The sequence below is a fragment of the Cottoperca gobio genome, chromosome 10 (assembly GCF_900634415.1).
Source record: "Cottoperca gobio chromosome 10, fCotGob3.1, whole genome shotgun sequence".
Classification (NCBI taxonomy): domain Eukaryota; kingdom Metazoa; phylum Chordata; class Actinopteri; order Perciformes; family Bovichtidae; genus Cottoperca; species Cottoperca gobio.
In genome coordinates this window covers 17,930,058-18,051,953 of record NC_041364.1, presented here as the reverse complement: position 1 = coordinate 18,051,953, position 121,896 = coordinate 17,930,058, and the positions used below count along the sequence as shown (strand labels likewise).

The window sequence follows — 121,896 nt, the reverse complement described above, 5'->3', positions numbered from 1 at the left end:
AATGAAAATTGTGCTTATAAATAAAATGTAATGACTGACTTGACCAATCGAGAACAGTCTTTGGCCGGTGGTGAAAGAAACAATATCAATAACATACTTTTGAATGTGCTATATGTATGTTTGTATGTGTGTGTGATGCATGCGCATATACCAGTATGTTTGTAAATCAAACAAGCATTAAGACTGCCCTGGAGCGATTCCTGTGTATTGCCGTTAAGCCGTTGATATTCTTCAAATCTCATCCTGCTGTGAGTGCAATGCTGTCAGACTGAGAGACAAGGCCTGAGGGCTGGATGGATGAGAGACAAGAGGTGCTGCGAGCCATTGGACTCCTTCTTGCAGCATCTCCGTGGGCGGAGAGTGTGTGCTTGGGCTTATGTGTACCAATGTCCATGTCTGTGTCTATGTCTTTGCTCATGTATATGCTCAAGAAAAAACTCCCACACAGATACTGTATGTGTGCAGCCACTGCTTGTAGCTGCTTGTGGGCGTATGCAGCACACATGGAGGGAACATGGGGCAGGGACAAGAGAGGACAGAAAGAGAGACAGTTGGATTACAAGTGACTTCCAAGATAAAAGTAATGAAGAAGAGTCAACATCCATGAGGCTATGTGTGACTCTGCCCTTTTGCTACAGACTGAGGCCGTTTACTTAAGCTGTTCCGAAGACGAGCAAGCATTTGCTCCCTGATGGCTGCGAGACTTTACTCTGTCTCCCCAACACCAGCAGGCAGCAGCATCTTCACCACTATTGATTTCCTTTCCTCCTCTATTTGGAAAAACATGGCTCACATGCCAGGAGGAGGAACTGCAACAAAGTTAGACCTCCTCTCTTCATAACAGCATTATTGAAATGCAAAGGAAGAGACCTCATTTATAAAACAAATCGCCCACTACAAAAATTAATAGTAAGAATCGCCATGACACACTCAAACAATATTTTCAACTGAAGTAAAACCAACCAAAATCAAGACTTAATGAAAATATTCTTACAAGCACTGGCCCCTTTTAACACGCTCACAACCATGTTCAGGACAACAGGTAGCATCTATTAAGAGTCAAAGGGTCATGGTACACCAACAATGGTGACTGTGATGACATGTTGATGCCTTCACACACATTGAAGTCGACTGGGCCAAAACAGTAGCATACATGTGCAGCTTAATCACAGTCCCAGCTATCGACTTGTATCTTCACTACATCCTAACTGTATAAATAAACTGAAATAAATAGTTTATAGACTGCTAAAAAAATTAATATATAAAACAAATATATATATATATATATATTTATATTTATCATAAACAAGTACCACCTTTGCCAACCCCTTTTGCAAAAAATAAATAAAATGCAAGGCTACTGCTGTAATTGACTGTTCACTGCAGCAGCAATGGTCCAATCATAGCATAGCGAGTGTAACTAGGCACAGCAGACCTGTCCAGCTCTAGATTTCTCCATGTGCTAAAGTGTGTGTCAGTTCTGTAGTAAGAGCAAAAGTCCATGAAGAAGAATGTCGGTGGGTGGTGTCTCTTGAACCAAAAAATAAAGAGCAAAAGCAAGAAATTGATTAAACTGTGTGTTTTTGTGCTGTAATGTAAGCTTTAAACGTTAGCATGTCCATCTCACTAAGCTAACCCAGTGTCACCTCCATTTTATGTGGTTACAGGTTATGTAAACAAAAACAAAAAAGTCCCATTCATGATAACACATCCACTATGAAGGTTATTTGACTTTACATACCAGTAACGGCAGCCTAACCTTTTTTTATCTGAGACAGTATAACGTTAGTCCTCACCAAAGCCTTTTCTTTTGTAATGTTGAAAGTGAAAAATACTGTTAGAAAATACGAACAATAAAGTGTTAACCTCTGGCTTGCTTGTATGTAAGCAAAGCAGCCAAAGAGTTATGATAGAATGACAAACATGTTCCATATCATCAGCAGGCGATTTGTTAATTGTTAACAGGGGGTACCAAACGGACAGAAGAGCAGGACTCATAGAAAAACACACAGCACAGTTAAGCTACTGATACTTCAGAGCCGTGGTCGGGGGCCCAGATTCTTACCTGCACAAATCTGAGTAAGAAAAAGAATCAATGAGTCAGGCCGTCTCCAAAATTCAACTGAACAACCCTTCCCCCTGCACACGCTCTGCCACTGGAGATACATTTTGGTAATTTGCCCACAATGGGGATGGTCTCCCCCCTCAAATCACCTACTACACTGTATCATACTAACTAGCTCTACACTGCAATACAATTCCTTTATTTCCAAGTCAACATCAACTGGTGTGGGTGTTGACTTTTTGTTGCATGGTTTCATGTAAGTATGTAGCCACAAAGTTCATATTCAAGACTTTATTAAAGACTACTTGACGGACCACGACTCAGACGGAAGTATTACCAACTCACTTCAATTCACTGACATTAGCTTAACTAGCTAGCTACAGCTGATGCAATCTGCTAGTGACAACTGACATTTCACCCAGCAAAATTGACGGTTTGAAATGAGAAGTCTGCTTTTGTCTACATCTGTCCATAATCAAGAACCCATTGTTTGGAAAATGACTAAGAACTTCAAGAGGAAAATCTTCCACCTTTATTATTGTAAATGGCATATGTTCCTTTTGAGGTGTAGCAACAGCAACAGCAACTAAATAACAGAAACACTTTAGGTAAATGAACTGTCTATTGCAGATCCATCCACAAGGCTATCACAGGCGTGAGTCCACACCTGTGTTTGTCTAGGTGTTTTGGAGAATGTCCCAGTTGCTAATCAACTGTCGCCATTAGAGAATCTGCTTATTAGTGTGAGTATGTGTCCACCTGTGTTGGTATGATGCTGCTCCTCATCAAAGGTCCTCCAATGAGAGACAAAAAGTGTGTGACTCATCTGCACCTGGACACAATTACCAGCATTCATGTCCACTGACTCTCCGTGCTGGCCCTGTACTTCACGCCTCTCTGTTTGTGTGCATGCTCTCTGTCTTGTTCCTTCCTACATAATATATCTACTGCCTTCACCATCATCAGTACAGCTGCAGGTGTTTCTGTTTCTTCATTACATCAGCTTTGTTTTTTAATGCACTCCTGAAGGCTTTACAGTTTGAAAGGATATTGTAATTTTATGAAATGAATTACTGGTCTTCAACTGATTCAGGGCAGGTGACACATCCAGATTAAATTTTAGATAAGGACTGATTGCTTAAAATCCTGGGGACATGATTTCATTCTCCCAAGATAAATGTAATCTGAGGTGCTAGCTATGTGTCCTGACTCCTGAAGTGGGCTGTCCCTGGACATTTACAATCACATACTAGACCTATAGCGATAAGTCATAAACTTCAGATCTGGTTGAGAGAACAACAATGCAAAACTCCTGTTGAAACACCTACATAGCTTTGGAAAGAGGAAGAGAGATCTTAATTATACAGCACGCCTTCGGATGTCAGAGTGAGAGAGAGCGGAGCCTCTCCGGTGGTTGATGTCACTAATCATGGGGTGTGTCACAGCATGACACCCTGCTATCTCTATAACACACGCACACACACACACACACACACACACACACACACACACACACACACACACACACACACACACACACAATGGCACATTCTATATTTAAATCGTCATAATAATAATAATAATTCCTTCTTCCAGACTGAACAATAATATAAGAAACGACTGTTGCATCAAATGTTTTCTTCAAGTAATGAATGTTTTTTTTTCACCCTTTATGCACACAGATGCAACTTCTAAAGCTGAATGTTTATGTAAACATATTAATTATTCATCAAGCAGGGTCTACAGATCTTTCTACCAACAGCAGAGCTTCATTGACATGTTAAGAATTGAGAATTAATAGAAAAAAGGTCATTCTACAGATGTTTCATAACAAATAGGTTTGGATTGGATCAATTTTGCAGAGGTGCGGTTTTGTCGAAACTCAAGATGTCCGTCGATATACTCAGATGGACAAGGTTATATTCTTGACTTGTAGTTATTGTAGTTATCTATGTCCTAAATGTGCACAAAGGCTGAGTTAGAAGTACACATTTTGAAAAATTACTGACCAAAAAAAATACAAAAAAGCCCCGAATCCATCCCGGCATCCACCTGTAGGCTCTGAGATGATCATCACTCCCCACTCCCTGCTGTGTCGTGACGAGGACAGTGTCTGGATGCCAAACATTAATGCAGTAAATGTTCTACATAATAATCTATCCCAAATGAGTGACTGAATTAAATAAATCCATGCGCATATTGTGTTGAACCAAAGAAACATTAAAACAGAATATTTTGTTGGGGTCTCTCATAGTGACCAATTTAGAATGATCACCTCGAGTTCCTCCCAGCCGTACGGAGCAGTTTTAGTGTCTTTCAGCTCATTGATTTGGTTTCCCAACTGCAACTTTATCGTTTTAGTTCACTCTCACTGCTTTCATTGTTCCCAGACGCTGTAGGCAGACAAAGTTAGCGGGGAGCATTTAGCAGTTAAAGGGCCATATATTCTCCACAGGAGTTGGGAATATTGTACTTAAATTCATCCGGTGTTTAGAGAAGAAACCACTAAATGAATGCTAATGTTACTCCATGTCTTGGCAACTGGTTTGCCAAATCAACTTCACTAGGAGTATCACCTAATGTCCGTTCATACATTAAAAAACATAACTGTGGTGGCTTCTCTGTACCACAAACAGCAATGCCCCCTTTGAACCCGGACAAGGATCTTTGCTGCATGTCATAACCCCCCCACCTCTCTCCCCATATTTCTTATCTCCATCTCAATATGCCATCACATAAAGGAAAAATGGCAAAATCATAATCTGAAATATCATACTGAATACTGTATTCTTCTTGTCATATTTGATACTTTACAAATAATGTATACATGCAGATGTTTGGTTTTAGTTGGATTGGGATGCATGTGAAGGTGCTCCTTAAATAAATGTTGTCTGTACTCCATAATCTGTATTAGGATCATTAAGAAGATAAAATGGTTATTTTCAATTGTCTTGCAGCTCATGCAACAGAAGCCTTTTCTATTTTGCTCATACATAATTCTTTGTGGATCACTGCACTCCTCTCTGACACGGGCAGCGCTTTCTTCTTCTCCGCTCGTAATATCTAAAGTCATTTGCCCGAGGCACAGAGTCATAGGAAAAATAAATAAAACTGAACAAATATACATAGTTTATTCCTTTATTCAGTTACAAAAGCATGATGACTTCCTTCCAGGACACTTTGGTTAGAAAAAAAAGTTTATTTCTCAAAAGATTCCTAATAGTTGTATTATTTGACTTTTTTTTTTTTTTAAACTGTGAACCCATTTATTGAGCGACGTTTCCATTTTAAAACATTACCACCCTTTCCATAGTTTAAAAAACAACAATAATGTTTCTGGTAAACAAACTCCAGTGATTAGATTCCAGTTGTAAAATACTGTGAAAAAGGAAAACGACAAAGAATATTCAAATGGTGTTAAATTTCAAGCACTTAAAAAACACCGACAGGAAATCCTTTTTGAAATTGCAACAAAATAAAATGGAATGAACTCAAAACTGGCTTAAAACAACATTAGCGTCTACAGATTATTCAACATCAGTGTGTTTCATTTTTTACACCCTTCAAAGTGTATAACACTTTCCCGGCACCCCGACTCTCCTTTATGATACAAACATTAAGTGTCTTCTTTTTCTTCTTTTTCTTTTTTTTTTTACAAATCTGTTATGGCATATAAAACATCTGTCTGAAGGTAAAGCCTCCACTGGAGAGAGCTGTGCCGTGTTCTAATTAATACAACATCAGCAAAAGAAGACTCAAATATAAGGGGAGAAAGGAAAAGTACTCACGCGGTAGGTAACTAATTCAGGTACACTGAGGCATGATTGGGAGCAGAACAAACATTTTCACTGGGGGGAAGAGAAAAGCCTTTTATATACATAATAGGTGGAGATATGTATGATTTCAGTAAACTCTGACTGCCCATTTTTCTTGCTTGTATGACAATTTAGAGAAAGAGAGGTCATACATTAGATTTGGTACCATATTATTTTTTTTTGAAGCAGAGACTCGACCAGCAGTGGAAGCAGGTGGGGAGGGGGGGGGGGAAGTGCTGCCTTTGTACAGGCGCTTGGCCTCTGCTGTGAAACCAGAGGTCAGTTAAAGTGTGGTACATAATCTCAAACTGACCTCTGGCAAAATCACCTTAAAGTAAAGTCAAACCTTCGGACACTGTTGGACTCATAGATATCGACCATGTGTGGTGGTGTTGATGATGTTCAGTGCATTGCAGGACTTATGTTGTGATGAATTACTGCAGTTTCATTATTTCCTATATTCTACATTATTCCTCATCAACCGTGAAGCTGAAATGAGCTCTGCAGTGGAATATTTGTGTCGGTGGAAAGTAATTGGTCAGAGGAAAAAGATGCTTGTGTTGGAAGAAGGTACAGAACGTACCCTTTACAGAGCCTCAAGCTGTGATGCTTTGTAATCAACTGTTATTAGTTTCCTTTCAGTTTGGACAGTTTTCACCTGTAAGATTGTTGGGTTTAAAGGATAAGGCTGGCAACATTCAATATTTTTCCCATGGAAAGACTGAAACCATCAATGAATTGATCTTACAAACTGTCTGTGTAGTTAATCCTTTGCTATCAATGATTATTCAACACATATCATTGAGCCACATGGCTGCACTGACATTTTCCTTCATAACCTTATGAAAATGGGCACTATAGTTAATTTTGAGTAAATCCCACACCCCAGGCTGCTACGTATATACATATACAGTATATAGTCACTAGCGCACCAAATGTGTATTAATCCGCTGCTGAAAATAGTCCCTAACAAATGCTCTATTTACTCCTGTTTGACTAACATTTGCGAAAAACTACAGTGCCCAGTCAATTTATAAAAATAATGAGCATATTTCGAGATTTATGTGCTGTTTTTAGTATGTACGCCTTCTGTAGGAATCAATGGACTTAGAGTGTTACAGACAGGGTAGGCAGATAAGAAAGTATTAAATCCCCTCAAAACATTGCATATTCATTAAGAAATGCAGTCACTGTTGAAGTCCAGAAAATGTTCGTTAAGAATTTAACACTCAAAAAACTAATCAGCTTATCAGGATTGCGTGGGTGCGGTTTGATCCGCTTTGATTGACGGCAAACAACCCAACAACTGTCATCGCATTTTGTGTCAAATAATGCTAAATCCTCCTTGCTTGACAGAAATAGATGACATCCAACGTATTGTTGTCGTGTCCTTTCAAGGGATTTGTTGCCAATAAGAAAAATATATAATCATGCCAGCCTCATTCTTTTTCTGTCCTTTTGAATTGTCCGCACAACATGATCTAAAGTCTGTTTTCTGCCACTGATGGGAATATAAAATACAGCACTAACTGACAAAACGGGCCAAGGAATGCAAAGTACATCACCAATAGTAATGTTGTGTTTTCAGGTGGAACTTTTGTTTAAGGCCTACATGCTGAACCCAGGCAGTCTGCCCTTTGTCATCTCTGCCCTCGGCTGTTTGGAGCCTGCCACTCTGATTTCTGTTAACTTGACACGATCTGAAAAGGGAGAACTCTACAGCCGAGCAGCGCGGGGACCACCGCAACCTTGACTTCCAACAAACACGAATAAAGGTGACTGTGAACCTGTCAGTCACACCACATGTTTCAAACCTGCCTCCTTCCTGAATTAGCTAGAGGAGGCCAACTTTCCTTTTATAGGCCACGCATGATCTGCAGGGGATAAATTGAGAGCGAAAAGCTGCGCTGCCCATATCATTATAACTGAATATAGCTGAAAATACATCACAGGAGTGGAGTGAAATGTGCAGCTGCAACAATAGTTTGCAACAACAGATATCTGAATCTGCCAATCTTTGTTCTTCAACGTGTGCTGCAAATAGACTCCCCAGTATATCAATGGATATGCTATGAATGTCACAACAGTAGAATACAGTGTAAGGTCACTCAGTACTGTACATAGCCACAGCGTAATGTGTCAGTGTGTTTTCTCTATTTTATAACCTTTATCAGGTCATAGTGAGCATTTCTGAATCTGCCCTCTGAACGTTATTGTCGTCTTTAAATAGTTAAACTCTACCTATCTGTCAGTCAAACAAATGACCCGGCAGCAACAAGTGTTTAGTGTATATGTGTGCATTTGTGAGGATGGTCATATGGCACAAAGACAAGGCATGATGTGTTAAATGAGGTGTAGCAGCAATGCATGTTTGTCGTATCCTGGTCAAACGCTGATTTAAACAGCGCTAATCTTCAGTCGAGGAGAAGTCAAACTTGTGACAAAGCTCTTTGTGCTATTACAACAGTGTAAACCCTGTACTATATCATAAAAACTGGCTATGCTACACAAAGCACTTTGTTCTTCCAAAATGGCGTGTAAATGTGGGAGGGAAAGAGAGCGGCGGGAATGTCCCAAAAACAATATCAAATCATCGCGGCAGTCACAAGAGTTTGTCCTCCTCTGCCACGTCTGTGCAAAGACACGTTCCATCAGCCATCAGAAAGCATCTAGGTAGCACAAGGTCAGCAGTGGAGATGAAGATATTGCACACGCAGACTAACGTCAACATCTCCATTGAAATGGCACAGCGCAGGCGTCACACTAAAGAATAAAGTTCTTTTTTCCTCACACAAATGAACACTGTAAAAAATTCAAAAAACACGCCCCGTTGACGACTTCTTTATTGCAGCACATTTCCCTTATTTTTTTCTCCTTATCTCTTTTTCAAACATCCACTTATTAAAAAAAATGTGGCGAGTCTCTGATCGTAGTTTGTAATGAGCGGTTCGAGAGTGCATTTTGGCAGTAGGTTAAGTCGGGCGCGGCAACAGCCAGGAGGATAGATGGGTCAAACCAGACGGCCATGATTTTTGAGCTCATTTAGAGTCTTGTGTTCTTCTTCTGCCCCACCCTGCCTATTCCTCGCCGCCAGCACAGTCATGTGAGGATCACATGCCGGAGGCACCCAGTCCCATGCTGGCGGTGTGGCTCATACAGGGCAGCGTCTGAACGGTCTTGGGGAAATCGTGGGTGAGAATTCGTCCGTTCTCGCCGCCACTCCCGTTGCCACTCATCCTGGTCAGGGTGGAGCAGCGCATGGCGTCGTTGATGGATTGCTGTCAGAAACAAACAAAGGGATTACAGTTAGTCTACATGCCAGATTTCACTCTTACACACATGCATTATATCCTCATCAGAAGAGAGAAAGCTAACGCAACAGTTAGAGCTAGCAGCGCACAGACTTAAAAGGTCTTTCAGCTACAGGAAAATCAAGATAAGTTATGAAATGTCTCTCGTAATAACATGAATGTAAGCAGCTGTTAGCTGTTACAGGAGCAGAACAAGCTCTTTGTAGTTTTTACCCTCTTTATCTGGGCCTGAGATATTCGCGGGTGATAATCGATGTCTACAATGCAACAGGAGGAGCAGAGTGAGATGTGGGCAGTAAGAAGGACGCTGAGGCTTCACTCATTGGTTTAATAGCCCCATTCTCCAGTCTAGCGCCATAAAAGCCATTAAACTCAAAAGTGATACACGTGAGTGTGTGCGCGCATGTGGTGTCTGCCTGCACCCCCTATTCTATAGCTCAGGGGTCGGGAACCTTTTTGGCTGGGAGAGCCATAAAAGCCAAATATTTTTTTTATGTATTTCCTTGAGAGCCATATAAATTTGAATGCAACTTTACGTGTGCATTTTTTAAGAATAACACGTCTCCGAGTACTAATAGCGGTATCAATGTTGCATTGAACAGGAGCTCTTTTATTAAATAAACTAAACGCTTACGTTATTTATCACATTTATGTGCACGTTTCAGTGTTTACTGCACGGGGGTCAAACTCAAGGCAATTATATCCAGCCCGCGAGAAAATGTCATATGTCTGTCATAACTGGCCCGCCAGTTTTGGTAATTAAATCAATGCATGGCACAACTACGGGAAAATACATTTGAGGAATAATCTAAATATGTGAATGAAATGAACGTTTTTGGACAGCAAAGGGAAACACACCACAGATATCTGGGACGATGTGAGCTGGACTGTTTGTGCGACATAACGAAGCATCTCACTGTTAAACCTGCAGCTTCAGGGCCGTGTGATCACGGACATGTGTGATGCCGAGCTGCCTGTGGGAGACTCGGATGCAGAAGGAAACTTTGGTCACTACGTGTTTCCAAACACTGACAAACATCTCCACCGCTGTGTTCCCGACAGCATTCTGCTGATCAACTGAGACCATTTGCCGACTTTGCATGCTCAGATATTTTAATTGAACTGCTCAGCAATCCTGTCTGCAGTTGACTTAAATATGTTCCATATCTTTTTTCACTTTATGTGTACCCTGTTCAATAAATGTGGACCTGTGTTTGGCCCTCGACGTAGTCCCAGTTTTTAATGTTGGCCCTCTGTGAATGAGTTTGACCCCCCCCCCCCCCCCGGTCTACTGCTTGTTTTGCGCCGTCTCGCGACGGGCGGGGCTCCGCCCCCTACACACACACACACACACGCACACACACACACACACACACACAGCGGAGGAAAGGAGAGGGGAGAACTAAAAACAAATCTGCTGCTAAATGTTTTACTTTAAAATGACACAGTATAATTGTTTATTACTTGTTAAGTTAAAAAATGTCAGCTCAAAATTGTCTGCGAGCCATATCGCGTTATCGAAAGAGCCATATATGGCTCGCGAGCCATAGGTTCCCGACCCCTGCTATAGCTGATTAAATTGGGCAAAGCGAGATCTGGAGCAACTAGTGAGTACTACGGATTGGAAAACCGGGGATTAGAGAATCACACCGGCCTCTAATTGGATCGGCGATGTTGTTTCTTTCAAGGCAAACAGCATAAAGACACTGCTGCACTAATAGGCTGCTCCCCAATCTCATCAGCATACTGATCAGGTGCCTCTTCGTGGGCTGATTAAAACGTAAGAGATTCATGTAGAAGATCAGTCTTTGTCTTGGCTCTGCCTTGTCTTTTTCGCTGTTTACACGGAGAGTATATCGAGGGCCTTTGATGTCGGAAGAATGAATCAAAGGTTGTTTGTTGCAAATTGATCCACAAAGCGGATAGCTAAGATATCGCTGCTGTTGGAGAAGAAACCTCACATCTTCAAGTATTACAAGCAACAAGTCCTTACTTTCAGATTTTTGGACATACAACAACAGTTAGACTGTTCGAGGTTAAAGCAGTGATGAAACATGTACCAGGCCTGCCTTATGGTATACATATAAAAGATGTTCACCACAATGGGCCCTGCGATTGCGAGACAGCAAAAAGAGAAGAAGGAGCAATGGAGAGATTTTCTCAGAGCGACAGAAGAAGATAGATGTACCACTGTAATTCAAATTGCCTTTAAACCTGTCTTGCAAAGAGAAATTTCTTCATTTGCGAATGTGTGCTACGCGATTATTGTAATGTGTGTGGTAGTAGGATTTAACTGGAAAGATTTTTTTTAAGCAGAAATAAAAAAATGTAATGTATATTGAACTACTGAGTATCTTATTATCCACTGTTAAAAGTAACTGATATAAATGACACATTTATATCAATATATAAACAATATGATACAGTGTAAAGTCTTGAGAGCCAAAGGAACATTTAAAGACAAACTATGCTAAAGATGCTAACAACCCTTCGATACTAACAGGAAACAATACTGTTTGCATTGTTACCATATAATACCAAAGCCCTGAGAGGCAAGTGAGGAAAAAAACATTTTCTAAGTCTGATCAGAATGGTTTTCTATACTGTGTGTATGACTTAAGAAAAAAAGTTTGGCCAGGTAAGTGTTTGTTGTTGTAATACTCATTGTGACCATAAGAGGCTGAAGTGCACCACCACCCCATGTTCTTAATAGGAGAACAATCATTCATGTTTTCCCTAATGGCAGACTAGTGCTTATTATAATACATTCAAAAGAAAAACATGACAGAAATGTAGAAAACATGAAGGCTTTTAGTCCTATGTAGAACATGGGGTAGTGATGCAGTTTAGCCTCTCAACAACAAAAACAAAAAAATAAATAATTTGGCAAATCTTTTTTCCCAACCTGTTTCAGATGAAATAAATTGATTATGGAATTTGGAAAGATTATCCTAGCTAAAGCTTTTTTTTTTTATTGATCATTTTTCTCACTTGCCTCGCAGCACTTCCGATATATATTAGCTACAGTGCTAAAAATGTCAACTTTAGATTATGAAGAAACAGGCATAATGGCAATTTTAAAATTAAGTGATTCAACAACATTGCAGGAGATCAGTGACGTAAAGACTGAGCGAGGTAGCGGCAGAGGTAGAGAGAGGTACAGGACAACGTTTGCACTGCGGTGGAAGCCATGAGAGGCCCTACTGTGATCACGATTAGATGGGCGGGAGGGTGAGGAGGCGGATGTCATCATCATCATCATCATCATGGTTTGAATCACAGCGTTTCCTACCCCATGGCTGTGCTCTGCCCTTATATCTTAACAGTGTTGTTGGCGTACAGGCCGTAGCTCTGCAGCTCTGTGTAGGGGGCGCTAGCACCACTGTCTAAGGCTGAGCAGTGAAACGCCTGAGCGGCTGAGGCGGCAGCGGCTCGCGCGGTGGACACCTTCATTCGGCGCGACTCGGTCCTGGACTTGTAGCAGAACTCCACCAACGCCACCAGCATGGCCAGGCCCAGGCCGCCGATCAGGATGTAGAAGACTCCTGCCACATTGCTGAGGCTTAGAGCGCTCGTCTTGTCCTGAAGGGAGGGAGGGGAGGAAGGGGGCAGAGCCAAGTGTTGAGCGATAGTGGCAACGAAACTCTACAGCTTTAAACACATAAACAAATAGACCTTGAGACAGACACACTGATTCTTACACATGTATTTATAGTCTAACAAACAGGAATCACAAGTGCAAGGACTCAAATTCATTTCAGTGACACAAAAATATACACACACTCAAACCCATACACACTTAAGAGTACACACACACACATTCATGCACGCACGAACAAACGACCAATAAAACCATATTTTGGAGGCGTGTCTCACAAAGTAGGATAACTGTTGATCCAACTCAGACTTTTTTGTTTCACAAAAATAGCTAGTCAAAGCTTTACGTCCTCCTTTATTCAAGTCTTTTTTTAATCAAATAATACTCCTGCAGTGCTCCTCTACACTTCAACACAAGCTATATTAACGAAACACTTTAATGTTTTGTTTTTTTCTTGTATTTATTCATCCTGTCATTTTTGTTCTTCAAATGAGAAAGAAAAAATAACCCTGTTCCAGGCTACTTAGCATATTCAAATGTCAGCCATATTATTGAAGAATATTTAAAATCGCTTTGTGAGACAGACCCCAAATAATGACAATACATACTGATCTAGAATTTGTATTACTTATTTATACAATACTAAACATTACTTATACACGTCTATTTTCTCAGAATAACATTTTGTAGGGGAAGTGGTACAGGTAAAGTGCGTAAACACCCCACTTCACATGCATTCATGCAGCAACAGCACAAACAAGTCTTTAGTTTGACAGTGCTCCATTTTATAGCTCATTATTGTCTATCGCAGTGGCACTAACGTACATTTATGCCTATTTATAGTCTGTTATGAAATGTAATCATTAAGACTTAAATCAGTCAACCTAAAGGGCTCTTGTGGAACAATGAGGTCTAATGAGGATGTTATTTTATGTAAATTGGAGATGTTCACAAAGCTTCCTAGAGTTGTTTCCGAGAGGCCAAATCCTTAAAAATGTTTTAGAATAAATAGGTGCGTGTCTAAACTTAAAAAATAGAATAAAATCACCCAAAGAAAAAAGTGTCTTAGCCCCTCACACAGCTAATAGCCTAACTGTTTGGAGTAGTGAGTTGGAGTTGTTTCAGAGAGCTTGAGAGTTTTTTAAGCAGATAATAAAATTGCTGAAAAAAATAAGTATCACATATTCATGTTGTGACTGCTGCCCAAATATAAAAAGAAGAGAGTTAAAGATCAAGAACTGTTATCCGTGTATGGTAAATTAGCTGAGGTTAGCATGAAGCACGGAAAAGGGTAAACAGCTAACAGTTGCACTATGACTTTGTTTAATATATGTATATAAAAAAACACTTTTTCTTTTACACTTAGGTATTTGTATTAAATACATTAGATGATGTATGTGCTAATTAGTTATCTTAAGAGGTACTGGTAGCCAGAATGTGTTCCCTTGGGACAGAGCCATGCTAGCAGTCTCCCCATTTTTAGCATTTTGCTAAGCTAACTGTAGCTGCTGGCACTAGCTACATAGTTAGCAGTAGAGAGAAGTATCAATCTTCTCATCTAACTCTCTGCACAGAAGCAAATAACCACATTTCCTGAACTGTCAAATTATTATTTTAGAGTCAAGTTATGTTCCCAAACACATACATATTTACTATAGAGGGATTTTAAATTTCACGCTGAACCACATTTAAATATAGATGGGACTGTACTGCAAATATGTTCTTGATATATTATATTAAATGTATCTTTAAATGAAACTCCTAGATATGAGTATTTATCTAAGTTAGGAGCACTCAGAAAATATTCTCAGTTTATTTTAATGTGCTCCCTGAACACTCAGCCCGTCATGGCACACGGTTTGACACTCCTGCGCTAAAGTATCCAAATATAAGCAAGGGAAAGGAAGAAAATAAATTCTTGTCACTTGTACTGTGGTGACAGGATCAGAAGGCCAGCTGACAAACACATACAGAGGTACCTGAGCTAAAGAGTAAAAGCCTTTCTGTCAGGGAAGACTACTTCTCGAAACAGAAGACATCCTACACTGCAAATATTATGAAAGCACGGTGGCAGACTTGGTGTGACTCGGGGTCAATCTGGCATATTGACAGGCCTTGCATCCACACATGGACACAGCACAGCACTTAGGGGCAGGATTATTTTTATGACCAGAACGCAAAGGTTACGGCGCAACATGTTCGAAAGGTTAAGCAAAGTTGAATGGCCTAATGTCGTCATCTTTCTCCCTCACGTCCTTCTGTGGTTCTTATTTTTTCTCCTTGGGAAGAAAGTTGCTTTCAGACTGATTCATATTCAATCTCCAGTACAAACTCAAGGTTATCGTCACACTTGATCTGGGTGTCTGTGTATTTTTGACCGGTTGGAAATCTATTTTAAGAGGATTGGAAGTGGAATACACTTAGCTGTAACTTTAAAAGTGGTTATATGTATATATATATATATATATATATATATATATATATATATATATAACACACCATTGTAATAATCCTAACAAATCCGCCACGCAATATTTATTTACACTCTGGTAATGAACATTAAGTCTCTGACAACACAAACTCAGTGGGAAAGAAATAAACACAAGAGTACCATCAGAGTACTGGCCCGGATATAAGACAAGAATTTTAGCTTTTGATGGCTAATGATAGAAAATAGATGAGATAGAGATATTGCTGTGTAATTAATATTACTGAGTCAGTTTGCTGACTGTATGGCCCTGCTCTATCTACCTCTGTTACACCGTGCTATAGCAAGTACTGTGACTGCTGTTCAGAAGAAGTTATTTTTCTGCTGCCTCAAGTTAATGTTACAGCAGAAAGACAGTAAATATGTAAACCCTAATTCAACAATTTATTTATAAATACATTTATAAATGAATTTATAAATTATTAATAAAAATCAATTATTATCATTATGTATATTTTAAATAAAGCTGAAGCCAAACGTAAATCATTACATAATTTGCTTTAGTAGATCGATGCATTGATTCTTTATCATTTTCAATGAATTAATACATTCATTCCAGACTGTATTTTAATGTATCTTCCATAAATAACTTGGGTGATATTGACTGCATCTTCATTCAAATGTGATGCATGTATATACACACAGTGTATCTGCCATAATTTTTCCATTGAGTGTTTCTCCTCTTTATAAGTCTTCATCCTAAAACGTGTTGAACAATGTGAGTTTGTCTTATGTTCGGGCCAGCACAGCAGTACCGCTAGAAGCACATGGGGAGTATTGCTCAGTGTAATAGAGGCTGAGGGCTGGACTTAGGAGCTGGTCTAGGATCAGGGCAGGGTAGTGCTGGAGGTGCTGTGAGGTGACAGGTTTGGGTTGGAGACTAACCTTTCTTCCGGAGTCCTTGCTGCCACACTCCCCTTTATCGTACCACCATTTGTTTTTCAGTTTGTCTAAGACGGCTTGCTCACTGAGTTTCAACACCGCTAGGTTTACTGGGATTCTTCCAACCATAAGGAAATAACATAAATAACATATTATACCATGTTATTTTATGTTATTAAGACACAGAGCAGCAAATACATACACACGTTAATGCTTGAGCTCGCTTAAAGGTAATACAACAAAACAGCTTTTCACACACACCACACACGCACACATTCAGTATATATACACAGTATATAGCATTAACATCATTATAAACATCAGAGTCAAAGTGATATGCATTAATACTCCATCTATCTTGGTTGGCTTGCTCCCCATGGCAGTAGATGTGTATTACTATATCACTTTGGGTAACCGGCACACTGCTTACCCTCACTTATTCAACACGATGTCTCAATTTTATCTTTTGTCAGCAGTAAAAAGTCTAATTGGCCAAAGTTAACAACTAAATAGATGAAAGAGCTCTTAAAAGATGATTGAGCACCAGGGATGCAGCTGGTTTAATTACTACACACTGATCAATTTTAAATCACCAATGTTAATTTAGCAGGGGAGATGGTAGAAAGTTTCCACCTCTGTGGTTTTCCAAATGTAGCCACCCCGGGTTAAATAATCAACCCCCCTATGGCACATTTCCTTTGCTCTTCGCCACACCACAGAGGGATTAAGTGTTGCTAGAGTGGCAGTGCAGCATGGGCCTGCCGGTTACCCCCCTCCCCACAACCCCCCACTCCCAGTGGAGGTGGGTTACCCGTAGGGTTTATCAAACTGGCTCTGACCTTGGAGTCCCCGCCCCCGCTGCCGCACTCTCCCTTGTCGTACCACCACTTGTTTTTCAATTTGTCCAAGAGGCCCTGCTCGTTCAGTTTTAACACTGCCAGGTTTACTGGGTTTCTTGAAAATAATATAAAACGATAACCATTAGGAGACACTCTATGGGACAGCTGTAAAGAGATTGGTCGCATGGTGGTGGTGATTATGACAACATTGAATTAATATTAGAAACTCCTGCATGTAACTACTGATATGAAACAGGAGTGCTGGCTTTAGATGCACATGTTAGTTGTGTATCTGTAATGGTCTGGAAAAATACTGAGTGCCCATACAGTAATAGAGTCAGGTTTTACCAAGCAGGGGCCTCAGAAGGAGTCAGAGCACACACTATAAATGAAGATGCCTTGGATGCGGAAGTCAGTCTACAGATGGTAATTTCCTTTCAGTGGCACCTGCATACAGATGGCTATGGTACCTAAAATATCAATATTCAATTTATAACGGCATCGCAGTGAATAGAAGCCTGTCTTGATTAACTTTGAACTATAAGCGGAGACAAATGCAGACAGAGGTTTTCAATGTTTTAACTGTCAGGTTCAGTTCCACCATATGTTTATTTTTAAATAGGCTGAAAGGATAGACCTGACCATGAATCTATATGAACCAGCTAATCCAAAGCATCTGCTCTCTCTCTCTCTCCGGTGTGTGTGTTTCCTATAGCTGATTGACTGGCAGGTGGACAAAGACTCTCTCTATCCACAAATCACAGAAAGGCACAATCTGCAATCAGAATTTGCATAAAAGAAGTGAAGATTATAGCCTTTGCCAGATTGTCTTTTCTCTCGAATCAGTGTCAATTCTTCTGTTCAGGGACAATTTTAGTTTTGTGATATTCTGCCTTTTTTTTTTTTCCAGTAGGCGCAGAAGAGTTTTTATCCGCAACCCTGAGTGCACAACAAAGCTGTAGGGAACACAGGTATCCTCAGATCTGGTAAAACCTCTGAATTCTTTCTCAGCCAATTGGAAGCAGGCAGGAGGAAAGAAGTCAAAGTGTGTGGACATGGAGACCTGCAGGTCATTGGTTAGTTCGAGGTGAGCAGATGTCAGCGAGGCTACTGTACTATATGTCAAGTGGGATGGGGTTAACAGTCAGGCAGGCATGGGGGTGGCTGTAAATCATACATGTAAGAAATGAAGCAGGGGGAATAAATGCAGAACATTTCACGGACTGATCACAGCGTGTAGTTTGAAGACAGGCAGTCAGTACATCCTGTAAAATGAAGAGTTATGTATTTTTATTATCTTTGTTTTCAAAAGGCTACTTTCAATTAGACCTGCACTGCAATACTAATATTAGAATGTGTATGTGTTTTCATATATCTAGCAGCTCAGATCTGTCAGATTGGTATCAGCCCTGATACTGACCTTAATAAGCAGATCGAGCATCACATTAAATATTTTTATTTTCTGCTCTGTTTATTTGCTGCAGTGAGATTATTTTTGAAGTGTCATGGTGCTGCTGTTGCTCTCCACTTGTACAGACAGCGGCAAGCTTTTACCGTGTCGACGGTGTTGTGCTGTTTGTGAGGTCTGTATGTGTACACATCAGCAGTAATCTCACAGTAAGAACTGTGCATGTCACATGTGTTAGAAAACTTGATGGCGTGTCTGTCCTCTGTTCAGAACATGGCAAGAAGACTCAGAGCTTTCTGTTATCAGCAGAGTTAAGGCATCACATTTGGCATTAACAATGCATTGCAGGTATGATTGAACCCAACTCTTTGAATTCAGTGGAGATTCACTGATGTCTGATCCCAGGTGAGCAGCACAAAAAGTCATTTTCTCCTTCAACCATAACAATATTTGAATTATTTCATTTTTTTAATACAACACTTATGTAGTAATTAATGTTTGTTATCTGTTGACAAAACTCAGTATCAGACATCTGTGAATAGCCAGAGAATAACATAAATCACTTTGCTAATAATTTACAGAGAGAGAGAGAGATAATGTGGCGATTCTCAGCAGTTCAACACTGTATTGCTACATTGTAGGTTTGGACCAATCTCACTTTATGATTTGGGAGCATATTACTTTCAACCATTTCATTAAAATTAATAAGGGCTATTAGAGATAGATTAAAAGCTTCAGATTCCACTAGCTCCTGCGCTCTCTCTGTAGTAGCAAGATAAATATGAATGGGAAGTGTTAATGTATTATGAAAAGACAGCTGCTGCTCTTGGACATCGACTGCAGAAAAGTACATTCGGTATGAAATATTGTTCATTACATTAATTATCACATTGAATGTGGCAAATATACATTCAACTCTGCTGACTTCACATTCAAGGTGTGAGCATTGGCGTAAGTGGAAAAGTAGCCTTATGGAATGCGGCCCTTTAAGCTGTAATCCTGCTTTCAAGGGCCGTGTTGTTTTGTGAGAGGGACGTTTACATTTTGTACGAGCGTTTTTCTGTGTTTGAGAGGATGCTTAAGTTTCAAAGCAGACGTGAAACTAGCAACTACAACTGCTCATGAACGTGAACGTAATTAGAAGGCAGCAGGAAAACAAGTGTTGCTTAAAGAGGATGTTAATCTCATAGTCCTACTTTACACTTCTGCTAGTGCTCACAAGTCAGCTATGTATAGGCGAGCTGCATAAATATATATATGCAGGAACAATCAAAGATGGCTGTCAGGGGTAAAAATAGCCATGATGAAGTTGTAAATGTCTGTGACATTGTGCAAAAGAATGAAAAAGTTTAATGATTAAAATAAATGTCATGCGTTTTATTTTTATTTAAGTAAGTATAACAGGATTCTAATTATGATGTTGTGTTAAGGGCTTACCTGAGAGGGGAGCCCTTGGGTGTGGCGATGCCATAACCTTTAGAGTCAAGGTTTCCTCCCACCTTCATAGTATCGCACGGTTTCCTCTGCTCTATGTACTCGTTCATTGTGGACTCCAACAGGTAGGCATACTTGCCCTTAGACTTCCTGACTCTCATCACGCCCTCATCTGTCGTCTTGACAAACACGGACGGGTCGGCCGCCTTCATGTACGACCACATCTTCTCAAACACGGCAATCTTCGACCTCTGATAGCCAGAATAGTTAACGAGAGCGATTGGAAGACAGAAGAAGAAATAATGTCAGTGTGAATCCTTCATTCATCTATCTTAATGCAGTAGGATGCTGTGTCAAAGTCATACATAATTTGAGATAGTATTTATGGTTGGCATTTTGGATGAAATGTAAGCGTTTTATTCAAGAAAGAAAAGTTTGAAAAATATTTGTGAATGCTGTCAATTATAGTTCTTAGGAAGAAAGAAAATTGGGATCAGCAAAAATCGGGATCGGCAAGTCAGATCGGAAGTTGTAAGAAGAAAAAGAACAAGAAAATTGCAATCTGTGTATCTCAGGTCCTAATGTTACAATTCTTGAAATGTTCATTAAATGACTATTTATTTTTTCATTTTTGATTTAATGTATTTACATTCTGTTAGCGCTCTATATAATAGTTTTTATTTTTAGTGGCGGAGTCCGCCATTCCCACGCTGGATTCAACAGAAAATTATGCATGCATGTAATCCACCGTTACTGTTTGTAAATGTATCTCATTGATGTAAACCTTACAGTTTGCTGTAACTCCTGACAATGTAGCTGAGCTGTATTAGATTACAGATAAGGTAATCCCAACATTTACTGATTTTATTGTAAAGCAATTGCAGACAAGAACATATATCTGTCACAGAGATTAGCACTGATCGATCGTCTGCGTTATTGTTTGAATCTTGGTTTCTCACCCTGAAGAATTCTTTGGTGGAGCCGGCATCCAGTGTTCCATAGGCGATCTCCGTCTGCTTGGCCAAGTCCTCAGCACTCTCAATAGGAGACACCATCCTCTCCACTGTCAGGAAGGCAGCCAAGTTGGCAGTATATGATGAGATGATGATGAGGGTGAAGAACCACCAGACGCCCCCAACAATGCGGCCAGACAGAGAGCTAAAAAAAAGGACAGGATCTTTGGTTGGTCACAAATAGACGGTATACAGAAGACAATCAGGAATCAATTACATGTTAATGTAGTGACTTGGAAAATAAAGAGCAACACTGTCTTTCTTCCTGGCCAATTTTGCACGCAATCAAGAAAAGCAATCTAAATACCTTGTGATGTAGACACCATCCAAATGACCTACATTGCATCACACTACCCCTGCACTCACACACTCTTCGTTCCACCAGGCTTGGAGAGCTTAGACCAATGTGCTAAGGAAAGATAACCAGATCCACAAAGGCCCACTCAGCTTCCTGCCTGCCAAATTAATCTCATTTTAAGAAAGTTGCCAATATGTTTCGTGGAACCACGCACATTTATTGTTGGGGATTAATAGGCAGAGGAGAACACTTAGCTACTGCTCTAATTGCACTTAAAAACAAACAACGAAAAAACAACAACTGGATGAGTTATGAGCAAGAACTGAGTCTTTCCCATCTCTCTCTCTCTCTCTCTCTCTCTCTCTCCCTCTCTCTGTGCGTGTCTCTTCACCTCAAGAGAAGCCAGCTCGAACAGCAACAGCAGAAATCATGTTGCGTTACATATCGGGTCCCCGACAAGAGCCGAGGCACAGAGCGGCAGAGCTTACGCAATGAAAATGACACAAATCTGAAACAAAAAAGGCTTTCATGATTCACCTTTGTGCCGTCAAGCCAAATGGAGAGTGAACATGAAGGCGAGATTAAGTATGAAAAAAAAAAAAGGAAGGGAAAGCTAAAACATAATCATTTAAGATGCTTTTCAGATGACGGCTGGATGATGAAAGAGCAGTCAGGGAGAGAGCGGAGAGCAAACACAGAATGGATGCCGAGCCTTTGAAAATCAGTTGGGAGAACGCAGTGCTGTCTGCAGGGTGTGTGTGTGTGTGTGTGTGTGTGTGTGTGTGTGTGTATGTGTATGTGTGTGTTTTGACTTCACTGTTCAAAACGGTGTGGGGAAGGTTAAGCTGTTCAGTGAGAAAAGCAACATGGTTTTTCTAGGTACCTTAGTGCATATTGAGTAATGCATTAAATTATTTATCAATTTCCTGCGTCAAAACTCTACAATTCAGCTCTGTGCAGTTATAGAAGAAAAACAATTCCTCACACTGTTGACCATACACAAGGCTTTACAACATCTCAGCCTCCAGACCTTTTTCAGATTAAATTCATAAATAGTATATATTTATGATAACATAGCCCAAGGAAAGCCCACAAATCACAAGGTGCAAGCGGCATGTCCCAGCATCCAGACAAATTAAGGTCAATGACCTCTATTAATTGTAAACAAAACCCCATACTGAGCCTTTGACTCCTCATTTATATTTGAACCTTTGCCTAATTTGCACTACAACTGCTGCACAACAATTTCCCTCGGGATAAATAAAGTTCTATGTTAATTAATCTTATCTTTTAAATTGCACATCTAGAATATCAAAAGAAAAATTAAACATACACACATCATCCAATAGACTAATTCTATATACAAGGAGTAATCAAAAAGATACTAATACTATAGAAAACACTAAATGTTAAACCAAATAGGTACACATCCTCCAATTGGGAATTAAAATGTCAAAGTGTATCAATATCATAAAAGTTCAAGAACAATTTATTATGATAATTAAAAAGATCAAAGCTGGATAAGTATAATAACATTATGGAAATAGTTAGTCTTAGCATAGGTTAAATACACGACAATATTGTCTAACAATTGCATTGTGAAAACAAGAATATAATGATCACAATTTGAACTGCAACCAACAATTATTTTTATTATGGATAAATCTCAATTAATTAGTTTATAAAATATTAGAAATAGATGAAAATGGTAGATTAGAAATTCAAGGTGATATCTGACCCACAGTCAGTTTACTATCATACGTGACAAAGAATAGCAGCAAATCCTCACATTTGAGCCACTATAAATATTGAATTTCTTCTTAGGAAATAAAAAAAATTAAATTGTTAAGTGATTTTCAAATCAGTGGACTTTACATAAGAAAAGTATTATTCATCTCGCCTGCCACTGAGAGGAGAGCTAATGATACTTTTGGGCTCAAGTGTAATTCATCTCGAAGATCACATATACGTTTTATCTGAAGAAGGTATAAGGACAGAAGCTTTAACAAACACAGATCTATCCTAACATTGGAGGGAAAGAAAGACAGTGTGTTAGGTTGAAACAGCTAGACAAGAGAGAGGAGAGAGGGAGAGCGAGAGGGAGGGGGAAATGGCAGAGATGAAAAGTAAACTGGATAGTACCACCAGAGGCTTACAAACTCCTTAGCTTTGACTGCTGCTGGCCTCCAGAGATGGCAGTAAACAGCTGTCTAATCCTTCTCCTTCAATCGTTCTTTTTTTTCTTTCCCTCGCTCTCTCTTCTCTTCTCTTCCTCTCCTTTCTTTTTCCTTTCCCCTCCATCCACCCTGCGTCTCTGCTGTGCTCCCTGCCTGTCTCTTCATGTGCTGGGGGGCTGACAGGCGCTTGTTTTGGGCCAAGACAACAATGGCCTACACCTTGGCACTGACACTGACGCATTCAACTATGCATACATACACACACACACACACACACACACACACACACACACACACACACACACACACACACACACACACACGCACACACACACACACACACACACACACACACACACACACATACATACACACACACACACACACACACACTCTCTTTCTTCCTGAAGACAATGTGTGAGTTTGTCTGTGCAAGAGAATAACCAGGTCACCATTTACTGACTGAGAAAAAGAGAAATGTTTGTGTGTGTGTGTGTGTGTGCTCCTGCAGCAGTTCTCCCTAGTCGAGCAGAGCGACACACAGACCTGTTTGTCTCTGTTTGTCTCCTTTTGAACTCTCGCTTCCTTCTTAGCCTCCTTTCCGCTCCTCATACATTATTGCACAGCCGGCAACCTTGGTGCTTCGGTAAAAAATTAAATAAGCTGTCTTATTACAGTACGGGAAATCTTCCCAAGTAGCACTGTAATTTCATAGTCTTGTTAAGGCAATGATTAATCAATTATTCACTCTGCCCCTTTTATCGCAATACAAAGAAAAGGAATAGTAATGGGAACAGCAAAAACACTCGCTCCACAGCAGTGATGTATGCAGGAATGCAATGCAACAGAGTATGCATCTCAATGGAACTGAAATACATTTTGATACTTGATTGTTTGTATTTAACAAGTAATTATACCAGCTAATGTTTCCAAAAAAACAAGAATCATCCTGTATTTCACTTCTCCTGTCAGAATAAGATTTTAAAACATCACTATAGGCTCTGGGAACATGTAATAGGACATTTTATAGAATACATTGTAGAGGGATTGATCACCTTTTAATTATCAACAATACGTTTGCCTAAATCCAAATGTAGGTGTTGCTGTTAACAGTCTTAATACAAGTTAACTGCATAATTAAGATATGGAGTGAAAATGTATAACATATTATGAACATTGATCTTTGTTCATAGAAAACAAAAGTCTGAGATCAAGACCTGAACATGGATTAGCACATTTTTTTTGCCATTTGGGGGCAGCGCAACTAGCAACCCTGACATATCACATCGTCATTAACTGTTAGCAAACAGCTGCTTATATACACATCCAGCAAATACGAAGCAATGGAACATCATGGAAGTTTCACTTCTCTTCTGGATCTGTTTTTAGTCTCCAACTCCCACAGGAAACATCTGACTCTTTAGCTTCTAAATGCTCCACTATGTTCACCAGCTATATGCTAACTTTTCTCCTTTTGCAGGATAGCATGTGCGAGGTGTCTCACTATAATGTGTGCGTGTCCAATAGTGAGACATCGAAATGAGTGATATGATAGAAAACTGCTGCGTCTGGAAACAGTGTTGGTGAGAGCTGTGAGATTCTTTGCCAAAAAAAAACCCAAAACAATGAGCTGAAAGAAGCAAAAGCCCTGCAGAGCTGAGGGGAAATTGCCGACTCAGGTGATTATTATCAGTGGGTTTGTCACAAAGTGTGAGCGCTTTAACTTACAGTCATTTTATCCACTGTTAATATCATAATATTTATTATAGCAGCTTTAATGAATCCATGTATTTTTCCATTGTGTAATGCAAATCCGATCCGCGCAAAGAGTGTGTGAGCATGATAGCATGATGTATATGTACAGCATTATAACCAGTGTAAGTAGAGCATGCTCATGAGCTCACACATAACCAACAATCCTTCCTGTGTGTGTCTGGTGTGATGGACAGCAAAACAAATTGGACCATCTCTTTACAGTATGTCAGATCCAGATCTTCATCCATCGCTTCATGATCTCCACCCACAGCTCCCTGAGAATCTGCTGTAGCACTAAACTCTCATTAGAATTCCCCCGGCTGGCCTCCTCTATTCGATATGGTAATTAGCAATGACTAATGACTTTAGCAAGTGTAAAAAATGAGGCAGTAATGGCCACATTACAATGGATTAGGAATTACAGAGGTTTAAATGAGAAAGAAAATGGTCTCTAATTATGGTGTGATTCTAAGACAAATCAGGGATGGAAAAGGAGTTTTTTTTACTACACTGCTTTTTTTGCTTCTTAAAACATTAGCGAGACAGCTGTAAGTTCTTAAAGACTTGGCACAGCCACTCCCGATATCGTTTCTGGATGGACAAGACTTGTTTTGTGCAAGTTGATTAAAAAAAAGACAGAATAAGATAAGGCTTGTAGGTGGAGACTACAAGACAAAAGCATGCAGCAGAAAAACCTACAGATGCAGCAGACAGAGACGTAATCTTACACATATAGACTATAGACTAATTTAGTGTTAGGAAGGACATTTCCTTGGCTTCAACACTAGATGTGAAAAAGATGACAAAGACACGAAAAAATGAAAAAAACATACCAACACCAGAGCATTATCAAGATGACATTAGAGTGCATCCACTGATTAACACAACAAGATCACAGCAGAGAGAGTGAACAGGAGGTTCAGCCAAATAAATACAAGTCTAAGGAAATATATTAATTCTATTACGGGGCACATCAGTTAATTTGCTAAGTTATAATGACAACTAAAGGGCGACTCCATTAGTTACAATGAAAAAAACAGATGCCTTCTTGTAAATACTCGGGTGTAATGATAGACCACATTGAATCTGTCGACTAAAGGACAAAAAAAAGAAATCATTAATTTTTGTTGCCGCCTTAGGTCTTTTGGGGCGAGTAGACAAACTCTTCTTTTGTGATTATGAGAGCTGTATTACATGGTACATGTGTCTGTCCACCACTTTAAAGTCAAAACTGCTCCACTTTTTCCACTGAAAATCTGCTGTAAAATCTATGAATCACAACATAATGACATATTAAAGCAGGCCGACAGCATTGTCTCTGACCCCTTCCTGAACAGAGAGTACAAACCATCAAATCGGAGGGTTAGGGTTCCACGATTTAATAAGGTTAGACTGAAGCACTCTTTTGTGCACCAGTCAATCCTAAAAGGAAATATGGAGTTTAAGCTCTATATTGTCTACAGTGATTGTAATGTTTTATTAAACATATGAATAATAATAATAATAATAATAATACATTGTACTTGTATAGCGCTTTTCTAGAAACTCAAAGACGATTCTACCGTCCTAAAATGTTTTGTCTCTGTTGATGTTGCAAATAGAGCTGCTGAGATACAAGAACAATTTCAGACTTGATCTTAAAGTGTCGTATGATCATAGTCATGTCTGGAAGCATATATCATACACAGCCCTATAAGTACATGTCTCTCTAAGTACACAATGTCTGCATTCTATCTAATATCTAAAGGATGTGATCATTTAAGGCGAACAATAAAAAGCTGATTTGATGTTTTTGGGGCACAATGAAGGCAGAGCCTGTTGGGCTGCAACTTCATTAGGTTTGGATGAAATATGTTTCATCATTTATTCTGCACTCTGAACATGATTTAGGGGCTAATGTGTATCAACAAAACATTAATTGTTGTACTCGCCTATACATCTCAGCTGCATTCTACTGATTTAACAACCCTTTCAATTTGCTGACTTATATCACAGGGCTTTTGTTAATTAGCTTTTCCTTAAGCATGCCTTAGCTGCTTGTAAATGTTATGAGTTGATAAAAGTTTTAGTAAGCTCTTGATTCCCCATAGCCTTCTCAGTGAAAAACAGCCTGGTAAAAACATACATAATAATGTGGGCATGTCTGGATAATTAAACGGAATAAAGTATTTATAAACGTGATTACATTTTTATGTAACTTTGTTGCCATATAGGTCACTGTGGTTCCTGAAACCACACGTAAAAGGCCAATTTTGGTCCTCCGCTGTGGCTACAAAATTGGACTAAGCTCCGAGCAGACACGCCAAATTGCTTTGATGTGCAACACACGATGCTTTTAGTGCACACAGAAGACAACAGTGACTTTTTGAAAATGCACTTATCTGAATCTTACAGTGTCTTCATTCTGTCTTTCTCTGTTTCGATATTATTAAATGAGGCTCTGGGGGATGAGAATGTGCTGTGGCCAATATTGTTGCAAAGTGGTGGGTTTATGTCTTATTTTTGTTTGCTTGGTTGCTTTTGTTTTGATAGCTGCACAGAGCGCTTTCAACTTCGAGGCCGAACTAACATGTAAGCTTTAAGCAGGGGGCAAACAAGTAATGATTTATTAAAACGTCTCTTTCCCGCTCGCTCTCTCTCTCTCTCTCTCTCTCTCTCTCTCTCTCTCTCTCTCTCTCTCTCTCTCTCTCTCCCGCTAAAGGTCAGTATTACCATGCCATTGAGTTGAAAACAGAATATTATCATAATGTCGTTACCAGCCTGCAGCAACTTCACAAAAGCTAGTAATTACACTCCTTCAAGTATGCAATGGAACATTTGACAGAAATCATTATGATTCAAAAAGCTATGTAACTGTTTAATGCATGTTTGTTTCATTAGGAAGCTTTAGTTAAATGCCACTTTGCAACATACAGTACGGCTCGTTTGAGTGGTGGTGCATGAAAACACAACAATTCAGCTCCCAGTTGTTTTCCAGGCGATGGTGCGGAGGGATCGATGTGGTTAAGATATGGCTGTAATCATTGTATCCCTGGCTGCGCACTGGGTGATATCATGGATGCTGTCTTGACCTCGTGTAACCTGAGATAAGTCAATGCTGGCGAGCTGTGAGAGCGCTCGCTACGCGCCCACACACATACGCACAGCCTCTTAGTCACTCCAGCCAGAAAAACAGGAATCCAAACCCGGAGACATCACAGCTGAAAATCAATGTCATCAACAAACTGACTTATAGTGCATTTAACTCGGATGCATAAAGATCGCACATCGATGACATGCGTGTGCATTCGACTGCAGTTCCCCGGACCAGAGACACTTGATGTGAAGCTGCATCGCTCAGACACACAAATCTGTGTCTCTTTACGGTTGCCATGGCAGCACACTGCACTACAAACAGTACAGCTGAGCTGAGAGAGACTTTAGTCATCTCCCTGCTCATACCCTCCCTCTCCCTGGGTTTCTCTCTATAAGGGCTACCACGCATATAGTAGTATAGACTTGCCATTACAGATTGAAAGCTCTCATTAGGGGACCTTGCTATTTACAGGGTGGCAAACACAGCGCGGACTGATAAGCCTCTAGACATCACAGCGCACATCTTTCCTGTCAAACTATTGGCAATGTTTACTTTGGTCCAGGTAGATTTCCCATGTGGCCCTGGGCCTTGTGTATAATTCATGGTTGCAGGAAAGACATTCATAGGACTCACACAACTTGATTACAGCAAACCCCCTCTCTGCTGCAGGAAACATATGTGTGTGACTGTGTTTTAAAATGCAGATTTGATGGAGCGTACGCCTCGGAGGGGATGGTGTCTTTGTCAGTGTACAAAGCGTGATACCCCAGTGAGATTCTCTGGGGGTGTACGCGTGTGAGTCTCCCTAGTTTCTGCTGGAGAGTGTGGATGCATGTATGATCAAAAGACCTTCATGTAATCTCCAGTTAAATAAAACATAAGTGATGCCGTGAACTAAACTGAACCGTCTCTTTATGAATAAATCATTACCTCCTACCAAGTCTTCCCCAACTGCTTTGACAGCAACTCACTAACACCACAATCATGTAACTCGGTGGCTTGCAACATGATCTAGTTTCTTGTTGTTAACAATAATATTTACAACAATAATGCAAAGTGATACATAATACGATAAGATCAATAATTCCTTTGATCACAAACAAAAAAAACACTTGGCTCTTCCCTGAGGACTTGATTATCAACCGACCAGCCTCTTACATTAGATCAGACATCATACTAGACAAAACTACATTTATGATTTTATCAATGGCTGCATTATATACAGTATGTATGGATTGGGGCATTTTGTATGTAAAGTACAACGTGTAGAATGTGGGTAAAAGGAAGAGAAACATCTGCTCTGCAACAAGGTGAGCATCTTGAAATAAACACAAACACACAGCATCAGGATAAATATGCAAACATTAAATATATTAAAATAGTACCAGCAATGGCAGTGCCAAGTTATGAGACAACATGCATTAACATCATGTATGCTCGACTTGTCAAATTGTTTTTATATTCGACACTATTTAGACAGCCAGTGGTTTCCACACACTGAGTGCACGGGGAATATCAAGTTGAAGAGAACTGAAAACTAGTTTGAGATGGATTCTGGCCCAAAGTGAACGTTTTGACGTCTTTCTTTATTTGCAGTTGCAAACAGGGACCCTTTTGAAAGATGTTCAAGGACATTTTTATATATAACAGCTTGTGAAACAGCATCTGGTCAGAAGAGAATTACAACAAGCCAATATTGACAAAACAATAAGCAACAAGCGTCGCTGACAAAAAAATCAGTTTGGGAAATACTGACCCTCCCCCGGGTTACCATAATACACCACATAGTCGATGCACTATTGAATGATTCTGTCTGCCCGGCTGAGAAATTGCTGTTGTGGCAGCCAGGGTGTGAGTGACAGAGCTGATTTATTTTAGTCTACAATCCTGTAACAAAAGCTACACAGGCGCTGAGGAGAGGAGACAACTCCACAGGGCCATCAGCCACACACAGATACACACGTAGACACACACAGATACACACCTAGCCACACACAGATACACACCTGGGCACACACAGATACACACGTAGACACACACAGATACACACCTAGCCACACACAGATACACACCTGGGCACACAGACATCAGACACAGACATAAACATCTCAAAACACATTCACTGGAGGAACATCATGAACCCACGCCCTTTTGCTCAAGTTCTCCTCCTGCCAATAGCTCCCACCCGGCAAGCTTCACACGGAAATAGAAAAACAAAGTTTAAATCCACGAGGTCAAGTACGATACACGTCCTGCTGAATGTATAAGCTGTTGCTTTTCAAATACTTTTTTACTGTCTCACCTTGAGCTAACAGACAGGAGCCTATTTTCTGATTTGCTCCCGTTTGTCATGACTTGTTGACGCCATATGGATGTAAATGCCTCACTTGCCATGTTTATTACACCTGGATTACACCACCCTCTGATGCTCTCGTGCAACAAAATTGTTCTGTCGATAAGGTTTTTGAATATAACTTGCGGAGACGTGGCGTTGGGTTGGATGGGTGCTTCAAACAAACACAGGACTTTGACCCAGGAAGCCGCTGTTCATGTCCCATGTGAAGCCAAAAGTCATCAATTTTAATTTGCGTCCGTAATTTAAATGACATTACAAACGTACTTATTTTAAGCCAAACCAGGTTGTTTTACTAAACCAAACTGCGACTGTGATCTGGACATTTGAACATGCCTTAAAAGAGCATTTCTGATTCTGATCCCAGAAATTTTATAAAACGACTACAGCTTACCAAAGCCAAACAAAAGCACATACTGTTATTACTGTGAAGAAAGATAAAATCACACTGGGGGATGTGCCGGGTGAAACAGGAAGCAGCCACACAATGATGAATATTTAACCAAACCAATCACTGGAAGGAAGACTGAAAAGGGGCGATAGGAGAGGAAGTAAATGGATGGAGTGCTGTGGCGGGGGGATCACTCTCAGAGTCCACCTGTCTGCAGAGATAAACACAGGGAGGGCCCAACAGCACTGACTGGGGTTTATGGGAGGGCCTGACTGACAGTGCTGACATTTAGAAAGAGCCCGGTAAACAAGGTCTCACACTGAATTAATAGCAGGGGGAGTAGTGGGGCTAATACACACACACTTAAGCACTGTACACATTAATGCATCACATCAATGTATGCAACGTGCCAGAAGCATGTATACACACACTAAAGGAGCACATGCACGCACTCACACAGAGCTGCCAGTAAACCTTGAGATACCTTCAGACCAGTCCAATCAGATACTATTAGGCAGCAGACAAAGAAGACGGCAATAAGTGCTTTTAATAGAACAAGCCTACACACACACACACACACACACACACACACACACACACGCACACACACACACACACACACACACACACACACACACACACACAGGCAGACAGGGAAATTAAACACGCCTACTGATTAATCCAGGACAGAGTGGATCGTCAGCGTTGTTCTTTGGCCTTTTTGTCTCTGATTAAATGGAGATGCATAAAGAGTGAGGTGCTTTGAGCTGCCTACCTCAGAGCTGAATGCACCTCCAGAACATTCTGTTCTCACTTATTAGTGACAAAGGCACAGTGACAGAGACGTTTACAAGCACCTGCTCAGTTATGTCATCAAAATGAAGCAAAAATAATGTATTTTACATGTTTTTGTTCTCAATCTTTGTAATTAGACAATACTACTTATTAGTGGTTGAAAGTATGAACCAAAGTGTTCAAAAAGTAGATATGAAATGAATACTCATGTGACTAACGTGTACAACATAAATAAATTAACCAATTATTTGTGAATTCAACTCATTATTGGAATGTTCTGTTTCTTTTTTTTATAATGGGGAAATTTTCCAAAATGCCATTAATATTTCGTTTCACCTTTTATTTAATGATGATATTTTAGCCAATCACCCGCCACCGCCTCAAGCAGGAAGCTACCAACAATTGCTACCAAATTTAGCCAGCTAGTTCCTGTTAGCTAGAACAACAACATTGTCGAATTCATTCTACCAACAAACTAACTGCTGCGATAGACACAGTACGCAGAGACAGGAAGTAACCTCAGCTATTGTTCAGTTTAGAAAGCAGATGCTCCTAACTAGCTGGCTAGCGAGCTCGGCGGGATGCAAGACTTTACTTTTGATGGCAAATTTTATACGAGTGGTGTTACTTCTTTTACTTAATAATCTGAATACTTCTTCTTCATATTTGTTGAACTTTTCTTTCTTGAACTCAACAGTAAAATAAGAGTCAAGTAAACGTAAGACATAGAAAAAGCCACCTGATATTACAATGATATAAATCTAATTAGATACTTTGAAATGGATTAAAGGAAAGTGCACAGTTGTAAATGAGCTTAGGCCAAACAAATCTAAAAGAAATAAGCACACGCTCAAATGCAAAAACAACCACAAAATGCTCTCATAAAAGTGTCTCTGTATAAATTTTCTCAAATCCCAAAAGCTGAAATGCATCGCTACGCCATGTTCATATGAAACCCCCGACAACAGATTACGTGAGGTCACAAGTATTATTGCTTTCATCTGACAAAACACAAGCAATAACATTACATGCCTTTTTAAATCTAGCAGGAGCCTCATAATGCTTTAGGAGATAGATCAACGTGCACCTCTCTGTGTTAATACGAGCGTGCTAACTAGAGCAACTAGGTCACCCAAATATTCAAGGAGAAGATGTTTCCTTCAGGGCAGTGTTCAGTGGGGTGAAACATTCACTGTGCTGGTTTTTAAGACACCAAGCAGACTCCACCACGCTGATCGCTACACCAGACTGCTGCACATGCTAACCGACGTGTTATTCCCAAACAGTTTTTGTGGCACCAAAAAGGCACAGTTAGAGTCACCTTGGAAGGACATTGTAAGAAACGGAAGACATTTGACTCAAGTCCTTGGAGGATAAAAGCCCTCCAAGGACTGCCACCCTCACTGATGATACTAAGGAAATCTTCTGTTGTACCTGAAACCTATTTAAACGAGAACATAGAAAAGTACCGAATTGTTCCTGTTACCAGGCAAATAAAACTCATAGCTACAATTGTATTGCAATTTATCTTTATCAGTAGGCCTTTCAATTGTTGTCTTTTCCTCTTTTTTTTTTTTACTGGAGCACGTATGGCATATGACAGAGATACACTCAACATCGGGCAGGAAGCATGGGGATTAGATTAAGTGCAGCAGACCTTTAGACGATCGCCACCCACGGCCTCTTCCGACCACTCAGCCAGTGAGCCAGACTTGCCGAAGTTAACACCACCGAGGGCGGAGTGACCGCCTCAGGAGAAGAGGGACGAGAGCCGAGTTGGAAGCTAAACTAACCCAGGCTTGGGCCGAAGGCTATTCCACTAGCCAGCCTGCTCCTGGCTGAAGTCCTATTGCAGGAAAATAACATGGATGAAATATGACCCAGGACGAGGCGGAATCTGTGTTTACATCAATGACGCTTGGTGCTCAAACACAGTTGATGACTGATTTAGAATTTTTAATGTTACCGCTGTTGGACATTGAGAATTCACCATTGTTTTTGCAGCTGCTGTTTACATTTCTCCTGACGCAAATTCATTTCTTTGTGTAGCATAATGAACCAAGCTACAACTGCATTTTGTCGTGTAACCCTGCATTGTATAATGACAATAAATGATCCGTAAATCCTTTGTAAAGCCTTGTTTCAGTTTTTACAACTGGAGATGAAATGCACTACACCTTACATCTGGTTAATTTGCATTCAAAGGTGGCATCAGCAGAATGGTTCCAAGTAAATAAACAATCTGTTTAGTCCTTTTAAAGAGTCAGTGAAACGTCTTGCATCAGCAGAGCTTGCTTTTTCCCCAAGCAAAACAAATGCAAATACTATGCAAATATGTGTGAACCTACAGTATGTGTGGGTCAAGCACACGCACACACACACACACACACACACACACACACACACACACACACACACACACAAACACACAGAAATATGTGTGTGAGCATACGAAGAGAGACCATAGGGAACGGACAATTTGCGGATGCGTGGTGACATTCTCTTTCTCTGTGAGGCATACTAGAAAATCAATAGTTATTGAAGATGCATTTTCTGGCTGCAGGAGAAGAGCACCCGGACAATAGGCTTCATCCTGCACGAGGCGCAGCGGAGTCTCCAGGCAGAAAATGATAAATGTCAGGTGAGGGACCCGTGGGAGTAGAGATTCAGTATCTACATCATGTACAGCTGAACACCTGCAGCGGAGATTTTCTCCCTTTTGATATTTGTGTAAGGTAAGCAAAGTGAATATATATCTTGTAAATGTCACAAGATGGAAAGATAAAAATGGACTTTTACATATTGCTGTAATTCCTTTAACCTTCAGCCACTCAATCAGGGAAGGCTTGACTGAGCAATGCTGCTATTTAACACCCCTCTAAACAGATACACAATGTTTTCTAACCTACCTCCAGTTGTATCCAGCCATGCAGACGGTTTTGCTTGCTCATGCTTCAAGATATTCATTTGAGTTGTTCCCAATACAATACAGGGGAATGAAACTTAATTTGTGGTCCTCAGAACATTGAAAAATAACAACAGCAAAATTAAACAGCTAGTTACACTAGTTACAGTTACACAAAAATCCAAAATACTTTGTATATGTGTCACATGTTAGCGTGAACAGTTCTCATGGGAAACACTTTTCTTTATAAGGACTATTTCTTTGGAATAGTTATGAACCTTGTGAAAAGCAGCGTGCTTGGTCGGACATTGTTTCTGGAAACAGGCGTGGTTACTGAATTCTTATTAAATATAATTTTCTGTCCTGTGAGCACCACAAACCAAATTTCATTCACCTCCATTGCGTCGGCGTGGAGGCGGAAATCCTAGAGATGTATATCTCAAAACCTGGGCAAGAATAGCAAATCATCCAAGCCCACTTACAATTTTTCCTCGGAGCAACAGCGTCGGCCTCTCCCTCCTCACAGCATAGTTACTACAATATAGAAGTATTATGCATACGGGGAGCACCACCCTACACGTGTGCATAATGTATGTAGTTTAATATTTAAATAGACAAGGAGCTCCTTGTCGATCCATGTCCTAACCTCTTCTCATCTCCTCCTGCTGGTCCCTCTGGAAAGCTCAGAAAGTCGACCTCACCGTCTCTAATTTCAGACATTTAATGAGATTTTTAATTGGTGACCTTTTGAGAATGGTTTCACACCAAGACTCATGAGAGCACTCGAGGGGAAGCCAACACATACCACTCAATACTCACACCAGTATCCTGCGCAACAATCTCTAAAGCATCTAACATTTACCTTCACCCACAGATTGAAAACACAGACCTGCAGACTGATGGATTTGACATTTTTAAAACATAGAGGGCGGTACCAACAATATGTTTCCATAGTATTAGAGGTTGATGCCATGTTTATACTACAACAAAAAGTTTCTGGAAGATAAAACAGCAGTCTGCAACATGACCACATTATAAACTCCCTCTGCTGCTCTTCATCAAACTGTTATCGTTGCTCTGTATGACAAAGTGACTGGCAAAGAACAAAATCTCAATAAACAAAGCCCAACTGAGTTAAACAACAAAGTAACACATCATGTGGAAGCGTTGGTGCGGATGACAGAAATATATTGTATGTAGGTTGCGCTTAGTGTCTCTTTGTGCACCAACAAACAAAAGCAGAAAGTCAAAGCTCTGTGGATGCAATACATCAACATGTGTGGCCTTACCGTGGTGAGATATCGCAGCCCTGCTGCATGAAGGCCCCCAGTGAGAACCAAAGAGAGTTGAAAATGCCGAACTCATTGGTCTGCTCAGGACTCTGCTGGTTGGTGTTCTGCTGCGTTGGTGCCTGGGCCTGCTGCACCCCGTTGGAGGCTGATGCTTGGGTGGGAGACTGCGGCTCACCACCATCCTCGTAGTCCTCGGCGTGCCACTCATACGGGCTGAATCGACTGACAAGGAACAGGACAACGCTGACGCCAATGTAGGCAAACACAATGCACATCCAGATCTCGTAAGCCAGAGGGTCCAGGAATGAAAACACGCCAGGTTTGGATTTGGTGGGTTTCTTGATCATAATGGAGATACCCAGGGACATGAAGGGCTTGGAGAAGTCGATCACTTCTTCACGTACCAGGGTGATGGTCAGAGGAGCCACAGCCACATCAGCTTTCTGAGGGAGGGACACAAAGGCAGGCAGGAAGGCATTAATCTGGCTGTTATGTTCTACAATATGTGTTTGTTAATGGGAAAAGCACAAGAGCGTCTTCATCAAAACACCTATTGCAGAGAATCGAAGTAAAGCCACTATGTTTAGTCTCCCTGGCAGCATTGCTGGAGGAAAGGCAATGTAAGCAATGTCGTTCATTCAGTCCTCAGCTATATTATCATTGGTGGAGGTGACAAACTTGGACATTTTCTGTCTTTAGTCCTTTGTGCCTCCCTTTAAGGAATTTGCTCTTAAGTCCTTAGATGACAGACATATCCGTGTCAAAGACCTATTATATATTAATATTATGTCCCACTTTCACTGAGTTACATCTTTTTACCAACTTCAGTCCGGATCATTACTATCACATTTAACCCTTTAATTGTTTGTTTACATAGTGCTACTGTTGGTTTGTATTTAAAACAACAAAAAACAAAACATTTTTATTATTTTCTGTATACTATATGCTAGGGGGAATTTGTATTTTAAATGTCTTTACAGTCTGGGATATGCTACAACATTGATGTTGATGCATTTTAATTTTTGTACGCAGGAAACCAGAAAATAAGCATGTATTTGCCCCATAGGGCAAAAATGAGAAAATGGTTAAATCTGGTGGAAAATAATAACAAGTTCAAGTTGTCGCTTTTTTAAAAAGGTTTTAGATTGTAAGCGTGATAGAAGGCATGATTTTAGGCTGTAATGGCTGTGGGTTTAACATTTTTGCTTTTAATGGGTTTCAATAGGGACACTTTTGTCCTGAAGAGTGTCTGTATTTTGGCTACACAGTTTTCTATATACTTATTATAAGAGGTGAGGTTGAACTTCCCAAACTAAAAGCAAAACTCACAATTCATGCCATATGCATTAACACAACCAAAAAGCCAAAAATGTCACAAATGAGGCACAAGGGTTGAATACAGCAGACAGATCACGTCAGACGACAAAAAATTAAATAAAGTTAGAATATGTCTTAACTTGAATTGATTGGCAAAACAGCATTCACATCATACTTTTAGTAGTTTATATCTATTTTCCGTCTTTAAATAGGGAAAAACAGTCCAACACAAAACTCTGTCGACTCACCCCGTACACCAGTTCTCCCACCATGCCGTTCCACATCTTGATTTCAGGATCTCTGGCTCCATATTTGCCATCTGAAACCACCTTCAGTTTGTACTGGTAGCCCACATGTTTGGCTATCTCTGCCGCCAGCTCAACAATGTAGCCCTCATACTTGTCATTTCCCGCAAGCTGCTCGTGGTTCTTCTTTAGCATTACATACGGAGACTCCTGTTGGATGAAAGGGCGATCATCAATTTGAATTCAATTACACCAGTTTTCAGAAATAACATACAGGAAATAACTGAACAGTTTCTGAAATAATTACGAATCTCGCTGAAGTGAAAACAAAATGTACACGGATATGCATCATTTCTTGACACAAGTTTTTACAGCAGGACAGTTTTTTAAGCCAATTAAGTCAGAGACAGCATTATTGATGATAATAAAGCTTTAGTAGGTAGTACAGTTTTATATTACAATTTAAAAATGAGATGCTATGGATGCATTCAATGCTTCAGTGCATGACTTATCTCTTTACCCCTTGCTCTCTGTGAAAGGTTCAAAAGAAAAGATAATTGCATGACATTACGTGGTATTATGTTGGCTTTGTTCCTTAAAGGTATGGTGTGTAATTCAAATACAAAAGGTTCTTTGTGTGATTAGGATGACAATGCAATATTGAAAGGGGAGTTGATAACATGAAACAGGCCGTGAAGAAGCGGAGGGATTGGACAGAGTTAATAAAGCTGAGAAGACATCGGAACTGCGAGCAAGAAGTATACGTTTGTGTGTGTGTGTGTGTGTGTGTGCGCGTGCGGGTGTGTGTGCACACGCATGTGTTTCTTTGTTTGAGCCATGTAGATGGTGAAGCAGACACTGCTGACTTCTGCTCCAGGGCCAGGCTGTTCTTCTTGTCATATCTTTCATTTGTACGTTTCACACTGATTGGGTGTCCTGAGAATTTCCGGCTGACACCCGAGGCCCCACTGTTCTTAAAGAAAGATGTATATCATATAGAATACCAGTCAACTCAGTCTGAACCAGCAGCAAATTGAGGGCCTCAATTCCCAGAAGTTGTTATGTGTGCCTGCATTTAGCTAAGGCTGTGCTGAGCGGAACAAATGCTGCCGTCATATTTCATCAGGGTCTAGAGATGTGAGGGTGGGTCGGAGGTTCTTCTGTGTGTTACAGTTATCTGGGTTCTCCTTCTCTTTATGGTTGAGGTGAAGGTAATCATTGTTACACATGGAAACCCGAGGCCCACTGGCAGAGAAACGACACCCCAGGGAGACGATGGTGAGAAAGGTCCGGCGTGCAGCGCTTCGACAGGGTATGCACTTGCACTCGCAGTCACAGACAAAGCAGACACACACACGAGTATGCTCGCTCTCACACACAGACACACTGAGGCTTGAAAACAGACACAAGTGTGCACACAGAGGCATGACGTGGCATACAGAAGGTCCTCCAGGACTCGGTCTCATTGGCTTCGAACAGTTCCGCTGAGATCCGCTGTCGCTCAACCATGGTGAATATAACACACACACACACACACACACACACACACACACACACAGACACACACACACACACACACACACACACACACCCAAACACACACGAGAACACATTACAAACACATATGTGTACAAAATGCAAACACATACAAAAGTATACAAAACTAGAATGGCACACCACCAGAGCAGAGTTCCACCAAGGCCAATGGTGCATTCAAATGCTTGTGCGAATGTCGTTCTTCCGATTGGTGTGTTCATGAGCTTAAAGTCGTAAAGGGGAAATAACGTGGACGCTACAAAGAGGTTGTGTTGTATGTTATTGTTTAGAACGTGATATCTGTTTGCGAGTTGTTGTAGAATCTTTTCCGATTATTCTGACACCACATGAATGCAGCACAAATGCCCTATCTCACAATGTTAATTTAAGTGAAACATAATGCGCATATCTGCCCCGTGATTTGGCCCATGCTACACCCTTCATGCATGTACATTTGTATGTTTGATTAGTTTGGCTATTGGTAAAATTGTAAAATTCTACTTATGTTATTCCTTTGAGACCAATTTAAAAAGACATTGAGGACATTTAAAAAATGACAAAATTGGCTTTTGCAAGCTAACATTCTTTGCTGAAAGCCTATTATAACAACTGTATTTATTTTTAAAAGCTGCACCCGGCGAGTATGCCATTATTAACCAACTCCTCGCATGATAACACTCAATCCTAAAATTCCAGTCTCTGCCTGGTTTTAGTGTAAAGCCCCGATCGTGAAGACACCAAGCTCCAGTGCCCCATTAAACATGCTCTGCTTCACTCCTCCAGATCTCCTATTAACCCCGGCCTGGTCTGAGTGCACAGGCTGGAACGGTAGTGATTGTGGGAAAGCACAAAGTGAGACCTTCAATTTGGCATACCAACACATTCCCTCAAGCAACGAATGAGCGGTAACAAAAGTTAGATGGTGTAAAAAAACGTCTTCTGCTACCCTGCCGGCAAATACCTGTTCACACCTTATCTCTTCTTTTACGTTCCAAGACAGAGGACCAATTTATCTTGCTAGAGAAGGCGATACTGATAGGAGATTATGTCAGAGAGACTTATTTTAGGTGCGTTCTCTTGGGAGACTACAGTCTTCGGGTTTAAATGAGGAGGTTCAAAGACTACATGTTAAGTTTAGCAAAGTATACCCAATGCTCTATATCGGCTCCCAAACTTATTTTTATTTTTTTGTCTAGTGTATTTCTCCATTCCTGTGAAATACACCTTCATCAACACCACCTTTAGTTTTACAAAGGTGTTCATTTATATTTATTTTAAACTGGATGCTATTGTTACAATTACATTTTTAAACAATTGAACCATCAGTGTTAAGGTTAGTTTGGGAAACGTACCACTACTGCTTGGAAAGGCAGAAGATATTTCTTAAAACCATTTTTTTTTACATTGGTTTTAGCTCACTATTTGCGACCATTCATCCACTACATTTACCTAATTATTGAAACCGTTTCATTAGTTCATTGGTTTTATATCTATTTCAACCATTTAGTCATTGACTAACTAACTGTTTCAACCTCCCCACTTCTTAGCAAACTAGGTTTTACACTATCGTAATAATATATTTTCAAATGAATCAACCTACACTTCGTCTCTCTACATTCCCCTTCAGGACTTATGCATACTGGCAGAATGGGAAGACTGAGAAAATGTTTATATGGCTTTGGGAGTATTGATGCATTATTAAAATGATTTATGTAAAGGTTGCGCAAATTAGCTGGATTTATTGCGAAATACATTGCTAGCCCTTTCTTATCGAGTTAAATCAGATATAATAATAATTGACTATAATAGTGTTGATGCTGGGGTTTATATACATTGAACCACTCACTATTGCCGCCATTTTAGCACCAATTTGTTGCCACTTAAGGAATTATTTCTCCTAAGTGGGAAATGCAGTTGCCGTCAGAAAATCCCCATATCTGAAACACAACGATGAGGCTGATGTGTGTTTTTTCCACCCTGGTGCTTCTATTTACGGTCCGTATTCTATGACATGAATGCAGCGTTATTGATAATGTCACTATACTGTATATTGTTGTCATATACAGCTGTCCTTATTATTATTCTACATTGTCTCTGCCACCTCCACCAACCCTTCATCTGGTGAGCGGTGAATTTTTCTTAAGGAAAGCACATACAGTTGTTGAAATCCTTTACCACATTAACCCTCACAGTGGGGATCAGCTGCACACGCACTGCCCTGTTCGACCTGAAGTCTGCTGCAGAATTTCAATTTCACACATTTCATTCATGCATTGGGTAGCCATATCTGCTTCAATTCCAACAAAATAACATGGTGGCATTGATCCACAGAGATAAAAGACATTTCCACTTGAAGAAATACTATGAGTACAAAAAAAAAAAACGAGCTGTGCTCCAGGCATCCACACACATGGAGCGTTCTCTGATATTACATTTTATACACTATGCAGACACCGAGAACATCCTGTAGCTGCATTTGATCTTTAGTTTCCACTACTGTATAAGAGCCAGGTGTTGCCGGCTATCTTCCTTTCTTTTGAGAAAATGTCATGATCGCCTAGCTGCTATAGGGGCAGGTCAGATGGAATCTCTGCTGCCCTTTCCTCAAATCCAACCTCATTCACAGACCCAGGCAGCTCAATATCTGTGATGTAGGCCAGGACACTGAACACAACCTGACCAAGTCGTGTTGAACAGCCTGATGGTGTAAGCTGAGCACAATAAAATAATATGAAACACAAGGGATGACAAAGAAATGAAAGGGCGTGTTGGCACTTCATAGCCTCAGAAATGAGTGTTCTCCAGTGCTAATAACTACTGTACTGTATAACTTCTACCATAGTGAGGAATGCACACTTCCTAAATATGTTTGCACTTATATTATATTGCACTTGTCAAATGATGTGATTGCGATTCCGAGCAGGCACGAGTCACACAGAGGGAGGTTAGCAGAATGGAGTTGGCAAAGGGAAGGAAGGGAAGGAGATACATTCTCAGATGTCTGCTGAATTCTCTCAGGGACCTGAACTTTTCAGAACATTAAAGAAAATGAAAAGTGTTCCGCCTACCTTTCTTTGTCTCGAGCTCACCTAACTCACCAGCCCCATCCTCCCCCCCGAAATCCCTCAACCTCTCTCTTTTACTTACCAAGATAGTGGTGACTATGTAAGTCCTGTTCTGCAGGCCGTAAGTCTCGTTGCTGCCTCTCACGAAGCTGGCGGTAGTCACATACTTTTCATCCTCGTTCCAGTAGCCAACCTAAAGCAAGGAGAATGTCAAAATGTCATAAATGCTAAAGTTACATTTTGTACTTCAGATAACATTGAACATGATTAACTTTAACTCCTAGTCAAATACTAAGAATCAAAGCTTCTGATTTAGTTTCTTTAGACAGGAAGAGAAGTGAGCACACACCTTCTGGGACTGTAAATAAAGACTGTACTGTGTGTATAATTCAGAAGAGGGTAGTTTTAGCCACTATTTGGATTTGATTTTAACATTTGATAGGATGTTGATATCTCATAGGGGTCCTAATAAAACAAATAACGAAATTAGAATTACACAGGCTTTTGCAGAAAAGCATCACTGAGTAAAATTTACAGATTTACAGATTTAAAAGGATGTAGGACAAATCCTTGTCTCTGATTTGCGTTTCCTGCTCAAAGCATGCATGAGATTAATAATGAGATCATTATCTCTGCCAGGCGTAAGCCTAGGGGGGGATCATGTGTTCAGTCGTGTGTGTGATAGTGTCTGTCTGTCGGTCTGTCTGACAATTTCTGTAAAACCTATTTTCCCTATGTTATCATCACTGTTGTAATCATTGATTGTTGACAGGAAGTGATCAACAACTGCTTCATTAGCAAAACTCCTTTACGGCAATCGACAGTTGCAGATACAGTTGGTTAAAAATAAGCCTGACACAGACTGTCACAGGAAACATTTTGGCATTTGTCATGGATCAAAAACTGACCTCTATAGAAAGGTTGGGTCTATAGATTATCTCCATTTAATGCTGAGCTCACTGTTCTAGTTCTTTAAATGTTACTCTTTCACTTCAATGTAAATAGCAGTCGGTAAATAAATGTCTGAATTTTCCGTCAGAGAAGAACTTCTTTACTCCTAAGTTGTCTCTTCAGATCAAGGGTAATTGTTAGTAGTTTGATAAATGTGGGTGCACACCTTTCTTGGATTTATTGAATACTGTGTAAGGACCTGAAATGAGCCACAGGGTTATTCGACTAATCAGCTTGCAGACACCGTTTCTAACAGGCTCCTTGAGCCACAATAGATTTCTTAAATTGGTGTTAAGGCTACAGACTTACCTTCTTTGGTCCAGAGGGGGCCAGTTCCATGATGCTAACAGTGTAGTTGGTTCTGCGGCCTTTCTCATTGAACTGAATGTGACCAGTCAATCCATCTATACGGACCTGTAATGGAGTCACAGATATTGAATAAGTAATTCACAGGCTCAGACGTGCCCGGGAGATGGGTAAATAATTGCTGCCGTAATGCATGATATTCATTCCGTCCATTTTCTTCATGTCTGCGCTGGCAGCAAGCCTTCGCATGTCACGATTACACGCGATGCATGTTAAGCATAGCTCGCATGCGTTAATATAGTATTCGTATGTGAAAGTCCCCAATGCCTGATCCCTTTGGAAGTGAATGGCAGACGGTGTGCGTGTATATTTACAGTGCAGTGTGTTTGTTTTGGCTGTGTGATGGAGTTAATTGAGCGAACACGGCTTCAATCTGCAGTCCATCCGCAGGCAGATGGCTGGATTGACATTAAGGACTCCACTGTACAGCCACTCTGCAGACAGAGCCTCGGGCTGCACACACACACACACACACACACACACACATACACACACACACACACACACACACACACACACACACACACACAACACACACACACACACACACACACACACACCACACTCACAAGTGCTCACAAGCAATTACACTTATGCCCTCACAAACATGCATTTATTTTTACCTCCATACTTAATGTAAATGGTGTTGCGGAGTACATAAATAACATATTTCGTTGTTTTAATTAGCAACTGCAATTCTGCGTTTTTTTTAATATTTTTAATACAATACAATAGTTGTCCTTGTTCCTCGATATACATGCATGAGTGTCTCCATCAGACAATGTGAAGTCTCAAGGCCAGCCCAACATTTCTATTTCCGTTGCCAAACATTACATTTCTAAACTCAATTGCTGATGTCATATTCCATGATGATCACGGCTGAGTGTTATTGCCTGCAGGTTTTGTTTACCGGCCATGATGTCACATTTGATACTGGAGAGCTCTCTTATGACTTAATGTGAACTTTACGCGACAGAATGAGACCTAATTTGTTCAGCCAGCCCCAACTCAGGAGCCGTTAGCCAATGTGCCACTCAAGAATTTGCACAAGTGTGTGTACGTGTGTGTGTGTGTGTGTGAGTCTATTTATCGCATTGTATGTATGCGCACAGACCTGCTGCAAGGCTCTCTGGATGTCTATGCCCTGTCCCCAGGGAGCTGGTGGGTTGGCAAGACACTCTCCAGCGTTGCCCCTTCGAGAGATGTCTATCCTCTGTCTCCTTAAGTTCTGGAAGGCCGTGGACATGACCTTCACCCCGTCATATGTTAGAGCGCCTGTGTACTGTGAAGAGGGAGCAGATGATTCAAACTGAAGCAAACACAGTGATAAAAGTTTAGAAGGCTCTTGGCTGAAGAGAGGCTTGGCAGCAACAGAACATTCGACACATTCTAAAAGGCTCCCACAGCTTTGCTTTAACACCCAAGGACATCATTTCTGTTACTTACATTTTCAGTTTATTTTTTTGACCCTGTAAAAACACACAGACTGCTCTGTCTCAGCTGGTTGGACAGATGTTATGGTTACAAATCAATAATCATTTAACAGCAGACATCCCAGATCTGAATGGCCTCACTCAGACAGGATCAAGGGTCATCTGTCCACCAAATTGAATAAACCCTTTCATATCTTTTTTACAATATACTGCTGATAGTCACAAACAAACTTCTTGTCTGAGGTAACCAGAACCTCACACATAACTCAATCACTTCAACTTAAACATCTTAACATATCCTGTGCTGCCTTACAGCTACTTGTATAAATACTTCAAAGATAGAGGAAGCTAAATAAAAGACAGATCAAAGAGCAAGGCAGTAGTACTTTGAGTCCACTCTTGGGCACTTTGGAGTCTTTGTTGTCAAACTCCATCCACTGCTGGACGACACGGCTGACGCCGGGCTCAGAGTTGTTGACGAGCTGGAAGCCGGTGATGTTCGCTCCACCCTTCCTCAGGTCTGTCAGGTTGATGTCCAGGAAACCCTTAGACAGGAAGTGGACAGGAAGATAGAAACAATGAGAAATACAGGTAGAAAAACACATATATGTATAGGTGAAGAAAACTTACGATTTCATTATTTGGGGCAATGCATGATTACACTGATTGCACACAAACACAGGAATTAACTGATATTCTTGGAAGTGGACATTAAACCATACTTGGTGGAGTAATAATAGCAAATCTGAAAGGTCAGTGCTTCATAACATTTCTGGCATCATTTTGTGTGAGAGAAATGTGATTTCTTTCCGTCTATTTAAAGGAGTAGGATTTTGCTAAATAACAATGTATAGACCCACTCGAAATGTGTGGGGGTGTCTGTATCTGCAGGGTCCCTGCAGCCCTCTGTCTGTATTTTCTCTCTGACTTTTATATTGGTCTGTTCAGGACATTTATGGGCGTCAACCTCTATAAAAACGTAGATTATAATCATGCACACGCCAAGCGGGAAAAAGCTCGTTCCTAAACGTGAGTGAATCTGGAGTTGGCTTTCACCAGATGGCGAGCACTCTAACCCTCGCTGAGTCATGGAAGAGGGGCCAACTTTGAATGTTATGTTTACAAACTGCAACCGACAAATTCTACTCGTTGGGCCTTAAGTCATCTTTTGATCCCTGAGATTTAACTCGGGGGTCCTGACCCAGAGGTTGTGAACCACGGGAGGATAGGATTCAGAGGAGAGACAATTTACAGAAAAACACATTTTTGCTGCTTCATTTTACAGGCATTCGTTTGACCTTTGCTTTTATATCTTGTGAAGTGATGGAGGTTTTTGACTGTACAAATGATTCAAATAAAACTAAGGACATTCCATCACTTGAATTAGTCATACATGTGCAATCCTCCAGCGATACTTTGTTTCACAAGCCGAAAAAGGTTAGAAACCAGTGGTCTAGTGTGCACCTGACATCAGAGGGTAATTCTGCAGAATGCATTACATTATAGTTACTGCTTTTACTCTACCATCAGAAGTGCAAGGGTCAATGGCATAATGAAAACGGCAAATCCTTCTTTTTCACTTAGAGAGGTTATCCCATTGAGCATACTTCCTACCTGTCTTTCCTGAGGGGCAAGAGCAGTGAAAAAGAAAATAGAAAACCTAATTTCATGTCTGCGTTCAGTCCGGAGTTAATCTCTGATATACTGAGTCTCTATAGGCTACTGTTGGAAATGGCATCAAAACCTCATAGGCTACTGGGAACAATGCAGGGGATGCCTTGGGCAGAGCACAATGGAGAAAGAAGCAATTTACTGTAATGGTATCTCCTACATGTATTTTCCCCCCTGACTATTATGCGGAGAAAGCTGTTTTTCAGAGTGGGAGAAAGGCAGAGAGGCAGATTTGGTCTCTCAGCAGGCTGCCTGTCAGCGCGGGGAGAATAAGAGGCAGGCGAGAGGGAATGGGTGGGAGTAGAAAACAGAGCAGGAGTGGGGGAGAGAAGATTTGTCTGTGAATTGTCTAAGATTTAAGAGCAAAGTTTTGACTGATGAAAAGAAAAGGTGTCTCTCTTGGTGTTTCTTCTGCTCGCTAGGCATCTGTCTGACAACATATAACTTAGTATCCTTTCTCTTTCTTCTCTGCCCCGATGGGGGTTTTGTTCATGTCATTTGAAGCTTTGCCTCTCTCTTGGCCATATGTCTATCTCAAACTCTCGCTTGTTTACTCTCTTTGATCTTCACATCCACACAAACACATATAGAAGTGGCTGGCTGTAGCATAAAGTTCATTTTGTTTCATGCCCTTCTGGTTTTGGACATGGTTGCAGGTGCAAAATAAAGACCATTTCAACCTACAGGAGACAAATGCCAGCAAAGAGGAGGGGCAGTTTTCAGCACCCCCACCCATTCTCTCACCAACGTCTCCCTAATGTGTTGCCATGTGTCCATATTTCTCAGCTGAGCAGACAGACTAGAGACTTTTTTTCTGCTCCATGTATGAGCTAATGTAGTGCAGTGAGCTGAAGAGGTTACTATAGAAACTAGCCTTTGCCAACACTGGATATGGCGTAGGGGTATTTCTGACAGATATTTAATCCACATTTTCTTTTCTCTAATGCTCTCTCAGACTATTTTTTTAAAGACACACAGCTGCAGACAAAAGTAAGTAAATTAGTAAAATTCTGAAAAGGTGCAAGGAAGTTTTTTTCACAAACCTTTTAATGGGCCCATTATAAATGACTGTGGCCAATTTGCGTATCAGCTGTTATTACCGTGCGAGTCTTATCATCAAAATTAAATCTGGCAAACTGGCCAGACAAGAGAGATTGAGCCAATCTAAAACCCCAGCAGTGAGAAATTGTTCAAGCCAGCAGCTGCATATTAATGCCGTTAATACTACAGCTTCGGGGTGATGTCGATTTTCTCTTCATTTGGTTGCATTTAGTGAGTCTGAACAGTGCTGAAGGGGCCTGAACACCATTCGTTCTGAGAAAATGGCAGCAGACAAAGAGAGCTAATGGATATAAGCTTGCATACATTCGCTGCCTGACCTTTTTCTGTCACTGCGAGTCTGCACAGATTTCTGAAAGTCACACGTTTCCCGTATGTGCTTTATATGAGTCTACTACTGTGCTGCTGTTATGTCTGCAGGTTTGACGGTCCAGTGAAAGAATATATGAAGTAGCTGAAGAGGAAAATGGGATAAGGGAAGATAAAAGACATAAAACCAGATGGATTTAGGCTAAATTATTCGGCATATGCAAGTCTATTCAACTGGAAATGAATCACCGAAAGTCTGGGACACTGTTAAAAGTCACATTTAATAGCAATGCAAATTCATTGATCTAGGAGTAGGTAGACAAGTGTGTGGAACATTTTCAGAGACATCTAAATAGATATAAATGCAGTGATATGATGACGATTCCTTACCAGGTTAGCCAGGATGTAGTGGTAGCTCTTTGCATTCTTGCCTTGTTCAACAATCTGAAAGACAAGGTCAGAGGAGATATAGAGAATAAAATGCCTGCGATACAAAAACAGAAGGTATGTGTATGTTAGTGTGTATAACTGAGAGGGAGGTTTTGACAGTGTCTCAGCAGTATTCCTGGTTGAGTACACAGTACTTGACCTTGTGCAGGATGGGCAGAAAATATAGGTTCACAATACAGGGGACTAAACACTTAACCTTAAATAAAATAAAAAGGTGAGTAACTTTTCAAATATCTGCTTTAATGCATGAGTAAAAAGTCAACACATCTACAGACTCCATATAATGAAAGTCATCAAAGTAGCTTAAGGAAAATGACAGCTCTGAAGTTAGAAACAACTATGAATTAAAAAGGCATCAACAGGAATTAACAGACTGAACATGTGTTAGTATGTTATCAAAATAGAAATTACAGTCAAATTACTTAATAAAAGGAGCAGTATGAATAAATAAATAAATAAATATTTAACTATCTAATTAAAGTCAATTGCACATAACATGTCACACTTCACATCCTCAAAGCGTAAAATAAGCCATCAATGTGTAAAAATAATAGTGTACAGGTATACTGTACTATATTTGCTTCCCTGAGTGTTCCCCTGAGAGCTCTGATTTGATCTTTGATATGATATCAAAATAACTTACAATATTCAATATGTGCTTGAACTAACAATAATATCATAAAATATTGAAGTCTGTGCTGAATTCTGCACAAGCCCCTCTCCCACACCTACATCTCTCTTCTGCCCCCGCTGCTGTCATTCTCTAACAGAAGGCGTCACGGGTCAGCCGAGCACCGAAGATCAGAGCAGTTTGAACATCACAGTGAGGTGTGTGTATTGTAGTGCTAGAAGTCATTTATTTATACATGAAATGGGCACATTTTACACTATTTTGCCTGATGTTTGAATGTAGATGTGGTGTAAGATAAAAGAAAATGTAAGGCAACTGTCTAGCTTGCCTATGCCTAAATAAAGAGCCTGCTCTACTGTACAACACAAGCCTGTGCGTGTGAATATGTGTCATCACAGCATACAGGGCAGTCACATAAAATAAGGCCGAGTGAGCAGCACTTATTCAAAGCCATGTTCCATCCAATTAATAGCCTTAGGAGAGTGGATAAGAAGCTCATTCCACTGTCTCTGTTCAGGCACCATGCATGACCTCACACATTGTTCACTCCTCTACCTCTCTGAGCATTTTCCCTGCGTATACTCCGGGGGATTGTACTCATTTGTTTGTGTGTTATGTGTGTGTCTAATGAAGCTGTAGGTCACGACAGAAGGTGGCATTTGTTATTAATGGTGACCCCAGTACAAGGCAGGACCTGCGGCTGAGCCCCAGGCAAGGAAAATCTGAACGGAAGGAGGAGAGACACACACCCGCGCTGACACCAATACACTCAACACCAGGGGAAAACACACATTACTGCCACAGTGGACCGTCAAACGGAAATGTTTTGGATGCAAAATAGCTTTTTAATTATACATGCAGATTTGAAGAGTTATTCAGAGTTCAGCCCCAAGAGAATGGATCAATTTTTTGTCTCTGTTGGAAAATGCACTCTAAAATGTTTTCGAGGTAGCTCTTCTGTCACAATGAATGTTCTCTAAGGAGGTTACATCAACATTTAGTTTATGTGAGGAGCCGCCCTCAGGAAACATTATCGTAGGAGAATATGTGTACTGTATGAGATGAATGAGATGAACATGGGAGGGAGTATAAAGGGCACAAGAGGCAGAGGTATTGTGTGTGTGCATTCGCCAGTGTTTGGATGCACAGGCAGGGCAGTGTGGAGGCAGGGAGCAGATTTGGGTGATTGATGGTGGACGTCTGAATGGAGAACTTCTCAGGCTCAGCTCCTGTAAGCTGGTGAGAACTGATGCAATAAACTTAACTTTAGACACCTGGCCATCAATAACATTCACACAGAGCCTACACATACAGATGGGGACTGTGTGTGTGCGCTATGAACATCATTAAAGTGCACGTTTGTGCGTTTCGTTTTCTCATAAACAACAATGTACTGAAGCAGAAAAAAAATCAGACTGAAAAGTCATAAATCAAGTGACATCAACAAGCAAAACAATACAAATATGACAAATGTGTGGATATTTCTGGGGTTTGCCTTCATGCTCAAAGCAGCAGACACTTTGACTTGTCAAAGCAGGTTTTCTTAACGATGGCTCAGTTGCAAGTGTCCCAGTAAGTCATGCTAGTGAGCCAGCATGCAAAATAACCCTATAACTAGTTTATCTAAATGTACTTGTTATAAATTACACCTGTGATTTTCCTGCTATGACATGCCAAAATGTGTGTTCTGATAAAAGCCTATAATCACAGTAGCCAATTTACCACTCAACATCTTTACACATTTTTAAAACAATGGGTACTTCATTTCAGAGAGAGGTAGATAAATGCAGGATAATCATTTGTATGGATTTAGCCAACTGGAACGTCAACTATCCCTAGCCGAGGTTATCAGTTGTGGCTAGCTAGCTAATTAAGCTAACGTTAGCTTCAATGTTTGCAAAAGCTGCCTCTGGCTGACTTTGAAACAGTATGTTCCAATTTTACAAGAGAAAAGGCTTTAAGGTTGAGGACTTATTTACAGTTAAGCACTGTACTCTACTACTATACTAACTACTGTAGGCTATAGCTGGTAACGAGACTGGGTGGGATTGCTAGCAAGACAGAGTCGCTTTGTTGCATTGCACCGTCAAAATTATTTTTGAGTTCCACACAAACTAATGTAGTGAAATACTTCTTCGACATGGAAGTAAGGTTTGTTTACTACTGTAGTAGTAGATAGTCCTTAGCTAGTTAGACAGAAAACTAACTAGCTAACGATTGCAGCTTACGTCAGAGCAGTCAAACACTTTAATCAATTTCTTACACTTCTGTGCTCATGCTTTTGGTTTTGGAAAGACTGTATAAAAAAATACTTCCAAACTATTTAAATGTTGATTATAACCCTTAAGACAGCCTAACGTACACCGCTTCAATGTGCAGTGAAATTCAGAGCTTGACAGACCTGCCATGCACAGTTATGGTTGCTAAGGTGTGATTGGGCAATCTCTGTTTGAGGGAGAGGTTTAGCAAACAGTCAATTGTGATGCCAAGATCCATTTCCTTTCAACCACACTGAGGTGAGTAAGTGATGATCCTATCACAGAAGAACTGGCGACTCCAAATGCCAAAGCTGTGTTATTTATCTCTCCTGTCCTTGAAGCTCCAGGAGACTAAACACCACAGCAGACCACCAACCGACCCCCACTTTCCATTTATAGGCTATACCCTCCTTTCTCTTTCTGCCTCTCTCCTTTGTTCTTCTGATTAAAACATGCACATTCTGATATGTGTTTTTTATGTATTTGTCCAATATGTTTTTCTGAAGAAGTTTAAACAAGCATGCTAATTACTCAGTTTATAATAAACTTGATATGCGTCCAAAAAGAAAATTCACTGATGTTAAATTCCTACTTGTGTTATTTGGATCTAATGCTTACATACAGTGTGACTTTATTACTTTATGAGCTTGCAGCAGTTTAGCTGGAATTGAATTACATATTGCAACATGTTTACATCATCCGCTCTTATTGCAAAAACAGAAAAAAGCTCTTTACCTTTTTGAGGATGCCAGTGAGCCTCTCGGTCTCACAATCGATGATAATTTGGCCTTCCTTCCTCTTGTCCAAATCCTGAAACACTTTCAAGAAGGAGGCCTCTGTCATGGTCTCAACATTGACAGAGGTCACAAGCCAGTTCCTCTCCGCTGCTGTGTCCAAAACCTTCTGCAGCACTGACAGGCCTAGAAAGAGTTGAGAGAGCGAGCTGTGAAGGCATTTACAGCAAAAGATTTACAAAGACGTCCAAGATGAATGAACTGACAAATGACTAGTGATCCATAAGTGTCTATATTTTATTAGGCAGCATGAGTCATAAATTACGTGCAGGTTAATCTTATACGGTGTGTAATTTATATTATGAGCTGAAAGATAAATAAAAAATTGGAGAACAAAACAGAAGCTGTGAAGAACCGCTTTTGATAAGCGCATCCATCAGTACCTCCCCTGTAGCTTCGGTGATAAAGAATAACGAGCGGGACAGTCCATTAAGCACTCTGACATGTACAGGTGTGCTTTTCCAGTTTGTACAGCACCCGGCTAAATAATCACCACTCCCAAACTAACAAAGAATCAGCCCGTGCATCATCGCAGAAGACACACTCACAGCCAGCTCCGAGCACCAATTACAGGTGGCAATACTCAATAATGTTGTTGCGAAGACACTCTAGCATCAGAGAGATAGAGGTAGAGCAGCCAATGAGCTATAGGCTTATGCTAAGACAGGAAATAAAAGGCGATTAGGGAACACATTGATCTTGAGCTCTGATTTACAATCTGACTCACTGCTGTACTGCTTTGCTGCTGGCGGTAGACCAATCAGATTCCTCTCGAGCTGGCAGCCACAGTTGTTCCACAGAGTAAATAAAGTAATTCCACCCGCAGCAGACTGGCAGACATTACCCAAATGAATTATAGCAATTACAAAATTTAGAAAAAATGTAAACTAATACATGATGTAGCTATATTTTTTTTTCCACCACTAAGCTGACAAATGCTGTTAGAGCCACCGTGGGCCTATACATAATGTGTTTTGTACATCCTCCATGCTTGTTTGTTCATGTTCATACAGGCATTTTATGCATATTGAGCAAATGTAAATATGGCTTATCCACAACAACAGCGACAGAAACCCTGTCAAATGAAGAATGAGACAGGCAGTTACAGCCCTCTGAAAGATGATTGCCTGGCCTTATTAAAATACACACCAGCTGCTCTCTGGGCAATTCACGCTGCCTATTTGACACCAGGTCATTAAGAAGTAAAAAGATGGATACTGTTTCTCCTCCATATATGACAGCAATACAGTACATGTAAATAAACGACTGTTTCTAGCAAAAAGAATGATGTTTAAAAATGCACATACGTATAGCACCTCTCATGGTGTCTCCATCCATTCACTGTTGCACATGAGTGAATCATTATAGTCCTTGGTGCTGACAGATTCAGTAGTAGCTGTGAAACTGATGACAGGCATGGGCACACAGGGGGTAGTTAAAACGGCTGTGAATAAGGCCAGTGTGTCCTGAGGAGAATGGACAACTGTCTTTGAATGGAGTGTCAGTAAAAGTTTCAGCACCACGGACAGCGCCACACAATATATCTGACCTGGCAGCACTAAAGCAGTTCACTTCCTTATCTTTTCATTGCTTACTTTTTAATTATCTTCCATTTTTCCTAATGTCTTTATGTTTGTATTTATTTGTTAATCTGCATTATGTTCCAGCCCGTGAGCAAGACGAGCTAAAATTACTGCTTGAATCTCATTAATGCTTTGTGCTGAGAATGTTCTGCACAATGTTATCAGTGTGGCTGGAATATTACATTTCTTATCTTTTCTTATCTTCCATCTATTCCTCATTTCTTCCCCTTTTTTTTTTAAGTCTCACTGTGTTTGCATTGGATATTCTCACGTCCTTTCAAACATAGCTACGTGGCGGATGCGCCCCCTATAAATCAGAGCCAGCCGTGGCTCGTGAGACCGGCCAAGGTAAAAATGGTGCTCCAAAGGCATCTTGAAAGAGAATAATATAATGGAATCTGGCTGTCATAAGCACCCTTCTGGCCGGAGGCAATGCACGGAGACCTGGGCACAAGGCAATTGAGAGTAGATAAAATAACACTTTTAGGAAACCATTTTCTGAATATTGCTTATGATAGGTTTAATGGGCTGTCAAATTTGTTTTCTGGTTTTTGGCAGAAAAACGAGAAGCACTTTTATTAGCGTATGCTGTGTGGAAAGACAGCAGAACAGATGTTAAAAAGAAAAGAAGCGGGGAAATATTATAGCTCCTAATGTGTTAGGAAAGTGATCCTGCATATTGTATATTTGTAAAACACTGAAAAAACCCACATATATCTAAATATCTAATATATATATAAGACTAGACATTCAAGCTTTTGACCTTTTACTAGGCAATATCAACTGGAAGTGCTAAAAAAATACTTTGATAAAATATTTGGAAGAAACACACACAAACCAAACACACAAATTCCTCACACGTAAATATGATTTTTCTTAACGCCTTAAAATAACCCTGCAGGAAGGGTGACTTCAGTGTAGTATCCAGGCAACAGAGGACTACTGATATGGATTCCACTGGCTCCATCCCACCACTCAATCACACAGGGGTGACCCAGCACACACACACACACACACACACACACACACACACACACACACACACACACACACACACACACGCTACCCAACAGTTTGTGAGTTGGTAATGAAGGGATCACAGAAGATAAAAAAAGATCTTTGGGGCATGTGTGAAGCTACTGCCATCGTGAATCAATAGGGTGAGACCACTGTGAAATCTCCCCTGTCACATGATGGCATCTGTCTTTTAAAGCTGACATCAGCCTGCTTATGTCTCTCTCACACACGAGTCACAAACATGAGCGAATAAAAGTTGCAATAATTTGCATGTGCAAAATGCTCACACAGCGCGCATGCTTTAGGGCACACGAAGTACACCTTTCGTGGTCATGCTCCAAAACCCCACAACACCTGGGACAGATGGCATGGCATTATGAGAAGGGTACAGCTGATTGGCTAGAGAGGGGAGGGGGAGAAGGAGGCGGGCATGTGTGCTGCTTTTTTTCTGCATAGATGTTATTAAGGTGTTTTTGTATGATACGGCATTTTCTGTGTTTGTGACTGTTGCAACACGGGTTACTGCTGAGGACTGCTCAATGAGAAGCTTAGTCTTTTGTTCCATTGTGTGATTTATCTGCAATGAGTGCAGGTCAATGTTTCTTTTCTGTGTTCTCCATCTGCACAAAGAGGGTGGCCTGAAATACATCTGATGGCTGCTCATTGCTGCACAATGGCTACGATTGACCCCATTGCTGTCGCCATGGCAATATGAAGACGACTAATGGTGGATTGTAAAATGACTGGTTTTGCCTCCGACCATCTTTATGTGCATGTACTTGAAATTATTCTTAGAGGAAAGGAAATGTTTTGATATTCAAGCATGGATGAGGATGATAATACATTTAAGTATCCGTTATAATTGATCCAATTTAAAATGGAACAACTTACACTTATACTCTAAGTGACTTCAGAGTCACATATTTTTATAATGATGTAGCAAAGCTTTAAGGATATGTGTTTACAGAAAGGTTTCCACTAAATATGATTATGCCAAATATACAGTATCATTTTAAATAAAATAAATGTGACCTAAGTTTCCTACCTGAGTCCGAACTGTACATGTAGACAAACTTGGTCCATCCGTAGTGGTCGATCACTCCCACCAGAGCGTCCTGGAGCTCGGGCCTCAGCTGGATGACAAACTGGTTGGCCGTCTCGATGGGGAAGGACGGCGTGACGAAGCAGACATGCAGCGCCCCGCAGAAGGACATGAGCATGTTGACTGTCTTCCTGTCATACAGGCCGATGATGGCATACACACCTTTGGAGAACTGGGAACAAACTGCCAGAGAGAAAAGAGAAAACAGGGACAGGGGGAAAGTTAGTCTCAGGACTAACCAGAGGATCATGGAATATTTGTATTAACTCTTGTACAACGGAAATTAAATGAAAACAAACTCTTGCCATCGAGTAGACAAGTGTTAACTTGGTGCACAATGCAATAAAATGTTCATCTGATTTACTCTCTTGTGTCTTATTGTTACATGACACCTAAACTATCGCTGATGTTCAAAGAAAGGAAAATAAATCTAAGAAGAGAGAAAAAAAAGGGATATCTGTCATTGGTCACAATGTGTTAACCCTTTCAATTAAAACATGAGTCACCACAAAGTGCTTTTGAGTTTTCAGTTGAACAATAGCTCAAATAGCTTTGCCTCCACTTAACTACTTTGTGGCATGTTTATGCAGAGCTGGCTCATTTGTCCATCTGTATACCACCAGTCTGAGTGTTTGCCTTCAGTGAGAGGAGCAGAGGGTGAAGGCAGATTAGGAGTAGAGAGCTTAATCAATGCATCCCCAGGGTTCCATTGACATTTTACTGGCAGCAAGAGGCGGTTTGCATCTCTCATTTGCTTTTCTCCCTCTGTCTCCCCATTTCTTATTCTCTCATTGTCTGTTTGTCACTCTGACTTCATTCACACCCCCTAATATCTCAAAATAGCTAATTTATGTTCACAGTCTTCTCTTTGGAAGGTATGCCCTCTCCATGCTTTCAGCATAGTAGGGCTATCTTTGCACTCCCAGGTCTGGCCTGGGCTATTTTCTGCCATGACGATGGGTGGGCCTTACTTATCTCAGTATTTACCAAACAGATTGAAGCCGCTGCCTGTCCCCGCGCAAGAGCCAGCTCGCTGCTAGGAGCTGAGGGAAAAGACAGAGAGAGGATGGCCCATACCCAAAACGCCTAACCCGTCACAGACCTGCACCTGCCGGGCAAGCACGTGTGTGCGTGTGTCTGTTTGCGTGTGTGTGACGGAGATAGAGGGAGAGGGAGAAATTCAACGGTATCACATAAAAATACATGTGCATACACGCATGAGCACATACACACATATGCAGTCTCTAGTGCTCCAAAAGCCTGGTGACTCACCCTACTTAAAGCAAGCCCTGAAAATAGACATTTTGAGCCTCGCCACACTGACTCAGTAACAGAACTATCTTTCCTTCATGGTCTGCACACACTGTCGCTATTAAATCGACACACTCTCAGCTATTGCTTTCCACTAGCACACATTTTATTTCCCCTTACAATTTTCTAGGACCAATTTCTGCAGTGGCCTCCATGTTCTGCCTGGATGAAAGGTAATGAGAGCTTGTTTGACTTTTTGTGCAGTGTCCCATTACTCTGCCCTGCAGCAGGTTACCATGTTTCACTGAACATGAGTCATTTCTCATACCTACAGTATGTGTGTCTGACAAAAAAAAAAAAAAAAAACATGCAGCCATGTGGCAAGGACCTCCTGCTCCGAGCTGGCAAGAGAACCATGTGCTCGTCTAATTCGACAAGAGCATGACACAGAATATTAGTGTAACTCAGCGGTCTCGGGTCCCGTTCTGATAGCAGTATCGATGGGGGCAAGCGTGTTTGTCTGCGAGGGGCTTGTTAGCGCGGCTCCACATGTGTAACAACATTTGAGGCAGGGCCGAGAGACCTGAAGTGATCCTGAAGACCCCGTAACACCTGTCCACCCTGGCACTCCGTGTCTCATCGCCACAGTTACAGCTGCCATGGCGGCAGAACTGAGGTTGCCCAGGCAACGGTCTGTTTCTCTGGCAGGGATTACAGTAGCTCAAAGCTGCTAAAGGACTTTTGGAAGATGAAGTGGGAATTGTGAGTGTTTGGACATTTTGTCATAATTAGGTTTCCCCTCGAGGAATTAGCAAAATTGCAAAACTGACATGGCTTTGCAAAATCCTCAGATCATTTCTGAAATAATGGAAGATTTGCAGTACATTTCCACAGCATCACATTTTTACTTAAACTCAAAACAAATCATAATTATTTCAAGTCAACAAAACTCTTCAGCACACAGATGATGCGGGAAAGCGGGAACTGTCTTCCGATGTCATATTTCCACCCTCTCTAAACTTTTCCTATGAAAGAACAATAAGTTGATTTGCATTCGGCGTGGTCAAAGAGTTTTAGGCCGCAGGAAAAGAGGAAAAACTGAAATCCTAAAGGGACTGATACTCGCACAACAGGAGGCGCTGTCAGAAACAGCTCACGCGGCTACTGTCTTCCCTGTTCTCTGTTTCCCGTGCCCTGCAGCTGTTCCTCTGCTTAGCATGAGCCAAATATCACAAGACAGACGTGTCAGTGCCGGCTGAACAAAGAGGGCGTGTTAGTGACAGTTGTTTCTGCATCTGAAGTTGTGGATGAAGAGGGGGGCGATGCCAGGGGGTGGTAGGCAACGCTGCATCCTTTAAACTTTTCCGTGAATGTTTATAGCCGGGTACAAAACGGCATAATAATACTGGACCATTACTGTTTCACTTTTAATAATTTAATAATGATGGCTTTGAAAAACGTATAAATAAATAAAAACTGATTTCTTAAGTTGTTTTTTTGATGGCAAACTGCATCAGTCAAACGTGTCAAGGTGCCCTTGTGCACACTACCTGCCTCCCAGCTCCTCCACTGCAGCTACAAACCAATCTGTGTCTGTGGTATTGCAGAGCAGCTTTGTGTGGGTGTGTGTGTTTATTCTTCAATAGCTCTGCATTATTTGCTATGTCAAAACATTTTTAAATCAGTACTATCGAATTGAATTGTACCGGGTGCACTCACAAATCCATTTCTCAATGCACTTTTGGGGGAAGTCACAACCAGGTTTGCAAGAATCAATAGAAGGAACGTCTTTGGAGCGTGTTGGCTCGGTAAGCACACGTTCCCTGGACTCTCGGGTTTGCTGCTATCACATGCAAACCACAGATTCTGATAAGGATGTTGTATACGCCTCCACAAACAAACACAGAAGGAACACAGGGCTTCTACTATTTTCCTCCCATGGGAATTGCATGCCATTATCCTGTGCAACATTAAGGTCAGCAGTACAGAAGGAATTGGACAGCAGCAGGAGGCTGGGTTCAGCTGCAGAGAACGTACTGATTGGAGGGTTCATGTTGAGCCATCCATAAAGGACCTTTTCTTTTTTAAAGAGCCTCACTACTGAGGAGTCACATGTCAGGGGACTCCACAAAATAGAACATTCAATTAAGAAGCTCAACTTCTCCACTGATCAACTATATTTCTCTATTCTGTGTATTCTGTACTGTGACACTCCAAATAAATCATGTTGTGTTGTTTCCCTCTGGGCATCGTGGAACAAGACTGTGTAAAGAAAAAGCGAGCAGCTGAATCCAACCCAGCTTTTCTCTGCCTCAGCATAACCCCGCCAGATTGACTCCCAAAGTCACACACGACCTTCATTTGGTGAGTCTCAATCCTACTACTACACCCGGGTTTATGTTGTCCATTCAATGTCACCTTTACGCTACAAGACCGCAGTTTTCAGAATGATGCCTGAGGAGGTCAAATCTGTTTTGTATTTCAGTCAAAACTGGCAGTAAATAATTTTTTATTATTCATCGAACTATTTTTTTAATAAAATGTCAGAATTTAGGTAAAAAAAATCATGTCAGAATCTCCCACAGCCCAAGGCAGCAACTTTAAAAGTCTTTCCGACCACCAGTCCAAAACCAAAAGATTTAATCATCATGATGAAAAAGAGAGCAAATCAGAAACAGAGAATATACAGCGGCGTGTTGTTGGGCCATGCTCGCAGCATGGTCTAGGGATGACAATGCTGGTCTGTCTGTCGGTCCAACACCTTGTTCCAGAATGAATATCAAAAACTATCGGACAGGTTGCCATGACATTTTGTAGATACATTTATGGTGTCCAGTCGACAAAGCCGAGATTTTGCAATATGGTTTCACCGTGGAGACCAATCTCGCTTGACCTCGCAATGTCGCAAATCCAGCTGTCTCGCGAGGTAACGTGATATGGGCAGTCATGGAGGAGGAGGAGGAGGAAGAGAGTGGAGTTGTGAGCTGGAGGAGGCTTCACAAACAAAAGTTACATACAGTATACTGTGATAAAAGATTTCAGCAACATCGCCCACCCCTACTGCCAGCAAGTCAAAGTGTTTGCTTATCCTCAAATACGTGCAAAACTAATGATATTCCCATCAGCTGTATTTTGCTGTTTCGTGCTAATTAGAAGACTAAGATGGTGACAATGGTCAACTTTACCTCTAATTTCAACATGTCAGCATTGTCCTTGTATCATCATTTAGCTCAAATATTTTATGTGCCTCACAGAGCCACTGTGGACTTTCAATATTGTTGCATGATAATTGACTTAAATAAAATTATTATTATACAAAATAACTAATACCTTGATCAACTAACTCCCTAAATATGAATACATTGTTTCAGATATGTTTTCAGTGGTAAATACATTATTTTGTTAATTAATTATATTCTGCTAAAGTGCAACATTTCCTGTCATGCGTATACTGTCAGCTTTCTAATAAAGGCATAACATATGCTATATTATCTTTTCCATATTTAGTTTAAGGTATCCTTTTGAAAGATGAGAGTAATGAGAGGAGCAGGGCGGCTGCTGTCACATCAGGCAGTAATATACACCACCTCCACAAGGGTGAAAGGTCACTCAATCAACCACAGAGCACTTTAAGGGGAGATAAACACATCTGACAGCAGACACTGGAAGACGCACACAATCATTCACCACTCAGCCACCCATGGATAATAACTGTCAGATGATGTGTGTAATAAAAACAGAGAGCATGTTGTGGTCCCTCTGGCCCCATCCATCTTCCAGTGAGCTAATCAGCTACGTTAATGAGAAGCTGGGCAAAAGAAGTCAATATCCAATTCACACATATGGAGGTATTCAAGACCTGCACCCCCCGTCAACAACGAAAAATTGTTAATGTCACACAACATCAATGTCTCTCTGACAAGAGAGTAGGGAAATCACTATACTATACATTTTGTAGCCGATACCAATACCAGGGAAATTCCACGACTCTCAATACCAATTCGATACCACGTAAAAAACGTAACAATAAGTCCCTTAAATAAATACTTCCACATACACTCTGTTACCGTTTGCATACTGGTTTTTGGAAGGTAAACAAGTCATAATTCCATCTCTAATATCTATTGTATATAGTTGTGAAAACATCTCCTTTAAACAACTGTATTTATTCAAGTTTCTTGCCAAAAACAACATTTACAAGATTACAATTGAACACATCATGATAAAGGTTATAGTTTACCTTCGCCCTCCTTTTTACTGAATAGAGCATGAACACACTATGATGAAACTCTATGGAACCTCAGTTCACTGGCCACGTTAAAATGCTTTCCGTTAAATTGCTTTCCGTTAAATTGCTCTCCTCCTGCTGATTTCAACAAGGATTTGTTGTTCCCAATGCAGCATTATCAGAGAAAAAATATGGTGCGTCACTCGGACACATCAATAGTGAGTTTCCGGCGTCCAAAACACATTGAGCCCTGACGAGCCGTGACATCCTTATAAGAGACCAATATTTAGACCTATATTGCTAATGTGATTTAGTATGTATCATTCTATAGCACGACCAACACAGCATTGAATACAGTCAACATATTAAGTGCTTTTCATAGGCCAGGACTACGTGCTATGATGACATAATTGATGCATGAATCGAAATGAATAATATATTTATTTATTAGCTATTGAACTGTAAAAACCTTCAATCTCAGTAGATTAATACAATTTAAATTTGAAAAATTAACAACAAAGCACTGCAGAAAACACATATGAATCTTACTTCTCTCCAGTCAGTTTTTAGTAACAAATTACTCAAACAAAAGTGCACACTGACCTGTTGAAAATGTTTTACATCATGCTTTCAGACCATGTTTGGGAAGCACATGGGAGACTTTGTTTTCACCCACATTTATGCTCACATCGGGGCTAACTACTTCACCTCACCCAGCGGTTGGGACGCAAGACACAGGGACTTGCTGTAGAGGAGCTGCAGCATTTATCCAAAGACAAACTGAAACCTACACTGTACATTTACTACCACTTCACAACTTTACTGCTAATTTCTCGCTCAACCATATACTTGCTACGCACTGAGCTGTTCCCCCAAAGCAGCTACGCTACTCTCCTACAAACAACTTGAAATCTATTCTGAAAATCCTGAGTGTTCCTTGATTGTCAATCTACTCCAAAGAGATTATTTCATCCATGCTCAACGAGTGAAGAAATGCAAAACAGGTTTTAGAGGTTTTTACGAGGGGTCATGGGCTTTCCCTCACTGCCTTTCTGCCTCTCTAGAGTATCCATATGCCCCATGTAGTGTTGCGCTCCAGAGAGGTGTGCTCGCAATTCCCCGGTATAAACAGCTTTAGCTCCTCAAGCTTAAGGGAGATTTACTGCCTGTGCAGGAGCAATACAATTGTGTTTACGTCACTGCTGTTACCAGTGTGTGTGTGTGTGTGTGTGTGTGTGTGTGTGTGTGTGTGTGTGTGTGTGTGTGTGTGTGTGTGTGTGTGTGTGTGTGGCAAAACACAGAAACAATACTAAAGAAAAGAGAGGAAAAGACAGGCAAGGAGGTGAAGATAGAAAGAAGAGAAAATAGAGAAAGATGGCAGACAGGAAGACTCTAAACTCTTAAGCTTCCACCGCTGGGAATAGCAGCTATCAGAGCAGCTGACCAGCCAAACATATCTTAGATTAATGTCGGGAAGCATTGGATACTCATGAGAGATTACATTATTCGAAACGGGGTAATGGGAGGTTAATGAGGATGAGCCAAAAAGCAAGCGTGTCTTGAAAATGTAGGTGAGGGCGGACAGAAGGCAAAGCTTGTTTCTGGAGCGGAGAAGAAACAGAAGCATTAGTGTCTGTGAGAGGAGATGATAGGCAGACTGCTGTGAACAAAGGGAACAGATGCCAGCCTATCAGTGGGAAACACTGGGACCACACGGCGAAATCTAGATTTCTCCTATTTCCTCTAAGTAATAAAACAATGGCACCACATCGCCTCATTAAATGGGTAATCGAGGGTGTGAGAGCACTCCCCTCAGCTCCGAACACATCTCTCTCTTCCTGTGTCTCACTCTCTAACCTTTTCACGCTAGGCCATTGTGTCTCCTCCTTGCTGTTTCTCGCCACATTTCCAATCTAGTTTAATGTGGAGCCCTGCCGCCTGCTGAATAAATGCTTACCTGGGCAGCGGGTCAGAAACCCAGCCCAGACCAATTTCTATCAGGGGGTATGGAAACTCCAATTATCTCCTTAACAATCATCCCTTTGCAATTATCTCCCCATCTGCGTATCAGTGTCAACAGGTGCAGAGGGACAGTCTCGCTCAAACACCTTTTTCTCTGACAGAAGAAGTGATGGGGGTGGATATGTGGAGCAAGAAGAGGCAAACACACAACCTGCATGCTAATTCACAAGGAACTGCAGAATATATTAACAATCTGCCTCAGCTAATTCCAGCTGAACTACAAGGAAACAAAGTGTGTTCATAATAAGACCTGAGCAGAGTACAACCAGAAATGTTGCATTAATCTTCTTACAACGACTAACTAGAGCTGCATGTGACAATTACTGTCGCTGCTGATATTATGTTGATTCTTCCTCAGACAATTCCTCAAAGGTGACATCTTTAAATGAAAGCAGCATATTCTCTCATTCGAGAAGCTAACATTTGGCAAATGTAATTAATGAAATGAATTAACGATTATTGTTGTCAATCAATTTTTCTATCACTTGAGAAACTGTTCAAAGATACACTGACCAGAAAAGGAGTGTCTTTTGATTGAAACAGTTGATTGAACATTTAACTAAAGTAGGCTAGTTTATCATATTGATGTAAACGTTGAGTTTGCGTGAACCCTCCGCAAAAACAGCAAATGTCCAATCATAGCTTAGCAACCGTAACCGGGCATGGCAGGACTGTCAATCTTCAAAATCCAAATCATCTGGAGGGTGCTGCCTTTTTTTAGCCTTTCCAAACACAAAAACACAAGAGCAAAAGTATAAGAAACTAAACAATGTGCTTATCTGCTATATTGTAAGCAGCAAACGTTACCAGGTGTGGCGAACTAGCTACTAGCTAATGTAGCATTATTTCAAAAGCCAAAAGCATGCCATTAGTTGAGTAAGAGGATTTAAGATTCTCATACTGGGTTATCCTATCAAAACGAGTCAGGCGGACAGAGATTTTAACCAACTATTACAGAGATAACTATACATAGCTAGTACGCTAGCCACAAGAACATATGTTTACAACAGTGTCATTTCAAGTGGAAAAACAATCGATGGTCACCAGCTGGAATTGAGATGCCTGCTTTTGTTCAATTTTGGCTTAAGTTGTTTTAAACAATCCTTACAATACACTACAACAGCATGAACTATTTTAAAAATAAGAAGTATGTTAAAATCTGTGGTTGACAAATGTATATCGTCTTATGGTGTGCACTGTCTTACTGTCACAGCTGGTGTCATAGCAAGGCAGTCGTTAAGTACTGCGAGCATCTGCGCACAACAGCAGTCTTGTGTTGTCCCTGTAAGAGGAGTTACACTATGTCACAGTGTTTAATATGCTTGTAGGCTTTGTTCCTCATTAAAGTACACAGAAGCTCCTGAGATGTACTGTCTGACAAAAAAGGGACTCACTTCTGTCTTTGCCACAAAAACATGACAGCTGCCATCATCCGGCGCTCGTCCCTCCACCCCGCAGCACAAATCCTGGTCCTCATCCCCGAACACATTGTTTTCTAATTGCTAGCCCCACAAGTCTCAGCTCAGACCTCCATGTCCCAGCTGCCATTAAATCCAGAGACGACAGATTTGTTTTAAATACTTGGTGATCTTCTGTGAATACAGAAAAGGATTCGGAGCAGGCTTAGAAAGACAATGAGGAGAACAAAAAGAAACGGAGCGGGCACAGTCATCAGTAACGTGTGTGTGTGTTTACGTGGTGAACGAGAAGCGTATGTGTGATAAAAACTGGTGTCTTGTCAACACAGTTTAAGTTTCAAACTTCAAACGTTGGGGTAACTTTCTTTGGTGAGTGTTTCTTAGAAAACGGTCATACAGAGGCAAAGGAGATCAGGAGAGACAGGTTGCTTATTTTTTCCTTCATGACCATTTTTCTCTTCTGTCCCCCCCCTTTGCACCATGTGCACATTCCCGCCTCCTTTCCTTTGCAAAACAGGCACACACAAAATTTCTCCATCCCCCTTCTGCTCCACACTCTATCACCCGGCTGCTTGGGGAGCAGTTTTGGCTGATCTACATTGATTGCTATGGGCCATTCTCTAGCCCTGGCACTCTGGAGCAAAAAAATCCAAGTCTTCTCATTCATCAAACCAGCACCTGCCAGACTCCAGCCCAAGAGATTGACCGTCAGTTTCTTTCCTCTTCTTTCACCGCCACCATTCTATTTGTTTTCTCCCTTCCACAAATAACTGTCACGTCCTGAACGGTCAGGAGGGAGGGGTGATCTGCTATTTGTCCGCCTTTTTCAATAACTCATTGAACACTCGGTAATCCCTCTGAACACGCATGCACTGTGGAAGTCAGTCACCACAGCTGTACCTCAATGACTGACAGGGGTAGCTACACAATAAAATACAACACCCCTGAGCCTGAGTGACACCATCCATTGGGTCGGAAATTACAGCTTAACCTACAACCCCAACGCTTCTTCTTAACACTTCCATCCCAGTTGAGTCACCTCACTGGAATATTGTTTGCCCCTGAAGGGGGAAAAGAATTGGTGCAAAAAAAGGGGAATATAAGAAATACAGGAATAAAGTCTCCAGACAACAGACATTTCTTTTTCAATTTCTCCTGGCAGATCCTAAAGAGGGCTGAGTATTTTTAAGCATTGCAGTGCTTAACACAGACAGTTCAATTGTCTGTTTTCCTCTGTGGTTGTTTATTACATATTTTTGCTTATAACTCTATGAAGTGATAGCATTGGATGTTCTGCATTGAATAATACATTAAATGCATCTGCTCGACTCTTTTTCTTATTAGTTTGTGTTTGTGTGCAAGTGTGTGACCACAGAACTTCACAAAGCAGTCTCGCATGCTCACACGCATTTCTATTTAGTAGTCAGAGCAGAAAAACCCTGATGAGGAAACCTTAAGCCAGGTGGATGTTGCAGTAGACAGGCTCCAGCTCGAATTCTAATCTCTGGTTTGAATTACCCCAGATGAATTACTTCAGGTACGTGAAAATAATTCAAATAGAGCAGGGAAGAAAATACCCCTCTTTGGTTGACCTCATCATGACCCAACGACAAATGGAAGCTGTGACGATGGATCACAAGTAGAAACTGCTTCACAAGCCAAAAAAGGCTGGGCACAACTGATCGAAAATACTTTATTTTGAACGTCAAAGTTGAATCAGAGAGTCAGTTTGGGTAACAATTTACAATGTTCCTTCATTCCTATTATCAAATTGGTTAGGTTAACCTAGCCGTGTGTTTAAGACCTGCCCGACTATCTGGCTGTTCATTTTAGGAATGACGCAGCGTTCCAAATTTCAATTAGTGAAAAATTGGACAGAACACCAAAAACAAATTGTAATAACCCAGAATCATCCTTTTATGTTGAATTACTAGCACCAGTCTGGGAACGTTATCTCTTCCAAACAGTCATATCCCTTGAAGCCACTGCTAGTAAAATAAATAAATAAAAATCAACAATGTATTTTATAAACTTTGACCTGAAACTTGACATGGTACATGAAAATAAGTATTATTTCCTTTTGAGGAGTGATTTATTTGACTTACTTTCTATAGTTGTATAGAACATTACACTATCAGACTAAAAGCTGCAGCACTGCTTCACTTATACTAGTACGAGTATCTACATATACCTCCAGTACAATAAAATAGAAACACTCCTTATTAGATTATTGTCTTGATTTACCATCAACGTATGACAAACCCTGGACTTGACCTCTACCTGTATACTCGCTCTGTGACATAGACCTACATGTATTCCCATAACCCAACAGTAATTCATATCTGTCCTCTAGGCCCCCAAAAGGGAAGGCCCGCCCCCCCTTACTCTCATCTGTGCTGTATTGATCGACTGGCATCTGTTTGGTGCTCAGTTAATTGATCACGGCTGCCTCGTAGATCCTCTTCTAGTCCTCTGTAACGGATCCTCAGAGACCCGGGGAAATACTGCTGTCTACATTAGTGACAACCCAAATTGTCTTTTCCATGAACACTAATTAGTCTTAATGAAAGATTTATTATCAGGATGGCTGAGCTAGATGCAAAATGAAATGCCAGTTACTGACTCGTAAAGCTTGATGTACATGTAATTAAACAATTCCACAGTTTGAAATGTTACAATTTGCTGCTTGGTGCAATATTCTGCATAGATTTTCATCCAAAAATAGCCCAAGCTTAGCCTCAATCTCGCCACACACATGTAGGATATCAAAGAGAAAAGTAGATAATATAGACGTGAGCCTGCAGGGGATTTGACATGAAGCAAGCGATTCAGTGACGTTCTTATTACAAGCCAAGTCAATACCAGATTATGGTAATGTGATATCTAACTGGGGGGAACAGTGACGTAAATTCTCCATGTACACACAGCATCCCCAGCAGTTATGTTTAACCACTGGAAACACGTCAAATGAAACAGTCCAGCAAGCACCTTCACAAAAAAATGTGAAAACAAAGACATTTATAGAAAACAAGCCATGATTCATAATGATAATTGCTAAAAAATACAGGTATTTATGACTTGGTGTGCGTATGTGAACGGAAGAAGGAAGACAGAGAAATGCAAATTAGCTCCATTATCCTGTCTCACATTATGCCGACAGTGTTGCCATCATCAGTACTTCCCCAATGACTCCACAGGCGGGACATACAATGAATCATTACCACTCAATGTCTCCATCTAAAATGTTTTTTCTTTCTCTCCACTCTTTGTTCTCTCCTTCACTTTTGCCCTAGTCCCCGCAACCTCCTGCCCTTGTTCTCCTGCTCTTTAGACAGGTGCCAGCAAGTGTGTCCGAGCATGTGTGTTTTTGTTTGTGTGTGTGTTTGTGTGGGAGGGCTTGCTTCTGGAGGAAGTGGCTAGTCATAAGAGCCAGCTGATGAGTATCACCCTCATCCGGAACTCCATTCATCCCCGTACACAAGGGCCCATTCACCCGCTGCTTTTCACACTTGTGGACCCAAGAGCCCTGGGCACGTTCCCACACTTGCGCACGCTTACAGAGGTGAACTGTCACTCACTCAAGACATCCTACGCAGATACCAGAATGGGCACACAGATGCATATATCCACACTCCTCCACACAAGCATACTAAATAGAAACCCAGGAATAGCCTGTTTTTCGCATCTGACTCATTATAAGCAGGCCCTAGAGCCCTTCTTTTTCCCCTTACAAACACGTCTCTATAACCTCCATATCCAAAAGCTCTTTCAGAGCAAGTGACACAGAGCAGGAAGAGGTGTCACTTTCATTTTAGTCCTCTCCCTCAGCTGTGAATCGTTCTGACATGCTTGTTCCAACAGCCCACCGTCATACCCATGGATTGCAGTGATATGCATGACACATTGAAGAAAATATGTCATATGTGATGGCATCGTGCAGAAGACTGAGAGGGGTGACTGGATAGAGGAAAAATCTGTGGATATTCTGTAGTGCTGACAGCGCCTGGATCCAGTTAAGCTCTAGCAAGACGTTTCCTGAAAAACTACAGTCCCTGGCATGAGATCTTTGTGGGTATTTCAAGCATTTATTTTGCATCTGCTTTTATACTTTTTAATAGATTTTGGAAGCAATTATACCAATTAAGTGAGTAAAAAGACAGAGAAAAAGGAGTGAACAGAGGGTATGTCATGGTGCATTTCAGCTATTTGAGTCCAAATGGCCATATTGTTCTTAAACAGCCAACTGTGTGTATGCTGCTGTCTCTCCATTGGATGCACGCTGGGACTATGATATTACGGTTTCCCACTGCTTCCTCCCTCCATCCTTCTCTGCTTATTGGCTCCATGTTTTTTCCACCAGCAACATCCCTGGAAACGTTCAGCCTCACCCTCATATTCACATCACATTCCCTTCTGAGCAAAGGACCAGCTCATTAATGAGGGCATCTTGGGTGTGTTTACATTTCATTACACAGCTCTGCCTGGCTACACGGACCTAAATGCCTGGGGGGTTGGTGGGTGGGGGGAGTGGTGGTTGAAAGTGATGGTTGCCTTGCCTGGGGGACTGTCAGGGTTTCCAAATGTTTTTCTGCAGCTTGTGGTGGTTTTAAAATGCATCGCTGCAAAATTATAGACACTATAAAGCCAACTCTGGACAGGATGAACTTCTTAAAGTCTTTTTTTTTTATTAGCTAGTAGGAGAATTATACTAAGTAATGTGCAATGTGTGTAAAAGTGTAGGGATATATTCCCTGTACTCTGACCTGCAAGAGCAAAACATATATTTCTGCAAAGGTGTTGAACATTTAGCAGCAGCCAGCACTGAATGTCTATAAATCAGCATGAGTGCTGTTGTACATAATGCTTTATTTCCAATCCTATTCCAAGCTCATAACTAAATCCCAATAAAATAGCAACAACCACATTACATTAAACCTCTGTGTGGGAAAAGGCTTCTAGATTCCCTGAAATGAGCTGGCTTCTACCAATCAGACTGGAACATTTCTGGGAGTCTTAGTTGTTGCTGTTGTATGTGCAGCTATTCGTAAGTGCCAAACCTTTCTGTACCTACAGAATATTTTTTATTATCTGATTTTGGGAAGCTAACACTGTTTATCATGCTGTTTCTCCCAGTAGTAGTATAGTAGCTTAAATAAAAACATAGTGAGCTGTAGCGTGGGTAGTTTAACAAATGTTGTATTTATTCCATTCTGTTAATAAGAGTAAGTATAGAAGCTGTGAAGTATTTTAATGTGAAAATATTGGGTTGTAAATGAATTTTCTGTTGATAATTTTCATCTAGCCATTGTGTCGATATAGAGATGTACTTAGTATGTATTTACTGATTGAATATTCTTGGTTTCCAGCTTTGCTTATCTTTCCAAACACAACACCAGATGGTTGTGAGTTCAGTTCCAGGGCTGCCACCATTGTGTCCCTGAGCAAGGTACTTAACCCTGAGTGGCTCCAGGGAGACTGTCATTGTAGTTAGTTCACTGTAAGTCGCTCTGGATAAGAGCGTCCGCTTAATGACCTGCAATGTAATGTTGTTGTGTGATGAAAGTATTCAATAGAAATCCTGTCTATACAGGGTACAGAACCAGAAAATGTCCTCTTACTTTTCTTTCAATTGGTCATTTGAGTCAGATATTGGGGATTGCCACAATGCAGATGTTTTTTTTAGTAATCAGCATAATCAAGATGAGCCTGCATTCCGTCCAAATATCAATAGTAGGCCTGGGCGATAAAATGATAGTTATATGTATTGCGATAGGATGTTTGATAGTTTCACTTTGCCAGTGTATAGTTTATGTTTGTATCACCAACAAACTGGTGGCTGAGTGGTCCGTGCATACGTTTATAGTTTGTTTATTTGAATAAATCCAAAGTGGCAGGAATGAGAGCTGAGGGCAGACTACAGTGACTCACTATTGCATCTCAAAGTACAAGTGGTATTACAAGACAGGACGAGCCGGGGCTCGTCAGTTAGCATTCTCATTCCAGTATTTATCTTTGCAACACAATAGAGCTGAGCAGTTGCCTACAGTCCTTCAAGCATTCAGAAAAAATGGTACAAAAGATGGAGCAACTCCTGTCATGCAAGGTCGATGGGCAGCTGAGGGTTTCAACACGGAGAGAGCAACCAAGGTTCCAGTTCAAAGGCCACGGCTATGCACACTGCAACAGGTTAGAATGCGTCCCAAGAGAGCAGCATTTGGGACCACCTGCCTCCCTTGAGGGGACACATTTCATATACATTGCAGAAGTTTATTTCTGATGACGGCCAATCAGGAGAAGATGTTCATGAGTTGGTGCCAATGTCCTTTTGTGTGGACAGCTGTCTCCAGAATTTCAGTTAAGAAGAGGAGGCCAAAGCCCCTGTGGTGAAGCTTTGCAAGCTCTCCAAGCCATTGGAGGTTTCAAACTACAGCAGCGGATGAGCAATAACCCATTTGTCATCAGCCATCCTTCTGCAGTTGCCAGATCTACCTTTGGATCAGTAATGGCCAAACAGACTCCTCTGAGTCCACACTTGCTTTGCATTGGCATTGTCTAACAGACGTATTATCTTACGAGTAGTGCTCCACTAATGGCACCGTGCTGAGGAAAATTTTCAGTAGCTAATATGACCCCTCAGGCTATATTGTCCCCTTTACCACCCAAGCTAAGATCTTGATCCAACGTCTGTCGGACAAATAAATAGAGTGGGATGATCCAAAGCCACCCGAAGACCTCCTACATGCATAGCAGACCGCCGAGCAGAGTTACCTGACAACAAGAATATTTCACTGCCACAATGCTAATGCCAAACATTGACACATAAGAGAACAAGAGAGACTTTTGTGTCTTTTGCGTTGCATCAAAAATTTGAACTGTTCAGTTGTTTATGTATTCACAGAGATCCCTGATGGATAGATTGAAGTCGCAGTCCTCACAGGAAGATCCAGGGTTACAAAAAAAAAAAAAAGGACCAGTCAATCCCACAGCTATAACGATGCTCTGCTTTAACTGCTGCCCAGTTAGCTCAGGTACTCAAGACAGAGCTTGACTCGGTTTCAAAGTTGTGCTAATAAGGCCTTTTGTTAGAAATCCAAGAACTGACAAATCATGAGAACTGGGACTTCATGGATAAAAATAACAACCCCTGCGGACAACATCACTCAAGGCAAGAGGCTTGTCAAGCTGTCAATTCCGAGTAGGTGGTCACACAAGCCCAAGTTTTTCCGACAGCCATGGAGACAGCAGAGGAGAGCAATGTTCATAATACAGAACTCAAGCAACCCACCTTCTGTGGTGTCTTTTCACAGGTTCAAAGCTCCACTTCACCTAACAATGTTTAGTATACTGCTCCTCACAGTTTAGTATAGTAGTTTAAATAAGAACTAGGGCTGTCGAATTAACGCGTTAATTTTGATTAATTAATCACAGAATAAATAACGCGACAAAAGAATTAACGCAGATTAATCGCGCTCCTAGATGCCCCTTGACTCTTTACGTCACCGATGCGGCGCGGCCACAGCAGCCTCGTCAACATGATGAAGCGGATGAGAAAATGCTACTTGGCCCAGTGAATGGACAGTTTACATTTAATAAACGCCCAGATGGAACTGTAGATAGGAGCACCGTTCTGTGCAATACCTGCAGAAAATAACTTTCGTATCATCGCAGTACTTCTAGCCTGACATATCATCTCAGAGCAAAGCACTTAGCTCGAAGCTAGCTAGCACCAAGGTGAGTGACCAGCCTCGTCAAAGCTCTCGATCAGGCGTTTAGAACCAGAATTAGTAAATCTACCTCTGACAGATTAACCAACTCAATCGCGAGATGGATTGCAATGGACTGCAGGCCAATTTTGGTGGTAGAGGACAGGGGGTTAACGGAGGTTTTACGGATAGCGTAACATAGTGCAAAAGAAGAGAGCAGCCTTGACATCTGAGAATGTAAACAAGCTAGTTTGTCTCAGCGACTGGCTGAGGGAGAAGTGAGAGCTATTGTGAGGCCGATGGGTCCGTTAAGTTACACTACATGTTGATAAATGAAACTGTTATAGCCGATGTTGCCATATGAGACTTTTGCTTGGTTTTGTTAATTTTGTTGTACAAGAGATTGTTTATTGCACAATGAAAGATGTTAGGCTATCTTGTGGCAAACAAGATATTGGATATTGGTATTGAAATAAAAGACATGTTGACCAGTTTATAATCCCCCCCCCCCCTGTCGCACGGAGCTCCGACAGCAAATATTGATATATGCGATTAATCGCGATTAATTAATCACAAAGCTTGTAATTAATTAGATTTTTTTTTTAATCGCTTGACAGCCCTAATAAGAACATAAGAATAAAAAAGAACACATTTTTCACTACACAATTAATTTGCTACTGATAATGCTTATTTAACCATTGTGTAGATAGGCTATAGAGATTTGCTTATTATTACGGCGGAACATTCTTGGTTTATTACTTTGCTTATTTTGTTTATAACCATACACTTACCAACAAGTGCACATGTGGAGTGTGTTGACCGGTGTTGCGACAGTATTCAATAACTATCCAAGAAAACAATTTAATGCCTCATCACTGACCAGAAGTCTGTGACTATTCAACATACCAAACCCGAAAGAAAAAATAAAGGTGATAGAGTCTGTTCCTGAGACTATCTTTCACTCCGAGTCAGAATGTGAGAATGTGTCTTATTAAAACGGCATCATGTTTTTTTCCACTCCTTTGTTTCCTCTGTGAGCTATGATTTATATCTGCGACTGCATCTAAGCCAGTAGAAATGGACTAAAGACTTGTTTTTAGATTTCCAGACACGTTTCAATGTGGAAATGCTTAAATCAATGTCTGAAAGAAGTAATCAAATGTCTGTCACTGAGGCACACACCTGACAGAGAGTCAGGATGACACAGTCATCAAATGGTATCTCCTGGAAGTGTGCAACTTCACTTTAGGCAAATTCAGAGGAGATGAGCATGGGATGAGAAAAACACGGCTGAAAAGCCTCGAGGGCGACAGAATATTGTCAGAATACAAAGAAAGGATAAGTGCAGGGTTAACAAAGAAGAAACAATTAAGACTGACATTTCTTTTGTCAAGCTAAGATATGGAGTCATTGTCTGGCTGGTATAATGGCACACATTATCAGACACAGGAGAATGGCATACTCTCTGCTCTGACCAAGGACTGATGATTTTGTAACTTCCTTGTTGACCATAAATCTGGCAACAAATTGCCAGAATGCTATAATTAATTTATCATTTGAATTAAAATGCCGCACTTAAATTAATTACAGACACTCAGCTATGTCTGTCATAAATCCATACATACATTAATAAAGATCATAAAGATCAGGCAGGTAATCCTAAAATCCTAAAAGTTTAAATATGTGTGGTGCGTCTGTGCGTGCGTGTCTTATTTTTTTTTTTTAGGAAGGAGGGTTTAATAGTGTGCATTATGCCAGAAAAAAAAGATAATCGCATTGTGATCCGTGCTTTATTAAAAATGCACTTAGAATCGTTTTTCTTCTTTGTTCACATCGCCTGAGAGCCCTGATCTGCGCTCTGGCTCCTTGTTTTCTACCTCGGTTTAAAGAAGGACAGGCGCACAGTTTTCAAAATTCATATAGATGTAAAACCTGATGTTATATGACTGTAGTATTGCTGCTCATTCTGCAGACGTTGGTTTTAAATCCCTGTGGCTTCTCTGGAGCGTCACATCATGCCGCAATCATGCAGAGGAAAGCAGAGAAAATAAGTCCTTTGCGATCCCACGCAACAGTTACTATGATAATAACCTTGTAAAACACGCAAGTCTTTGCAGTAGGTCTATAATACAGGCGATTATAACCTGCGCAGGTTTTACACCCATGGAGTTCCAAGTGCTCTTTACGAAGTCGATGAACACATTGAGGCGATGGAACAACAGGCTGCACAGACAGCATATGGGAAATACAAGCAAATATAATCTGCTTTCTGTGAGATAGCCTAATACTTACAGGCATATGTCATGGAGAAGCTATTCCCCATCTTGACCATATCCACCTGCGGCACCAGTTTGGGGATATCCTGGTGGTGAGAGAGGGCGAAACGAAATACCTCATATTCGTGCGATTCGATTGGGAACAATCCTCCTGTTGAGCAGCAAACAAGCAGGAGTTAATGTTGGACACAATAAAACACAAGGGGTAAACTTAAAACAAAGGTTTCAATGCTGAGACAAAAGGTCTGATGCGCGTGCACCATTCTCACCTATATTGATGTTACTTGGAAAACTTGAGCTTGATCCCAAGCACATCCCCAGTAAACTGGTGTAGAGAATGGTGAAGCTTCGCTGCATATTTCCTTTGGCATTGGCGAAGGGAAAAAGAGCCGAAATCCAAGCATAGGTTTGTCCGTGTGTGAAGTTAAATCCCACGCTTCTCCGCCACTCCTAAAGCCTCCTGTTAGAGCAGCATGTACACCGACATCGATTCAACACCGAGACAGTTAATCGCAATGGCGAGAGGAGGCACTTTCTCTCTCCTCTGTTTCCTCTCTCTGCTGATGCGCCCTTGTCCTTGGCTGCTGTTGTATGAGACGGAGAATGACTTCAGCATTAGCCGCACTGCAAAAAATATGCCTGTGCTGAAAAGCTGTTGAGCCTCAATGTGAAAAAAATAATTGGATTTTTTTTTTATCCACAATGCGGCGATATCATTTCACTTGTTTTTGTTTGCAGGGACATTTCGGTTCTTTAAAGAAATGTCTGCTTATAAGTGTCGATGCAACAAGGTAGATCAGAGCAGATTGCTCATAAAGAAAATGATATATCGACAAATAACATCTTACAATTTTGCACAAAACAACACGTGACATTATCTCACCTTAATGAAGGATGTATTCACCTTTAAAAATAAAATAAAATAACACTTTCACACTCAATACTTCACTAATTGACCTGCGGGCGGAATATTTTTTGCAGTGTACACCCTCAGAGCGCACCCACAGGTCCCTCAGGAGGCGCACGGGATTTCATGGATATCCATTCGCTTTCTTGCACTGCAAAAGTCACTGTATTACTATATTGTGCATGTTTATAATGTCCTTTTATTCTGAAGTATTTCTTGTCATTACATTTTTCAAGAAAGCTCCAGAACAGTGAGCTTTGAGACTCAATGTTATCTCCCATTGCAAAGAGAACCAAGTCTCACCTCTGAAGTTATCGTGGGAACACATTTGATGCAAATGGTTCTGTCTGTGATTTATATTCAATAAAAACACAACATGTTCACAACATTGCTCTCTGCTTCATTTTCACTCAGACATCTTTATTGTTGGCATGTCTAGCAGCCAAGTGAGGCTTACTGTATGTACAATTATTTACATCTAAACGGACTTGGTGCTATGGTGATTGACCGGTTACTACACCATTATAATGTATATCTACTGTAGTTTACATGAGATCAGATGAGTCATTAGTAAAAAAAACTATTTTTAAAATCTGCTGTTGCTTCCAACTCTTGCTACATTTAGTACGGTTAAAAGAACATGTAGATGAGTCATTATTGCCTTTGCTTGGTTGGTAATACAGGATTAGAAAAGAAAAACAATAAACAGATGGACACATCTCCTCCAGGTATTACTGCACTTTGATATCACTGGGAGCTGAAAGCACATGGCCATTTGAATTGCGAGTAATATTTTCAGAGTTTTAGAATGGGGGTGTAAACTCTGGATAATTGGCTTAATATTGCCAGAATATATTCTTTAAACAGGCTAGGTTTAATGTAACATTTTAGAATTCTGAATGTGCAAAAGGACTTTTGCTTTGCACGCTCCCCCTTCCTCTCACACCGTGCAGGACTGGAGAGCAGCTCATAAGCCGGGTTATGATTCAAACCATGTATTTACAGACAGCTACAGCCAATTATTTCCTGAAGAAAAGGTACAAGCCCTGATGCTTTTGTACACACTGAGGAATTAATCAACGCTAGCAATATTCTTTATTGCAAACCACCCAATGGAGTGTTGTGCCAATGCTTGTTTAGAAACTAAGTGGTAAATCCTGCTTTTGACACAATTAGGATTAGGGTTAGGATCATTTATCAGACCAAGGTTGGGTTCTTTCTTTAGTGAAAATCACACGAAAGCACCCATTAACACGTCTTCCTAAAAATGACATTTTTAAGATTAGGAGTTTATGATGAATTACAGAGATTCCAATTGAGCAGAAACATTTCAGATAAAAAAAAAATATGATTCTGGCTGCAGCACTTAACACACTTGAGCAAAGAACTGCAGGAAGTAAAAGGTTATCTAATCCATGAATGATGGATGTCCTATACATACTGGCAGAATGGTCAATCGTCTTCGGCTTTGTTCAAAATGATGAGGGGTTAGCTCAAACATAAATGGTTGAGCAGGCTTTCATTACAATACTTCAGTTTTTCAAAATCTTTTTGGCCTTTCATTCTCGATGTGCACGACCACATTTGATTTATGCATATTTTACCAGCTTGTTTCATCATGCGTATTTCAGTGTTTGGGTGTGATTTGTGTGTTTGTGTTTGTCTGTAGTGCCCCATGTGTAATGAATGCTATGCAATCTTTTTTAAACTCCTGATTAATGCAAATAGATCTTAGAATAGCATTTGTAATGATGGTTTAATATTCTATGCTGCTAAGTAGAGGAATAACAATCACAGAGCTTGTTGTTCGAGGTTAAAAATATCATCATCGGACAGACACTATGTAACAGAAACAAGGAAATACTCTGTCGTCTTTTCTCCTTAAGATGTCTTCATCATAGATCATAATGTTAGTGTCTGTCTGTGGGTTTTTAATAGAAGTCTATGTTAAGAGTATAATGAGGGTAATCCATCAAGATCTGCTGGTTTCACTCGAGTTTGAGTGAGGAGGTGGAAAAAAACGAAATCTCCCCAGCATGTGACTCGTATAATTAAGCTACCGCACTTATGTTGTCAAGTACTTGTGTATGTCATACTGCTGGAGGCAAAACTATGAAAAGTATGTTGTTGCAGAGGTGACAAAGGAACAGCATATGTCAAACAGGCCAAGGAGTAGATGTGGAATAGCAGCATAACGTGATTGAAAACATGATTGAGAGTAAGAACAAAACTAGTAGGAATGGTGTTGGATACTGTTATGATATCGAAAAATGTATATTACAACTATTCATTCATATTTGGTGTAATACATTACTCAACCCGAATGAATCGATATGTTTGACTGAAATTACTATAGGTAGCTTGTAGTGCTAAAAACAGAGGTTTAATTGTTTAACAATGCCCACATTTTCTTCACGTTAGATCTCACTGCTTCCATCAACCTCAAAATGCAGCTATTTACAACACACATATTGTCATAAACCAACTGTACGCTACTTGCCCAACACCAAACAGCAAGCAGACAAGGTTTGTAAGTAGCTAACGTTAGCTAAAGAGCTAGATATTTCAAGCAATAATTGAGACCAAAAAAGAGCTAAAGGGTCAATAAATAGTAGACTTATATTTTTAAGGTTTCTAAAACATGACTTTAAATTAATTTTACTGTTCGTCTGTGTCTTAGCCAAATGTTTGCTAACATGTTAGCCGCAACAACATCATAAGGTAGCGTATGGAGGTGGTTGTGTATTTATCAGCTTGTTTTGTTATTTTTCTGCCCCCTAGTGGCCAAAAGTCCATCAAAGCTTTAATAAATTGTTTAAATGGTTTACTACCTGGAGAAACCTTAAATACGACACAAGGTATGGGAATCTTTTATATATAATCTTCACAATTAATTAACATATTATGTATTTCTTATGTTTTCTTCACCTGAAAATAGTTAAAAGTCAAAACGTTTAAAGCAGAAATTCTTAATATTGGTAGTAGCCGTTTAAAAATGAAGAGGATATGACCTCTGTGTCCTCAATAGTAGTCAGATCCTGGATGTTGATACTGTTAATGTTAAGTGATAACAAAAACTAAAACAACAAAGTGTATCATATTTTGGTAAACACAGTAAAACAACACTGAGTTTTCTATTCTGGTGGGCTAGTCTGACCTCTTAAAACTATTTAGAGAAATACATTTTTATTAGAAATTTCACCAATGAAATGTTTGTAGTACTTGCATTTTAGAACACCTAACTGTATCAAAAAAAGCACACGAGACCAATTGAGCATGCTATTGCTTCCCATCCTTCACTAACAAAAGAAAAGAAGCAACAAAACACAATTCATGAAGCACTAGATAGTGAGAAAATTCCCATCTCTCTCAATGCAATCTCTCAGTGTGCAGAAGTGATCAATCTTCATGTCACGCACAAACATCAGTAATGGATTCTGATGTTTGTGGCTTGTTACTCGCTTTATCTGCACACCTGATTACAGCACTTGTTGACTGAGTGACAGACAGCGGAAATACACCAGCCTTGGACAAATGCCTGGCATTAGTAGAGAATCGATAGGAAGCAGAACGGCCTGGACTCAGTGCAAGCCTCTTTTCTGCTCTGCACCTTAATTGGGATGAGTTATTGACATGAGGCATAATTAGTCGCCCAAATAATTGATTTAGCAGGTTCACCCAGTGAAGAGGCGAAGATTGGGCCTTTTGAAAATATTGACAATCTTAAAGTTGTGTGAGATCACAAGATGTGTATAAGAAGAAGAGAAGGCATTCTTAGTCCTTTAAGGATACACTCCAGCCTGCCTTTGGCTCTAATCCCCAAGCCATAAAGGGTCACAAATGCATACCTTATTTTTTTAAATAAAAACCATGTGTGCACTGTCTTTAGCTAAATTCACTCAAATATGAGTAAATAGTGCATTTACTGGAATCTGTTCTTACATCAGGAGGACAGTGTACAGTAAATGGGATCAGTCCCCATGTTCATTGACTTATCTTTTAAGGTAGCCATTAGTTTTTATTCATTTCCATATGATAAGAAAATCATCTAGAAATTAGGTTTAGAAAGCTACTGATCACAGTCCACATTATGTCAGGTTTTTTATTTATTTATCAAACTTATGTTACCGTACATGGCAATTTAGTGCATCAGTTACCAAATTATGCAAAGGAATCGCAGATGGTCATACTTTATATTTCCAACATTCAGCGTCATACACCTAAGGATGCCGTTTACGCACAGAGAGCACAGTCAATCAGATAACTCCAATTATCAAACGAACATAAAACATTAGTGGTGTGGAGAATTAACATGCTTCCTTCATCCTTTTTGTAGCTATTCAGGAGTTCTCTCTCTCTGGCTCTGTCTCTACCTCGCTCTCCCTCATATGCTACCTATATAATTGCCTTTCCCCTCCACTAGCCGCAAGGGAAGTGGAGCTCTCACAACGTTACCGTGGTAATACTGATTGATAGAGTCGATACTTGTGCAGTTCCAGAACATAGAGCATCGGCGCACACAGACAAATTTCTGGGGAAAAAATGTAATGGCCTGATTAATTCCCTCTAGGGAAATGGACATATTGTGAATACCTATTAACTCATGGAGGACACAGAGCAGTACAATAGGACCACACTCAGGGGGCTTTTGTATCCATTGTCTAGCTGTACAAAAACAAGGAAAGGATGACGAAGAGGAAATTCATAGCTCGGGCTGCTTAACAATGCGTGACAGGGAGTTAAAAGTTTAATCAGCCGAATGTTCAAATGTAGATCTTTTTGTGACATGTTTGAGAATTTATCAGATTGTCTCAAAATCATTAGAAAGTATTTTCACTGCTCACTTCCTGATTTATAGGAACTCACTGTCAGCTCTGAGGAAATGGTGATTCAATGTAAAGTGTATCACTGTTAGTATCTGTCACCCATCAGTTTACAGCTGCTAATTTACTGCTACTAAGGCTCACTGACCTGACGCTTGTCATTGACCGTGCAATAAGAACGCACATTACAACAACATATTCAATAATTATAAACCCAAATACGGAGTAACTTTTTCATTTAATAATTTCTGATATGTTTTTAGAGCTTAAAAATGACCTTTTTGTCAACAGGCCATTATATGCATTTATATGGTTTATGTTAATTACTTAAAACCAGAAATATGCAATCATGTATGAAGTATCATACGATCATATACTATTGTAAGATAAATTATGCTAATTAACCTCTTACAGTGTGGGCAAATTTACCCGAAAATACCTACAAACGACATACCCAAAGTAAATTGAAAGCGGCTCATCAACCATTTGCACCAGCTGCATGATTGTGGTCTCATTCAAAAGATAACTCTCTTATTGTTCTTGCAAAACAGTGAAGAATCACTCCAAGTTCTTCTGGCACTGAGTAATAGTGGTCTGAATATACTGAATTTGAAGAAAATACACTCCGCCTGTTAGTAGTAATGACACAGAGTAAGTGAAGTATAAACATATTTCTTTCTAATATTTTTATGTTTTTTTTTAATTTTCTTCTGAACTTGAATATATCAAATATAATTTTATAATACACAGTGAGGAGGTAAGTGTCTGTAATTGAGGCTTTGCAGAGTTAACAATTAAAGTATTGCAATGATGAAACATGTGTTCAGTGGAAGAAAAATATTCACGTAAAAGTAACAACTGCACAACGTAAAAACACTGCTGTAGTAGTACTGAACTGACTGCCGTTTATTAGCTGGTGTAAGAGGTTTTTTAATTGTTGTCGCTCATCCAGACAGTGCTGAGTCTAATAACTATAGTACATGTGTATTTTATCATATTTCTTGAGCTTTGTTTTATGTTTTATACACAAAGTAAAATATTTTTCTATGGAAAGAAACTAAGTAACTAGAGCTGTCACATGGGAACATATTCTTAGAAAATCCTCCAGTTTAGTAACATTATAAAAAAAAGGAGTAAGTAAACATTTTTTTATCTTGAACATTAAAAGTTCTGATAACTTTTCAGGACTGTTTTCTTTCCCTCTTTTACACCCCTTCTGGTTTTAGTATTGTTTAATGTGTAAGTCCTTGTTCCTACTGGTCATCCTATTTGCTTATGTCATATATACAGAGGCATCAATATTAAACTGAGAACAAAAAATAGACATGCTTTAAGGAAATACCTTTTTCACAGCAGACATTTTGATTCGTCATTGTAATAAAAGCCGAGGTGTTACTTATAACATTAACAACGTCTCCGTTCTATTCAATTGTCCCAGTGAGCCATGACAGGGAGCCAGCATGCACAATACCAGGACCTGGAAACAGCTGTCTTATCATATCACATATTATGTGCTTTTCTTGCTGTGAAATTTCAAAATGTCCTCTGTGAATACGATCTAATTGTAATTTGTTAAACATCAATGGGCCTGCATGTCACAGAGAGACAGCATTCTCTACTGTCATTGTCTGAGTTTGTGACCAGGGTGCACTGACCCCTGCTGTACATCAGTCTATGTTTGACTGCTATTGTAAATTCTGTGTGCAGCAGTTTAAAGCATTTATTGTTCTTATAATGGTCAAATTATTTCTGACACCTTGGTTTAATTACAATAAACAAATGAGACCGTGTGTATTCTTAATTGCTTTACTGAAGAGGATACGCACGCCTTGTCATTTACATAAAACCTTTTAGTCCCTTCACCATCTGCTGTTGGAAGGAACATTACAATTAGGGGGGAAAAGTTTTTTTATTTGAGTCCGTTTGTTGTACACACATTACTTGATGATGGAAGCGATACATTTCTGCTGAATGTGCTAGAACAACTTTGTGGGGCGTTTATTGATACGTTATCCAACTGTCTCACTATCTAATCAAGCCTGTCGCACCCGTATGAATGTGCTGCCTGAGCTAACAAACATTTAGGAACAATCAAAGCAAATTAATGATCTGTGTGGCAAACAGGGTCAACTCAAATGAGATCAGACATCCATTACATGGACGATAAAGGGAAAATAAATGATTAACAGGACCATGACCTGTCAATCTTACCGAACATTGTTTACCAGTAAACTGCTTTCACAAGAACCGTTTCAAACCAAAAGTGGAAGCTGCATTTAACCAGAAGGAGGGGAAAGGAGAATACACATACATTGTTAAAAATTGTACACTCAGGTCTTGGAAATCCTTCCAAAAGAAAATGAATAAGAATAAAATCGGATGCAATGTAATTCATTTTCTAATCATGAAATCCCTCTGAAACCTTTGAGGCTGGTTATAATAACCACACGGCCTCTTTATTCCTCTCTCCGTGTTACGCTCACTCACACACACATAGGGTTCAATATCACGGCTCATGTGTTGCAGTGTACATTGCAGGTGATGGAGTTGACAGCTCCTTCCCATGAAAGCAACCATGCATGGCATATTTGCCTAGGGAAATCAGCGCTGGTCCAATCAATTTGGACATTTGTGTGTGTGTGTGTGTGTTGTCAGCAGCGGAAACCTTTACTGCCGCAGCTGCACTGGGTGCCATGAGCTCGTTAAATCACCAGCTCTAATGATCTCAATCGGCGCCTGATGCAGCCAGACTGACTCGATACCTGCAGAGAAAGTGTTGGAAAGTCAGAGAGAGAAGTAGAGGTGGAAAGTCAGCAAAGAAGACTGAAAAGGAGAAACAGCCCAATCAATAAAAAGTGCAGAACTTCAGGCATCTCAGCAAGTAGGAACTCTACCCCACAACACTTATACCCATTCACAACACAAATCTGTAGTAAGCAGAATAAACACTTCATCATTCCCCCGGAACATGACTCCCAGCCAAACCATACGGAAAAAAAATCTCACTTGCTTGTCACCTCAAAGCTTCTCTTCTGCGGCGCACTTCTCTCTGCTTTGATCTTATGGCAGAAGTGTTTACAGCAACACTCAAAACAGCATCCTCCCCCCCGGTGTCCTGCGGTTTGGATGGAGTTATGATTCAGTACGGAACCTCATATATAGCGGTCTGCTGTTGGGCTGCTCGAGCTGTGCAGAGCTGACAAGTGTGAGTAATACTAGCGGACAAGCCCACCGTTACTGGGTCAGCCACAAATGCTCATACGGCGTATATGAGCAAAAACACGATAGGATGTGCACTTTATTACTTATAAATTTACTTAATTATTATTATGTACTTGTTTCAACTCAGTTGTTACTGTAGCATACTGTTACTCTATTACTACATTTACTATGGAGAAAATGGTCCTGGTAGATCTGTATGAGGCCTCAACACTGCAAGACATTACATGGAAATAGACAAAAAAACAAGAAGATTAAGAATAAAATGTTAATTTAGTGAGCTAGTTACATGCTAGTAGGTGTATTTTGTTACCTTTCTTTTGTGTTATATTCCTTAAAACCTGTGGTTACTGATGGTAACAGCAATACTACAGAAAACACTCATTGAACAGTAAGGAACAGAAACACAACAAAAGAGCAAGTGGTGTGTGTGTGTGTGTGTGTTTACGGTGCAGCCAAACAAACACATGATAATGATAAAAGAACTACAAAATAAAGGCTTCTTTTTCTTCTTCCATTGTTCTCTTGCAAAAAAAAAAATAGCCACTGGTAACAAATAGTTTGCTGCAGCTGCTTCACCACAAATCCTCCCTGTGTTTCACCAGTTGAGCAATTTTAATGTGTAGCAGCAGCAGGAAATGCTAACATTGTGTTTGCAGTAACTTAATGCATAGATAATGTTTCATTGTTTCCTGTGAAGTCCATTTAAATGCAGCGCAGGAACGGCAGAGACTTCCACTAACTATAAAAAAACACAAAGACGGCATAATTGAATAATCATAACAAAAATTGCTAATCATAAAAAATATAATATTTTGTTATAACAAAAATATGGGATTGAATTCAAAAATGTAAGACAGATATGAGAGTGGTATTGATTGTTTCATCTAACTCTCCAGAAAAAGTGAATAAGACCAAAACATATTTATTTAAAAAAGCACACTAACACATCATCAACAAAATCTTAGAATATATAAATAATCACGTATCTAATAAGGTATTCTGTTCCATTTAGTAGTTAGTGTTGTGTAATGGGAAAACAGAAATAAATGGTGTCTGTGGCTACTCACACAGATGCCAATGGTTTTCACTGCAGTGAAACCAATTGAGCTTTTCCATGTGATGATGAGTCCAGAATATTGACTAATGTACTCTGAAATGCTAAGAGGCCACGGCGGCAGAAGTGGGATTTGTTTGGAACAAATAAGGGATGAAATGTTGCCCATTCCCCATAAAGTCACTGGAAAAGGGTCTGCGAAGTTTTGTGAAGGTCAAAGCACATTCTGGCAGCTGAGAAATCAATTTCCTATTGAGCTAAAATGTCCCTTGTGTTTTATTGACCCATATCTTTTAAGTCGGCAACCCCATTCCCTGGTCACCCCAAGTGTCTTGGTGCCAAAAATGGAGAGCAGCAATGGGCCATTGAATGAAGTAGAGCCGCGTGTAGCCTATACATCCATACCTGTTCGTGTGTGTGATGAAATTGGATCACTATTTGGTCATTTGCTATTAGACCCTGTGAAAATTTAGCATGTGGACATTCACAGTATGTGAATGCTTGAGTGTTCACCATGTGGATTTTTTCTATTGTGTGTGTGTGTGTGTGTGTGTGTGTGTGTGTGTGTGTGTGTGTGTGTGTGTGTGTGTGTGTGTATGTGTGTGTGTGTGTGTGTGTGTGAGAGAGAGAGAGCATGTGTGTCTCAGAGTGCTGAATTTGTGCTTTGCTTTGAAGGACAAGGAAGGAGGGATAGGAAGCCAATCTGTTCCTCTGCAGATTAACTCTCTCCTTCCAGACCCCTTTTTCTCTAAAACTCCCACTATCTCCGGCGTCTGTCTTTCTCCCTCCCCCCTCATCACTTTCTCCACTTTCTCCCTTATTGCTTCTCTCCATCTTTCTCTTGCTCTGTCAATCAGGCTACCTGCATGGGCTCCTGTGTATTTGTGTGGGAGAGCGATGAATTTGTAGCCGTGGAGGCGGCGTAGAGATCTAACCCCGTTTTGAGTGCATATAGCCTCGGCATCAAAAGCTTCTCTCTTCAGAAAGGGGCAGCGCGAGAGAGTCTTTGAGGGGACGCACCAAAACTGAGGCCACAGGCTAGGAAAAGGCCGTTGTGAGAAAAAGAAACCCACTTTTCCCTTCATTCATTGACTGAATGGGAGAGGAGGACATTGTTTCCTGTCCAATTAGCCAAGCATCCTGCCGCTTCCTGTCTATTTTGCGAGTGCGTAGTGAGAAGCTAAGAGAGAGTGATTACAGCCAGAAAGAGAGAATGAGGGCATGTGAAGGAATGAGGAACACACCTTTATGACCCCTGGGAACTCTGTACACCCCCCACTATTCAGGCTAGAGCAAGATGAGAGAGAACAAAGAACGATTGATTGAATAAAGAAAGAGAAGGGTGAAATATTGATAGAGCACCCTGGGGTAGGAACTGGTGATGGATGAAGATAAATAAAACGCGTTGGGGTTCTGCTACCTCTCCCAAACATTTCTGTTTTAAGTGTTAAGTTTGTCCTTCTGTAATTGAATTATGTTCTGAACAATAAAAAAAAGGAAGACAGAGGCGGCTCGGACAGGTCAGGGGAAGAGGTGCTGAAGATGGTGCAACGTGTGGTTGGATGAGAGGAGTCGAGAGGAGGTGTAGGGAAACAGCGAGGGTGCTAGCTCTGCGTGCTTTCATTAGCACTCTAAATGCTAATGAATAAGTTCATAGCTTTGAAGATGCAGCTATGTTAAATATGCATGGGTTATCCAACACAGTGCATGTTGTGGGAAAAAAATGGGTGAAAGAGGAAGAAAGAAGAGGGATAAAGATGGAAGGGAGGAAAGGGAGAAAGTCTCCTCTTCTCTCCTTTATTTTTAACGGCCATATGAAAATCCAAACATTCTTGTGGAAATACTTTAACAAAATGGATAAAATGAGAATTGCCGCCTTAATTGTTGCAAATAAGAGTTAGAGTGACTTTTCATAGTGCGCTCGGCCGCCTTTGTCCCCACAGGGACAGATGCAGAGTCAGTCATTAGTGTTAAGTCAAAAGACATTAAGCCAAGCTGCTTGTGGTGCAGTAATGACCCAGCAGTTTGAAGCGATGACAACAGCAACTAGGGACAAATCTCAGTGGAGAACGGCTTCATTTTCTTCCTCCCTTCAGGAAGAAAAAATCTAGTGTTTGGCTTTGGGAAGCACTAGACTAATACATTACACACTGTTGCGTACAGAAACACACTACACACATTATCTGCATGTTTGAGGCCCCTCATTTTGTGCTTTGCTGTGATGTTTGAACTCTGCAACTCAAATGGAATAAATGCATGTATAATGTCGGTTAATTAAGCATTACAGTATGGTCGTTAACAGGTTAATGGCTTTCCATTAATACCTCTGCAAAAGGGGGGGATGGAGGAGCTTCTTCAATTTGATTTCCAATTAATATGTATGAGTGGACCTGTATGAGAGAGAGGATATGAAGACACATTATCAGAGCTGAGCCGAGGTGACAAAGCTATCTGATGACTTGGCTTAAAGAGGAAGTGACCAAACTATTAATGCTCGCACCACTGATACAGCAGAACAAGGACAAAGGCAAGGCGAGAGAAGGCAAGTTTATATGTTCGGAAGCTTTCAGCAACAAGGCTATTTGAAGTGCTTTACGTGAGACATAAAAAGGCATTAAGACACAATATAAAAGTGTAGTGAGAGACATACATAGTCCCAACTTTAATCAAATGTAGAGGCAAGAAGAAAAGTCTTCATTTAAAATAACAGAGTTGGAGCAAACCTCAAGTTTTCTGGGAGTTTGTTCCAGATATGTGGTGCATAAAAACTGAATGCTTCTCCTTGTATAGTTGTTCACTGTAGGGCCATGACATTGAGTGCTTTATAAACCATTATTTTTAAAGAAAATTCTCTGTCAAATATAAAGATCTGAGCTCTGTGATTCACTCTTCTGGTCTTAGTGAGGACCATTAGCAGCAAGGCTCCGAATCCGCTGCAGCTGCGTGATCAACATGTTTTAAAAGGACCTACAAAGACAGTGTTACAGTAGTCGGGCATACTGAAAATAAACGTATTGATTTTTTTCATCCTGCCGAGATAATGTCCTCTTGACATATTCTTAAGGTGACAGGATTTTCTAATTATCTTAATGTAGCTATTAAAAGTTAAGTCTGAGTCCATGACAACACCAACATGTCTGGCTTGGTTTGTCGTCTTCAACGTTAGCAACTGAAACTGACTTTTAATTGTTCTTCTTGTGAAAACACAATTGTGACATCCAATCAATGATTTGTTCAACGCACGTACTCAATGCTTGTACGGGACCACAGTCACAGTGTTGTTGTTTTTTTTATATAATCTTAGCTAGTGGGATCATGTAGATGTTTAAGAAGAGGCCTGAGAAAGGCGCCTTGGGGACCCCTCTATGTAATTATTGTACGCTCAGATGTGTAATTACCGATCAACACAAAGTAGTCCCTGTCCTCCAAATAGGATTCAAACCAGTTCAGCACTGTGCCAGAAATGGACCGATTTTCCAGTCAGTCCAGTAATATGTTGTAAGGAAGGAAGAAAAGGAGGAGAAAGGGAAGAAAGGCAAAAGAGAAGGAGTGGTTGAGTCGTGCAGATTTCAGGACATATGGTATACAAAGCTGGATAGGTGACTGCTGAAATATGCTGATGGAAAACATGAGAGACAGAGAATCCAGGCAAGTTGGATAAAAGGTTTAAAAGTTGAGCAGAATTTGCATACGTAGGCATTGGGAGCAAAATAAGACCCTACATTTCAGCATAAATCCCACGGAATATGTCGTTTTGCTCTGGGAATACTTTGATGTTAAAAACGCAGCGCTTACTGTAACATATCCTATGTTAATGACAACACTGGAGCATCTACTTTTTCCCTCTGCATTTATATTGATGTTAATGACCAGCTATTTGTGTACTCACAGTTGACAGCATTAAAGCACATTACTCCTCCATCTGTACAGCTGCTCTCTGTGTTATGAATTATGCCGTTTAAATGGGTTCCCTCCTTTAGACGAGCTCTGGGCAGGGTCTGTGGAGAGGCATCTAATGGCAGCTAAATGAATTCATGCCCAGATAAGGCGTAGGCTGCAAACACAGCAAAGCAACAACAGCTGTCAGAGACAACGAGGGAGGCAGAAATAGGGAGAAGGGGGGAGCGAAAAGGGACCAGAGCTGAAGAGAAGTACAAAGATGTCAAATAAATGGAGTGTGCAAGCGGAAAATGAGAAAGAAATCTGTGCTGTGCTATCTAGCCTCTCAACAAGTGAAGAGGTGTGTGGGTGAGAGCAGAACAGGGAGTGGCATTAGTTGTGAGGAAATCTATTGATTGCCACAGCCACAGCCGGCATTATTCTCTAAGTCAAGTGACTAAGGCAAATAATGGAGGGGGATGTGATGGATGGTATTTGATGTGACTTTGAATTTATCCTCCTGGGGACCATTGATTTGTATTGCTTGGTGCTCACATCTGGTGTCTAAAATTCAGTTTTACAGGGGAAAAAAATACATTTTTCCACCTGCTGTTAATTTACCAGTGGCTTTTTACACTAGTGCCAGAGCTGTTGTCAAAGGAGGAGATGCCATCCCATGTTTTAGCTGGCAGAATGTTGCGAGCACCTCTCCTCATCTTTAATGAGGCCAGGAGGAACATTATGCAAATGAGCCTTAATGGTGTGTGGACTACCGGCTCAAGACAGGGTCACCGATCACTACATCTCCCTCTTCCTCCTCTTCGCCTCCCCATCTGCCAGCCCTCTTTCTTCGTTCCTCCTCGCCTTTCAATTTGTCTGTGTCATTACCTCCCCCTCTTCTATTTAATTTTCTCCTTAATGCCATAGTTCGTAATCGCCCCTAAACTCATCCTTGTGTCTGCTTCTTCGGCCCATCCTAATCATCCCATTCTCCTTTTCAGAAAGCGAGACTATGTCATCGATCTCCACTTCAGACATGCTGGCTGATCAGAAGATGAATAGGGCCCTTATGATGTAAAGATGAGATTCATTGCAGAAAACCTGCTTTAAACTAGCATCTGGTGAAGAGGAGGAAAAGGGAGACGGAAGAAAAACAAGCAATGAAGAGACAGAAATGAGAGCCGCGTCTCATGTGGAATTTTGACGGCCATTCCTGAATGATGGCTCATCAAGCCTCATTCTGCGCGTCATATCTAATGTCTTTTAGATCTGTTCCTATGGAAACTGCAGTTCTCTTTTAAGCTGCTGAGGGGGGATGTTTCATCACCTTTTCTCTTGGGGTTTGGTGCCACTGCTACATGTATGGTTTGGATGAACACTCTGCAGAGGGATAAGCTCTCTGGGCCTCAGAGGACAAGCATGGAGAAGATATGAGGAGAGAGTGGGATAAAGGCTCGCGTTTCATGCACACGGAAATATTGAATGCATAACTCGTTGTCACATGAGACAATAGCAATCAGAGAAAAATTAGCAAGCATGTCCACGAACATACTGCATGTGTGTTAGGCTTGGGTGGTATGACGGTATTAAAGTATACCAGGGTAATTAGAAATCCCAACGGTATGATTTTCAATACCGTCATAAATACAGACACTCAGCTTTGATGCTGTAGTGATGTATCATACTGCACAGCACGCGCCACCAGGGGTTGGTCTCTACTGGTAGAACAGGCCGCAGAGCTTAGAACGATGGCGACTACGAGTGGGGATAACGTTACAGGACTAGTATACCCCTGTTTGGGGGTATTTTGTGTTTAGTCTTCTTTCAACTACAAAAGCAGTCACATGATTTCATTCAACTGCCAATCTGCCACCACCATTCAGCCAAGGACACAGTAGCAAGCAATAGCGAATGTGCCGTCGAGAGAGAGAGAGAGAGAGGGAGCGAGCAAGTAAAGTTATGGACAACATGTCCCACCCCCTCCAGGACACTTTGTCCGCACAGTGCAGCTCCTTCAGCGACAGGCTTCTTCACCGGCCGTGTCTCCCGGAGAGATATAGATGTCCCCGTTGTGGGACTAATAAAGGATTTCTGATTCTGATTCTGATTATAGCTGTGGACCCAGCAGTGCAGTGTGTGTATGTGTGTGTCTCCAGTTTATTTGTCAGTGAATAAATTATATAACTCCTTAAGACCCGAGCCAAACTCCCGTGTCATCCTTGCTACTGCACCTGCCGCTTAAAGAAAGGGGTTAGCGCCGAAACTAGCGACAACGCTGATCTTTAAAGTGGACCAGCTTTTCTCATTTCAGTGACAAGCCGCTTCGCCAAGTTCCTTAGATTCAACTTCTTTATTCAGCTGCTTGTAGACAGCACAGCAACAGACTTCCAGGATATGGAATCTCTTATTGGTTATATCTTCAAGCAACAATTAAACACTGCAATAAAACAGTTTGCTTGTGTGTTACGTGATAATAGTTTGTAGGTGTTATTATAGTGGGTTTGTAAGAGCATATGTTATGGATTATTGTGTTATTGCTTCTCTGAAAGCTTATTTTTGTATGTCTTTCTTTCATTTCTCTGCCACACACATTTGTTGTTATGCAGCTGCCCCCTAAAGTGATGGATGAAAGTTGTGTGGTAATTTGGGCATGATTGAGGAAAAACAGGGGAAGAAAACAGAAATAAGCATTTATTCTCCACTGACTTTTTACTTCACAATGCCTCAGAGTTTTTTTGCTTGCTTTACTGCAAGAATGTCACATATCTCCCATATTTGAGTAAGCCGTATACAGTACAATCTTACTGTTTTATCTATCACAACTAACGACGGTCTAATTACAATATTCCCCCCAAAAGCTGTACAGCTATTTTTTTTCAAATGAATGTGCCTAGTGGGGTGTAAAACATCATGGTGGTAGGCAAATTGCAGTAATGTACAAGATTGGAGACTTATTATCAACTGTATTGGTAATGGTAAAGTAGTGTCATTATGTGAGACTTTTTCCTACAACAAATTGTGCGATCTCAGCAGAGGTGAAGAGGACCCTCAGTATTTTTTGGGTAAATGGTGATTGTATTTGTATACTGACTTTGCAGCTCTCCTGGCTTAAGATTCCCACCCTATGAAATATGCATGGATCTCTTAATGATTTGTTAGATAACAGAAAGTAAGGAGGTTGATACTTATAGCTGGATTATGAATTCCTTAATGGGAATGATGTCATATTGTTGCTGCCTTAGTACTTATTGATCAAATGCAGGAATTGTCAGTGATGTCACTGCCTGAAGATCGTTCAGTCAAGTGTTCAGTTCTTCTGCAGATAAACATCCAGGTCCTGAAGATTGCATGTTGTGGCTTGAAGCCATAGGGGCTTCCTCTCACCCCCATAGGGCTCAGTTCCCCCTGTCGATGGCATTTGGTTCATGCCTTCACGGCAGCATCATAGAAGCGGAAGGTAATCCCTCATCCTTGGAGCCCTCCCAATCCTTGGCCACTCTAGCCTGAGAGGGTCATTGGTTGTTTTACAGGAGTGCTTCATTTAATTCCAGGCCCCCTTGTGTTTATCTAAGCCACTGGGACTGATGATGAAGGAGGAAAACATGAGGGCTTTCTTGCCGCAGTAGATTGCTAGCCCACATTCTGGTACTCTGTTTTCAGGGATTCCCAAAGTCTTCTTTCTGGAGTGCCTTGTGTCCTTTCAAGAGGAAGTTGGTGCCTTTTTCTATGGAAGACACGTCGCTGATCACTGAACTGGAATAAGAGGACAGGAACAACTGTCACTTTTATGCTCATTTGCTGGCACCCAAGATAATAGGGGACAGGAAGCATACTTGGATTTAACCCACAGAATGATTGCCTTCCACAAAGATTTCACCGCTGACTGACTAGTTTACAAAGATACACTTGAAAAACACTTTTATCATGTGTCAGTGGTTCCGAGGCACAGCAAGTTTCCTATTTACCTTTCAGGGAGTAAAGCAATTTACTATTTGGCAACTCCCTTGTGACTTGCACTCAAAGTGTATGAACAGTGCTCAAGACACTGTAGCATCATCTCGGTAATGCCTGTCTACTTCCACCTGGATGCCCTTTTTATCATTGAGACAAGTTCTGTAGACTTAGCGACGGAGGATTCGGTTGCAACTAATTAACTTCTCTTTTTGTCGTCCATATTCCCAATCTGATGTTGGCAGATCATCCTGTGGTGCTTCTGGGTATTTTTGTACATTAAACACATCAGCTATTGAAGTGATCCCCAAGTCCTGGTGAGATCATAACCTCCTGGCATTTTTTCACACCACCCTGATGGAGGTGCATCACATCAAAAGGCTGAGCAGTATTCAAAAGGTCCTGGTCGAAATCTTTGTTTATATGGTAAAAGATTCAGCTGCCATTGGACGTTCTGGTCAATCCCACAATAATAGAGTTTTGTCATAGAGCAATGGCAAACTACCCATTCTGTGGAAATCTTTTGAGACTTGATCATGACAAAGACAGTTTTTTGTTTTTGGATTGTCACCTGTAGGCCTACTGGTAACCTATTCAAAATAAGCCAATGATATCCACAATTTGAACGATTTTAAGTGGTGCGAGGAGAGAAGACATGCTCCAGTAGGCTTCTCTGTTGGTTCTATTATCTTGTTCTCGCGGGGAAAGGATTGTTGCAGACCTTATTTATTCTTGTAATGATCAATGTCTGTGGTGTGATTGTTTTCATGAGACTGATACTGCCCTCTAAATGTGTTCCGCTTGAGCAAATAAAAATATGTTTATTCCTCAGAGGCAGTTATTTGTTATGTACAATCATCCAGTGTACAGGAATACAGTATTTTCTGTGGGGCAGAGGCCCTCTTTCGAAGATACAGGTGTAGTTACTGAACATCTCTTTCAACACATGCTTTTTAAAATTCTGTTCTTCATTTTTTCTATCTTTCTCTTGTTTCCCTTTTTCTTTCTCCGTCTCTTCCTCTTTGTCTTCTTTTCTCTCTTTGCTTTCTTCTTTCTCTCTGTGTTAACCATTGGCAGTAAGCTGTTTAGATAAGATGATGTGTGAATTCCCCCGAGCCCCTCATCATCCCTGGTTGCCTTATCAAGGTCAAGACAGTGCTTCACAACACTTAGCGTTTTGTCAGTATATTATACGAAAGCAGAGGAAGACGAGGAAACAGGCCTGTGGGCTAGAATTCATTGAGAAGCTTATTAAGTCTTGTATTGTTTTTGATGACAGGCCATGAATGCTGAACCTCTTACTACACAGACCCGAGGATCATGAGGGTCTCATCTTTAGCTCCTAATCCCCCTGTTCTAGAGCGGACTAGCCTCACTAGTTGACATTGTAACTATGCCCGCTCGCAAGCAAATCCTCAACCTTGACTTGGCTTCATCTGTTTTTACAAGACCTCATCTCAAGGCTTAGCCTCATCCTGGACTTAAAACATCAAAAGTAATATTCTTCCTCACTCTTGCAATATAAATGCATACAAAAAAGCATAATGTGTAAAACTCTAATCATTTTGAATATCAACAGTATTTACTTTTTCCAAGTCTGAGGGTGTAAGTTGAGCATGAAACAGTTAACGGGATCTGAAGCCATCGCAGATTTGCTGGTTTTACAGAGCCAATCATCAGGGTGGTTAATGAAATGGAAATTAAAAACAAAACGGTTTCTTTGATGTCTGTCTTCTAAGCCTGACAACAGGGAGTGAAGGTTAAAACCCAATGAGCGTAGTCTTTAAATAAGAGGCTGTTTAAAAATCAAGTGCAAGATAACATCAATCAGGACAAACAGGATAAATACAACAATACACTTTAAAAAGCAGAACAGCCTTTGAAGAAATAGAAGCCCCTGGGTAATTGTTCAGTTGGAGGTCAGTCTCAGGTTTGGGGGATTGAGTTCAAATAAAACATATTTGACTGTTACTATGAAATAGTTGATGTTATTTGTATGTTATAGGAATCAAATAAATTGCTGTCATTAAAACTGCTGTCATTGTAATTAATACTCTTATTATCATATGATTAATACATATTAGTTAAAGGTTCTACTGTATTTCCCTATCTTAATAGCCCGTCATCTGCATCAGCAGTAACCCATAGTACTAACATGACCTCAGTCTCGGATCCAAGTCTTTAAAGTGTCACGGTTGAGTCAGTCCAAATAGCTTGCTATGGGTTACCTGTACTGGGAATTGAGGGCATGAATGACAGTTACATAACAGTATGACAGGAATTAAAGGAAGGCAACACTGCAAAACAACACACACTGTATTAGTAGATCCTGGGGAAGTGGGGCGGTGAGGCTTGTGACACACCAGGAAACAAAGATTGTTGGATGAATATAAAATCGATCAGTCTGGGACTATAAGCCTCCGGAGGCAAAGGCCAATATTTCTGGTGTTACGATTTAGCGAGCGGATATTCAGGCCAAGACTTCCTTCTCTGCTCACTGTTAACAGTACGCTTAGCAAATTGAGACGAGTAAATAGAGTTGAAGTTGAGAGACGACATCAACGACTGGTTTGTTAAGTAGCTTCTAAGATCATTTTAAGCAAATAAAAGTCTAAATCGTCGTCAGACAATAGCGGATGGGTTCCGAGATTGCATTTCGGCCAATACTTTCCGCCTCTTTCGATACGGACACGGACTGTTTACCTGCAGTCAACCAAAGCCTGCTCAGACGTGATTGGTGGCAGGAGCCATTCCAAGCAGGGCACACATGACCAGGGGGAGAACTGTGGAGTGAATAGACCATTTTCATAGCAGACATTTAGACTTATGCTAAACACAGGTATAACTAATAATATTATAATTGCAGCATTGCATTGGAATACTTGCTGGAACGGAGACATTGTTAATGTTATTGGTTCCACTTGTGCTTTTTTTGCTATGACAACTCAAAATGTCTGATGTAAAAAAAAAAGCCTTGGTTCTTCATGGTTCTTTTTTACAGCAGCCATTTTGATTGCAGGGTATTCACAAGTGTAATTAATAACATTAATTAGGCAGTGTAGCCTTTATGTGGGCCAGGGCCCTGGTATTGTGCATTCTGGCTCACTGGAAAGGCTGTGACACACTAAATATAGCGGGACCATAATTAATTTGATCAATTACACCTGTGTTTACCCTGCAGTGTCAAAATGGCTGCTGTGAAAAGAACCTGTTTAGGACCGATAAATGAACGAGTGCTCTGATACTAGCAAGGCTACAAGATTGAGGATGGATTGACTTTTGTTCCTAGTTTACCCTATATTGTTTGGTTTTATTGTTTTATTATGCCCCTGGCTGTTATATTAGAAATGGTGCAGGGGGAGGGGATTGTTTTCATTGGCTACCAGAGGGAGGCATGAAGAGAAAAACCACTGGCCTGAGCTGTACTTTATTAGCCTCTGCTGTATCATTTAAAATATGCAATGGGATGATTTATAGAACACAATGATACACTTGCTTGACAAATTATAACCTTCCCTTAGTCTGTTTAATGCACATTTTTAGAAAATCCAATTTATCAGCCATGCAACATCTGGCCTCTGTCACGTTGCAATGCATTGATGTTGTAGTTTCAAAGACACATGCATTACACTTAAAAACATACATTCCCTTGTCATCTTCTTTAGTCATTCTATTTCTGCAAGTACATCATTTATACACAGTCCTCCCACCTGGGACCTGTCACATTTATGCCTGAGTAAATATACATATGAAATGCCTTTGCTCAACGTAATAAAAAGCCCTCAATTATCTTGATAAATTATATTTATTTTAAGAACAACAAACTAAATCATGTGCAAAGGTGTCTTGAAATCTTGATGATTGTCCTGTATCAGTATTTAGGTAAGTGCTCAATGCCTCATCATATGCATTGTCCGAACATACCACATAGCACAATTATTCCGTTTGACTTGAAATCAAATTCTGCCGATCCACGTTACACAGCTACAGTATTTTTATTGTGTTAGTATGAGGCAACAGTGCTGAAGGCCCATACATCAATTAACGTGGCAAGGACAGGTTCCAAGAGATGTTGGTAAGTCAGCAGGTTCAGCCAAACATTGCTTATCTCCAGCTGGCAGCTGGACGTGGCAGAAATAACTCAATTTAATACCCATTGCTGTTGCGTGATAATGGCTGCACTCCTGTCTCAATGGGAGACTTCTCACCTCTTTAACCCTGCTGCTCCGCTTCTCTCCTGCAAGCTGCTGGCGTTTGGCTGGAAGAGGTAACATTCATATTGTCTGTCCTTCCACCTTCCCCTCATCAATCATATCAGACATAACATTTCCAATGCTTTCCTCTCTATTCGTTTTCCTGGTTTGCCTTAAGACAATAAGGTTGAATTATTTCCATTTGAAGCCCGCAGTTATTCGTCTCTCTGACGTGTCACTGAAATTCATGCTGGTGCTCAAACCACTGGGGTTTTCGAGTAGCTTTCAATAAGCGACCACAATGAAACCTCTCAAGAAGAAAGACAGCTAGGTGACTCATAGCCAATCTAAGTCTGTCATACAATATTTGGCCATTCGAAATCATTTCAATTCAGATGTGAAGGCACTGCTGAGAACGTTGAAAAACTACAGATGTACAGAGTCTAACAACTCTTGGCCTTAAAGGTTTCTTTGTGACAGGGCCTAAGAATGGCCTGATGTGTCGACAGATGCCGGCTCAGCTTCAATGAAAGTAGGGTAGAGAGAGTAATGGTTCCAAAAAGATGGTTTCTGATTATTTTGTCATTAAAATTGTCCACTTTCATACATGTGTTTCGTCCAAATCTATTTCTTGCAGAAAAATCCTATAATCTAAGAACAGCAAAGCCTGATAGTGGAGTCTTTTGTCCTATGTGAAACAAATGTAACCGAAGGTTTGAGAGGAATTCACCGATCAAGTGTCTCCAATCTAACAAATGTTCCACAATAGCAAACCATAGTAATGACTTGATCCTTTAAACTTCTATCTGATTATTGTTCCAATCGCTTTAGGCTTTTTATTATTTATTATATAAGGCTGGTAACACATCAATACGATCATTTAATGGACTTGCAACCATTCCTCAAGCTATGTGCCCTGATCTAATGTGCCCACTCAAAATCACTCGTTTCATTTTTATCTTGTGGGTAGTTCTGAATGTACAATATGTTTTTATGCTCATTTATCATGTACGGACCATGAAACAATCTACCCCTGATTTATGTAATTAGTTGACAGTTGTAGAGATGTGTTTAGATTACATCTCTGCTTATCACTGACGATGCTGACGTAAAAAACATGCTATATATAAGAATTTAGAAGAAGGCTGAATTTAGTGCTTTTTATGTAACCCAAACAAATACTGTTGTACTCTGTTGTTCTGTTCAGCGACTGGAAACAATGTAATATTAATTGGGAGCTCTGTGTGGACATCTCTACTCCCTCCCTCCAGCACTTTGTATGTCTCGCTGACAAACACACACACACACACACACACACACACACACACACACACACACACACACCACACAGGGCTGATAATGACTGTGTCTGGTGATCCAATTCAATTACCATTAGGAGGCATAATATGTTGCTGCCTTGTGCTGTTCCTGAGCTAAACATAAACCACTGTGCTCCCTGATACCTGGTGGTGGGAGGACTGATTTTCTTAAGTAACTCAGTTTTGTCAAGCTGTCCAGTGGAGGTAAATCAATACAAGAGCTGTTTACTTCATCATTTGATGCCTGTGCCTGATAGTCACAATGAATGAACTCCCCATAGGAACCGACTGTAATTAGCTTAGTCCAAACCAGTAATCTTTAACTTATACAGTAGCAATGGAACCAACTTAAATACCAGAATATGCTGTTTTTTTTCTTCTGTAAAGCAATGTTCACATTCTCAAAAAAATAAGGTTTTTGGGTTGAGATTGATTAGAGTTGAGATTTAAATGCGTCAATGCTAATGTATTTAACAGAAGTTACATCGCTTGAGACACATGCCGCAAACAGCAGTAGCCTACAGGCACTACCGCTCACAAAGGTCACAGCAGCTTGGGCTCAAAGGTCAACATATGTAAATTATAGGCATAAATCAGCACACAACTTGTAAGAGGAGAAGGGCAAGCAATAATATGAGAATATCATAATTTAGTCAGAGATATACCTAAATGGTAGGTTTAGCCCAAAAAAGGTGCAAGTTTACTTTTAATTAACTACTGAAACACGATTTCTTCATTAGTGTCAACATTGTCTTCATTGTCAAGGGTAACCTCCTTGGCATTTTGACAACTTTCTCCTCTGCAGTCTCCACAGTTACACATTTCAGTCCATGTTTAAGACAAGAGCAACTGTTATTGCCACATGGATTTCTGGCAGAAAGTTTGCATTTACATCTGACAAACTTCATTAAGCTCTCTGGTGCTGCTTCCAAGTCTGTCAGGACTGGTGTTAGCATGGTATCAGCAAGTTTCCAACCCCATTGCATCAGATCCAGGTCATTGCTTGTGAGCTTCAACCAAAGTATGACTTGCAAATGAACCCGCAAACTGTGAAAATATGCTGCTCTTTCTGTCGGTGGAAGCTTCTGTGGATCTATTGGTGTTTTGCTTGTCGACACCATCTCCATGTATTTAGCGTACCTTCGACTGTTCAAAGAATCATCTGCTCTGCCTCCATATAAGATAACATATAACCGGATACCAGCTTTGCCAATCTGTTCCACTGTCGCCTCAGGGTAGGGTTAAGGATATCTGCTGCAATTCTTCTGATTGTTTTATCTTCTTCAAAAGACTGGTTTTGCCATGCCCATATGTTGCAAAGGTGGTGTCGCAACCACTCTATGCATGGATGAACAGGAGATGGGATGTAACTACTTTGCCAGCTTTGTTAACAAGGTCTTGAATTTTCAACACCTTCAAACCATTCTTCGATCTCTTTGCCTCTGAATGGAAGTATATATCAGCCATATTCTGGTTCCAGTGGTACATCAAGAGGACAAGTACATTCGTGTCATCTGCTACTACACTTACTTCTCTTCCTTGTCTTGCAAATTGAAGGGTACATTCCACTATCATTGTGTCAGCATCTCCAGTACTGTTGTGCACGATCTGACCATCAGCTTCCAAGCATCGACTCAGCAACGCTATGAACTGACTTTTGTTCTTTTCATTCGAGAGAAAGGTTAGCTGGTCACCGTGAGCCTTTGTAGATTCACTAAGCTGAATATCTGCACATGTTTTTCCAACTCTTCGCTGGTGCTCGTGATCTTTGATTGATGGACCCTGTTACGTAGCCATCAAACACGAACAGTTGCCATATCTTGCACGCACATAGTTGGCATATTGTATTGTTATGTCTTTGTATGTCACCTTCTTCTGCCATTTCACTCTATGAATAAGGGCCCCACCATCAAGAACATGCATAGCTTGCACCTTTTCCGCACACGGTTGCGCACCATTTCCTCAGGATTTTGCTAGTTGTGCCTTTACAGTTTTATGCATTAAATTGTCCTTGAATAGTGAAAATGGCATTGTTGTACGCTCATAGCCAAAGTATGGAGCCATGTCTTCCTCTCTCTGTACAATAGCTATCAGGCAATAAAACAGATGATTTTGGTGGATATGAACTTTATTTTTCAACCTGGATTCCTGGATACAGATGATCTAAAGATCGAACTTGATCACTTCTTTTAATAGATGCTTCGACGACGCTCACATTGTCAAGCTTCTTCTGGATGTGTGCCCCAACCTCCTCTGTCTTGTCGCAGTTTACGCCATCACCATAAGATGACGTTAAACCAGAAGATAAGGACCGTAGTATTGGCTCATTCAAATCAAATGGCTTGTGTTGGTTGAACCATTCTTGAATGTAGTAAACAAGCTCTCATTTCTGAATCAGCTTCATACAATGAGAGGGTATTGTTACTGACTTACCGTGTGTTGTAGTATTCAATGATAATTATGGTCGAAAGATCTTGTTGAAATTTTCGGGAAATTCTACATAAATTGTGCTCGAACTTGCCGAACGTGGATGACGCTCCGAATGGGACGCCATTTTTTTATATGCACTCGTAACCAGGCCTTTGTACCTAAAACACAGGTAGCCCATTGTAGTTCTGTTGACGAAAACTAGCGATACCTACATTACGCTTAATGAGTATTCGATGATTATTTTAAATGAGTAGCAAAGTCATTTAGATCCACTCAGAGACAGAAAGAAATTTCATTAAAAGTACGCTTATATTGATGAAACATTTTTATGCCCCACACCAACGTATTAATGCCGAAAAATAAAAGATACTCAAATATATATAAAGATTTTTGCGGATTTTGGATATGTTGTTCTACTCAGAATTCTGCTTCGTTTGACACCAAAACCAGCTTTATACCATTTATTTCCGGGTAGCACCTAATTTTACTCTTAAAAGACCAGACTACTAACAGAATGGGTGCAAGCAGATTTAAGAATCTATTATCTAAAGCTGATTCCATCCATTTTGGAGTGTGGCCAGCAAACACTTACCATCAATGTACCCAGTAAACAATTATCTTATTCCTTAATCCGTGTGTTTACAAGCAGGTAATCCAGTTTTCTTTTTAATCTTAGTCAAAATGATTTCATTCAGTCAATGTCAGTCTCAAATAGACATCCAAAAACCACAAGTAATACTGTACATCATCAGTGTCCTTTCAGAATTTGATATGATCGTCACCCTGAACCTTTTGTTCCACCTGCCTGGACCCTGGCTAACCTGCCAGCCTGAGTCAACTTAATGGTGATGGAAGCTGGATGACATCTGGGCATTGGCTTGTTCTGGCTCTCCCCTGAAAGAGGGGCTTCGCTCGGCAGTCAACCTCACAGACCCTGTGACCTGAACCGGCCATCTGAAAGTTACCCTGCCTAAAAGCCTCCATTAGGCGACTCTGAAGCGTGACTGCAGCCAGGAAGGCACAGCTCTGACTAATATAATTTCAAGCACGGCAGTGGTCTCTGCAGCTGAATTTATACTGGGTGCCACATGTGAAAAAAGGGAAGGAAAAAGCAACAGAGCAGAGACAGAGTGAGAGAAGGGAAGACTGTGCAGACAAAGATGTTTTACCACGCCAGATCAAATTATTGAACTCCATTTGCAGTATTATCATTGCAGATTAACATTTTTATGAGCGTGTGAAATTACCTATGGGCGTCTATTGCCCTGCAATACAATGAGGCTCATGAGGCCCATTCCGTGAACAGAGAATCTGAGAGTAAAGAGGCAGCATTTCAACACTATCCAGTTTTGAGGAGAGTTGCAGGTTAAGGCAGTAAAAACCTTTGTAGCCCTTACACCCCTTACACCAAGGTCACCTCGAGAAGTTTATAGCAAGCTCCAGAAGTCGCTAGTCTCACCACAAAAGTTGATTGTATCCTTTTACGTCTTCATCAATAAATCCAGTGTAACTCAAGCCCCTCGGTTGTGTCCTTTTGTTGGACGTAAAAATACAAAAGTCCAACAAACTGTTTCGACCAGCACTCCTGATAATGAATGAAGTTTTTCATATGACTCTTCTTTCATTGATCTTTTTACTTTACAGCTCTCACTCCTTGGAGAGCATTGGCTGGCACCATATACAAATGTATTCCCTTTGGCTCTACTGGAGTGATGCTGTGTAAAATTGCCAGACTTATCTTGATCATTGTTCCGTAGCACAGTTTTACAGTGGATGAGAGGATCGCGAGCCAATGAAGTTTGGTGGGGGCTTTTTTATCTTAAAGCATATGTGAGGGAATCGACTGCATCAGCAGCCTGAATGCTACGGTAAGTACACGGTAATGCTCCTTGCCTTAAACGTGTTCCTGCATTGAGAACAAGGATGAAAGTGTATCCTTCTCCCACACAAGAGACCCACACACAGAGAAATATATCTGCCAACCATCTGAGGCTTGTAAACATAAACAACAAGGACAAATATATGCTTACTTAAAATGACAAACACTTTGCCAGAGAGGCAAAGCCAAGGGTGGAAATACTAGGATTACTTTGGTTTGCAGAGCATGGCTGACAAATGAATTTGATTCCGAGATGCTGACTACAGTTTTTATTCTATGATATAAATCACCAAAGAAAATGTATGTTTTACTTAAACGTTAATAATCCTACTTCCATCCATGGAAAACAATCCACAGTCCAAAGTTCAGCTGAAGCTAATACATGTGGTATTTCCATTTTGGTAGTCAAGTAGGTTTAAAGCTGGGGTTTTGTCAAAATAAATGTGTTTTCCCATTGATTTGTGTATCTCCAAACCTTAACCCAACCTTGGTCCTAACCCCAACCAGTCTTATTAAGCGATGCTTAAAGCAATATTTTTTTTCCAACGGGATCATCTTTTATCTGAAAGAGGTCAACAAGTTTGACATATGAACTTGAAAGGTTTATATGTCATTGTTGTGTGTGTTGGGTTTAACCCCAAATTATCCAAATAACATCAAATTATATCCACAACACGTAACCATGACCTAACCTAAAACCCAATTCCAAACACAAAGGGAACGCATCCTTTGAACAGCTCTTTAAAGGATAAACAGACTTTGACAAAATACTAGTAGCAAACCAACATACAACCAATGCAACTTAATGATATAAAAGACCATAACTGTGGAAGATAGCCACTTAATTTGACTAACTCAGACTGCTGAAGCCTCATATTATTTTAGGCTGACCTTGTTATTCTTTTTCATAGACTTGAAAACCTACAAATCTGTCCTTTAACTTGATTTATCAACCCACTCATAAAAACTGGAGAAAAGTTTCAATCAGTTTTTTGCCTGATAAAAAAATCTAATCTGTGAGACTCCAGCAGAACGGTGCCATAAAGCTTTAGTGGGTCACAGGATCATTTTTACAAAAATAAATAAAAATAAACAACAGCAAAATTTCAGGTTGTAAGGTGCAGTCATGCTTGCGTGTTTTCTAGCCACGCTCCATGACTGCTGTCACATGTGATTTATGATCCTTTGTGCCTCAACACATCACTATTTATCACTGTCAGCACAATTACTGGTGATCCCTTTGCATTGCATGTAGTTCAGGTCAAGTCTACGTTTGGTTTCTCTTTACGGTATAGAATTCAATGCAAATCAACAAGATAACTCAGACAATGTAATTCAAAAGCAGCAACATCCACCCAAAAAAAGTGATATATTTAATTTACGTAGCGAGCCAGCAATGTGCTTGGACCGACGAGATACTGTTTTGTTGTTGCTCCTGCAGTCAGGCAGAGGCCAGGCTCTTTTGTTAAATGCCCGAGTGTTGACAAGTATTATGACCGTGAGTGAAATTGAAAAGCCGAGACAGATTTCATTCAGCACGCACTGATGACTCACAGCCTCAGTAAAATGACTTCTGATGCCACACAGCCCGAAACATTTCAAAGCTGATGCAAATATATAATGACAACGCCGCCTTCACGTATTCATTACCTCCAAGGGACCGTGGCATGGTACCAGACAAAACAGCTGTCGTCAGCCTTGCACACGGCTTTAGATAACGGTAAACAGTCAGAGATACATCAATGAAGAGAAGACCCAGAAGCCAATAAATAAAAGTGACCTGGGCATGGAATCAAGACTTGGAGGTATTGTGGGATATTTATGGTCCTGCTGCTGAAAAAAAAAAGAATAAAAAAACCTGTAAACAATAATTGATGATGATGTTGTTGATGTTGACTTATGGAGATGGAGCTGTGGATGAGCCGCCTTCTCGTGTGTTTTATCTGCTAGCTGGATTTGCACACACACACACACACACACACGCACACGCACACACACGCACAAACACCCACACACACGCACACACGCACACACACACACACACACACACACACACACACACACACACACACACACACACTTGGCAGTGTAGGGCGAACACTGGAGAAACCTGGAAGAGATGGATGAGCTGGCAGAGCAGGACTACTCTTAAGATCAGGACTGTAGATAACTCCATCTTTCAGTATCCGCCCTTTTTGTGTGGCCTTTTACAGATTCCTTCTGTGCATTGAGTATTTTTTCTAGGATAAAGCAACTCCTGTACATACATTAAACATGGGGCCTGAACCAACTAATAGTAGTCGTAGTGGTATAATCAGCGTAATATATATCACCAAACCAGCTATGCTTATAAGGTCATTCATTAAGTCATACAGTATAATGCATTGATTAACAAATTATTTAAAGACTTCACACAACACATAGAATCTATTAATTTGAACTGTGTGTTGTAAAGCATTGAGTGATTTCAGGAAAATGATTTTATACGTATAATAAGTTGCATATTTATTCATCAAAGTGCTACAAAAATAGATCCTGCGGTCAGGAAGGTTTCTCTACTCTTAAGAATAAAGTAGGCTTGAAGTATTACATTCACAAAAATGTGTTTACAAGCCACATGACATCGTACCCAAAGTACATGTAACTAAAGAGTCTACAGCCATGCTAGAGGCTTTGTGAGGCTCTACCTAGGCACAGTGCTTTAAACCAAAGTACTGGTCCAATTAAAGGGGGATATAAATGTGTGAACCATACTTAATGGTGATATATCCAATAGCTGTCAACCTATATTCTCTCAAAACAACAAATGCCAATAGTAGTAGTTTGGATAGTACCTGGTACTTTCTTTTAGTACCACCTCGTTCAAGGTTTCAAGTGAGCTGAGCCGATACTAAAAGATGGAGTTAAAACACTGCAGTTCACTAATTGGTCAATCGTCACTAGCGCGTGACGGGACATCCTGCCCAGACCTGACATTCTTAAATAGCAAACAACCGTTTGCAATTGCGATTGCTTTTTTAAAATTGCATAAACTGCGATGAACACCACGCTATCACCAGCATTACCGTCTGGTTACCGATGAAAGGATTCATCAAGTGTCCCGTTTCCACAGCAGTTAAAAGCAGCGTTGCTAAGCCTAAAAGCTGATCACACCGAGGGGGCACTAGCCACAATGGAAAAAGAAAAAGAGAAAAGCACCTGGTACCAAAAGTCAAGCAGAGCCGTACACGGCATAAGTTAAACATACATAACGTGGCTCTTTAGAAAAGCATTGTTCAGGACACCATCTCTAAGTAATTCTCAACAAGATGCCAGCCTGAGCTGAGTCCTCCTTGCTAATACATCACATGCTTTCCTCGACACCACTGATCACGGCTGACTGGCTGGTTGCTCAGCCCAAAGCCACCATGTCGGGATTGAACACGCTGACTGGTATCAAAGCCTGGCGCCACACGAGAACATGGCCCTGCATCAATAAAGTAGCTACCATTTTTGTACCATCCTCACTTCTTCCTCCGAAGTTCAGAGAGAGACCGAGCTGGAGGGGAGGGCGCGGGGGGGGGGGGGGTCGAGGTTGAGAGAAACAGAGTGTGGGCTGACGGAGTGAGGATAAAGGTACGATGGATGGATGCTGCTGCCAGGACCTGTCAGCGGTGACAAATGGATGTTACAAAGATGAAGCAAGTAAGACATTAGAGAACAGTGATGTGGTGAATCACCGGTATGAGTGTGTGTGCGTGTGTGTGCGTGTGTGTGTGTGTGTGTGTGCGCGCGCACCTTTGTGTGTTTTATATGTGCCTGTCTGCATGCTTTAGTGACTGTAGGTGAATGAAGGAGAAAGTGAGTGTGTGTATGCGTATAGGTGTGTCCCAATGTGCAAGGTGCCAAACCTTGACAGCGGCCCTCCAAGATGGGAGAGTGCTGGGAAATTGATTTAGGTGGTGTCTGAGGGTGACAGAGATGAATCTGTGTGTCTGATTACAGGAGAAAAATTGCAAACACCATGAGATAGAAATTGCAGTACAAAGAATACCAGGAAGGAAGGGCAGTGAAAGGCAAAGACAGAGAGATAGAGAGAAAAACACACAATCTTCCAGATATGTAAATAGATGAACAAATCAGAAAAAGTAAAAAGCAATCCGTTTTGGGCAATAACACATTATGTGTACTGTAATGTGATTACTTTTTTTGATGAGTAATGTGAAGGCTGATTTATGTTTGACGCAGGAGGTCCCATCGTGGTTTTGATTTATAGTTCAGCTTCAGATTTCACATTGCATCCCACACAACTCTAGATGGATGTATCATATGTGATCAGGCAGTATTGTACTTTAATTATGTACTTATATGAGGATTAGATACAGGTCAGTTCTATTTAACCATGTCACTAGGACACTAATGCAGCGCAGTGTCTGTGTTTATTTTCTTTCACCCATGTGGCGTAAATTCCGTCTTCGATGTGCGCGTAAGGCTCTGTGCAGACATCCGCGTACCTACAATTTATTGTGATCAGAGAGACTTGTCCACCATGCCCCTACACTACAAGTGTAAGCGTAGTGTAATCTACTGCATATGTGTGGAAAGCAGACAGAAAGTAGTATAAACAGAACTACTGTGTGTCCGTGGTGTCCATGCAACCACTTGGGAGTATGACCGAGGCTATATTTTGTCCAGTGTCGGTTCTCTTACTGGATTATTGATGGATGGTTAATGTCAGTCTGGTCTCTCTGCATTTATTTGACCGACTGATCCACTACATGTTAGCTCGTCACAGGGACGCACAACAGCCTCTAACACAAGTGGAGAAATGTGACTATAAATCCAAAGTTCTTAAATGTATGTTATGTGTCTTAGCTAGTTTGCTAATGTTACCCACTGGTAATCCCAAACTCAAAACGTAGTTGGATAGTGTGTGAACTCCCTCAGCTTCACTGTGAGGACGGGACTTGTGGCATGTGGAAACAGTGGGGCCAACCTTAGTGTTATGGGGGGGCAGTAGCTCAGTCCAAAGGGACTTTGCTTCGGAACCAGAGGGTCAAGTCCCTGAACCTGGAGAGGTGCCAGTTTACTTCCTGGGCACTGCCGAGATGCCCTTTGAGCAAAGGCACCAGAGCCTCACACTGCTACCCAGGCGCCGTATATTAGCTGCCAACTGCTCTTAATACCTGGATGGGTTAAATGCAGATGTACACGTGTGACGATAAAAGTTGATAAGATTCAAATCCTCCATTTCCATTTTTTTTTTTTTTTTTTAAAGGCTGTGATGGTCAGTAAATACCCACAGAATGTAGTCTGGCTGTTTGTTGAACCATGATGTATTGTAATTTGCTCGATAATGAAAACAATCTAATGTCATACTGCACATGGGCTAGGAATATGTTTAATTTGTCTTCCTTTCCCAAGTTGGAAACTTCACAGATAGTTTAACAAAAGCTAATTTCAGATGGTTTAACAATAGCCGTGTAGCATCTGATCTGGCGAGCCACCGTGTCAGCAGATGCTCCGTGCCTCTCCCCACACATATAAACATATGGTTCTAAACAGAAGAACTGCACTTGTATGAATATTAATAAAATTTCACCATGGGATAAGTCTCCTCACAAGAGTCCTGTTTAACTTGAGTGAATACTGATGGCATGCATTAACAAATATTTATCCTAGAACTTTGGATGTGAAGGGAGTGAAATGAAAGATGCCCCCTTCTTAATGTTATCACACTGTTGCCTCAGCCATCTGATTATACTTTTATTGTGATGTCCTTAGGTTAGTCAATATTATGTCCCTCCTTTTGATCCTGTTGCCTCATCATCACTTACTATTGCTCTCTTTTAATGTCCTTCTATCTTTCTCTTTATACTCCAGCCTTTTGTTAAGTTCATAACTTCCATTGAACCATATCTGTCTCTTGATGGATTTCTGGCATTGTATCTCTGTTTTTTAATATCCTCTTCATCTACTTCATAACTATTTACGCTCCATCACTAACATTTCCCTCTGCCTCAATCTGTTTTTAAAAACACACTAAGCTGTGTAAAACAAATGGTTTTAATTTCATATATTGATGTTTATAAGGGTTACTGTCCTTTTACTGAAATAAAATAAAACCCAGGAGTGTTACTGACCAATATATCTCCTATTCCTAATTGCTCATGAATACAGTGCCCACAATAAGTATGTGAACATTCATTTACTCCCAGACAAGCCACCAGAGACTAATAATACATTAACTTATTTTTTATTTAACAGTCACCCCTCTGTGACTTTTTTTTCCCCTTTCTTGTGTGACTTTTCCACACTTATCATTTTGATCACATAAGCATGATGAATCTCCTGACTTAGTTTAGCAGTCAGCCTGGCCAAGCCCCAGGCAACCCATCTGGGGACACTTCTGTTGGCCCCCAGGTCTGTTTGGATCGGTCAGGGCTCCTCCAGCAAACAGATACAAACACATCACATGTCCTCAACGAGTCCACTCCACACCTTCCTTCTGCGTGTGCTTTCCAAGTTGCAACAATGTCCCCAGATTTGAGATGATTCAAAGCAATAGTTCTGGTTCATGTTATATTTTCATCGAAATAAATGTCCATTTTTGGATATATATTGCGTAATACAACAAGATCAAGCTTGTACCAGTAGTGATGAAACACCTGAGATCGGTAAGCAAGACTTTGCATACTTTCAATATAAAGTGTGGAGAAGTCTAGAAAAGAGGACGAGGCTTGAGAGTGAGACCTAATTTGTTTTCCGTACATAAAGGCTCCTCAAGGCCACGACCTTTATCGACCTTTAAATCTATTTGCAGTAAGGCATCAAAGCTGTAGGCTGATCTGTGCAAAGCCAGCTGTTTAATACCAGTAGCACATCCACACTTCCACAAAGTCACATTCACCTCCCGAGACAAGCCAAGGATGTAGACAACACAAGATATTTAGTGAACTCTGCTGGAGCAACCATAGAAAGACTGTTGGCTTCATAATTATATGTAAAGCTTGGCGTAATGGGCTTGATATGACTAATAATACTACATCCATGGATGTGGCCTTCACGCATTAGATCATGTATCAAGAACCCAAAAGTGTCAGCAACTTGTGAAAAGGCCTATACCTCACAGCAAAGGCCAAAGATTACCTGAATACACAAATACCCTGACGCAAGTTATTCCGAGCTGAAGACTATGTACATGATACAAGGATCATTACTGCATAAAAGGCATACATTTTTCATAAAAATTAAAACACAAATGTCAGTATTGTACGATTAAAAGAGCCCACAGCTAGACAATAAGATGCCACAAAACTGGAAAGACAGTGACAGTGAGAGGTTTCAGGGACACTTTTTATTGAATTAAGTGTTTGCTTAAAAGGAATACTTCAACCCCAAAATGATCTTTTGTACTCACACACTCAAACACTCTCCCTGTGTTACCTTAAATTTGTGAAGAATACTTTGGTTTCTCGCATGAACGAAGAATAAAAAAACTAAAGAAAATTCTTGATGAATATTGTGTGTTTTTAATAGTATGGTTTCAGCAAAATTGCATGTGTTTATGAAGTAGTCACCATTCAACTGGATGGATGAGACTTGGATTATGCTGCATGAGTTGTGAGAGAGTTTGTAAACAAATGTTTTTAGATATATTTGCTGTTGTTAAACGTGGCCCCCATTTTCTTAAATTCATCCTAAAAGGTCCCTGATTTTCAGTTTCTTCGTCAAGTTTTCTTCACAAATTCAACTACAATTGATATACAAATGATCATTTTGGGGTTGAAGTATTCCTTTAAAAGACATAAAGACTTTCAAACACAAAAACACACATATGTTGGGCTGCTACAGAGGAAACAGATCACACACATGTGATTGTGCTGTTGTTTGTTGATGCCCGCATGAAGGGTGGAGAAAGAGAGCCAGTAACAGACAGAGTGAGCAAGAATGGGTTCAGTGACGTAGTCGAGCTATAAATACAGTTTTCCAAAGGCCATATTGACATTCGAGTGCTGATTTATCTGGGAGTCTGGCTCTGGTTTATGAGGTCTTCACCGCTGTTCACTGGCAGATGTGATATTATCAACCCATCCCCCACCCTCCTCTCGTATTGTGAGGAAGTAATATGTAATGGGCACAAAATGTTTTTTTTTGGCTTCCCACATCGAACTCGTCAGGGAGGGCTTGATCATTTAATAGTCTATGCCAGGGGTGCCCAAAAGGTCGATCGCGACCGATCGCGAGTGTAAAAATATATATATATTTATAAAACGGACATGTCAAATCAAGCAATCTGATTGGTTCTTAGCCGTGGTATAATGACCATATACCACAGCCTGTCGTGAGCTATTGCCCCAGAAAGTTTTTGGTTTTTTTCTTGCCTTGCGCGTTCACATTCACTCCGCTCGCTCCCACAAACACACACGAGCGCACACACCTACAGTCAGAGACATAGAGGAGGAAAAGAGAGGAGTGAACTACACACCAGCAAACCCCCCCCCCCCCCGTCGCAGCATTTTTAATATAGGTAGATCACTTGGACCTGGTCATTTTTAAAGTAGCTCTCAAGCCAAAACAGTGTGGGCACCCCTGGTCTATGCAATAACTTCAACAATGATGATAATGGCAGTAATGATGGCTATAAAGTAATTTCGAGGACCCCTGGTTCTGGAAGTAAAAGGGACGTTAGTTTTCTGCAAAGACAAAAGTAGGAGACTGATAATTAGAGTGGATGGGCATGAATAGCTCCTGGTTGAATCATCAGTACAAAAGATGAGCAACTACATAAAAAAAAGCTGGTGCTCTGCTGAGGGTACAAGCCTGTACACATAAAAATGTACATGAAAAATTCAACTACTATTTCCAGGACACATACAGACAGAGAGCTTGGCATTATTTCAATTTGGATTCTGGGTCTGTTGTGTCAGGGGTAAATTTGGCAACTATGGTACAGTTTTGGACCCCCAACAGTAACATCTACTGTAAGCATTTTGCTTTTCATTACATCTCTGAGACTCTCACTGGCTTTTGCTTAATAGCAATAGTATCTTAATTCCAGGGTATTGTAGTATTTAGAGCCATCCCTTATTCCAAACTGAAAAAGTTGAAATAATTAAAAGAATCTACAATTATTTGGAAGACTCACATGATTTTATGCTGAGAAACATTGATGATATCATTATAAGAAAAGGTCTAAAAGTTCTTTACTGACAGATTGTGGTAAACAAACTGCACTGTATTCAGTTGTAAAACATATTTCTAGTTATTTTTAGTCTGTTATATTAAAGAAGCTCAATGGGCGAGATGAGGTGAATCGTAAAACTAAAAAGAGAGAGACTCTAGTATATCTACAGCCATGCTAGCTGCTCTGGCACAGCAGCACTTAGAGCTAAATGCTAATGTCAGTATGTTTCCTGCTATTGATCATGTTAAGCAGCTAATGTTTACCATCTTGGTTAAGTATGTTTGCAAGTGTGTTTACATTTGCTAATTGGCACGGAACACAGAATACAGCTGACACTGAGGGGCATATCGTCAATGTGGCAGGCATTTGGTCTTAAACCAACGCATTGGACAAATTGCGTGATGGTAGTAGATGAAGATTTATTTTGGGATTTGAGATTATCTCATAAAGAATTTCAGCTATGGATGTATCTGAATTGTGATTTTGACATCTTGAGATCCTTAGCCACTTTACTGTGCTGTTGATGCAAACTTTAGCCATTGTCAGCAAAACGCAAGCATTCCGAAGGTCACGGAGTACTTCATGAGAAAAGTTTGTATCCACTCACTGCCTGTAGCCACAACTGCTGTGGCTCACACAGTGTTTACTCTCTTTCCCACTCTTCCTTCTCTCTCTCTGGCATGTCTTCATTGTGCTGCAAGGAAGCATATGGCTATGTGCTGACATTGTAATTGTATACATTCCCCCCCCCCCCCCCCGGCTTTTTATTTTCACTCCCAGGTTTTTTTGTATGTGTTGACTTGTATGTAATACACCATAAAGAGTATATGTTGCAAGTGGCTGTCAAAAACAATTAGCAAATTCTACAAATGGCTTTAGATATTTTAGGAATGGTTGAACCCAATCAAGGCTGATACACATTGATTTCAATAAAGAAAAGGGTCATTCTGAATCATCAGATAGATATTTAGTTTTTTTCTAATCAGTATCCAGGGAAGAAAATACATGTAATACAATTCTAATTATTAAAGTTAATAGTTATAAAAAGATGCAGATACAAAACAGGATGTAGTGTTGGTTGGTTAAAGCTGGAAAATTTGGAAAATTGGTAATGTTATTTTGTTTCTCCTTCTTTCTTTCTTTTATCTAGTCGACACTTCCATCCATCTGAGGATACTTCTTTGATATTTTGGGAAGAAAAAAACTATGGACATGTTGTGTTATACGTTGATATCCATGCATAAGCATATACTTTGTTAAAGCTAATCCACCCAGAAGGTGGTGAATTATTCACTGTTTTGTTGGCAGGAGGCCCGGGTGGGGATGAAAGGCCTGGCTTCCACCCTGGGAGAGCTAACGGGTGGGAGGGAAACAGCTCGCGGTGCCTGCCCTCCGCTACTCCAAGCACCGAGCTAGCATAGCATAGTTAGTAGTCTAACAGCAGTTTGTTCATTAGTGGTCCCTTGCTGGGTGACAACATTCAATCAGTGTCAATTAGACAGTAGCAGTTGAACAGGTGGGAGTGTGACTGCTGGAGCAGAAGAATCATTACGGTAAGTGGTGAATGCCAGGAAGTACAGCAGCAACATCTGAGGTTAGCAGCTGATGTGATGAGCCGTGGTCATTAGCACAGCTACTGTTGTAGCATTTTGAGAAGTAAAGTCCAGTGGAACTTAACTTCAACCCCTTCAAACATTTTTGATATCGTCAATGTTCTTTAACATAAGTATGACAAAAGTTTCAAGGGTCAAAACGATTTAAACTCTGCACGTCATTCCTCGACTTTGTCTGACGATTTTGGCGTCGGCCCTTCTCGACGGACGGATCATCCGTCTCTCCAGTTAGACACGTTGGTTGGGGTCTTCATGTTAATGAGCCCTCTTCTTCCCCCTTGGATGTTTGTTTTCTTCTGGTTTCACGCCAGCTGCGATAGAAGCATCGACAACACGTCCTCACGCCCTCACGCCCTCACGCTTGCTGTTAATGCAACGGCTCTTTTCACAGATGGGCTCAATAGGACATTACATACAGTCTCACGTACAGCTCTTCCAGGTAATGTCTAGATAATTTCAGGGTTGCAGGGCATGTATGAAAAGGGCTACACATTGTCTGTGCAGAAACTAAATGAGAATTGGACACCCAAAATAACTCCTTCCACAGTTGATGTCACAGCCTCAAACAACTGCCAAACTGGTGCGCAGTAAACTGATACTGAATTTAGAAGTAGCTGGTTTCCAGAGGTAAATATCCTTCTATTACATCCAATAAACATCCACATCCTGATGACAAGAGGTGTGGTCGCATCAGTAGCAGTACGTTATGTGTGATCTTTTATATTAGCATAGGTAGCATTGCTCACCAGTTTACTAAATTCAGTTGTCACAAAAGTCAAACTGAAGAATTATGAGGCTACATGCTATTTGTAGGTATATAAATACAATATAAACATCACATCACAGTTCCTTTATCTCACCATTGCATCTCTTTAGCATTCAGGTAAGACAAGTTGTCATGGCAGCTTTGGACAAATAATACGTATAGTAACATTCCCTTTGTACGTTTATCTTGCTCACATCAGCTTGTGCTGTGTGTACATCGAAAGATCACATCGTATATATCATAGAATATGCTTTGAGGATGTGTGTTTCCAGGGAAACAGCAACAGCTGGATGAACAAAGTGTCTGTCAATGCTCTCAGCTGTTTCCTTCTAATGGCAGAAAGTGACAGGTGCATCCAACAGTTTACCTGTTTATTGATACGCTCCCCCTTATACACAGCTCAGACCCCCCACATCTGTTTGTGTGACTTCATGTGATGAAGTGACACTCCAGTGAAAAGCGAGTACTATAGCTGTTGTAGCAAAGTGTGTAATTTTGCTCTTTATATTTCCTCTCTTTTTGTCAATGTGATATTCCACCCAAAAACCTTTTGAGTAAGACTCACCTCCCGGGGTAAAAGCGACAGAGTTTGTTGTCTCCTCTGTGACAGAGAGCAGCAGCTAGGTTGTTAGTTTAAAGTTATAATGGATTCCAAATGTGACAACTTGTCAGAGGAAAGTAATAAAACACTGCTGCAGCATAATCCCCTCTTTCACTGTCCACCCATGTGTTCAGCATGTTACAATCACAGCTTTGCCAAAACATGACTAAATACACTGCCTCTGTGCCAGTCTGTGGCATTCCTAGAGGCTCTGAATTATTTGATGCGACTGTTTGGAACATATTGAGCACACAGATGGACAGCAGAAAAGAAGATTATGCTGCAGAAGCAGTTTGAGAAGTTTCGGATTTGGAGTTGTGAGTGACTCTTTCACCAGGTTACAGCAATCAAACGAACGAAGACATAACATACGAATGGAAATCTGAATAAGGCAGTTTGTTTCTGTCAAAAGAAAGTCAAAATACAAAAGAAAAGAGGAAATGTTTACATGATGATCCATAATTGTTGGTCACCACATTAGAGTAATTTAAATAACCTTCAGTAAAGTATGAACAAAGAAAATCATCAATCAAAATCATCAATCTTCATGTGTAAATCATACACATGAAGGTAAACATGGTTATCTCACAACACACACACGCACTAGAATTTGTACATTTACACATACACACTACGCCTTAACCCCCACAGGGGATCTAATCACCACCTGTCGAAACATGTAGTTCACCTCCTTTGGGTACGAGACAACCTCCCTAAATAAGAATGCCTCTATAATGAGATTTTTCTGATGGGTCTTCAACGTCGAGACTGACCTTGTTCAGCACTTTACCCTCGTTTAAATCATAAATCCATCTGCACGATCACATTGAGAGATTTTCAATTAAATGTCCGATAGCTAAATTGGAATACTCATCTGGCTATTTTTCACTTTCCCATTTGGGCCCAAATTCCATTATCTTTGTCTCGAGAACTGTCAACTCATCAAGATTTAGCTCATGCGACAGCACTTGAGGTAAATACTCTCTTCAGAGAGGCTGCCTGCTGCTAAGGTGAGGAAATTAGATGCTCAAAGCATCTCGCTGTAATCTCGAAAGTGTAGCGAGAGTCAAATATACTGCACCCTTCTGCTCTTGTTGTTTGTCACTGAACCAGAAAAAAGGTATGACATTTTCTACATTGTTAACAAGCCCAGTTACATGTCACTGCCTTTGGCGAGAATTGTCCTTTGTGTCGGCAGAAGGCCTGCGTACTGTACATCGGCTCCTAATATGACCCTTAATTCAGAGCTAGAGGGGGATAATGTTACTGATGTTTGCATAAAGATCAACATTTCAGCTACATAAAAGAGGTTTTATATAGAAGGATGGAAATAATGTTTAAATGAAGTTGCATCTTTCTGATTTCATATCCCTTTAAATCAGATCATGCAACGACTATGTTTGTTTTTTCCCACTTTGAATCTACAACTGCAATTTCTTCTTGTACCACCACTGTGCCTGCAGTCAACGTACAGTAGAGATAATTGGTTTTCATTATCGGTTTTCATTATTCAACGGTGTATTCGAGATGATTAACACTAGTTGGCCTTCTCCTTGAAGACCCTTAGATATCCTTTTTTTCCCCCTCTTTTCCTAATTCCCGCCACCTTCAGTGGCATGTAAATCTCACCAGTAAATATTTCATCAGGGTCGTGCAGAGTCCCCACCTCTTTCTGGTGAGGTTAATAGAATTCGGAGCGTGTCTTTGCCATCAGGATCGGTCTAATTAAATCAGAAGAGGGATGCTTGCAATATACACCCGCACTTTCCCACTTACCTAGTGCCATACTTTCCAAAGTACTGGAGGAAAAGACGACGAGGGGGGTGACGTGATAATTGATAGGAGAGGGGATCCGAAACCGCTCTCAAAATAGATTTACGGTTGTCTTGTCCCTGGGCAGATCGTTAAATGAGAGTTCCTTGACTAATGACTTAAAGTAGTCATTTGGACAAAAGTGTCTAGTTTTTGTCATTGTTTCCGAAACTATAAGATAGCTGCACAGAGGTCTAGATACAACTGATGAGCCAAAAGTAACTCATCACCTTCATTGAGGCATCGAGAGAGAACATTACTTGTGACAGCTATTTATGCAGTGCGATAAAACGTTGCAACGCAACTTGATTTTAATCCTGCTTTTGACTTTGTTTTACCATTTCAACAAACTATTACACGTCTCCAGAAAATGGCTGCTAACAGAAGTTAGAATGATAGAATGAAAATTATGTGATCAGTTCTGTCCGTGTGTTTTCAGTCCACAGCGGTTTGAACACACTTAATCATCAAATCTTTCACAGTCAAATGGGAACTCCACCAAATTTACACATCAAAGTTTTGTCTGTTTACCGTGTTGGGGACTTCTGCATAATGTACAAAAGAAAGTTGTGCCTTTTGTGGCTCCAGAGGGAGCCTGCGTAAAGTCTCATAAATCGCCTAAATTGATGTGACTTTAGACAACCTCAGTTGCGACTGAAGACCCAAGGCAACAAGAATAACACACCCGAATCTCCAACCGTCTGCAGTCGAGTTGCATTGTGGGAAATGAAGGAACAAGGTCTTGAAAAGGCAGGACAAATGGAATATAGAAATTGACATCTCTGGTTCTGCTGCACCGATTACTAAACTGCCCATCATGAGTCCGACAATGTTATAGTAATGCTAGTATTCTTTTAACCAAACTGCAACCAAGACACTTTTTTTCTCAAATGAAACCAAATACCCTGATGTGTAAAAAAAGAGCTTTCTGGTAGTGTAGTACTTAGTGGCTCTTGTTTCAAACATGGGGATCAAATATTTGCTAAATGCAACATATAATGTGTTCTGCGCATATTAATGTTCTACTAAATGTTCTTTATGTGTTTCCTCTTTTAGTTATTTATTGTTTGAAGGTCTAAGTCAAGAGGAAGAATGTATTAATAATGTATAATAATAAGGCTTTGCATCTTTAAGGTTTAAGCCCAATTATTTCTGTACAGTCCCTGAAGTATAGCAGAATCTAATATGGACAATAAAAGTGAGTACTGTAAGTTTGATGAGAGGAATATCCCAGTTCCCAAAAAACTATCAAGGGGTTGGTCAGCCATTATCAAGGCTACTAGAGGTTAAGGAAATGAGTAGAGTGAAAAATACTTGAGGGAGTAATCAAGCAGTTTTATTTTAGTAGGAATAATCCAAGAGAGACTGTTTTAATTTCCAAATGCCCCACAGCACTGACCCAAAATTAATTGTTCCTTTTGCTACAGAGGGAGACCCCTTGAGACAGACAGGAACATAAAAAAAAAAAAAATCTTGGGTAATTACACAAGTGTAGAGCACTTTTCTGTGGAGTGGGGATCTCTGAGGCCATGGATTATGTGAGTTTAATGGAAGAGAGAGCTAACCTGAGGCTGAGCAGGGGATAATTAGAGTGTTGACATACAGGACTGCTGAGGCAGAGGTGGCTCCTACAAATCAGGAGTGGCAGCAGCCTGGGCGAATTAGGCATGTGTCTCACACGGAAACACCGTTCTACCATTCATTATACCTATACTACTTTTACTCTATTTTATTCTATTTAATTAGTGTGTACTCGCCACTTTACTTTCCTGTTTTTTTGCTGCAACAAGGTAAATTTCCCCATTGTGGGACTAATAAAGGATTTCTGATTCTGATTAATTCGTGGTTGGACGATATGTGATGAAAATGCTGAAATATTTAGAACGTTACAAATGCAGGCAGTATTAATAGCAGAAGATGAGGTCAGGAAAAGCTTCTCTGGGCTCAATATGAAGATGAAGAAAAAGCAAATACTGATGCTGTTAAAACTTTTCAGGTCTCAGCAGAACACGACTACTTTGGAAACAGGCACTCTGGAGTTTTCAGTCACCCCTCCCACCTACAGTATCCATGTCTCCTCTGCATCCATTAATTACATCCATTCAAAATGATGCAGTTTTTTTAATAATTAATATTGCTAGTCAGAAGGTATGCCACTGATCATTTGTGCATTGTGTTATACTGTACTTACAGAAACACAGAATAAGTAGACATCAGGAGTCGGAGGTTCGATCCCGGCCCCTGCGGTCAACATGTTGAAGTGGACTCTGACTCTGTATGAATGTGTGTCTATGCCGACATAATAATAATAATAATAATAATAATAATAATAATAATAATAATAATACTAATAATAATAATAATAATAATAATAATAATAATAATAATAATAATAATAATAATAATAATAATAATAATAATAATACATTTTATTTATATAGCGCTTTTCGAGACTTTAAAGCCACTTTACAATAGTAGGGGAAGTGGGGCGAGGGGTTAAGACGAGGGAAGAAAGTGAAAGAGAAAAGGAAAAATAAAAATAATAATAATAATAATAATAATAATAATACGGTTAACAGGGGGCTAGCAAATGATACTTGAGAAGAGGTGCGTCTTGAGGCAAGACTGAAATATGGAGAGAGACTGAGAGTCACGGATGTCTTGGGGGAGGGAGTTCCAGAGCCTGGGTGCTGCCCTGGAGAAGGCTCTGTCTCCAAAGCTGCGCAGCTTGGATTTGGGGGTGGAAAGGAGACCAGCTGAGGTGGAATCTGAGGGACTGTGGGGGTTAGTAGGAGGAGATGAGGTCAGTGAGATAGGAGGGGGCTAGGTGGTGGAGGGCTTTGTAAGTGAGGACAATGAGTTTGTAGTTGATTCGGAGGGAGACAGGTAGCCAGTGGAGTTCTTTGAGGACTGGGGTGATATGGTGCCAAGATTTGGTGTGTGTGAGGTGATTGGCATGGAGGTGGGAATGGAGTTGTTTGGCAACAATGTGTTCCAATGTTTTTGACATGAAAGGGAGGTTTGAGAGAGGAGGGATCCAGACCGGGTTTTTTGAGGATTGGGGTGATCGCCGCTGTTTTGAAGGCAGATGGGACAGTTCCATGGGACAGCGAGGAGTTGAAGAGGTGAGTGAGGTAGGGGCAGAGGACAGGGAGGCAGGACTTCAGTAGTGACATGTGTTGTAAAGCTCTTGAGTGGTCGTATTTACACAGTGACAAAAAGGAAAGTGAGCAATCATTCAAACCCAACCAGGCGGTGCAGCGAAGAGGCCAGTATTCCCAGTCAATAGAGTTGGGAGTCTGCTCCTCTGCGTCAACCGGGCCTGACGACTTGTGGATAAGCCGGGAGTTAGACAGTGTTAGACACTGAAAAGATGGCAACGGCCGGAGTCACCCACTTTGAGCTTGTCAGAAACTTATGGCTGACGTCACAGAGACTATGTCCATATTTTATACAGTTTATGTGAGAAAGCTCGATGTAATCAAAATAATCTCACTTTCCAGCTCCGAATTCCTATGAATTAATTAGTCTAATGCCAAGGGTCAGTGCTTTATGTTGGAGTGTTGGGACTAAACTTGAAGCCTCAAGTTTGCTGTTTAAGACGCCACACTCTTGGTTTTTGGATGTCAGCATCTTGTTTATTTTTAACCAGAAGTGACGTGGAGTACAACCAAGTACACCCGACGACCAAAAGATTACAGTTAAATTTCATGAACTGAAAACACACTTTGAAAGGGTTAAAGGTCTGAGACGAAAACATGAACAACACCCAAACCGGACAACGACGGGGTAGCTACTTGTTAATGACAAGGTAGCCATGCCCTAAAGCATACCCTGCTTTATAGTCTATTTCACTTCAAATTGGACCATCATTTACAAAATGAACATCATGCTCTATTGAGAAAAACTTGAAACTAGCGATTGAGACCATAAACTCAAAACATTGTTTGCTAAGGTAATAAATCAAGTGAGATGTAGGGTCATTGTCTTATAGACTTCTATACAACTTAATTTATTTTTTAAACTAGTGGAGTCGTCCCCTTAGAGAGGATATACATTGCCGTCACTTCCACATTGGCGTCACTTCCACATTGGCGTCACTTTCTATATCCAGAGATTGCCCCTTTAAACCGCTGTCATGCAGGACCAGAGTCAGCGACCTGTCACAGACCTGCAAATAACGTTCACCTTGAAGCATAAACATTTTCTTTTCCTAGCATTAGCAAAGTGTTTTATTCTCCTAACTGCAACCATAACCTTTCCTTTACCATAAACAAAGTTTACTGGCCATAAGCACACCCAATCATGACAATGACAAACAAACAGTCTGGATTAGAACTAGAATCAGAACATCATAGACAATACAATAATCAGATGAGATAAAGCGTACGTTACAAACAGGTGAGGACAAACGGTTCATTAGTCCTTGGGAATCATCTATGTGGATCACTGACTATTTCTCTTGTGGCAGCAAGCCCAGGTAATAAAGTGCACTGCACCAGCAGCATACAGTCTGCATGGAGTCTCACTCTACAGCAAACACGCAGTGAACAGTGCAGAAGAGATCATTACATGTACTGTAAATGCAAACAGTGTCTTGATAAAGAAAAGTCCAAATGAATCCTTGCATTACACAGTTCTGCGTATCTGATCAAAGCTCGATTATTTATCATTTTGTAGAAGATAATTATTGAATTGATAAGAACTTCATGTGGCAGTCAAAAGAAGACGATAATACACAGAGCAGCAAAGAAATAAATCATAATTCGGAGAAATAACAGTAAGATAAATCATCAATCATATCTGATTCAGGGAGGCTTTAGAGGGACTTCGGCTTTATTTATTTCAAACACAGAATACGGCCGTTTCTACTCACTATACTGAAAAGAGCTGTACTGAACAAGTACACAGCAGTCGTCTCCTCTCCCTCTTATTGCTTGTGCAATAACATTTCCCACATCTCTGGGATAACAGATCACCTCTATTTCACATACGAGTCTACTTCATCGGATTTACTGTGCCAGTAGCCTCCAGTCAGCTACTGTGGGATCATCAAGGGATGAATGTCTATATGTTCGTGCGTGTGTCTGTGCATGCATGTTTATGGAAGCGGTTTAGAATCGGCAGGGGACTCTGAGTGTTACTCTTTTTTAGGATGACTCCTGCAGAGTAAAATGCACTATTGATTTGTTTAGCTAATATATTTCTTCTCTCTTCTCATCTTTCTTATCTCAAGACGATGCCGTGTGCTCGTCTATCACCACTTGGATAAAACACCTGGGAGCAACGGAAACCTCTCCCGCAACGACACCGGTGAAAATCAGCGTGCAGTCTGATGAGCAGTTTTGTTTTCTTGAGCAGCACAGAAAACACACAAAAAGAAAACTCCCAGAGTTTTATACTCAGGTTTGCGCTCAAATAAAATGTCACATTCCCTTTGTCTCCAGTGAGCTAAAATCTTCACAGAAGAGGAGAGGGTGACGCTACAATCTCAACCTATCATGTCTTAACTTGAAGCTTTTGGAGTATCTCTGTTGTCTTTTAGAAAATCCTTCAAGAGTACATGAATCCAGAGCTGTCACCGCAGCTAAATCAAACACACCTTATTCAACCCTCTCTCTCCCTGAGGTGATGCGATGTAAGGAAAAGGTCAAGCCTGTGTTAATAGCTTACAAATCTCTGTCTTGAAACTCCGAGTGAA

At 40.6% G+C, this 121,896-nt stretch overlaps 1 protein-coding gene across 2 annotated transcripts; it reads right to left on the bottom strand.

The window, feature by feature from the left end:
- Positions 1-5,189: 5,189 nt before the first annotated feature.
- On the bottom strand, positions 5,190-75,127 carry gria1a (glutamate receptor, ionotropic, AMPA 1a). 2 transcript variants are annotated; one of them, XM_029441111.1, is made up of 16 exons: positions 74,850-75,127; positions 74,597-74,731; positions 55,626-55,865; positions 51,922-52,106; positions 48,238-48,291; positions 45,195-45,353; positions 44,490-44,657; positions 43,319-43,423; positions 42,141-42,251; positions 37,461-37,667; positions 35,893-36,338; positions 20,800-20,998; positions 19,844-20,091; positions 16,999-17,113; positions 12,639-12,773; positions 5,190-9,158 (listed from the first exon to the last, which is right to left on the bottom strand). In XM_029441111.1, exons 1-16 carry the CDS (start codon positions 74,935-74,937, stop codon positions 8,991-8,993), a joined length of 2,763 nt encoding a protein of 920 aa, XP_029296971.1. In that variant the 5' UTR covers positions 74,938-75,127; the 3' UTR covers positions 5,190-8,990. The 2 variants fall into 2 exon arrangements, with proteins under 2 accessions (XP_029296971.1, XP_029296972.1); XM_029441112.1 differs by having other exon boundaries at positions 9,023-9,158; positions 12,484-12,773.
- Between the last annotated feature and the right edge of the window lie 46,769 nt (positions 75,128-121,896).

Bases quoted from the DNA above. Each gene is read 5' to 3' on its own strand.
- gria1a (XM_029441111.1), bottom strand. From the start codon at position 74,937: ATGCAGCGAAGCTTCACCATTCTCTACACCAGTTTACTGGGGATGTGC. The intron at 44,658-45,194 runs GTACTACTGCCT...CCCTCTTCACAG, and splicing joins TGCCCAAGAGTGGACTCAAA to TACACAGGCGCTCTAACATA. The intron at 20,999-35,892 runs GTAAGGCCACAC...CCTTTTTTTTAG, and splicing joins GGCTGCGATATCTCACCACG to CTCTCTGTCTGGCCGCATTG.